General features: G+C 51.4%; 11 protein-coding genes and 1 long non-coding RNA gene across 12 annotated transcripts in view; 6 read left to right on the top strand and 6 right to left on the bottom strand.

The window, feature by feature from the left end:
- Window positions 1-18,418: 18,418 nt before the first annotated feature.
- Window positions 18,419-24,180, bottom strand: LOC100900287 (serine/threonine-protein phosphatase alpha-3 isoform-like). The gene is made up of 2 exons (XM_018639247.2): window positions 24,165-24,180; window positions 18,419-19,356 (listed from the first exon to the last, which is right to left on the bottom strand). The coding sequence occupies exons 1-2, from the start codon at window positions 24,178-24,180 to the stop codon at window positions 18,419-18,421; spliced, it is 954 nt and encodes a 317-aa protein (XP_018494763.2).
- A 1,797-nt stretch (window positions 24,181-25,977) lies between these two features.
- LOC100906285 (multiple coagulation factor deficiency protein 2) lies at window positions 25,978-33,565 on the top strand. Its single transcript, XM_003736978.2, has 2 exons — window positions 25,978-25,989; window positions 32,722-33,565. The coding sequence occupies exon 2, from the start codon at window positions 32,742-32,744 to the stop codon at window positions 33,195-33,197; it is 456 nt and encodes a 151-aa protein (XP_003737026.1). The 5' UTR covers window positions 25,978-25,989; window positions 32,722-32,741; the 3' UTR covers window positions 33,198-33,565.
- Window positions 29,906-31,229, top strand: LOC100906140 (NPC intracellular cholesterol transporter 1). The gene is made up of 3 exons (XM_003736976.3): window positions 29,906-30,154; window positions 30,302-30,511; window positions 30,704-31,229. The coding sequence occupies exons 1-3, from the start codon at window positions 29,966-29,968 to the stop codon at window positions 31,034-31,036; spliced, it is 732 nt and encodes a 243-aa protein (XP_003737024.1). The 5' UTR covers window positions 29,906-29,965; the 3' UTR covers window positions 31,037-31,229.
- Window positions 33,566-33,810: 245 nt separating the features above from the next.
- On the bottom strand, window positions 33,811-40,768 carry LOC100905844 (caspase-3). The gene is made up of 6 exons (XM_003736974.2): window positions 40,497-40,768; window positions 36,748-36,823; window positions 36,207-36,269; window positions 35,635-35,815; window positions 35,110-35,509; window positions 33,811-34,997 (listed from the first exon to the last, which is right to left on the bottom strand). The coding sequence occupies exons 1-6, from the start codon at window positions 40,519-40,521 to the stop codon at window positions 34,768-34,770; spliced, it is 975 nt and encodes a 324-aa protein (XP_003737022.1). The 5' UTR covers window positions 40,522-40,768; the 3' UTR covers window positions 33,811-34,767.
- Window positions 37,385-38,294, top strand: LOC100905993 (multiple coagulation factor deficiency protein 2-like). Its single transcript, XM_003736975.2, has one exon. The coding sequence runs from the start codon at window positions 37,520-37,522 to the stop codon at window positions 37,994-37,996; it is 477 nt and encodes a 158-aa protein (XP_003737023.2). The 5' UTR covers window positions 37,385-37,519; the 3' UTR covers window positions 37,997-38,294.
- Window positions 40,769-54,482: 13,714 nt separating the features above from the next.
- Window positions 54,483-55,169, top strand: LOC108864156 (uncharacterized). The gene has a single exon (XM_018639210.1). It carries the CDS (start codon window positions 54,483-54,485, stop codon window positions 55,167-55,169), a length of 687 nt encoding a protein of 228 aa, XP_018494726.1.
- Window positions 55,170-70,454: 15,285 nt separating this feature from the next.
- Window positions 70,455-71,830, top strand: LOC100905554 (uncharacterized). Its single transcript, XM_003736972.2, has 3 exons — window positions 70,455-70,697; window positions 70,855-71,046; window positions 71,161-71,830. The coding sequence occupies exons 1-3, from the start codon at window positions 70,486-70,488 to the stop codon at window positions 71,348-71,350; spliced, it is 594 nt and encodes a 197-aa protein (XP_003737020.1). The 5' UTR covers window positions 70,455-70,485; the 3' UTR covers window positions 71,351-71,830.
- A 5,683-nt stretch (window positions 71,831-77,513) lies between these two features.
- Window positions 77,514-86,183, top strand: LOC100899865 (Cyclic-AMP response element binding protein B). Its single transcript, XM_003737017.2, has 5 exons — window positions 77,514-77,572; window positions 81,394-81,580; window positions 83,611-83,766; window positions 84,494-84,736; window positions 85,155-86,183. Exons 2-5 carry the CDS (start codon window positions 81,446-81,448, stop codon window positions 85,629-85,631), a joined length of 1,011 nt encoding a protein of 336 aa, XP_003737065.2. The 5' UTR covers window positions 77,514-77,572; window positions 81,394-81,445; the 3' UTR covers window positions 85,632-86,183.
- Window positions 86,184-87,336: 1,153 nt separating this feature from the next.
- On the bottom strand, window positions 87,337-89,027 carry LOC100905408 (cytosolic prostaglandin E synthase). Its single transcript, XM_003736971.1, has 2 exons — window positions 88,862-89,027; window positions 87,337-88,014 (listed from the first exon to the last, which is right to left on the bottom strand). The coding sequence occupies exons 1-2, from the start codon at window positions 88,876-88,878 to the stop codon at window positions 87,501-87,503; spliced, it is 531 nt and encodes a 176-aa protein (XP_003737019.1). The 5' UTR covers window positions 88,879-89,027; the 3' UTR covers window positions 87,337-87,500.
- Window positions 89,028-91,517: 2,490 nt separating this feature from the next.
- On the bottom strand, window positions 91,518-109,931 carry LOC100899728 (nose resistant to fluoxetine protein 6). The gene is made up of 11 exons (XM_029113260.1): window positions 109,479-109,931; window positions 101,644-101,766; window positions 97,593-97,796; window positions 97,276-97,369; window positions 94,891-94,982; window positions 94,546-94,760; window positions 93,389-93,775; window positions 93,014-93,239; window positions 92,633-92,752; window positions 92,121-92,371; window positions 91,518-92,009 (listed from the first exon to the last, which is right to left on the bottom strand). The coding sequence occupies exons 1-11, from the start codon at window positions 109,831-109,833 to the stop codon at window positions 91,770-91,772; spliced, it is 2,307 nt and encodes a 768-aa protein (XP_028969093.1). The 5' UTR covers window positions 109,834-109,931; the 3' UTR covers window positions 91,518-91,769.
- Window positions 109,932-133,641: 23,710 nt separating this feature from the next.
- Window positions 133,642-133,986, bottom strand: LOC100899584 (neurogenin-1-like). Its single transcript, XM_003737015.1, has one exon. The coding sequence runs from the start codon at window positions 133,984-133,986 to the stop codon at window positions 133,642-133,644; it is 345 nt and encodes a 114-aa protein (XP_003737063.1).
- A 5,627-nt stretch (window positions 133,987-139,613) lies between these two features.
- The window catches only part of LOC100899300 (thiosulfate sulfurtransferase RDL2, mitochondrial), a 1,552-nt gene continuing 576 nt past the window's right edge, over window positions 139,614-140,589 (bottom strand). The window contains exons 3-6 of the long non-coding RNA XR_001951169.2: window positions 140,459-140,503; window positions 140,222-140,323; window positions 139,930-140,113; window positions 139,614-139,788 (exon numbers count right to left, since the gene is read on the bottom strand). This is a non-coding gene — a long non-coding RNA (thiosulfate sulfurtransferase RDL2, mitochondrial). The remainder of the gene's footprint in view (window positions 139,789-139,929; window positions 140,114-140,221; window positions 140,324-140,458; window positions 140,504-140,589) is intronic.

The following is a 140,589-nucleotide window of genomic DNA, read 5'->3' as shown; positions in this document are numbered from 1 at the left end:
TAGAGACGGAGGATTCGCAGAACAAAATATAACAGAAGAAGGTGCTGTAAATAGTCCCGGGCCGTTGTTCGAGAGGCCCGTTGTAAAAAATCCTCATCCGACTCCGATACCTCACTCACACCTGATTGAGCTCGAAAACAACTGTTCATCGGTTTATAAATATGAACATACTACATTCATGAATATATATAAGCATTTATACATTGATGATGATGATCAAACAACCACTTATACTACGAGGAGGATCCTGCTCGAGCGTACAAGAGTCACCATCAAGACGCGAGGAAAATTATAAGGTTCATCGAAACGATTTATTTCTCATCAACTTCACCCTGACAAAACGACTCCCGTAATTGACCCCTACGGGTGATTCTCTTCAGCGATTCATCGAGCCGTCAAAGGAGGCCGGTAGACCTCTCTGATGACAAATGTGTGCTTTTGGCATCTGCTCGACTGTCCAATTGAGTGAACGACTGCTCACGTCTCTGACGATCCTTGACCAGGGTCTTCTGAGGTTCCCCTCCGAATTTCCGAACACACTCACACACACTCCAGACGAGCTCCAAATGATAATTCGAATCCGACGACTCCCTGTAGAGAACCGTGGTCTTATTGCTTGCCGGCTTGAAGCGCTCTTTTTTGGAGTTCGTTCGGACTGCCAGATGTAGGTAGCCCGTTTCGCGACGCCGACGGATGTCCCAGCGACGCATCACTTCTGCTCACGGGGAGGGGTTGAACTCACTTCAAAAAGAAAATAATAGGCTCAAGTGCATCATGGACCCGGCATCAGTTTCATCGATGAAGGCAGAAATATCTGTATCCCCCGATTCACAAGAGAAACTCACAATATGATGAGAAGATCGATACTAGGTTTTGCGAATGAGCATAAGCTGGACTCGCCTCCCCGTAAATTGGGATAGATGATCGAATATCTGCTATGACGGAGATTCGATGCCGTAGAAACATTGTTCGAGCTTCGAAAGTTTACGAGAGTTGCTGTTGAGTCCCGCCGAGTGCTAGCCTCGAAAAGCGCATGCATTCTGTTATACGGATTGAGCCTCAAAACATCACAGCATTATACAGCAGAAGAACGAATGAAAGAATGTAGGCAAACCACTACAGAATAAATCTCACATTTTTTATGCGTGTACCAGCCGATAAACTCGTTTTCATTATTCTCCCAGAGCGACTGCCCCGGATCAATGGAGACTCGACAATCGAGGCCTGGAGCTGAGGCTCCACGCTATTATACGCATCCCTTGACGCAGTCGAGGATGACAGAGACTCGCGGCTAGCTGCGATGAGCCTCCCTCCCGCACTCAGCTTGTGCGACTAGGTCGTCATTACGTGGGTGCGCGACCTGGCAGCGAAGCAACCACGTCACCTGGCAGGGATCGCCGTCATGAGTTCTGCAAGTGTTCCCCAGCACTCAGGGACTGTAGCTTATTGTTCGACTTTGGTGACTTACCTCGCTCACGGATGTTCCACAGAAGCTCAAAAAACTCGTACAACTTCGTCGTGCCATAGCTATTTTTGCGCTAAGTCTTCAAGAAACAATCGTGGACGCAGCTGAGGAGTTTCATTCGGGTCCCGATTGGAGCTTGAAATTGAAGTCTGCCTGTGCTCTGCATTTCCTGATGGAAACAAACAGCTTTGAATCGGTATACGCGCGATACGGGTACAAAGTCTAGTTGCGGCATCGGGGAAGGTTTCAGTAGGTGGACTCCTCAGCTCTCACACCCTCGGTGGACTCCTCAGCTCTCACATCAAAGATGCTCATAATCGCAAGACTACAACTCTGATGCTAACTCCTAAAGGGACTCTCCACTGAGGGGTCGGGAAACGCTCATATTCTGTACGAGAGCGCGGATACTAGTGCCTGAATTACAACGCCGCACCGCCCGCACTGGATATAGGTCTCATCAGAGCCACGGCTGGGGCGCTTGCGCTCGCTCGCAAACTTGCACGTTCTATGAGATGTCCCTTTATGAGAAGTTCTCGAACTCCCGTTCCGGATTCATTTGGGAGGCGACTCGATTCCAGCAGCTGGGAGAGCTCGGGAACGCCTGATGCGATCCTCGCCTCGTGAAGGTGTATAGAGCTCGAACGTCTCGCCAGGATTATACGTAGATATCGTACGATCCTGGCGGCTTTTCGGAAACGTTTGTGAATTCGGGCTCTCCCATGAGGAACTCAACATGCCAGGCGCTCCTTGGCTCCCATGGATCTAGGTGAGAGCATCCGTCATGCCGCATCCGAATACACTCGAGATAAGCGTATCTGTCATAATGGAGCACTGAAGACGTCGGAATAGCCGCTATGCGACGCAAAAGTGCTGTGTCGTGGATGAGCATTCTGAGTCGGCTCGTGCAGGGCGGCAGTGCTCCGGCGGATCTGCTCGCCTTATGCGAGTGAATAATTTCTACTCGTTGACAATTATTCACGGCAAGAGAAACGCTGAAAGAAGAGCATCTCTTTCCCTCTGACTCCCGGCTCTCGGATCCTCGCTCTGAAGATGGCTTACCACCTTGGGGCTTCCAGCGATCATGTCTGAATGTCCCGTGAGATTTCCCGAGGCCTCGACTTCTCCACAGAGAGCCAGTTGTCTAAAACAAGGCTCGTTCTCCAGGCTGGAGAGGCTCACAGGAGAAACGTCAGTCCGAATTCATTCTCCTGCGTCACTCGAGCACACATCTCTAATGATGCGTTGCTAGAGACGTTGGGGTTGCGATGCCGAGTCGAATTCCCAAACACCTCATCAACATGTTCTCAGTAGTCCCTGACATGTGTCGTTTCTCTTTGCCGTCTTTTTTCATACGTGAGCTGAGTGGGACCTGAATCTCGACTTGCCGGATTCTCCCTGGCTTTCGATGGCACTGCTCGAGAACGGAATTCCCAGGCATCCCTACCCGAGTCTGCGGGGAGGGTTCAGCCATTTCAGATTTGACCGGCACGAATCTCGCTCACTCATTCAGTGCTGTCTCTGATGATTCCGAACGCCCACGCGAAGAGCGGGTTCCGTTTGGAGCTCGATCAGACTCGCCGGGGCTAGGGCAGGAGAAGAAAGAAATCAAGAGCGGAAACATCAAGGAAGGGATTCCCTCACGGGAAGTATCTCCCCAAGCGTCAAGGGAGAGCAAACCTCGAACGCTGTGAGTGCACAGTTGCAGACGCCGGTCCTGGACGGATGTCTCCTTAGGGGAGCACTGAGCAGCAGCAGCAGCAAGAAGCCTCGAATGGCCCTGGGCGTCGCCCCGTTTTTTCTGAATTTGCTCAACTTGATGCTCGCCCTATTTTCCAGTGAGTTTTGGAGTTTGTCTCGCCCTTTCCCTCTCTATGAGCCAAGGCACAAAGGGAACTTCCCAGGATGCTCTTTCGGAGCTCGAGTCACCGCTGATGAGCCTTTCGATGGAACTCAATAAACAATCACGTCCCTTCATCGAGCCCCGTCTCCGAATATGAAAATCCGAAGCCATCCCCACGTCAGTGGTAGAATGGAGTCCTTCAAACCGATATCGTCGACAAGTTCCGAGGATGACGCGTGTCTCATTACTCCGATAAACGGGTTCTGGCTCGTACTCTTCCCTCTACCCGGATCCTCCGTCCGACGACCTGGACGGTCCCCGGGAATCTTGACTGCCGGATATTCCTTTCCACGAAGCAGATAACCGGCCAAGGATTCTTACCTGTCCGAGAGAAGCATTCTCGGAGAAACATTACGTGCCGCGCCGTGCTTGCGCGTACCAGGCATACTCATGCAATGTTTCGCAGTGGGAAATACTCCGAAGAACTCCATACCTTTACCGTGTGAGGTGACGGGGAGGACCGAAAGACATAAATTCACTCCTCCGCCTCGAAAAGACCGCGTGAGCAACACGTAGGCTGGAAAAATGATTTCCGATCTTTTTTCGAATAAAGACGGACACATCCGCGAACGCATCGGACGCACAGGAAACGAGAATCAACGAACGCAGGCCTTGGGAAATATGACAAATATCTATCACAACGGCTAGCCCTCGGCCAGTGACCGGCTTGCGAGCGTAAGCATTACCGGAAAAAGGAGAGAAGCATCGGAGGAAAAGGAACGGTCCGCAGAAAAAAGAACACACACCGCGGAGGCCTCCCGCCTAGCTGGACTGAATCTATCGCGACCGAATCCGTACCTGGCCCCCTGCTCGGCTCGAGCGGAGAAATGCATCCCGGACGGTCAGGGAGCACTCTGATCGAAAAACGGCCCTTTGATCGGAGGCAGAGTCGAGCAACGAGGAAATATGCTGTTGCGATCGCCGGAGTAAGCGTCCGAAACGCAAACATTCGGAGGTCCGTTGCTCAAATCTTCGATTCCTTTGACCGCCACAGAAGCGCCGCGTGGTCGTGCTGTTCGAGGGCCGCGGGTTGCACATGGCGGACGATTAGCGAATAGCGAAGCATGACCTCGTGCGGCTCTTGGTCGGCGCTGATTAATGGAGCCGCTCCTGACGTTACTGCTTCATGTCAGAAGCAATGAGCAACGCAAAAACAGCAGCGCAACGTGCACAATGGAAATTATTCTGCGGTTATGAGCGACGATCCTTCCACAAAGGAAGAACTTCTGCGAGTATTCAGAGTGATCGCATCGCTTCCTGGCGCTGTCGGAAAGAACCGAGTCGGATTTATTAGGCCATTCCGGTCGGTGTCGATGATCAGAGCGTGAAAGAGAATCTGTGTGGCCTGCAAATGATAGAGTGAGCTTCGGACTTTCGGCGAGAAAGTTCTTGCCGAACCTACACTTTCTCCCTGGCATTTGTCGGCGTCTTCCTGGGATACGTAGCGGTACTCTGAGCAAGGCAGGATCCTATTCCCTCATCCTATCCACTGTCTGACCAGATCGGAGGGCGGCAGAAGCTTGCAATCGAAATCTCTTACCTTGATACGTACAGACTGGAAACTCGGTGAGATCGATCGCAGCAGTGGTGTACGAGGAGGAAAGATCAAGAGGAAAGAGATGAATGATGCCATGATGTGTTTTGTTTCTCGACCTCCGTGGTCATCGATTCTTCTCGCTTCAATCACTCACGCGGATTCCGAGAGTCCTACCGAGCTACGTGAACACGTGAAGACGATGGGGACGGAGGGGACTCGGAGGATGACTGATCGATGGGAATGAGTGTCTCTCTCCCTGGCTCGGGGTTGCCGTGGCTTTCCCGCCTGCTGACTAGGGTCTGTTAGAGAGGCCTAGGTCTGTGTTAATTATGCATCAGCAGCGGCGAAACAACACACCACCAGCTCCTGACTCCGTGGGCGAAGAGCAACACGATACAAACAGAGCTCACAAACAAGATCAACGCTTCGCACTGTGTCTCTCTAGTCCAGATGATGCAAGCTCATCGTGCCCTGGAGGTATCGTACGGAGTGATTGGAGCGGCGCGGTGGCCCGGATGTCCTATTCCCGAGACTCGGGTCTGCAGGTCTATTTCCCAGGACCCAAAGGTCGAAATCCTAAGTCATCAAAATTATTAGAATCGAAATAGGTAAATTATAATGATGGAAAAGAATCAGCCCCCGAGCCCGAGTTATTGCATCCTCATTCCATATCCAGTGTAAATAATCATCCAGCGACTCGGAGTAATCGCTAATCGCGCGCATTTTTTTCCGGCGAGACTAGTTTTCGGTGGCTTCCTCTCATGGTGCGGTCGACACCGCCTATGTACTCGGTAAGCCTACCGATGCCGAAAATTCGACGAACCACCGGGAAACATTCAAGGTTTGAGAAAGTACGCCTCGGTGGGCCGGTCGGAAGGAGAATTCAGAGTCGATTCGAGCTTGCATCACGAAACATGGCCCGAAGAAACTGTGTGACGGGAGTTCCCCGCGGGAAACTCCAACGTGCTCGAGGCAGGATATTTTATACGAATTTCTCTCGGAGCTCCCGCCAACTTTTCAGCTTTCTCGGAGCAGTTTCCAGCTTCCAGTACGCCGAACGTCTCGGGGACAGCAGCTCCCCTCCTCGTCCAGCACTGGGAATGAGGGTAGGGGACTGCGAAGCAGATGAAATTCTCGGACGAAATTCTCAACGAGATCCTGCTCGATTCATCTGCTCCCCGGCTCGTTGGATCGTTCGTAATGAATCGAACGGCGCCGTTATCACGGAACGGGGGAATCATGGGCCAGATAAATCGTTGTCCAGAAAATGTTGCGGGCGTCTCGTCACGCAAATGATTTGCTAGAATTCTCGCGACAGCGTGTCTAATGAAAATTCCCATTGCGCTCCTCATCGAAGCGTGCTGTTTCGAAAGAGAGCCGCTGCGTGCTCGTGGAGGGATTGAGTCCACGAACGATTGCGTGATGTCGTTCGTAGCCTATTGCCAGACAGCGTCTTCACTCCCGCGAGACTGGGCATCGAGCGTCGAACGGTTCTATTCGTTATGGGAGAAGCGTACGAACAAATGAATGCTCGCGGAAATTGAATTGAGAGGTAGCACGTGCGCACGTCCGATTCCTCTGCGGCCGGATTCCAACCTCATAATTCCGCCCAATTTCGTGTCCTTCGGTTCCAGACATAAACTCCTTGCCCCTTAAGGCTCGTGGGAGAATTATATGATTCTCCTCAAAGGTGATCAATGGCCTATGAGGCTTGGCACTTTCATGAGTTTTATATTGAGCTTATCTTCGCAGCTGCCGACCATCTGTTGGCTGTCACCGGCATCATGGGGTATGGGCGACTCAAGAAAGTTCTCAAAGCATCCCCATACGAGTTCGCTGACGACTGGAGATGGTTCCGCTTTGATCCGGTCGGAGGAGAAGACTTGGCTTGACTCGATGAGACTCGAGTTCCGGACCTACTTCCGTCCGAACGACTATTTTATGAAGGAACCTCGCCATGCTTACTGTCTTTGTCCGCCTCTCTTTGATGGAAGCTTCCCGAGAGTGCGCTTGGCTGTCTCTACGGAACGATTCAAATGTTTTAATTTGGGTCTTTTTCGTTCTCCTATTCCGACTTTCGCCGAGCCCGTCGTGTGTCTTGAGCACCTTTCGGAAACTGTCGTAAGCTCGGTGACGCTACTGAGAGCCGGAACAGATCCGACACAGGGTTTTTAATAGAAGCTGGCAGTCGCAGCGGTTCGCCATCGCGCACGATGTGAGTGGGACTCTCGCGAGCAAGTTTTAAGGAGCAGCTGCTAAGACGGAACGTAACACGACGCGAAGGTTACGATCGCAGCTTCTCTTTAGACTCGACATCTTCTGACGATCGCGTTCCGACCAAGTCCATGAAGGGGTGTCCAGCTCGCTCCGAGGATCTATTCTCGGCTCCGCCGACGGTCTAGATCTCCCTTTGGACTGGGGAATTGCTTTCAATACGCAGAGTACACAGATCAGCGACAGATTCCGTAAATTGTTGTTGTCTCCCGCGAGATCCTTCTAGTCCTTGCTCTGTGGATCGGAAATCGACACCACCCGCTTAGACTTGAGGCGCACTCAATTCCTGAAGCTGCCGGTCCGCACTCCGCAGATATGTATATCTGGCCTCTCAATAATCACAAAGGCCCGACCTGGAGAGGAGAAACGAAGAAGTCGTAGAGACATTAAATTAGCGTCGTTCATGAGCAGACCGTGTGTTTTTATAGCACGCGCGGCTCATGGCGATGCAACTTCATCCGCGGGAAGCCCTGCAGTTCTCGCTTTGCAGCGCAGCCAGGCTTCACTCGGACCACATTTCGGATGCTTTGTTTTGAGAAACTTAGGCCCTTACGCCGCGCTGCGGTCAAAAGTCGTGCTCGACGCAAGCCTTGTGTCATTGTCCCTCGAGCCCACTTGTCTTCATCAGGGAGGAGCGCGATGCTGGTTGAAAATTAAATCGGGCCTAAGAATGTTGCCCGCTCTGCATAGGCCTCAGATCCGCGAGAGACATGAGGAGCTCCTTGTGTCGATTTGTCCTGAGCTCCGAGCTGATTGGAATATTAACTCTGTATCTCGCAAACGAAGTCTCGCCGAGAATTGAATATCGGAGCATCTACATATGTAGGATAAATTCACCTTATACCCTCGCTTTTTATTCCTGCCCCCTAGGACGTCCGCTCCGTGTCTTCGTTCGTAGGTGCGTAGAGGGCGATCGTCCATCAGCTGCGCTCGTCAAGGAGAGGTCGACGGAGGGGTACCGGCCGGGTAGAGAGAAAAGCTGAAGTGGGCAGGAGATATCGCAATTTTCTGCCTCAACTCCACGGCAGAAGAAGCTCGCGTACACGATAGGGAGGGAATACTGTCACTGTCCAGGAGAGACCGCGGTTTTCAGCTCATCTGGGACACCGTCGTGCAGCTCTCCGGCGAAATGTTGAGCATCGTCTTCCCTTGTGGATTCACTCGTCGATGCCGAGTCGTTCTCCGTCCCTTTCTGCAGGAGGAATAAACTCGGAGTGTGTGACATTCTCGCAGAATGCCGGAAGACATGCGACAAAGTGCTAGAGAGCGCGTTGAACGCTCTCGAGAGCCATTCCTACCGTTTTCGTAATCGATTTCGACACCGACTGGGATTTAAATCTTCCCCTCAACCGGTTGTTTCACTTTTGGGAACCTCGATTCCGCGGTGCCGCCGGAACCACGCTTACCATTCCGACGACTCCTGCAGAGTTTCGCTGGCACCACTCCGGAGGAGAATTACTCCGAGTGTCGAGTGTCTGGCTTGCCGTGAACGGCGGGAACAAAGCGAAGATGGAAGAAAACGAAAGATAAAAAAGGAACACGAGGAACGAGACCTGAGAGGATACCAAAGTGAAAGGGAAAATACGGAGTAAAAGCCAGCGAAACTCACTCGGTCGAGAGCACGAGAAGACTCCCGTAGTAAATTTATTATCCTCTTCGAGCTCCGAAGTCCTCCGTATCCCTTTCTCGAGCTGGCTCCTTGACAGTTTTCTGTTGCTTCCCGTGAGTTTCACGCCGCTTTGCCGCTCCTTCACCGGCCCTCGACGAGCGGAGCGATAGCGAATTTATTCTCGATGATCGCACCGATTGGGGCGGCGAACAAACAATTCCCCGAAGCGCCGGGGAAGCGCTCATTCGGGAGTCCAGTGAAAATTTACCGCCATGCAATCGGACTTCTGGAAGGATCGCCGACAATACTCTTGCCATTGAGCACCGATACAAGACCCCGATAGCCCTCATATCCGATGCCTGTATTGATGTACAGCGGAACGACAAAAACGTCGTGCCGATAACGAGCATGGGCTTTCTTTCAATCAATCGTCTGCTCTACCGATCGGTCAACTGGAGCAAGAAACTTGGCCGAGTCGCGCAGATCTCAAGCTGCACTGGACTTTTCCATTCACGAAGGGAATTTGTGGAACTGCTGACGAGCTTCTTCTCGTGGGCTGAGCTCTCGAGAAGATCATCGCTGAGCCACGAATACACCACGTGGCTCAGCTTTTAAAAGGGAACACAAGCACAAGACGTCTCTCGTCTTGCGGTAGAAGTTGAGCAGAAGCGACTTCATGCTTCGGATGTGTAGACATCGCAGAGCGCGGAGATGTCGAAGAGGTCAGAGCAGTGAGAACAATTCAGGCTGACTCTACTTGATCTTAGAGCCATTCTCTCCATTTTGTGCGGAGGTTCGCCGGTCTACACGACACTCTACATGAAGCCCGATGGGAATCAATGCAGCTTCCCTCCTCCCCAGCGGAATCCTGCCGAATGAAGGGTTCTTAAATAACGGCCGATCGAGCGAGGCACCCAAGGGCCGTGCCCACCGCTTGGGGAATTCTCTCACGAAACTTGACCATGATGCTCGAGGACGCTAGGGCTAGATCTCGATTCGCCTACCGGATTCGCTCAATTTGCTTTTGAGACTTGGAGTCCTTCATTCTTATAATTTGTCCATGGCTCATACTTAAGATACCAGGGACCACTCGGTCATTGTCAGCGAAGCTTGCCAGGTATGAACGAGTTCCGGGTAGCAAAGCGGTTTGTAAGCATGATGAGTCCGGATTTTTTCCAGGTTTTTGAGGGAGTTCCGGACCAGCACGGCTAGGAGAAAGCATTTCGGCAGCGCTCCAACTCGAAGAAAGATTGACATCAGCTGCCCTGATTGCGGAGGAATAGAGCGACGTCGAAGGTTTTCTCCCAGCAGCGTATCATATCCAATGTCTTCGCGCGGACCGAGTTACGAAAAAGGCTCTTCCTCAGGGAATAAACTTTGAGACTGCCTTCGCCGAGAACACGAGCTCTTTCGCCGATCTATGCAGGTACAACATGCTTCAGGGTCGGAATGCTTCAAAATGTCCCATCTGTATCGTCCGATATCTACATATCTAGTCTATCGAGACTTGGATCTCTATAGAATCTGCCCCGGCCAACGATTTCGAAGCATCGACTCAACCGTAGGAAATCGCGACCGCTCGGTTTCGCATCAAGGCACCATAATTCTATGTAAGTAAGAGGTAAGAATTCGACAAGAGAGTTCTTCATCATGGCAAAAAGGGGGAGGAGAAGGACTTGACCTTGCCTCGTGATCCGCCTAGCTTACGCCCTACTATTCAATTCGCCTTCGTCCGCCTTTCCGGATCTCCGAATCAGTCTAATACCGAAACTCGAATTCTCCGCTTCATATCTCATTCTGTTCGATGGAATCCATGAGAAAATGAATCATCGCTCGAGCCCTATCACTGGGCTCCCTGTCCTCGCTGGAAAGTCACTCCTCTATGGAAATCGCCAACTCTTCTCTTCGACAGCAATGAAGTGGTTCCGCCTCGAATGATCGATTACTCACTCATCGACAGGCGTGACCTGTCAGAATTAATCGATTCGGTCGAGGGTGTGCTGATGATTCCTAGCTGTTTAAGTCGACACATGTCCGGACTTCCGCAGCTACGCCGGTTTTAGCCACCGATGATGATGATGAGGATATCCGCTACAAGGCTTCCCATGAGGCCACTCGTGCTCGTAAGCCTAATGCCCTCTCATTGAGGTGCTATTAGATTAGCCCTGACAGCTCGGGACCACCGCACGGGCTTCCTCAGGATGAAGCTCCTCGACGTCCTTATCCACCTAGCTCCAGCTATGTCTCGCTGTCCACTATCGTAGACGTTTCCGCTTACTCGTGTTCCGGGGCTGACGAGGCTCAGCTGAGCAGGACAATTTGCCTCCTGTCCTTGAGCAAGGGAGGACGCACGACCTACAGATTCCCGCAAGTACACTCGCTGACGGTTCCCGCAATAATCACCCCAACATCCGAAAGGAAAGAAATCGGAGAACGATGTCGAATCTTCCCGACGGAGATGCCGCCTCTGGGACAACGCCCGGCAAAGTCCTCGGTTATTCAGACCATCCGTTTCCCGGCGATAGCATCACAAGCGCTACGCTTTGAAATATCACTGTAGCCAGTGCGGAAACCCGGCCCCCCTGTCTACGGCGAATGTCCCGGTCGTTTAGAGTTTTGTAGGTGCTCGCAGCTCTTTACATGTCGTCGCACAGCTCCGATTTCTGTTCCTCTTCGGTCCGTGCTCCAAACTACCGTGATGGATGACGCAGTGCTGAATAGGGAAGCGGCCCCTCATGCCGGAGCGGCTTATATGGCTCTAAAGTGACGATATCATACAGTGCGAGTAGCGAACTCTGATATAGCACACTCACGGAGCCGTGAGCGCTGAGAGGCGGCGGAGCGTCTTTCCTCCCATCGCTCCTGGCAGCCACGCCACAAACCCAGACCACATGTTCCCTCGTTCAGCTAGAAACCAGACAGTTTGAGCACGCCAGTTCCTGCTGCCTAAACCTCTACTTCGAACCCGTGCATGATGCTCGCACTCCGACTGAGGCGCTCGAGCCTCTCATACAGCTCGCGTGGGTGAGAGGACGAAATTCTGCCAGAGCAGGATATGTACGTTCCTGATGCGGGAAGGGAGGAGTTCCCTTGCCACCTCATCAAGAAGAGTTCATTTTCGGAAGACGCGGCGAGCTGTCGTCGCGCCGAACACAACCAGACCACCTGGTCGCGGCTTCTCGGTGACGAATCATTCCGTTCCGTCGAGTCAGCGTCTCCAAACCGCGGCGGTCGTGGCAAACCTCTCGAATATTCGAACCGGTTGTCTCCGGAACAAGCCTCGAGTAGACACAATGCGATGCCGGTCGATATCGAGAGAGACCCTCGATACCGAGAGATGCATTCCAATAATCACAGAATGGACAGGGGTCGTCAAGTGATGGAGGAGGGGGCAAACAAGCGCGGCGGATGCGACGTGCGCAGAGAGAGAGGAATAAGCGGTTTCGGCCTCTGCGGCGTCCAAGAGAAGTGGTTGAGGTAGTACCGCGGCGATGTTGTAGGTTGACACGTCACTTGAATGACGCGGCACGTGGAAGCGCTCGCTTTGTCCGTAATCGAGGGCGTGACTATTACGACACTGTGCTTGTGAAGGTCATCACCTCATATGACCATGGACACGGCGCGGACTGGAGAAACCTCGCGGGATTTTGCTCGCCTGCTCACTGTGTCTCCTTGTTCATCGTTTGCTTCGACCGCTCGGATCCGCGCTCCTGCTGACACCTCGCTCGAGCGATAGACAAAGGAGTGAGATGTCCCGCGGGGAACACCCACAGAATGGAGCGCGAAGAGCACTTCTGTCCCAAATCGCGCCGATCTGCATCTGACACTTTGCCTCCGCTGTTGAATTTCAATCGCAGTGGAGATTGAGAAAACGGGCTTGCCGTCTCCCGGGTCGATATCGCGTAATTCTGAGCAAACAACGACCGTCGCGCGGGCTCCGTAATCAGAAATTCCCCCCGGAGTCGCGAGTCCGATCCGAGGAGCGCTCACTCTGATCCTTGATGGAGGAACATTCTGTCGATATTGCCCGTGATTCAACTGAGCGCTTTCTGTGGAACTGGAGGAGAATGTCGTTCCGATATCGATTCCTGATCGAGTCAATGTCTTGCTCCATACACACCCGATGATTATGGGCGCAAGATGCAACAATACGTAATCGTCTCGATATTTCTCCTCGAGAATCTTCCGTCGGCCGTCCCCAACCAGTTCTCAATTGGTATGGATCTCTACGGCAAGGAGCGTCGCGATAGACATGGGTCCATACATTTCAAGCGAAAAAATCGTCGGATCCAAGCTACGGCTCCTCAAGACGTCGCGGAGACCCGTACGTCGCATTCGGATTCCACGCAAGGAGCAATGTTGGCTGCCCTCTGCGGGGACATGGGTTACCCAGTACGGACAGAAAACAGCTCAGTTTGGGAACGATCGAATCATTCCTCGCCACGAACGAGCTCCCCGCGTTAAGGGACGAGCCCCCATCTTGTTCATCACTGAACATAGTGTCTGTGAGCAGTCTCATGAATACTATATCCTATAAGCCACCGTGGCGGACGTGTAGTGCAATATGAGAAAATGACAACTGGAGACGGAGCGCACTGGCGCAACATGCCGCCAACATACGCGTGTTGATGTGATGCTGCGATAGAAGCGGAGGTAGGTATGCAGAGGATTCTCTCTTCGAATCGGGTGCCGAAGGCTCACCAGAAATCTCTCCAATTCCAATCATTAGCTCGGGTGGAGCTTTTTTGACGCTGGTACGTCCAGTCGAAACAAGGATCGCGTCGAAAATTAATTTTTCGAATGCGAGAGGCATTGCCTGTTGAACAGCAGGCTAACTACTCTGTTCTAACTCGCTCTAATCGACCTCGAGGAACCCTGTTCAGTCACCTTCAGTTCCGCCATGATGAAATGTTCTGACAGACGTCACGTGAAAATCTGCTCCGGGGATCCGTCGAGGGGATCATTCCGTCACATGTCTGAGAGATCTCCTTCTTGAATTAGCGAACGTCAACTCCCGAAGACACGTATTTCTATGACCCAGTTCGTTCCGTACCGGAAGAGCGCGAGACTTCCTCCGCGAGGAATTCTTATCGAGGACCCTAATAATTCAAGGGATTTTCCAAGATCGAGGATATCCTCTTTCCGAGACTCTGATTCGAAACCTTCATTGTTCCAAGCTGAACCAGCCGGCGCGCGACCGGGCGGACCCTTCGCGAACCGCTACCGGCGCCGTAGACGCTCGTTACACGGGTTCTCCAAGACCTGTACCGACGACCGGGAACGCAGTAGCAACTCTCTGCAAATCCGAAAATATCTCTTGCTTCCTTTCAGCGACCGACGAAATGCACGACCTGGGACACCGAGGCGGGCTTCTAGAAGGAGGAAAAATGTCAACGCGCGGGAACCCGCTGCGGTTTCAGTAAAGCAGAACAGGTGTTCTCATGGACGAACGCGGCTATGTTCGCGAAACCGGATATAATCAGACTCCGCAGAAAACATATGGCGATATTACGGAGCCGGGGCTGAATGAGTTAATGATTCCAGTTTTCGAATGATACCATTTGATTCTCCCGTTCAAATCTCTCAGAAACAAGTCCGACGACCAGCCTCAATGCGGGTGACTCAGAGGGTACCGCCACGGTGAAGAAGCTTCGCCGAAGTTGGTTCTAGCGGACGTCATCGAAGTAGGCTCGAGCTGGAAAGCCCACAATGTGAAGGGTGAAGGCCTAATTCCACCTGAGATGCAAAGAAGGTACGTACCGACTGAAACTCAGTCAGTCGGATCGATGGACAGACCGACAGACGGAGAGAGAGCCGGCACATGAAGGGGTCGACCGACTGGCTGGATGACCGCCCGTCATTACTCGCCAGCCAGTCCGCCGGCCGCTGCGTGACACCGATAGTTTTAATATCGTTGTAAATTAGTTCCTCCAAGTCTTCGATACAAATCGGGAATCGATCGGACCGTCCAATTGCTTTCCTCACTCTCTGTACAGCAAATGTTCTTCTACGCTCCTGGACCGAATCGCTTGTGTGGAATGACCTTCCTGTACTCTCCGTCCGCGACCTAAAAGATGATTATTCAGTCCAACAGACATCGACTCGGTCTTGGATGTCATTTGTAGGTCATTTGTAAGCCCGAGCTGAATTTCGCTCGCTACTCTTCGTTTGACCCGGAGTTCAAACCTCGAAAAGAAACCTGGATACGGTATCCGATTTCGACTGCGTTTTTTTCGCGTAAAGACTACGCTATCACGGCACGGGCCGAACATTCGCTCAAAAAACAGCAATCAATGTCCCACTCTCATTCCCTCCATGTGGGCGCGATCAATCAGAATTTACTATGCTCCGCGTGCTGCACCTGAATCTCGCACCAAGGAAGCTATTGACACTCGACGCCTGATACCTGGCCGCCGTTCGCCAGTCAGCGGGGCGCCGCTGACGGATGAAGGAAATCCTTCCCGCCGACAAAGGGGCGAAGAGGAGGATGCGACTCAGTTTGAGTGCTTGCTAAACTTCGATCGAGCTCGTATGAAGAAATTGATGGGCGAGTCGAAAGCTCCGGTTTCAAATTCAACAGACGACGACCTCGGCATCACAAAAAATCCAATATGGCAACAAAGAAGAGGCAAGGCTTTTTTTCCATCGTGTCTACTTTTTGCTCTTAGCCTCAAGGCATATTGACAACATCAAAGGCCTGCGTGGCATATCCGGGGCTGTAACAGAACAAAAGTATTCGGTATCGACCCATCCCGGAGCTTTTTCTACCCCCGTGCTAGCCTCAGATTACACTACCTTTCGACCAGCGGAATACTTGTCAGCCACCCTCGTGAGCCACCGCGACAAGACTTCGATTGGACTCGGCTTTATCCGCTTTCTGGGAAATCGCGTTCAGCCTTGCAAAATTGGATGGGTGAAAATCGAGTATTTTTATTGATTTACATCGCTCCGCCATGAATTTCCAACAATGCTCGTCAAGATACGACTGACGAGAATCCCGGATGCGTCCGCGCATGTCGTCTAGCAAGCCGCATTGTTACGAAGCTGTCGGTCTGATGAACTTGCGGTTCCGAGTTACACTGCCCCGATACGACGAGGAAACTTCGTTGTGGCTTTTGGGACTTGGCGTGCGTTATGAAACTCAAAGAAACCCGAAACCATCGCTAATTGGAAAGCTGTGCCAGCAAAACGCTGCTGCGTTCTTCCGACTCGTCGAGGTATGTTCCGCGGCATTCCATCGGTGGCGGAGTTCCCGTCAGGATATCGGCTCAACGCAATCCGGCGATGCTGTCCAATTGTTCCACGGCTCGATCGAGCATTTGATTATCCTATTTATTGCTATCAATGATGCCCCCAGCAGGAGCGAAAATCGTCCTTATCGTGTAGCTTGTTTGCGAGCAGCAAACAGCTTCAGCGGACTGACACGTATATTTGCTCGCTCGGTGATGTGTTCATTCGTCGTGTAAACATAGACTTATTAGACTGCGTAGGAGCTCTCGGAGACGTTTAGGCGGAAACTCCACACGCTCAGCGAGCGAGCTCCCGTTCGCATCCGGAATGGAGTCCGAGCCCCCCAACGTATTTATGAGGTGAGAACCCTTCAGACAAACTTCAGCCAGGACCCGACGTGAATTTCTTCGTTCGCGGGTGTCCCTGGTGGTGTGGTAGAATTCTATACGACAGGAACATCAGGCATCTACAGGAGGAATACGTCGGACTATCAACTCGAGGGGAGCGGAACGATTGTGAACACGACAATTAAAACGCTTCGGTGGCGGAGGCTGTGAAACTCCCCTGATACCAATGAGTCTTCCCGCTCGCCTGCTCTCGTACGTTCGACGACGTCCGCTGTCCGGCGCAATGGTGGAGTCCGAATTCGAGGGAATTACTCCTGTCTCATTAGCAACGGTGGCGGCGTGTCGACGGCAACAGTAGCCCCTGTGGAGTCCGAAATTTCCACTATTAGTCGGGAGCGATCACTCTTCCGGAGTTTGTAGGGAATTCCTCTGTCGGCCGGCTCTCCGGAGAAAACGCATGGAGTTCTTTCGGTGCTGAATCGGTGAGAGTGCGTCCGAGGAAAATGCTTGTTCAAGCGAGTCGCTCCGGAATTCAGCTGATCCTGATCGAGTTTTGCGATAATTTTAGTCGCACGAGGTGAATGGAGCCGGAGAGCTATCGTTCCGCTAAGGTACCGATTGATTCGAAAGAAAAAAGTTTGGACTTCATTAGGAGGTGAAAACATCTGCGTCGGCCGGGAATCGAACAGCTCACCACTATACCACCGACGCAACACACCTTCCGTATAGTCTTGGACGACGGAGTCCCTTTTGGAACAATTTTTTCACCGCATGTTATTCTGAGTGCAGAATGCCGGCAGATCTCACGAGCCTCGATGTCCGTGTCCGCTCTCTCGATCGACGCGTCGTTCTATCAGAAATGTATAACATCGATCCTCGGATCCTCAACGCCAGCGGGAAATCCTCACCCCCGTTTAGAGTAATACGTGAATTCTGAACATGCGACATCATCTCCCACGAAAAATTTCATGAGCCGACATCTCGTCTGACTGTTGGGAGACCGGAAAGCTCGATATCAGCTCGAATGGTCTGGTTGCCTCCTCGAATCTACCCCGATCGTTCCTAGCGTTGCCTGGAGAGCTCTCCTCTGCTGACTGGATCGCTCATCCGTCACCGGGCGGACAGGCAGTCAGCGGGAGACACCTGCCCGACTGGAAAGCTCCCCGGCCGGATCGACAAAGAGCGGAATGTCAATCTGTTCTATCTGTACTCGATCGGACACAATGGCGGCGAAAGTTCACGAAAGGAAAGCTTCGAAGCTGTGCCTCGTTTGAATTTCAAACGTGTTCTACATTCAACATCCTCCTCGTTCAATCCAATAACCGGGATCGCTACCGCGAATCACCCGAAATTAGGAACGACGCTCTCTAAGCGAATCATCGTGAGGAAAAAAGTGCAGTCGGACGGGGTTATTCCAGTTTCACCAGCGGGGACTTGCTCGGATCGTTTGCGACGGAACGGATAGCATGCGAAACTTCTTGATGTTCACATCGAGTCTCCCAGAGTGATTCGTAATTCCCATCGGCAGAACGTTCAAATCTTGGCAGAAGCAGGACGTTCGATTCTCGTCTCGATGCGAATTCCGCCCCAGACGAGGGGAACGCAGGAGAGTGAATCGTCATGAATGGTGGGACGGGTATTCCGGTGTATGCTCTGTTTTCCAATCCATGTGAGGGCGATTCATGTTAGATCGAAATAATGACAGAGAAAGAGCTCCGAGCCGGGGAAAGGGGAATCCATCGGCCAGCAAGGCTGGAGGAATCGTTTCCCACAGGAATTGCGTTTTCCAGAGAAACGCATGCTGCTGAGAATCCAGTCCGATGACGTTCAATTTCAATCGAGTTAAAACAGAAAGACGAACCCGAAGATTCAGATGCCGTCCCGGAGGAGCTATCCCACGGATATATTGGATGTAATAGGTCGCGAGCTCCACCGCGGGACACACGGAACGCTGGGTCGGCCCACCCGGGTCCTCCATCAACGCTCATCGGAGTGAGAAAGAAATCAATCGCAGATAGAACAACAATTCTTTCCCTGATTGGTCCGAGGCCTAAATTCACAGGTTTTTCTTGCTCCGTGGTTTCCTAAAAGGATCCGGTCCCGGAGGTACTCTATGAGGCTTGAGAACCGAGAATGAGCACAAGAGATCTTTTCCGACGTGCATGATTCCTATTGAATTAGGAAACTCGTTACAGTAATTGGCGGCTGAAAACAAGGTCACGCAGCGACGATTTCCGAAAAACTCGTAGCCGTTGCGAACGACCTCGTGCCCACGTACAAGAACGTCGAAACCGAATTTGTCCAGAAAATCATTCAGCTGTTTTTCCCCAAAACACCAAGACACCCCCCGTTCGTTCTCTGTCCAGCCATCTGTTTTACCAGGATCGGCCCAGAGGAGATCGCATTCGATGCTATCGTCCGCTATTTCCGTGAGCGGTCTCTTGATTTTTCGGATCTGGCTGAGGTTTAAAAGGCCTTTTGGGATTCCTCCGTGACAGCAGAACATTTTCCGTCCGACGATCGCGACCAGGGGCATGTAAGCGAAAGAGTCGTTGAATTTTCGGAACACTTCGGTTGTTGAACGGGCCTGGCACTCACTTAGGAAACCATAGGCCGAGTTAAGCCTGATCGATTCGTGATTGCCACGCAAGAGGAACATATTAGCTGGGTACTTGATCTTCAAGACGTAAAGGAAGAGTAGAACTTCCAGCGACTGTTGACCTCGGTCCACGTAGTCACCGAGGAACAAATAGTTCCTGTATGGGGGCATTCTGTCCTCGGCGATGATGCGCAGCAAATCGCGAAATTGTCCGTGTATGTCGCCGCAGATGGTCAGCGGGGGCTCGAGATCGGCCATGATAGGCTCGCTCGCGAAAATTGCACGCGCCTTATCGGCGACATAAGTACACTCTTGAGCTGTGAAGCGGAAGTCTTTGAGTTTCCCCTGAGGGGCCCGGAGTTCAAGTAGCCTGCGTAAAATTCCATCGAGATCCACTGCAAGAGCCATTCAACTTCGTTGTGATCCTTCCATCTGCTGAGAAAAATCGGTCATCATGTGACCCAATCTGGATCAGTGTGTCTCCCCGTGGGAGAATGTGAGGACACAGACGACTCCGATGATTTCAATCAACGCGAGGAATCGTCGTTCCTCGTTTTCCAAATCCCGCTATTCCCTGTACTTACCGTTTTCCCGCTCCTAAGTTCCCTGATCTAAAATTCCCATATCCCTCATTCTCTCTCCCTCGCTATCCCTCCCCGCTCTTTCGAGTTCTCCAACCTCTCTCTCCTATTCGATACCATGCATCCTGGCGATAAAGTGGGCTGTAGTGAATAGTATTGCTGACATCCCACGAGGGGGGAGATAGGGTGGAAAGGTACACGATTGCTGATGGATACCGATTACTAGAGTAACACACGGAGAACATACTCGTCAACACCGCGAAAACTATATTTCCACCTCAGCTGAGTGACACCGCATCGATTGAGAATGGTTTGACGTCTCAGCAACGGAGGAGAATTTCGGTTCAGTGACAGACCGCCTCTCTGATCTTTCTGTTAGGGGGGATTCCACACCGGAGACGCAAGATTATGCGTGTTCTTTCTATGGGTTCATCCGTGTGAGGTGCGCGTATGATTTTTCGACTGTGTGTACCCACCATTCGAGGGATTCAATTCCCAATGCAGAAATTCCGCGGAGTGAAATACATAGCTAGATCTGTGCGGCATGAGTGCGTCGAGAGTCATGAATCGAACACCGCCGCCCTCGCTCGCGTATCTACCGCGTTCGAAAATATAGGACGACGTCGGCCGCAAAACCTCCGCGTGGGAGAGCTACTCCCACCAGAAATTCAATACCTTCCTCGTTTGCATTCCACATCACGCGGTGTGCGATTTCTCGGTCTCGATCGAGCGCAGCGGAGCCCCTGGAAGATGATTGATGAAGACGCTCCCTATGCAAGTCTCGATACAATGCTATGCGATGTACACGCACACGCATATTCTCTCTTTCCGAACGGAGCTCGGCAGGAAGCTCTTGGGTGAACCTCTTGAAGCTCAGAGGGAACGAAGAAAATCCGGGAACAACTACGCGTCTGAAATCGTATGTCGTAGAACTTGGGCTGGAGCGGCGTTCCGGAGGTCTTAGGTCGCCTTTGGAGAGACTTGCTTTCATCACGAGAAAGCCGACGACGAGCGGTCATCAGAATGGAAGTGTACTCTTCTGCTGAGTGAGTGAGCTGGGCTGCAGTCGAAAGGGGAAAATGCTGCCTTCGTTATGCTCGGAACAAAGCTGGCCGTGATGAGGAACTTTCATTAGAGGTGCGAGGCATCTCCTGATGATATGACTGTTGCACCCGAGTGGTCTGCTGAGCGGTACGGCGGCGCGGCGCCGGCATGGGTACAATGCTCGCCCTCTAGTTTCTCGTTTTCCTGTCTCTTTTGTTTGTTAGACCGCTCGCGTGATTGCGCTGTCGCGAAGGTGTCCCGCGGGCGTCTTCAAGTGTGACCGATTCTTGGCAAACGGAGCACGCACTGCTGCATGTGGGCGAACCCATTTATATCGACTCACCCATTCACGGCAGACGAGTTGCTGTGTACCGGCCGCTCCTCCCCCTCTCGCCGGGTCGCACTCCGTGCGAGAATCGGGATTGAACGAGTAAAAGCGCGTGGTTTTCGTGCCCTCCGACGAGTGCTCCCTACCAACCTCGCAGATCCCTCGCTAGCGCTAGCTAATCGAGCCGCACGGGAGCAACTACACCTGCCCTAGAAGAAACAAGACTCGCTCATATAAGTTCCGCTCGCTCTTATTCGTGGCGTCTCCGACTCTCTTTTACATCCCCGGTATATCCACCAGCAGAGATCCTTGTGGGGGGCGTATTTTTTTGTTACACCGAGCACCTACCCCACTCTTCCTGTGAGCGTTCTGGGGGTTTCCCCGTAACGTGGTCTACTCTACTGACTAGATCCGGGACTGCCACCCCGAAACGGTTCACCTAGACAACGGAAACGCCTTAGGGAGGGCTGTGGAGCGTCGTGGCGGAAAGCAGATAGAGTCACTGAAAGGATACGAGACATGGTGAACAATGCTGGAGAAGCCTTCCCCTTGAAGTCTCGACGTCCTGTGAGGAAAAATCGCACCACATGGATTTCCTGTGCATTCTTCGTCTAAAAATTGATCTCCCCACGTTCAAGTTTCTCGCTCACTCCTCGTCGTCGGGTTTATCCTTCGATGTACCTTCGTTCCCCCTTTCCACTCCCGGAGATAAACCCTGACAATTCCTGAGTTTTTTGCTTTGCTTTCAGTGACTCCGAACCTCCCCGACTCGACTCTCTCCGAATCAACAAAGCTCTCAAGAGTAACTTGTCGTCGGGAGAACATCACGAAGCTTTGTGAACCACCTGCCCATGAACGGCGTCGCTCCCGGACTGATCGTGTTGCAAGCTTCCAGATGAAACATCCCAGAAGTCTGGATGAGAAAAACATGTCGATGATGCGTTTATCACCGGATCGGGCAGTTTCGGTGAGTTCGTGACGAATTCCTCCCAAGGTTCGGGAGCTCTGGACCGGACTAAGGATTCGTCAAGTTTTTTTTCGAAGTCGCTCGGTGGTGGGCTCTACCGAGCCAACAAGTTCGTACGTTTTCCTTCTTCATCAGACAGGTCGACTTTGAGTTTTTATCTCGAGATAGCTTTCAGCGAAGCGCTACCCCGTTCCTTGGGAGACCTTGAGCTCAATCTCACGTATCCGCAAACTTCTCTGGGAATCAATGTAAGCGAGCGAGCGACCGAGCGGGCTTCAAGTCTCACACCCAGACGACGAGCTCGCCTCCCGCTGTAACATAAAAACTCCCCATGGTCTTCCAGAGCATATTTATTCTGAGGCCTGCTCCTGCTATTTCCGAGCGCCACGCTGCCGGGTGAATTATTTTATAAGAGCTCGAAGACGCCTCGGGGACAAGAGACGGCCCTTGTGAACCATAGGCCGATCCTACTCCCTGGATACAGACGAATCTCGAGCGGAATGCATCTCAAGTCGGAAGAGCGCTGATATCGAAAGTACGGGTGTTCTCGGTGACGACAGAGCTTCCTCAGTTCGTCGCTCATCGCTCGTCTCGAGTCATCATTATCTCGCGATTTTCTAAAATTGTGGGCGGTATCATCTACGGATCAGATCTTGAGACGTTTCCAGAATCCGGAAATGAAGCGTCTCTCAGCCGCACGGAACCGAGCAAATCTCCGCTGGCGCATCGCAAAGGATTCCGCTGTCGCAACCGCAGGTAACACGACCGGTTATCGTCGAGTCGAGTGGAAGAAGAATCTCAGCATCTCAATCCAATCTCTCTCTCATCCGCTCCCCGCCTGCAGCCTACCGTTCGGTGGTATTGAATGTCCCTAATCTCATTCGGGCGCCACCGCCGACATATGCCGCATCTATTGCATTTAATCCTGTTATTCCGGGTCCTACCGCCGCTCCTAGCGCAGCCGATGTCGCGGCCGCCACACCTACCGCCGTCGCCGCCGCCACACCTACCGCCGTCGCCGCCGAGGTACGGCCCCCAACAGCCGCGGCTCCCCCGCCATGCGCCGCCGAAATCCAAGCGGGCATTGAACAATTTGAGAGAGCCACCGATGAGTATGAGCGCGGGATTCTGATCCGGGGTCTAAAGCAATGCGGCAATGCAACCGAGTTCCTTAAATACTCGGAGACCACCGATGTGCCGCTGGCAGCCAAAATGTTCAGAACCTGGATGCCATACGTGAACAATCTCTACCAGAGGGGGAAACATGCTGTGAGGAGGGTGATCGAGAGCAAGAGTCTGCCAGATGAGGGAATGCCACTAAGTCCATCTGGCGATCTCCCTGAGGGCTTTTTCTATTGTCCGAGGCATTGGTCATGGCTTAATCACTTAATTACTCGATACATTGTCTGTATCGGAAAATTTCCACAGTGGTATGTTATATTGTTCGCATCGTATAATGTTGGAAGCTCAAGTCACACAATGTTGGAAGCTCAAACTTTATAATGTCAAAGGATGAAATCGTATGCTAGTAAATTTTGGAATCGTATTATAGTAGTTGTTGTAAAATAAAATAAAGTCCCTCTATAGGCTCGAGCGTCCACGTCGCGAGGATCGGGGTTGAAGGGAACTCTCGCTTCTCTCACTCATTTAGGCACCTCGTCCACGCAGATTCCGCTTCTGACGTGACGACGTCTTTAATTTCATCAACCGTACAGATCGAGGGTACTTCGTCCTTTGCGTCACAAATATTGTAACTTTCATCTGCCTTAGATCTCGAAAACCTGGGATGTGAAACTTTGTAGCTGGTTTCCTGTGAAGGCGAATATACGGCATAAACTACCATTCTATTTTGGTATCGAATCGCGACTTCTGAGACACTTTCCGAAGGCGTCTCATGCACCCCTCTGGGAGGCGAAACATAAGACATTTCGCAATGGGGGCCGACTTGTTCCCCTCTCTCCTTTAGTCAGCGTTACTATCGTTTTCCCTTCAGGCTGTGGGCCATGCCACGAGAATCGGTGGTCCATGGGAGTACACCTGTCTGTAGCGGAGGAGTGCGAGGTGGTGAAATTCGTAAAGATGGCGCGAATCATCTTGAAATTCGTGAGAAGAGTTGAGCTCGAGATGACTGGGAATAATAGGGGTGTCAACTGAACGCTCAATTCCGAACGTCTAGATTCTGAATCATAATTCCAAAATTGAGTGTTTGGTCGGGATATATGTAAACCTAGTGCTACTCAAGGGTTCTTCGTTAATATGGGAGGAATCCGTCGAGTTCATTACGTTCTTCATTGGTCATCGGCATTGATCATTTGAGATTGTGAATCTCCCATGATGCGGCCAAAAACCACCAGTATGATGCAGAACATACGGCGAGTGGAAGCTCCAGCGGGCAGGGCAGTGAAAAGAAAGAAAACTTCTGCTGAGAGATCAGCTGAATATCGGAAGCGTCGCCGAGAGACTTCATCGGTCGTGTCTTGTGTCACTGGAGCTGACGATGCCCGCAGGGAGGTCAAGGAATCAAATGACATTTCAGCATCGATTGACGAGCCAAGTCGAGACGATTCTCATGACGGTGAAGTTGAGCTGACACGATGTTTCACATAAACTCAATTATGGGAACGTGTCACTGTTCAGTTCCGTCGCATGTTTTCCGATAATGAATTTGGATACAAGTGCGATGTTTGCGATCGCATCTGGTTTGTACGGGACTTGAAGCCGATCACCTCTCAGATGGCACATGATTTGGCACCATATTTCCCGGACGAAGATGCCGTCAGTTTCAGACTCTGCCACAATTGCTACAAAATTTGTAGGAATAAGAAAACACCCAATCTCAGTAGAATCAATGGATATACATACCCACCGGAGCCCACGGAGTTGCCCGATTCGGATCCTGTGTGCGAGAGAAAAATTTCACCGCGACTACCATATATCATATGAAGTATTGAACCCGTCTAGTTGAGTCAAGACGGACCCCGAAGCCAGAATGGAATCTCAATCCACCCTTCACTCATTTTTATCGTGATTAGGAATGAATCATTTCAAGCTCAAAACATTATTCAGTGGTTATAAGCCGAACAACACCGAATGAATCTGACGTTTCCACCCCGAACGGTAGTGTCGAAGATACTACCTGCCACTGTTTTTTTCAATCCGCCGGAAGGCTGTGCGACACGGAAGCACGATCACAGTCGGCGATTACCTTGAGTTGACGACCCCATTTTTCTCGCTAGTTACAGCTCAATCGGCGTCTCTGATCTTCCCGTGATACTACCACGATACACATTGTATTCATACCGTGAGGTCGTTCACCCATGAGTCTCCCCGGATGAGGAAGGCATTCCGATCACAATTGGTAGAGAGTGAATAATTTCCGAGAAGAGAGTGATTATTCTCTCGAATCAAGGGAATACAGATATCGATGATCTCACTAATAATCAAGTCATCGGTTAGAAAAGTAGCTCGACTTTGTGTTCATCTCGGTCGTGAGATGAATACGCGTCGGGCGAACGTCACGTGCACGACCGAATAATCGGAGATAGCTCTTCGAGGCAGTAGTCTCTACTCTTGTGCTTGATGGCGTTGGCAGCGGTCGGTGATATCGGCGGCAGCCGTGTCGGCGGTGGTCGAGGGAGAGGAAAGCTACGGTGGTATTGGAAGTTCCTGCGGTTATTCAATGTTAATTTCCCCGAACGCTCTGTAGCAGCAGGAGAACACATCGGCCGCCCGACTGTGCAAACATCGTGAGGGAAAAAGCGCGATCGTGTCGACGCTTTTGAGTTAGAATCAGCCTTTGGTGTCCTGGGGATACTCCTCCAACGCAAGCTTCGCTCCCGTGATTCCTTATCCTTTAGGAACCCCATTGGGCGGTGTAGAGTTATAACGACGATCACAGGCGTCGGTCGTCGTTTTCACGAGACTGACTCGGGAATCGAGGGCGAACTCCATCTGCCCCTACAAGCTAATCTCGGCTCGCTTGCTTTGATTCGAGACTTGATTATCTGTGCTGTTCATGGACGAAGCGGCATACGATCCCAAGTCCCGATTTCTGGTGAGACTTGGATGTACGGGAGCGTCGATCGGCACTACGGAGAACAGTAGGCGGGTAATGCAGCGTGAGTACTGACAAGGTTCCCTCGGTGTCCTCGTCCCACGGCCGAGAATAGACACACTGTCTTCTCGATACGTTCATTCCGTCAAGGAAGAGCCCGCGAGTTCCTAAATGTTCGGGATATTCGTTCCGTGCGCATCGTTGACCCTGAAGAGATCAATGGAGATCCGTGTTCGTCAAAGAAGAATAGTTCGTCAAAGACCTCCGATAACGGGATTTGAATTCGACCTAATTATGCCGCTCCGAAGGGTCAACCGAACCTCTGATCTGGGACGAGATGGGAACCATTAGATTGGATGCTTAGGATTAAAGATCCGTTTAGAATACTGGAGATTTCGAGGAACATCCTCTCGACCTCTGCTCGGCGGAAATTCGACCCTTCTACTGTCTCTCGAAGAACGTTCGTTGTCCGGGCACATTGTCGTCCGTCATTCGCAGAAACCTCAGAAGTTCTTTTGAATTCCCTGCTTCACCATCTCCCCCGCTCCTCCCACATCAGCGCAAACACAAGTTCGAATGGAAAGAAAGATGAAAAATCCGCTACCTTGTCTTCGAGGACGGTCGATCCCAGACCGCTCGGCGGCTCAGCAAAGCATTCTCACAAGAGCTTTGATCTCCGTCTGCAGTCCGCGTGAGGAAATCTCGAGAACTCTGAGCGCTACTGCCGCCCCTGCGGACAGCCAACGACATGGGTGGAGGTAGAAGGGAGAGTTTACTCTGTTCAACAATCTCTCGAGCGGTGGGAATCGCTCACAAATAGTTGCTTGGTTCGATCAGCGAAGAGCTGAGATTCTGATAGCGCGGGAGACTCGTTCGGTAATTCCGGTTCCTTGGGATCGGGACCGGCGCCCGAGTTCGGAGGAGCGTTGGGATGTAATCGGCTGCTGAAAGTCTTCGAACGTCGAAGGAACTGAGTCACGCAGCAGGGTCGATGGAAAGAAGATCAGGAAGCGTCGGCGTGAGCCTGTTCGGCTCAATGAGTACGTCGAAAACAACACCTCTATTCGAATCGAATCGTGGTCGTTATTCAGATAATGTTGTTGTCCAATGAGCCGCAATCGGAGAGTAATCAGGATGAGCATAGATCCTGACTACAAGGGTAAACATCCCCGATCACAATCCCGTTCCCATATCTGAGTGGATGCCGTCGCTCGCTCCCCGATCATAGAAGCGGAGCGGCATCCGAAAACGTAGCCATTACCTTCCAACGCCACTCGGACGTCCCTGAAGGCTCGATCGGATCAGTGGAATTTTCGATCTGCAGGATAATTAGACGAGCTTGTTGGGTTTGCGCACGTACCGGGCCTTCCACATCCATGCAGTCCCCCAACAGGACACCCGCGTTGGGCACGCCGGGCGCGCGTCCTCCGGGTGGGTAGATTCGGCACTTCCTGATAGCCGATTGATCCGGATATTGGAGTGGAAAAATCTGGATGAAGTGAAATAGAGGCTCGAAGTTGTGAATCCCCATCGAATTCTGGAAAAATCTGAAGCCAATTTTCTGATACTGAATTTTCTGTACCGAGTTTTCGCTGTAACGAATGCCGCTCAACACTATCACTATGGCGAGCTGGCCAAAGGGGGAGAAACTCTTCGAGAAAAACCTTCGTTGTACCGAGGAATTCGTTGTAATGGGGGTCCTTATAACGAGCTTTTACTGTATATTCTACGGATATGCAGATAATTGTTTCGACCGACGTGACGGTCACCTCGCGCACCGATTTCACAGCCGTCACGTACACACCTAGCCTTGCCGCTTCCTAGGAAAAATGACGTCATGCCATTGGTTCTGAAAAAAAATCAGGGAGCGCCATAGAATAGCCCGGCTACAGCCCAATGTTCCACGGACCACCTACCCCAATCCGAGTGCTACTTCCGGCGTTAGACATACCGAGTCGATGTATGAAGCTGCGATTTAAGATCAAGATCCTGTGGAGGATCTTGTGCTGATTCCGGCATATTCGTTCTGTTTCGGATCGATTCCTCCGCCGCCTGGCTTGCGCCTCCGGGGGCGGTGCGCGTTCCGGAAAGCCCTAGATCACCATTCCCCTCTAGCATGTACCTACCAGGGCTACCCGGGGCCAGCCGAGCTCCGGTACCGACTCTCGACGTTGCAGAAGAGCCTGGCTCTCTTCGCAGAACCGCAACGTTGAGGGAATAGGGAGATGTACGGAGAGAAAGTTTGAGACGACCCCCGAGGCAACCAGAGAGGAGTCGCTCCTGCGGCTCGACTCGGAACCGCTGTCGTAGTCGTCAAAGTCTCGATTGCTTATATGCGGGATCCCCCTCTAGACGACAACCAATATGTATCATATAAAGTAGGCGGTAAATCAATCGTTCGGAGCCGCTTCCTTCTCGTTTTCCTCGAGCATGCGGAATGTGAGACCCGTTAGGCCTCTTCTGAATCGTCGGTATACTCAATCTCTTGATATTCGTGTCCTGGTATCACATCACTATCCTCCGCTTGATTCTCCGCAGAGCTTTGTCTCTAAGCTCTCTGCAGCAGAGCTTCCTTGCTCTTGACATTTTCCGTGGGAATTCGACGTCTGCGTTTTCTGTGATCTACGCTCCTGCGACGCCCTTCAAATTCTGAAATTGGAAAGAATGGGAGACAAGGGTTCTGCGAGCTCTGCTGCTCACGGATTCGCCCGCAGAAGGCGAAGTAACCGATATCGGCTGTCCCGGGTCCGCAAATGAGACGTGCTCTGTTCAGAGGCATGACGCGTCAAATCCTCCGGAAATAAACGGCGAGCGTAACCGCCCCAATATTCGAAACGGAAAGAGACGTTTCTGATGTCCCAAAATTGTTTCCGACTGCGCTCGCCGTTCGGGTGTTTCTCCGCCGCGGATTCTCTCACTATCGGTGTTAGCGCTCAATGATCCGACGGCCAACAGTGGTCCGCCAGGATTTAGAAACGAGGCGGAGATTTCCTGGAACTCGGAATCTCGGTCCCGGTGTGCGAGCTCGACGGGGATCTGCGCCTCCGCTCCTGCATGGGGATGCAAGACCGACGTAATTCCCATCCAATCATTCGTTCACTTCCAAGCGAGGCATCCCGACCGGCTGAGCAACTCGATGCCCAGCCTGCTGCTAGATTCGCGACCTGAAAAACGTATGCTCACACATGCAGTATGAACAAGGCTCTTCATGCTGTGTATCTTATACACTCTGACGCGGCCACATTCCCAGAGTATCCATACGCGAGCGCGAGTCTCATAGACGGCGAATACAAGATCATGAAGAGGAAAACACGGCGATCAGCATACGTAAGACTCAGAGATCAGAATTGGAGCCCGAATCCAAGTTATGCTACCGCGGTGAAACGAGAAGCGCGGAGCTCCACGGCGCGGCGTCTTTGGGGCCCCCGATGATGGTTATCGACGCGTCGTCGGGACTAAGAACCGAGTTCCGGGGGAGGAAACAAGGTTCCGAGACGAATAAAGGCAGCCGACCTCCCGGCTGGCCCCGGAATAAAGTGCACTGCTTCTCCCGAGTCCGTCGACCCTCGAGCAATCTTCGATCGTCGGAGCTTATTGCGACATACCGGATGAGCTCGAGAACCACTTGACACTAAAAGGATTCATTATGTCGAGATTAGCCGAGATATCACGTCCAGCACTCGATAGGGCCCAGCCGTTGGACCAGAAGCACTTTTTCAAGCGTTTGTCAGGAACCGGCCAGGACGCAAGCGACGGAGAGCTCATGGTTATCCGGTAACTGGAGACAGCGACGACGACGACGCGACTCGCTAATGCGTGATTCATAGTCGGGCTTGGGATCGTTTTGTTACTCACGGCGTCGCGACGGCTCTAACGGGCGACGGTGAAGCGCACGTTACGGGAGCTCTTTCCCTGTCCCTCTCCCGACTGGCCACTTAGGAACAAGGAGCAACCGAAATTCCGTAGCCTCGCGAGCACTGTAAACCAAGAGAAGTCTGTGATAATCTTCCGATCAGACGATCTTTCAGTCATGTCGAGAGGAGTGCTCGCCTGTGAAGTTTTGTTGGTTTTAGCCGCCGTTGCCAGTGTTGGGCGGGCGCAGAGTTGTGCCTTCCGTGGAAGTTGCCACTTCAACAGAGACATCAGAAAATCCGTGCCTTGCGCGGTTGATGAAGCTCCTTCCGAGACCTTGTCCGATAGTTTGTGGAAAGAATTCACTGTGAGTCTGCGCCTGGAGACGGGCGAGATGACTTCGAGATGATTTTGAAATCTACCGTCCTATGCTCGGCGGAACTTCCGCGTCATCCGGGGAACACGCACTCCCAGAAGCGACGATCAATCTAACGTATTCGTTCCTCCGGACCAGGATTTTTGTGAGGATTTGGCGGCTTCCCTTCAAGATCGCCGACTATGCTGCGAGGCCAGTCAGTTCGAAACGTTGAAGAAAGAAATGAAAGCCGCTGAAGCGATAGGCATGAAACGGTGTCCGGGCTGCTACCGAGCTTTCAAAAACCTCATGTGTCAAATGACGTGTTCACCAACTCAAGGCCAATTCATCGTTGTCAACGCCACCACGGTAGAGCATATTTTCCGCGAAGCGGTCCGGCGCCAACCCGCTGATGGAAACAAGCGCTTCATGAGATAGAATGTTTTTTTAGCGAGTCATGAATATGCACGGAATCTCGCGGTTCCGGAACAGCAAACAATTTCCACTATTCTTCTTGCCCGGCCTGCTGCCTAATAATAAACTCCCGGTTTCCCCCGACAGGACAAACCCGGATCCCCGGGACCCATCGTTCAGGAAATCGTCTATGGATTGGACAAGAATTTCGCAAACACCCTGTATTCAACTTGTAATAGTGCGCGATCAAACGTGGTGGTCAAACTCACCACCCTTATGTGTGGGGCTTACGGCAATCGCTGTAATACTCTGCGGTTCTTGAACTTTTTGGGAGCTCCCGATGAGGAGGGAGGCTACAGTCCGTTCAAAATCCGCCACATCCTTCATGACGAGGACATCCAGGTCACTGACTACAGAGGAAAGCCACGCGTTATTCGCAAGCAAGCCTGGCTAGCGGCTGACAAATGTAAAATTCAGTAGGCACGTCCACCTATGTACTCAGCCCAGCACTTCCCAAACTTTCTTTTTCTTACGCACTCAGCCCGAGACCGTGTACGGTTTGCTCTGTCCCGGAATGGCGGAGCCCCCTACTCGAGAGGCCTCAGCTCTAGCGAGAAGAGATAAGAGGAGGATGCAAGAAAGATAAATTTTCGAGGAATCGTTATGCCCGGAGCAACGAAAGAATAGTCGTCATTGCCCAATGAAGGTTCCAGCGAGCATTAATCGCGAGCTATCGTGTAACATCGGTATGATCCCTGCTCTGCCTCGTGCTGTAACTCAGTTCGCATGCAGCCCCGACTCCCGAAATTAAGTTTCTTTCTCGCTGCACTCTCGTCCCCCACGCAGTCTCGACTCAGATGGTCATGACAGCGCAGTGTGTTTTCAGTGTTCAGGATCATGATTGAAATTGTGACGTTTTTCCCTCCTGACTCGAATACCACCGCATATCGGCTGCATCATTGTTGTCTGCTTGCGAACAGAAACAGGGTCCTGACAAAGTGCCATTGCGATGTTCGTCACTGCCACTCGGTTCTGGCGTCCGAAGCGTAATTTCATGGAGACCAATCGGGCCGAGAGTGGCACAGCCACTGAGACTGCTGTCATTGTTGCACGGCGTTGGAGTGGCTCGAGCTGTCAACGGCACCTAGCGGACTTTCTGTCAAATCTTTTCCAGAAGCGTCTGGTCCTGCTACCCTGACGTACGGCTTCATCCATTCGAGAACGCATGTCACAGTCGGGGTATATCATTGGAGGAGCAGCACGACTGGAATCCTGGGGATTCACAATCTAAAACAAATCCGCTCTTTGGTCTGGCGTTCGATCCCGACGGGAAATAGCCTGCAGGTTACATTGCGACTTGTCACGAACAGCAGCTCATGAGCCGCAGATTTCCCGGAACTCCTCCTTGTGCTGACATAGACTGCGCGTGAATGCCATTTTCGAGACGGTTCTTCTCTCCAGACCGTGAAAGCGTTCAATTTCAAAGTCCAAAGCTCCTCAAGCCACGGAAAAGCGTCAATATCATCCAATGAAGAGAAAATCGCCCGCGGAATCGATGGCAATCCAGTCTGTCCGAGTCAATGCTGGACGAACGGTCCCGCATGAGGTTCGAATTGAGTCTACGTCGTTTGGGTGCCTTCCAGTAGTTTGGCGGGATTCGTCGGGGCAATGAGTAGATCGGGGCATGTTCTTTCTTGCGGTCACTACGTACTCGTTCTCCAACTCCGAGGTTTCCCGTCATCGCAACCGCGACAACAACGTCAACATAAAGGACAACGACACTCGTTGTTGAACGTTCCGCTTGTCTCCGACTCACTATGGCTCGACGGAGCAGGCCAATAAAGATACGATTACCTATATCTCGATGATTGGGGTCTTAGTGAATCTCTCGGACGAGCTGATCCGCAAGCATTTCGAGAGGAACAATTATTCAAGTCCTGGCGGAGGTCCCGGCGGATTAGGTCGCTCGGTTCGACGCTTTTTTGATGGCGCGCTCCTCCACCCGCATGAGCCTTTATCGACCTGTAGAGAGGCAGCCTCTCGTCGCTCCGAGCGAAAATCGGCCAAATGGCAGCTGCAGCAAATGTCCGTCTGCTCCCGTCGTCGGTCTGCTTCCCTTTCCGCACACATGAAATTCCACGCAAACAGATTCAGTTCTCCCTGAGTCGGCGAGTACTAGTTGGATATGTTCGCGCTGATTCGGTTTTTTCTGTGTTGGACTGTCGTGAGCCAATTGACGTCGGCTGATAACAATGCAACGGGAGCGCCGACGACCATGTCCCCGGAGCAGATTGAAGAATTCAAGCGCAAGTATTCGGCGGAGAAGCTGATTCTCGATGAGCACATCAAAGAAGATCTCAAGAACCTGATAAGTCTCGAAGGTGCCGGCGCTTTGACGGAGCAGGAAGCCATATTCTACGCTCTCAGGATGCATGATTTCGATCAGAACAATCAATTAGACGGACTCGAAATTCTCACGTTGATCAGCCACGCAGGTCATGTCAGCGGAGAGAAGGTCGCGGTCGCTGTCGACGAGTTCCTTAAGTTCGACAACAACGCCGATGGCTACGTGAATTACGGGGAATGGATACAGGGGAGCAAAGCGAGAAGAGAAAGAACAACACAGGGTGGTAGTCGATAGACTTGTTTTGAGCCAATTGAGAATAATGCTGCGCGTGTCGTTTCCGGTCGACGAGTGTTGATTGTTCATTCACGTCATTCCTCCCGAATATGTGGCCATCGATTCGCTCACTGCTCGTCATCTGTGGTCTGATCAGGATTCCGCGCATCTCATACAGTCTCCTGTGCCGCGTACAACTGCTTCTAGTCTTCTCCGGGTGCTTACTACCGAGTAGCGCGAGATGACGGACGTCCGACGGAGTAACGCTCATCCCGATTGATCAGAATCATCATGCAGAGACCGAGAGCTCTCAGCAAAATCACATCATCCGTCTATCTGGAATCTGGAGTTCGATTGAGCAACCTTTGAGACTGAATAAAGATCTCGTAAGAGCTGTTTTGGATGTGATTCTTCATCGTCGCATGGGATCCGCCATTCCCAGACGCTATCTGTTGTTCGGACAGGATACCTAGGGCATCAGATCCTATGTCCCCTGTCACGTGTCGCGATTCGTCATCGGTCCCTGTACGGCGGCTATGGTGGAGGAGGAAGTGCTTATCGCGGACTTTGCGTGGAAATCCGAATAGGAGAGAACAGGCAGCGAGCAGACACCATGTGGCTGAGTTTCACGATACTTTTATTCAGTACGATATGATAATTCGTCGATATTTTTGGAGAGAGGTCAACTTTAAAGAAACTATATACCTAAGTCGACAGAACTCATTCGCTGTGACATGATGAAGAATGCTCTGACTCAACTCAATCGATGCATCGACGGATGTTGCGTCCGAACGTTCAGGCGAGAAACAGAACAATGAGCAAATAACGCTCTCTCGATGAATGCTTCGCATGGAAAAGCAGCGTTCCATGTGCCGAGCTGATGCTCCGAGAAAAATGGCAAGGTACAATCGCTCACAGGAATAAGTAAGTAACTTGATGCCTGAGCTTGGGCGACACTCGGTCCTAAGTTTATGGCTGAGTGTTGAAGGAACGCCACTGTCTTCGGGTGAGCCCCTCGCGGTCACAACCTTCGGCAGAACACACTGCTCCTATCCTCGGCACAATATAAGGATTGAGAGGCCTCGGCGCCCCATGAATCATCCGTTCAGTTCAGTACCGAACCTATCTATTCAGAGCAGCATTCACGGAAATGTTTCGAAAGTTTTTTCGGCTTCGCCAGTCAACTGTGGTGACTCTTCTTCGGAATCCCTAATCGTAAGAATGCCCGCCTTGTGTGGCATGCCCTCTTTTAGAATCGACACGGGTAGTCCATTCCTCTTCGGTGAGCTTGTATGTCAAGTATGTGCTTCACTCTAGTCATATGGTGGATCGTAGCCTCACATCCAACAATCATTCCCTTGAATTCTCTGCTATCGATGCGAACAATGATTGTAGCTCATGTTTTCCTTTGTAAACTTGGGAAAACCATAGGATACAACTCAAACACAGTCTCCCGAAAACCTGTTGACCACACACAATCTATTGAGAATGGATCAGGCGCACGGAATTTTCGCGCGAGACCATCTGCAATGGTTCCGGTGCTGCCGACAGAGTCCAAGAGTGCCCTGGGTTAACCTACACTGCACCGTCCCTACACAAGGCTTCCGGTGATTTTCGGCGCCAGAAAGAGCTTCCTAGTGAGAGTGTAAGTCACACAGGGAATTTGTTTGCGTTTGTCCATCTCGGAATTGCCGGGAACGCTTGACTCGAATTTGAAAGCGACGTGCTTGTTGACGAGTGTCATAAGCGACAGGATGTCATTCCTCCGCACGAGGTCAGGATCCTGGAGAACCGCACACAGAGATTGGATGAACCAGGAGCCTGTAGGAGAGATTTGACCATTTTAGTGAAGTCGCGGATGCTCTGGGAGCCTCAGGGAGCATTCGATGAAGCATCTGCCGGAAATCGAGACCATCGGGGAGCGCAATCTCACCATTGATAGTGTTCCTCCACGAATAGAAGCCCGCCACGGTCGAGTAGGCGATCAGGAAATCAGCGTGTGACGGTAGTCGATAAACGTCTCCGTTGACAGAATCCGGCTGATCTCTGGCTAGAGCCCCTTTGTCCAAATTATCGCCCCGGCAAGCTTGGATGAAGAAAAGTTTCGGTTTTCCCAGGAGAGAACGGCAGTTTTCACCGGTGAAGGGTTCGAAGATTTGATCGGTGCTTATTTTTCCGCTCGTGTGGTATATGAGATCACGCTCGCCATGAGACAGAAGACAGAAAACAAACGCATCGCAATCCGCGTGATCGTACTGCGACCAATGCTTCAGCTCACGACTGAGTTGCTTTTCGGTGAGATTTTTCTGCATGTGAACTTCGAAAGAGAGTGCCTGCAAAATTCGTTCGGGTCGTTTGATCGAGATTTCCGCTTGAGCTGTTCGAGGCTTCATAGAGATGGGAAAACCAAGGACACAAGCATTCACGAAAGGGGAACCGGGGTGATAATTCCACTCACCTGGAAAGTCTTCTTGAGATTTTCGGCGTCTACGTCAGTCCCGCGTCTTTCGTTCAATTGCGTGTGCGGTTCGAATTCCTTCTGGTTAACAATTACACAGATTCCTCGACGTTGTCGTCTCATATGATAGCAATCATCATCTGCTTTGGTGAGGAGACTGGTGATTTTCTCGCCGTGCCTCCTGCAAGCAAAAAGTTCCTGAATCGATGAGACGGTGTCCACATGACAAACTCCCCCACCGAGATAATTCCTCGTCACAGACGGCAAAGCAAGCATAGTCTCCGGAAGATCCATACAGCCCTTGTTCTCCATATCATTCCGATCTCTCGGGCCTCGGGCACCCTGTGCGAATTCTTTGCGAACAAGATGTTATTAATCTAAGGATCAAATCGCCGAGCCTATGATGCGATCACAGCGCTGATCCGAATGGAAAGGAAACTGTTTTATTTTGTGCAGATGCGGAGTCGACCCGCTCATGAGCCGGGGAAGAGATGCGAGAAATCCGTGGCCATAGCAGCAAGCAGAGCATGCAATTTCTAGTAGCTAGAACGGTCTCGTATTCGATGACGTACGTGGCGGCTGCGAATATATTGTTGACATCTTCACGAACCTTCGATAAGGTGCTATATGAGGAACTGTAAACACAAAATTAGAGACCTAGTTGAATTTCTCGTTTTCCCCCGCTACTGATCAACCATCCCAGCCAAGGAGCGCGCTTCGTTTTGCAGATCAGGAGGCTCGATTCTCGATCCGCGCTGTTCCCGGCATTGTCTCTACGGGGACATGACAAGACAAACCGCCAAAACCTCCCGTGGATTACAAACATCCTCAGAGCAATCACCAGTGCGGAGAGGGCCTGTCGAGACCCTCGTGGTTGTCTCTAGTCAGAATCTTAAGCGAGACTCTCAGAGGAGGTTGATTTCATCAGGTTCGGTCGCGAGAGCGTGAGAGGAGTCGCGAAACACCCAGAGGACCGAAAGCGTGAGGCGAGGACTGGAGACGATCGGGAGCGCTCCCGAGGAAATTGTCTCATTGACATGTCGTGTCCGCATTCGGTCATCGGGTATTAATCAAGTCACTGAGGAATCTCCCGGGACACTAAAGAGTACTCACCCCAAACCTAAGGCTGAAAATCCTCTCGCATCGCTCGAGTCATCCCCATTCTTGTCATTTGAATGTACTAACTCTTCTGGAAGAGAATCGGGAGAATTATCAATTTGAGAAAACTGGTTGAAATCATCCGCATCCGTACGAGAGAAAGTAGGCTGGACTCAGGATCGAGGGCATCGACTCAGACAATTTTCTCATTTGCCCTTCCTGAGATCCCTGAGAGATGTTTCTCCACGAGCGGATACACAAGTAACTCCGGCAAAGAGCTCAATGCATCACCAGCAGGGCTTACTGATAGCGATCGGAACGACATCTGACAATCGTGGAGCTCTCAACAGTGATTGTTACGCCCCCCCCCCCCCCCCGCCTCGAGAACCATTTCCTCCCAACCCCTTTTCCTCTTGAGAGATCTCGAGAGATATTCAATTGACAGGAGTGAACCGAGAGAATGAGCTACGAGTTTTTTTAAATCAACTGCTGGGAACAACCACAATGATGCCTGATGACCGAACTTGTCATCGAAGAGAGTGCACTCAGCCACGCGTGTGTGGATAAGTCCCTAACAACGCATGCGCGTTCTAAGATTGTTTTTGTCGTCATATTCCTACGTTGTGTCGCCTGCTCCTTCGACAATAGTAGAGGTCTGCTGACCGGCTTTTCGACAGGTGAAGACAGATTCCCGACGCCAAAATTTTGTTTCGAAGACGCCGTCGGCCTGTCGCTTGCACCCATTGACCTTTTCATCATCAGCCGCCAGCTCGGAAGCCTTACAACCATGACGTGCTTTATGTCGTTCACAGTGTATTTGACTGTCTTGCTCAGTTTGACAGCGCAACCGAGCTCATCGCAGCAACCACCAACACAGAACTCAGCGTCTCAGAGAGCGAATCCTGAAGTTGCGAACGAGATACGCAAGAAATATGCGGGCGGTGGTTTCGTCCGAGACATGGACCATATCAAGGAGGATCTGAGGCACTTGATCCAATTCGCAGACGACGGCGTTTTCACACCGCAAGAATCGATTTTCTACTTATTGAGAATGCACGATTTTGACGACAACAATCATCTGGACGGATTGGAACTTATGCGAGCATTCGGCCACGCTCACGGACAAGACGGAGCTCACGAGGCGGCGGGAGAAGTTCCTGTGGAGACTCTCGAGGAGCTCGTTGACACCACAATGAAGTATGACAGCAATGGAGACGGATTGTTGAGTTATGCCGAGTGGGTGAAAGGTCACGCCTCTCAATGAGCATACCGAGTTTCCGATTCGAATCCGTCAAGCCATCGCGACCGTGACTTTTGCTTGATCGCGACGCTCAAGTAAGCCGCCGACACAATCAGGAACCGAGCGCAGAGATGCGATGATTCCTCTTTGGTGTAGGCTCGTGTATCATCGATTGGGATCGAAAGTGTATATTCCGTTCGAAGTTCCGAGGAGGGGTATCCGATCGTAGTCTTCTGACCATTCCCGTATTGTAAGTTCCTCCCCGACCCTAATGTCATTCATGATCACGAAAGACGGCGAGAAATAAAGAAGAGTTTCTTTCTCTGAACATGAGCATTCAATTCGAATCGACTCGACCGCGGGCATCCAGAACTCATCAACGCTGAAAGTCGAATCTGACCGGTTTGCGATGTGCGCCCGCTCAATGCGGGGACACCAATGGTCCGGACCGCGATTCGAGACCGCTGTCCCGGTTTGAGTCTCTCAGTCCGAGGCTTTCTCTGCCGCCTCCGAACGCTTGAACATGGACTGCATGGACGCTCGCATGAACGACGGATACGGGACCATCTGAACGCGATCGCAATTATGCTATTCGCAGTAGTCTTCCGTCGGGGAAAAATTCCGACAACCAGCTTTCACACTGCTAATAAATGCTCTAGGAAGTTCACTCGGAACATTCGGTTCCGCCAACCGCCATTGTTTCGAAGGTCAGTCGTAACTACGCTGTGGGGGAGTTTCGCAGTTACGTGAACAGCTTTCACCGCTCACAGCTGACTCCTGCGTCACAGAAAAGCCTTTAAGTGGGAGTTATTCCAGCTGATTTATCCGATCCGGGCTCAGCTTCTATATCGAGGCCCTGGAGTAGAACTTCCTTAAGCCTCTCGCAGCCTAGACAATGCATTCTATCGTTCACGGCTGTGGCTCTTTCTTCGGAACCGTTTCGACGCAGGCCCTCTCGAACTGTTCCAAGTAACAGCGAAAGTGCTCCCGGTTTCGCTCTTGATGCGCACATAGCACCGGCTGACTCAACGCCAAGAACATCTGGCGAGTCAAGAGAAGAAGCTTCAGAGTCGAAGTTCGGTTTTCTCTCTGGTAGAAGATTTTTTCCGCTCGCTGAAATCGGTTCCGTCAAATCCCCCGATTACTTTCGAGCATTGACTTGCATAGTGAGGAAAGTAATCTCCCTAATCGCTCATTAACAGTCAAAGGATTTCATTGTCGTTGTTGTTGTTGATATTGGATGACCATCATCGCGGATTGTGCCGCATGAAGACATGGAGTTTGCATTCAGTGATCGGAGATCTCATGGTCCTCCTAAATATCCAGCGAAGTTCTCGAAGATTCCAGGACCAGTACGAAGAATAAGAATTCGCAGCGGAGATCAGGACTGTCGCGCGACGGGTAGCAGGCTGGTGGCTGAGCCTAAGTAAGTCGACTCTCACCGAAAATATTGCTCGAAAGCGTTCGTTGACTCCGCTCCAGAAGAAGAGCCTCTTTTGCCCCAGCGCGATGCGACAAAACTCGACGTGTTTCCTGATGGGATTTATTTTCGCATTCGAAGAGTCATTGACCGCGGCAAAGACATAAACCAGAGCGAGACAGCGGGATTCGCAACACACGGCTGGACGGATCCCACGCCGCCGGTCATGTCAGAATTCACGATATGACGGAATCATATCACGTCATCGGAACGAAAGGATCACAGCGAGACCTCTTGAATGAGGCTGCTCATCATAGCTCCATGGGACGACGACATGTCTCGAAATTGGCGCGATGATTACTTCAGGGATGCCTCTCGAGGTACCTCGTGAATTCGGTTTATTGCAGTCTCGGAGAGTGCGTAGACGTTCTGAACGAAACGCTGCAGAGCATCCCAAGCTCTTCCGTCAACTACAAGTACGTCGCTGAGCGCATCTGCAGGCTATCGAAAGAAGGTCCGAACTCGATCCGCTCGCAGATAATTCGCGAAACGGATCGAGGGATGCAGAAAGCTGTTAATCCGATGATGGGCCCACGATGAAAGCGGACGTCGACTATGCTATGGGTGCCTGATAACCTTCACTCAAATGGGTCCGATGCTCCTCGACGAATTCATCGAAGCTATTCAAACCTTTCGACGCATCCGACTCATTCAAACCGAAATATTCTTCACTTCACCACGAGTATCCGCCGATGGCAATTCACGTCGAAGTTCACACCGGCCACTGATTAGTCCGGAACTAATCCATTTCGAATGTGAACATGAGCCCCATCTCGATATCGAAAACGCTGGAGTTAGACTCCACAGACATTTTTCAGACTCTCGATCATTGGCCCACCTTTACGTTTTCTGCTAAACGGCCAACAGCGGTTTCTGCGTGACATCTCTCCGGGAGTCACGAACACAATGATCAGGGCCCTGCGATGAGCATCGGAGGATTCCCCTCCCCGCCTAGTGAATTTCGGCGAGTGAAAGACGCAGTGGTCCCTGCACCACTGAACCGCTATTCGAATTAATGGGGAGTGTCGTCGGATGTCAACTTACCGCTCACGTCCGTCAGGGTCTCCATTCTGCACTTGGTAGATAATCGACCGCCCGAGGGAATCTAGCTGTTCGATAGGGAGATGATTCGATCGGGTACAAAAGCAAATTCAACGAACCGGGCAACTTTCTTCGTTTGCGACTCGCCAGTACTCATGGCCAGAGGGCGCTGCGCTCGCTGTCCGACGCTTTGGAGCGCTCGGAAAGTTCGTAAATAAGGAAATTTCTTTTTGAGAGGAGTTTTCCGTCACAATCGATTCAGTTTAGAAATTTAGAGCAGCGATACCCATCGATCCTCGATCCCGATGCCTTGGCGGTGTGGAAAAAGTCTCGTCAATGATGGATCGCTGCCAATCACCCACGAATATTTCTCCGGGTAAATGGCGGAAAGCTCCGACTCGATTCATTTCTCTTGAGTTCTGATGCTCGGATCGCTGGGATCTGCAATCGATTTCGCCTCCGTATCGGAGGTTTCTCGTGAGGGAGGAATCAACCCCATATATCTTCTACGATGCGTGAGATCAGAGATTCTATCCGTGGGCTCAGTAAGTCGACGTCGTGTATCCCCGGAGAACAATCGATCCTTCAAATGCACCACACCTTTCCGTAGGTGAGGAATTCCCTCTCCAAGTGGTATATTCCTCGTATGTGCTCGACTAGCATCATGAGCTAAAGCCATTCCAAGGATTCTGCTGAGGCGGGAGTGGATCTGGGGGAAATCTATTCGGGATCTTGAGCATCGTCACGGTGATAAGGGGGTAGAATGGCGATGTTCGTCCCACGCTCGGCTTCACTCGAGCATCGTAGATTGGACTCGCCCCATAATCCCGTTATTCCTGGGCTAAGGCACTGTATGAGCGGGGGCACTTGCTGGACCCTCGCTCGGCTCGTTTGCCCCGAAGTCGATAAGAGCGCGTCATTGGAAACACGATGATAACCGGATGCACAAACCTGATTTCACGAGTCGCCTCCACCATGCCCTGATCCGTTGCATTTCGTCACGAAAATTGAGGATGTTCGAGAGACATAGATCACAGACACCGTCGAAGGAAAGACCTCTCTGCGCTTGAAGGCGTCAGAGGAGCGGGATCTCCCGACCTTATGCTCCGTGAGACTGACGATGGGTCATCTCACGAACTCCACGAATGCGTAATGTTCTTGAGGTCAGAGTGCGGCGGACACTGAGCGAAACGATCTTGCCCCACTCGGTCGTGGACGGATGACGTGAATCGCGGAATCATACTGACCGCGGAATGGACCTAAGCATCCGTAGGCGAGAACCTGAGCTGCAGATATGATCGATTAATCCATTTTCATATGGCCCGCATCGAATTAGGGAGCTTTTGGTTGAGCAATCCATACTTCCGCCAATCTCATAGAATCATCGTTCTCAATCACAATTCTCACCGTTCAAGGCAGAGATATTTTTCATCTCTGCAAAATCTTTGCGGCAGCACGATCCAGTGTCTCTCAGGCTCTTATCTGCGTCACGACTCTGACCTCCAGAGACGCAGCCAGCCGTCTTATTCAATGCCACTGATTCACTCCCCAGTAATCTACTAGTCGAGAAATCAGTGGACCAGTGCTGACGATTCAGATGCATAGCTCTTGCCTCTCGCGGGCCCCATCGTAAGAGCCCAGTGGCGCAGGGGTCACTCAAGATTGGGCGGCCGACGCCGAAGGAATTTCCTTCGACAATCTTCACCCTCGCGGACGACGGGAGCCACTGTTGGTGAAGGTCGCCACTGGAATGACATGAACCCATACTCGCATATGGACGTCAATGCGAAGCTTGTCGTGAACCCCGCAAACTTAATCCGCAGCATCTCGCTCCAAATACGAGGCTACCTGGCTCCTGGATTGGGATCGGGGATGACGGTAGCTCTTGGAGCTGGCTTCGGAGTTGCAAGGATCCATAGGGCTCGGATTGAGTCATGCGTACACCGATATCAAGCCCGATCGCTTCCGCCTCATTTAATCGTTCTGATATAGTGATTGATACATAAATGACTCGAGCGCTGTCTCGAGAAGGAACGTAGAACCTAGGGCGCCTGAGGTCATAACATCGAGGTTCATGACTGGTCATAGGGGGTGGCTCCGCAGACTTCTATGGGCTGGCCCTTTCGAAATCAGGTCCCCCCCCCTTAGGTGGTATAAAAACCGGTTCACTCCCCATACGTGAGCTGCTTCGGGGCTCGTCGCAACACTGGTCCATGTTCCGAGAATGGAAAAACTATTGGAGAAATCCATCGAAAGACGAGTTACACGAAGAGATTCGAGTCCGCGGAAAAGATTCGCTCGCCTCCCCGTGAGCACCTTGATTCCAGGAGAGGTCTGGCCCCGGTTACAAGGACCGGCTGAGAAATGCGAACATGCGACAGAAAACCTAATGGGAACTCTGGCGTGAGCTCCGACGTAGAGCCTATCTTGAACATCAAGCATGGTCTTTAGCAAAAGCGAGGTAATTCGACGATTGAAAGACACAAAGCTTCATGCGCTCGAGTTTTTCAAACTCTTCATGTAAGTCAGATAGGCCTCTGCAGGATCGGACAGATCCTTCAAGATGACGTCTTTTTGAAGTGCGAGTCTCCAACTGCCGATTGGACCCGCGCGATCAACAGATCTCATCGTAAACCCTTTCGAAATCGAATCATTTTTCTTTCTCGGAGAAGTGCCTGGCGATGAATCTCCTGGTTCGCTCCGTCTGAGGACTTATTCCTGACCGAAAAATGCATCGATACGGTCCGAGTATACACTCGGTATCCGAGAGAGAGCCTTGCATGCGTCAATCTCCAGACATGATTTGTCGTGCTGATTGTCGAGGCGCTTTCGTTTTCCCACGAACCTTGTCCCACCATCCAAAGTCCATCGTGCTACATTCTCTGACGTCAGTCGGGTCCTTCAAACCGTTCAGGCATACATTCTCAGGCGCCGCCTAAAATGAATCTCTCCTTTGTGGAGAGAAGTAGGCTCTCGACACTGTCGCGTGCTCCCATCTCCTTGTTGGAAAATGCCGGGTATAAAGGGGGATGGACTCGTTGGTCGAGACAGCTCCAAGCTGCGCGATTCTCAACTAACGGAAGAAGAAGAAGTACTCAATCGACGCCATGAGTAGTCTCACCTGTTCTGTTACTTGCTTGGCTCTTACCTGCATATTCCTCGCTTCCTTCAAGGATTCGGAGGCGGTACCAGTGATGGGCGAGTGTTTGCCCGGTGGTGAAGTTACGGAGCTCTGCCAGAGATGCGCCAAGTTCACCAAAGCCGTGAATGTATTTGGTCTCTGCTGCAACAAGGAGTCTGAAGCCACCGCAAACGGCAGCAACAACAAGAAGAAGAGCGTCAGGAATTGGTGCCAGAAATTCCTCAGAATGGACGTGCCGTACTACAACATCGCAGACGGACAGAAGAGGGAGGACAAGAGCCCGATTGGATGAGGAAAATGCTGTACCTCACTCTCTGCGAGTCGTCATCGCTCCAGGAGCACCCTCCCTAAGGAGGAGAGAAAGTCTGTGATCACGCCCGACCGGTTGTTCCCACTGTGTTCGCTCTCAACGATGGAGTTGCGGTTTCCGCCTTCATTCCTGAAGAGCCCGAGACTTATTTATTGGTTCATCTAGTTCGAATTCCCTATTTAAATCACAATAAATTGCATGTACATATGCTTACGCGAAAATGGTCTCTGATCTCGATTTCCCCCCTCTTAAGAGGAAAATACCCCCGAAATTCATAGGTGGATTTTCTCGATCATAGGTTCAATGTCTGGGCATAGTGCCCCGAGAACCTCACATCACCGATGATATTGTCGACTTGAAATTCGATGGGAAGTGGGGTGCCTTGTGGACTCGACCGGGGGGGGAAGCTTCTTGGAGCACTCCGAGTTACGATCGGTCACTCGCACTTTCCTTATGCGTCGATTCGGACCTGCGAACCCAGAACGGCATTTTTTCTCTGAGTCGGATAGCCTACACTGAGTCACGGTAACGTTCTCACTGACGAGAGTCGACTTCTACCGACTCAATCCGACGATTCGTTCCAAACATTACATCCGAAGATGGTGATTCCTTCTCTTCTGGACGCTCAGAAGTCTCGAGAGACCTGGGCGCGATCATCGGATGCCGCATTAGGACGGTCATGGCCTGCCTAAGGAATTCATCCCGGCGCCGAAAGAGCGACCAGGAATTGATCCGTGTAATGCAGATATCAGGTTCACTAGGTATGCACCGTATTATCAGGAGGATGTGCATTCCCTCGAATCGCTGGAGAAGAGACATCCGGTGCAAATGATTAGAGTATGTACTAGAAGTCGAGACGCGGAGAGGGCCGGCGTCAGCCACAGGGTTCGTTCGGAGTTCCCTAGACTCCCACGGACGCTACAAGGGGGCACTTCATCGAGCCGAAGGTGTTTGTTGAATCAAGAGTTCATCGTCCATGCCCCAGGTCCCCCGATCTTCCAATCCGACCCATGAGCGAAGGGTCGACGAGCTTCCGCGAAATTTTATCTCGCAGATTGTGCTGTCCGTCCCGATGGCTCATAATTAGACTTTGGACTGAGAATTCGATGATAACAAGAAGTTCCGCGTATAACGCACCTCCGGGGATTGCAACGTTTCGCATGGGAGTCTTTGAGAAAGAAAACGTTCGGTTTCCAAGTCCGAGTCTAATCTAGATTTTCCGCGAATCCGCGCAAGGCTCAGCTCCCCGTGATCACAAGATAGATCGGAACTTGTAGAAACCTCGACGAAGGTAAACTCCGTTCATTTCGCGATCAAACAATCGTTCGTCCCTTCATCCCCACGCAATAAGCCTCTCAGCGAGAGATGGACCCTCTTCCGAGGACTAGCTCCTACACGGCACCCGGGCAGCTCTTTTCGCTGACGAGTCTTCGAGTTGATTCTCCAGTGTCGGTAATCTCTGAAGGTGCAACAAGGAGACACGACCCTCGACATTCGAGATCAATGTCATTACATCGACAGGCAGCAAACAAAGCCGGCTACATAGAGTTCCGGAGCGATTTCTCCGCCAATCGCGCAACGATCCACGAAGTAGGATGATTGTAAAATTATCGTTCCGGGAGGAAAGCAATGAACCCTCTGATTGCTCATTTTCATCCTTCGAATTATGATTATTCATCGAACCCGATCCGCGGACTTCACTCGCGAAGCCCAACTGTGATCGATAAATGAGTATCCGGAGTTCAGAGTAAGAATATTGAGATTGAAGAAATATATATAGTCCACGTCTATAAGCCTATCTATCTACATGGTCTATACATTTATACGTCTCAAAGATAGACTGAGCGAGGGCACAAAAAACTAAGGAAACAACGGCGTCGGTGAACTGTGCGTAGCGACACCAATCGAGCGAGCGAAGGTATCGCTAGACGTGTTATAGGACCGACGCGACGGCGACAGCACCAACATGAATCGAGTGCGTCCCGAACCGGCTACCCCTTCGAACTTCAATCAACTGCTCCATTCCGCCAGCCCTACAGAGCTTCCGATCCGTGCCCAGCTCGTAATCTATTGGGCCACCGTACTGTCTTCCTTCGGAGCTCGGCTCCGAGCGATTACCGGGACGACCCGAGGTGTAGATATGCCCGGTGATGTTTCTGCCTGGGCGCTCCAGCATATGCCCCGATCTGAGGCTTGCGGGTTCTGTACACAGCCAACATTGGAAGCCAATTAGCGCGCAGAGGGTTATCAGTTATCAGAAGGCGGTCCACGCGATTGAAGCTCTCCCGAGCCTTGTCGGTTAGCGAGGGCACAATGAACGCGTCAGGATCGATTTCCGCAGCTTTCCGATCGATCGCCCCCATTTTCAGATTTTCCCGGGTATGCGTCGGTAGGTCAGGGCTCGAACCGCACCCTGTGCTGCCGGTCGGGCGTCTACAGCATTCCAACTTTTCAATAATGGAAGAAGTGACGGCGGGCTGTGTCGGCCTTGGAGGCAGACGCAACATGCACCTAATCTATTCTAGGCAGTCGACAATCGTACGTTGCTTCCGGTTCCAAAAATAAACGCTCAGATCTGTCAGGATGGAGTAACCTCTTCCGACCGAGGCCTCTCCCATCTCCTGCTCGTGATCAACAGCGTACGCGGTGGGGACAAGATCGTGTATCTGGAAAGATTTGGTTCCCTATCCGCTCTTGAAAATAACCGAAGGAGAATCACGAGATCATTAAAAATATGTTCATCAAAACGATCTCGAGAGTCTGCAGGTCGAATCATCAAAGGTCTTTCTCTACTTGACAAGGATAACGCTGCAAGTGCGTTCAAGTCACCGTTCACAGTTTGGGCTTCTCTCGAGATAAACTGCTTGCTCACGAATGAAAGGAAAAACAGACTCAACACGAGGAGGTCGAGACTTTTCGTCGACGATGACTGGACACGAGGCTGATAGAGATAATATAGCTACCAAAAATAGCCACCTAACAGGGTAGTTCACGCGCAGTATGGCGATGGCCGATGGCAGAGTCTAAGAGGAGGTGAGTCGGTGCCTGGGGAATCGCCAGGGATCCACAGGCGAACCGGTGCCTTCTGTTCATCGGCTAGTGCGACCAAGAAGCCGAGCACTCACCAACATTCCAAAGGGCGCGAATACCCATTGGATGAACTTTGCGGAATTGAGGAGGAGTGACCGTCTAGCGGAGACGGCGACGGCAGGAGGAAGATACGCCAGGATCCAGAATCCAGTGGACTGCGTACGACGTCGACGTCCCGTTGATAAGTCTGGACAGTAATGGTATTAATAATCGCCGATAATCCGAGTCGTCGGTTCACGACAGACTTGGTGCCCAGGGCATTCCCGTCACTCAAGGCGATAGGACGTGAAGAAAAAGTTGAAAGAACTTCAGCATCCAATAATGATGTGAAATGTGAGATCAGCCGATGAAGCGACCCGGATTTACACCGATTCAAGGCGAATGTCGCGCTCGGACAAATGTCAGAGGACCATCCCTGGAATCCCCGGATCCAGAGCATCAAGCGATATTCAGTGGAATCGAGACTTCTTCGAATCTATCAATTTGAATAAGATAAAGGAGAAGAAAATGGAATTCTCATTCTTCAAGATGCCAATTTTCGTGAAATGGCGCTCCGCCCGATTAAAACGCGAGGAGTCCATACGGACGCGTGCAATGCCTCTCTGATGTCGAAGGCGGACGTCCTCGATTCCCAGGCCTGAAGCTCAATTCGATGTCCCTCCCGGACTTTTGATAGACTTTCTTCAAACCGTTTCGGATGGCCATCTCGATAAATTTCCCCGCGCAACTCGACTAGATATCTCCCGTGTCTATATGTCAATACCGAGTTTGATAGGTTGCCGAGGAACTTGCCCTGGCTCGCAGCGAAAATAAATCGCCATCATGCATTCATCTCTTGCCGTAAATAGAGGAGGACGCGATCCTCCGTCATGACTTCTGCCTCTTTGGGAGCTTCTCTAATCCTCCATCCACAGGATGAGCATCCTACATGCACCGATCGTTCGATGGGTGAAAGAAGTCCTTCGCGTGATTTAAGAGAGTAGCGAGGAACCAGGACCTCCGATAAAGGACCTGTCATCAGCCTTATCTGCACACCGGTAACAATGCACATTCTCCATGAGTTGCAACCGTAGCATGAGGAATTCGTAGCAGCACGGCAGCGCATTCCTGTAGGAGACCACTCGACAGGTGTAGAATCGGCAGCGTTCAGGAAGTGTCTGATTACAGCGACACTCGACTCGTACTCGAGGCATCTCTTGCCTGAAAGACCTTTGAACTGGCGAGCTTTCGACCTCTGACTGGCTATTTCTACTTTGACCCTTCTTGAGTAACATGTCGTGGCTAGGCCTTGATTATCTGCAGTCGAGATCAAGATAGAAGCATTTCTCTCTTTTGATCGCTCACGATATCGAAAATAGTTTGCACCTGGTTCGCAAAGGGCTCGATCTGATAGGAATGAAGTCTGGTGGAATCGTTCCATCAACCAGCCTCGAGACAGAGACACGATCGCGCGACTTACATGCACCTGATCTGATGCTCAGAGATCCTTTACTGGTCAAGTTCTTTCCAGCTACGGCTCCGTGGCTTCACGTGGGGTCGACGAGCCTCGTCGAGGCGTTTCAATGCTATACAAGTGGGGTGTACCGACGTGATAAGAAGCCAGCTTTCAAGCTTGGGGAGGATCGGAAATTCAGACAATAATATCAGAGGAGCAATTTCGAGCTGTTGAAACACTTATTACTCATTATATACCTCATGACTGACACGTTGTCCGTTCAAGGATGTAGGTACATAGGATGTTCATTTCTGTAGTATCTATGATATACCCCTGGAAGACTGATGAACGGAATTGGAATGAAGAGTATGAGAGTTTTTGAGGATGGCAGTTGGGGGCAGTATTCTTTAACATATTGACGCTGCGCTCATGGCTCGCCCTCGGATCTTATAGGAGCGAAAGCCGTCTGAATAGCGCTTCCGACGGGGGAGCCTGGCCTGATTCCGAAATGTCACAGCGCTGAACCAGAATACGAAAAATGAGAGGGACCCTCTTCGCCCCGGCTGTCTAGCTTCGAAGAGGATCTCGACAGTCGATGGACACCTAGACTATGCACCTTCAAGCCGAGGAGGATCATTGGCTGATTAAGAGCAGACAGTGCCTGAGGAATTCGGATGTCCAGTTCTACAGCTGTCGGACTTGGAACTCAAAGGATTTTTGTATATTTCAGCAGCGCCAGGATTGACGGGGCTCCGTATACAGAGCAAGGCAGCTCGTGCTCGAAATTCTCTCGATGTGGGGGTCAGATTTCGAGGAAATCTCCCCTGGCTAAGTTCATAGGTGGGAATCGCTTGGTTGTCTGACGGGCCTGAGCTGTTTGTTTTGCTCTAGTCGATTTGATTCCAGTTCCGCGCCCTACTTCGTATTAAATTTTTCCCTCGTCCGACAGTCCCTTTCGTTGAGTCTCAGGATCGAGACCCGTGCTCATCTGCGATCTTTCCGGCGCTGCAGTCTGTTTTCTAGATCTTTTGCCACATATTCAAAGAGGTTCTGGCCTTCCAGCAGTGGAAACGGGTCGGGTTCGGACTCGAGTTCTTGACGCCGACGGCGTTCAGGGTCGCTCGACGGCTCCTGTCCGGGTTCTCTCCTTGAATCACTCCGCCGAACATTCAAACGTTGTCTCCAACGTTGTTCGACTCGGATGGATTCTTCGTCTCTTGTCTCGCTTGTCGATTTTCGTAAACTCGTCTCTGCTGTGGCCCAGCTCTCGTTTGTTGCGCTCCGTCCATCACGTTGAGCTACTTGCCTCCGGTCGCTCTTCGCGCTTTGCCTCGCCTCACTTATAGCCATCTCCTCAGCGTTCCGTCTTCCATCCGATTCAGCTTCTCCGTCTTGCCCATGCAACGCAGCTCTCTCAGACTTGAGGCGCCTTTTGTTTCTCAGCTTCTCTTTTCTCTTCCGCCACCATTTGACAGGACTGCTCAATCTGTTCCCCATCGTTATCGTCCGGAGTTTTGAGGTCTGTAACAGAAGTCCACGACTGCGACCCATTAATAGGGCTGTGAACTCGCTGTGGTTCTGACGTAATTCAGCCGCAGACATCGCGACTCTTCGCGGTCCCAGTCGCAGAGAGGATCGGTTTCAAACTCAGCGAGAAATCGCAGTCGCACTCATCAGTGGTCGATGGGCAGCTTCAGCTGATACGTTGCCGAGCTCGCCGTAAAACCTCGCCATACTAGTGATGGGGAGCGCGCGACTCGCCAGGACCGGGCTTACTGTTCTAGCTGTTCGTATGGGAGCTATGAAACTTTCGAAGTCTCGGAAGTTTCCGAATCAGATGTCGAAGCGGAGACGATCACTGTCCGGAGCGCAGAATGGCTCACAACAACATAGGACCTCTAGAAAAGCGGTTCTCGATTTCTTTCCAGCGCGGGACCAGGTCCGAAGTCTTCGACTCTGCTCGGGACCCCTTGTGATGTCATTCCAGGAGTACAGGCCGGTGTCTTCGTCAGGCAAAGGATGTTTTCGACTCATTGTTGAACAGGATCGCTTAATCAGTATAGCAAGAGATTCTGATGCGTAATAGCTGGTCGATATTGCTGCAAGGTATGACCGATTTACATCGTATTTTCAGAGGATCATGACATGAATTATTTTCACCGACCTTCGGGACCCCCGAGAACGGCAGCCGGGACCCCCGAGGTCTCTATGGATTCTAGGACCCCTCCTTGCGAACCCCTGCTCCGGAAGCTCATTGCACCGCAAGGAAAGACCGCAGGACCCACCGTCTCTTTCCGGTATGAAAATCGATGCCCCTTGTGGAGTGACTCTTCCATGCGGATTCCAGCGCTTCCCGTTCGATGATGACTTCGATGTGTAGGACTTGAGTCCGTCTTGGCTCGAGCAAGTGAGAAGATTCTGAAGTAGGACCGTCTATGTGTCCGGACGACGCGGGTCTTTCTTGAGACAGAAGTCACCCGCCAGTCCCGCTCATCGTCATGCATGAGCCGGTCAATCTCGCGGATGCATGAAAGTACCCGAGGAGAATGATCACGATCAGGAACTCTCGACGAACCTCTCCCGACGGCCGAACCGAGAGCGAAGTTCCTCGCCATAATGTAGGTGTTCGCGATTCCTCTGTCCCCCGTGGCTCCGTTTCGCTGGGAACCGGTCAGAGGGAGGATGAGTTATCTCTCAGATGTACATACGTATATCCCAGATCGCAACTGTTCGGTTCACCGAAGGGAATTCCTTCGGGTTTCTCGTGACATAAATGAGGCTCTTTGAGATACAACATTGATTGCGCTCATCGAACGCCATTGGTTTCTGACCAAGAGAGAACGCGGTTGAAGGCAGAGAACCCCCTCGTCAAGTCCGGCCGAGGGAGTCCCATTGGATTGATTCGCGACAAACAGATTGTGAGCTCACAATGATTCCTGATACGGTCGGCAAGTATACGTTCCAAGATATTGCTGGCCATCCCTGTGATTCCTACGGGTCGATAGCTCCTGACATCCGTACGAGAGCGACGGGCGTGTAACAGGCACGCTTCTATAGGAATGGAGCAAGCCTCATCAGCGTTGGCCGCAGAGGTGAAGCGTCGGGTAAGTAGTTTGGCATCAATTGAGGCGAATGTGAGCGTTTAGCCATCCGCGTTTTCCAGCCGAGGAACACCAGAGGTCCCCCAACGCGACTTTCAGCAAAGCCACTGAAGTTTGGTGATTCACCCGACGCTGCCACGCGGGTCTCTTCGAGAGTTCCCAACACGCTCGGGGAAGTGGTTTTCGAACAGCATCCTGGAGAGCTTGTGAACACTAATGAGTAGGGCTGTGCATCACGCATAAAGCATATTTTTATGCATACTGCATATTTCGCCGATTTCTGAATTTTCGTGATTTTTTATATAATTCCGTCTTATGAGCTCCCATATATGAGTTTTCAATCTCAAGTCGAGAGCATGTCGACTTCTCCTCACGAGCCAGGAAAACTTTTTCGGGCTGGACCACACAGCCGAGATTTAACGTCCCGGGTACTGTTGTTCACATTGCTTCCGAGGACGGATCCGTAGAGCAAATGTACCCAGGAGGATCAAGGCCGAGTACCTGCCTTTCCGTAAGGAATATTTTGTCGGCAACAGGGATCGAGCCCACGCCACCTCCCGATCGAGCGGCGACGTTGCGGCATTTCACGAAGTGGAACGCACGTTTGCACGAGAAGTGACAAACGCGCTAACCACTAGAGCACCCGTCGGTTCTCACGAGCCAGAGCAAAATCTGTCGAAAAGCCTCCTAATGAAGTACCTTCAGATGATTCCAGGGAGCCTCAGCTCTGACTGCCGAAGTTGGTAGGCGGCGTGCAACCGTCAACGCCGTGCAACCTCTGACTTGAGATGTAGACTGCCGCCAAACATTCGAGAGAGCTCAGTTGGCTCTGGTACCATGCGAAGAGGAGCTTTCTTTCCCGCAGTATAGGGCGATAGTGCCAGACAACGGGAACTCATTCCTCTTTGAAAAACTAAAGAAATCGGTTATGGTTGCTTGTAACAAGGATCTCTGATAAAAAAATCCGTGCATATTTTCATGCATATTTGGCCGTATTTTTCGTGCATACTGCATGCATATTTTCGAGTTTTTGGTGCATATTTTGCACAGCCCTAGTAATGACTAATGACCGATATGGGGAAGAGGAGACGACTGTAGGTACAAGTCCACGAAAAACCGCTGATCCTATCCGGAAATTTTCGCGGAAACCTCGATCGACCGGGACGGGTACTCTGAAACGACTACAGTGCGCTCTGTTGGAGTCTTGGAGCCGATCATGGAAAATGAAGCGAAATCGACCTCAGCTTGGTTGGACCGCGTGACCAATAGTCGTATCCCCTAGATTCGTCAAGTCACCCCAGACCCATTGTTTAGGGCAGGGAGATCAAAGTCAAATCTTCGGTGGGCCACGAAGGAGCACTGGGAGAAGCCGGCGGGCCACATCCAAAGATTTTTTCGACATTATTCTTAATTCACGTTGTTTGAGCGGAGGGCGGGAAGCTGTAGGGAAACACATGTGTTTATGCATGATGGGACACAATCGATTCTAGATTTTTCAGGGTCGACTCGTGTTATTCGCGATTCGAAAATTACAAGGATATTTTCCTATGGAATTCGGGAGGATCGGCCGCGGGCCACGAAAAAACTCTTCTAGGGCCACTAGTGGCCCGCAGGCCACCTCTTTGACACCCCTGGTTTAGGGTCTAGGATCTAGATAGTGACAAGATAATGGAGCTCATTCTGTCGTAATTTGCTCACTCCCAGTGAGTTTCGGTACCCAGGACTCTCCTGGACGAGTGCCGGTCGAATGACGATGATGGATAACATGAGATGAGAAAGTCGACAAGCGTGACGGTGACAGACAATGCGAGAGCAGTCGTATAGATTCTGCTGCGTTTAGAGACATCGCCACGTAGTGATCCATCTAGAGAGTCGTAGAGACCAGCAGACCTTTTGAGGAAAGCGTAGAATGAGAGTCTGACAAGGAATGCCTCCGTCTTACGGCAGAAAATGAGGCTACCCGGACATTTGGCAGTCGCCAGAGCTCACGTTGAGCCCGTGCACTCAGCGTTCGCAAGATCGGAATCCGAGTTTCTCATTCAGATTCCAGGTCAACTCGAGAGAATCCGCCGAATCCACCTGCAGATATTCGAGAAGTTATGCGGAAAAAAATAACTCGTAAAGCTTCGTGAGACCCGTCGCATCCCAACCTCCCTCATTCGGCTCGGTGAGGATCTACGGCTATGCAGACTCCGTGCGGTGTCAACCATTCGAGTAAAGAGGTGAACCCTTTGCGAATTTTTCCTGAGCGAGCGTCTACACACTCCCCCATACATTCCTCCGTGCCACCGTCCGGAATTTTCCGGTCTTCTGGGAGGACTGGGGGACGCCGACGTCCCTCAGTGGCACCCAAACGGTTGATAGTTGTAGATACTTCTCTCTCGAGGTCTCGCCGTGGCGAAGGATGAGGAGTCATGTCGAATATGTTGCGAATTGCGGAGCATGAAAGCGCGGTGCATTAATCTGACAAGGGCGAATCCGTCGGCTAGCCAGGACCTGAGAGACCTACATATGCTGAAGAAAGCCTACAGGAGCCTGAGAGCCCGGAAGGAAGATGAATACGAAACGAATCTGAGAATGCCACTAATCCGCGAAAGCGTACGGAAGCCGTGGATACTGCTACCAAGGCGAAAGACTCTAATGAACCCCTCGATCAACGACAGCACCTGGATCAGCCACTTCTCCAAGCTCCTTCATAGAGATCTGGAGACGGAGAGGAATGGTGGCGTGCTGAAGGGCGACGACGACGAAGAATGGCCCTTCACAGACGGAGAAGTTCACGCAGTACTCCAAGGTAAGAAGCAGCGTAAACCAACCGGCCCCGACGGAATCTGCTATGAGCCCCTCAAAGCCCATTCCTTCACCACAATCCCGATACTCACGCACCTATTCAACCATTGCCTCGATGATCATGCCGCTCTTCAAGGGGAAGGGCTCCGCCGAGAACCCGGACAATTACAGGGGCATCGCGCTAACCAGTTGCGCCTACAAAGTCCTCACCTCGCTCTCGACAAAGAGACCTGCAGACCGAATGGAGGAAGAACTGCCTCCGGAACAATACGGCTTGCTACGGCACGGAAGCGCGACCGACGCCCTGAACAGCGTGATCGAGTACATCAAAGAGAAGCGACCCGAAATGACGTATGCGGTTTCCATAGACTACAAGAAGTGCTTCGATCCAGTCCCGAGAAATCTGCTTCTTAGAACACTCGGGGAGTTCAGAATACACTCCAACTTGAGAAGGCTCCTGGCAAATATTTCACAACCGAATTACATCAAAGTCAGGGAGGGAGACCACGTCGTAGACCGGGAAATACGACAAAACCACGGACTCACACGAGGAGACCTCGCTAGGCCATTCCTTTTCGTACTATACGCGTCGAAGTCAGCAGATATTCCGGGGAGAACGGGGGCCAAGCTCGCTCTCTTTGCCGACGACCTGGTCATCCCGGCGAAGGACAGACAGCGCCTACAATCGTACATAAGAAGGGCGATAGAATGGAGCGACGAATATGGAGTCGACATTAACACGGAGAAAGCGAAAGTGATTAGATTCAGCAACGGCGGATCTTACGCCACGGACGACCGGAGAATATAATTGATCGAGTCGAAAATACAACTAGTAAGCAGCTTTTGCTACCTTGGAAAACTCTCACACCGAAGTTGAGTTCGACTCAGCACTTGGAGATCAAAGCGGGCAGGTGTGCAGCAGCCCCGGCTCTGTGGGGAAAAATGACCGACGTTGATATCGAGCAGGCGGTGAATATCTTCAGGATCAAGATCGCGCCTCTGGTAATTTACGGCTTGGAATCGATAGCGGCAGACCTTACGCTAGAGAACCTGAACCAGTTAGATAGAGTCAAGAGCAGATTTGTGAAATCGGTCATCGGACTGCCGAGGAACGCGCCGCCGCCCACGCTCGCTCAGAAGATGATTGGAGAACGCCGTTTCACGGAGGACTTGATTCTCAATCGCACAGGGTTCGTCGAACCAGTGATGAGAACCTACACGGAGACTTGTAACGAAAAGGACCGAAAGTTCGAGGAAGCGAACTTCTCGAAGGGTCTGGCGAGAGGTGGCCACCAGCCGAACAGGAGACTCATATGAATCTTGACGTGGCATGGTTACCATTACTTGATATGTATGAAAAAGGAATAATACAACCGGGACGGTTGTGTATGTGAATTTTGTGGAGAAATGATCATAACTCGACACCATGTAGAAGAATGTACATGCATAGGGCACGAAATGCTAGAAGAAACGGTCCGAGAACTTCAGGACCATAAGGACGATATGTAGAAAATTCTCAGAAACCCACTGTTCTCTTCTGAACGAATAAAACGCCATATAATGGCGAAGCACCCCCTCAATCACAAGGATTATTTCCGTGTGTAGCCGCTTGACAGTTCTCAAGGAGCCCGCACGCCTGCTCCTCGGAGTAGAATCCTACTTTGGCAGATCTGATGCCTGAGTACAGTGTCTTGGGAGTTGCCTGATTCCATGTCCTGTGCCTGTTCCTCGCAGTCAAATTGAGATCGGCGCACTCTCGGAGAGTGATCGGAGACATGCGGCATGATCGATCTCCTTCAAATTCCTGCCGGGTTCGTTCGTGGCATGCCAATTTATTTATTCATTCCTCGGGGGAATCCTTCTCAAACTCCCACAATTGTTGGTCCCTTAGATCACTTTTCGGCAGGTAGAGACGAAAACATCCAGAAGAGAGGACTGAGGTAAGCTACCAGAGACTGGTGAGATGTTTCTTCGAAAGAACGAACTCCAATCTCCAGCTTGACGGCGACTCTTCCTTGTATGCGAAGATGCTCCATGCCTATAATGCAACAAGCTGAACATTGGGCAGCGTGCTGTGCTTCCGGGTGGCACAGAGGGCTTTCGTGTTGAGAGCGAATATGATCGGCGTTGCAGAATGATTTCTACAGAGCAGCTTTTGGATATCTTCAGAAGACTTCGAGTCTATGTTCCGATAGAGAATCCTCAACCTACCACGAGAACTTCTTTTCAAACAGATGCGTCGAAGAACTTGGACTGGTGGAGGAGTTTCCCAGAAAAAATAGCGGGGGACTTCAGTTGAAAGGGGAACTACCCTGTCGACTAGCAGATCGCGAGATTCGGAGAATCAATTGATTCTGCGAAGTCGATGAGGATTTCTCGGAATTCTATAACCCCTGCTGCAGAGTGGAACATTTTCGGATACCGTTCCCGACTGCCGCACTTCTCCGCTCAGGACCCAGAGCTCTGTCCCTCATAGCTCATCCCCGTCTCCCTCCGACACTAATTATTGAACTGACACGCGACGATGATATAGGTCGTAGTCAAGTTGAGCACCTAAGCGAATTTCATTGTTTTAGTGTCCTGATTACTCCGATAGAGGCTTTCGTGCTCCCTCGATATCCTGATGATTAGGGAAGATTTCTGCGGAAGGAAACCTACCGAGAGGACGGCTCCGTCCTTTATCGTGACAAGACCGAAGAAGGAATAGCCGAAGCATCGATCATGGAACTTCGCGTTGAACTGTGATGCAAGCTGAAGGAATGCTCCTTCGTCGATGACATTCTCGGTCAAAACCTCGCGCGGCTTATAAACCTTGAACACAGAGGAGCAAGACTAAGAATCGTTGACACAGAATCCCTGCCGATCAGCATTCAGCGACATGGATAGAATCCATCCGCCTGCAGTCAAAATGATGGAGAATACACGGGAGACTTTTCCAGCCACGTCCGGTAGACGAGTCCGCGAAGATGATTTCCCGGCACACCTCATGATATTTCCGGGTGATACTCAATTATTCACCTTGAGATGTACGCGTGAAGCTACCGAAATCACGAACAGCACGAACAGTAGCTGGAGGACAGCGAAGATCAATGTTGTGCTGAGAATATTATTCAATTCTTCGGTCCCTTCGGTGTTCAAGCTACTAATCGCGTAGGCAGCTTGCAGTATCCCGTTGGAGACGATGATTCCGAAAAAATACCTCCCGACCTCGTCGACGCATTCGATCATGCGAATGCATATCCCATGACAAGCGATGGCAGACTGAAGAGAAGGGTGAATGTTAACAGTGAGGATCGCTGCGAATCGGGAACTATTCTCACTTGTGAAGGGGACAGAGTATCGCATGGATCAGATCTTGCACAGTACGCCCTGGCGCGATGTGCCGTTTGATGAGCCTGCTGTTTTGGGTTTGAGTCAAAATTGCTACATCGGCATTGCACCCGCGGCAGTGCACACGATGGAGCGGGACCTTCGCAGAGGCTGGGAGCTGTGTCTGCGGTTACACCGTCGGCGTCGTGAGCGATTCAAATGAATCGTCCTAAAGACATTTTCAGAGGAACTCCCTCCATCCGAAACAAATTGATAACAATCCTGTATCGACGATAGCTCGGCGACACACGAATAGTTTAGCGATAATTCGCCTTGAGCGATCGATTCAGCCTCGGAAATGTGATATCCTTGCTTTCCCAACAGGGCGTGACCGCGTACTCCGGTGACTGAACATGCAGTTCCGCAGCGAACACGTCTTTCGGCGAGCGAGTTTCTGGCCCCAGATTGATGAACTCACACGTAGCTTCTGGTAATCTGTCGATCGCGCCGCGAGTTCGAAAGCCTCCAACATCCTATCCAACGATGGGAGCACGATACAGAAGCTCACGATCGACATGTAACAAATGGCTGAACTCAATGCGGAAAGGTAGAGGAAAGAGTGCGCCATTCTGATCCAGAAGTACACTTCCGACAGGCTGGAGGGCGAGGAGTTACAGGCTGCGCTCGCACATAGCATCAGACAATTCATCATGAAGAGGGCCACGAGGTGAACTTTCACCGCTTTCATGTTGACGCTTATATCTCTCAAATGCGGATCATCTGGAATGGAGCATTCGCGCTCGCTGAATACCCAATGGAACCTATGACGTCCGCTTCGTTGTATTAATTCGGAGTTGTCGAGAAAGGGATCTGAGCAAGCGGTGCGGCGGGGCAATTTTTTTCGCAAACGACTTACTTGATAGTTCAAGGGCGATCCTTCGAATGCTTCCCAAGTAACTTTTGCTGTGTAATTTGCTCGCCAAAGTCAACCTGAGCCCAGCCATCGTAGCCATGAGGAAGGGAACGAGGAACCTGCGATGTGTGTCGACGAGTGTCCAATCATCGAATTCTACTCTGAGCCCTCATAAATTCGCTCATTGAATGCCCCGGTTATTTGATGCTGTCAAGAGGATCGGCTCATGGATCCTCGCTACCCTTCCCTTGTAGAGGAATCGATGCTCCTCGGTGTTCACTCACCTCGGGAGCAGCCTGTGATTGAGCCTCTCGGCGGCAGACTTCCCAGAAGCTCCGGAGGAGAAGCATTCTTCGAAGACTACCAGAATCGATAGAAATGTCGACACCAGGCAAAGAATAGCCGCGTAGACTCGGCTCAGGGTTGGAACATCACCACTGATCGAGCGGCTAGGGTAGTCGTTCAGCCCGGCGAGCTTAGCGAAGAAGCTGTACGGGGTGAGCCTGCAATGTATTTCGGTCACCGGATGGCAGATGATAGTCGGATGCCCTCCCGCTCGTACTGAGTGAGCACTAGACAATCGCGTGGATCGATGGAAAGCGGGATTCCTTGTCGGTAATGGATTTCCAGGATAGGTCGAAATCCGAGAGGGCTACGATGTTCTGCGAGCTCTCCGTGACGCGAATCGGGCTTGCAATGACGAGGAATGGGTCATTCATATGATATGAGAGGTGACCTGGGCTCCCAAGCGTGTGGAAAACTCACTCGTCAAGCTTCTTGGTGATCGAAGTGTCCCAATCAGCAAGCTCCGCTTTCCAGGGATAGCGTTTTATGCTCGTTGAGTTCATGCCTGCTAGCGGAGCCGTTTCTGAGTGAGTAACGAAGGGCACCGCATTCGCATCTCTATCTGAACAGTCCTACAGGTCGATTGAGGAATTCGGGATCGATAACCTTTGCACTTGCTTTCAATGTGAAGACTTCTCCACATAGATTGCACCGCTTCACTGGTCAAACACTTCGATCGTGCGCAGTCAGCTTCTATTATATCACGACTGATCGATGGCTCTAAGTCTCTGAGCTATCCTGGAAAAAGTCGCTCAGAGAACAATCATCCTAGTCGAGAAATCATCCCAGGATAAGCATTAGCTCAAAAGGAAGTGAACAAAGTGAGCGGGTCTCCGGCCAGGGTGGATCCCATGGGGAAACCGGCGGGGGTGAGAGAAGCGTTCGACGTGAAAACGTCTTCACCCAGGCTTCGCCGACCTGTATTCAAGTATACAAGTCATTCAAGTATCGTAGTGTCTTATTTTTCTAGGGCCTCATATCTCGAAGGATACGGCGCTTCGTGATTCGCGGTAGCGGTAACCTCGAAATAGGGCAGAGTCTTCGCATAGAAACCATATGCATCCATATCCTTGTTTCCCGAAGGATTCCCTTCAGACCCCCGAGTTCGGCATGAACATCGTAGAACTAAGCGTGGAAGTTGAGGTCGCGCCGTTCGTCAACCCCATGGAGGGAATTCCACGTACCAACGTCACTATTGAGAGACCGTCAGAAAGGGATTCCAGACCAGGGAAAGACCGCCGTTGAGTCTCCTCCCTGCCCGTTCCAACCAGGGAAGCACTCGGAACTCGGAGGTTGGACACAAGTAGAATGTCCAAGCCCGCGTCGATACGCAGAGTGATGCGAACCGGGAGAAAGTGATTGAATTAATTCTGCGAAACAGAATACGGAGGGATCGCGAATCGGGCAACGTAGGCGTGAGGAGATGCTGAAGGTTTTGAGTTATAACGATGGCGCGATTATGATCACGAGGAATCATAAATGCGAGACGATAAGACCACATTAAGCGAGGAAGTCCAGATTCTCCGATTTGATTCGTAAGGCGGGAAATGTAACCACCGCGCTTGATTCGGAACGACAGATATTTTCGATTCGGGGCAACCCCATGCTTCTGGGGGCTAGGTGATCAGTTCGTCTTTACGTTGAGCTAAGCTGATGTCTCCAGTATAGCTTATTGCATCTTTTTTCGAGACGATTCGCTGGAGGCGGTTTGAAATGAATTCCTGCCAGTGAGACCGCTGGCGCAGCGGGGCGGTGGAATCTCGTTCGGCCGTGCTCCTTGCTCTCGAGAGACCTCTTGCTCGCCAAACAGGACAGGCTTGGCAAATACTGTGAGCTCCGCCTCGGCGTTCATGCGGGCTTCGACAAGCCGCCGATTCCGAGAGCCCAGCCACGGATACAATCCGGTTCCCAAGATGGATCGGAACCGAAGCGATCAACGAGGTCTTTGAGCGAGCACGGGTGACCACCAGCAATTCAGGCTCTCGAATTCGGCGAACCTCATCGGGGTCTGACGGCGCTCTCATATCAACCCAACAAAAGCTGATACGGAGAGATAAAGGTGAGCTGTGAGCCAGAGAAGGAGAATGCGCCGACTCATTGCTCGGAGTTCGAACCGGGAGCTGACCAGGAGCGCTGTTCCGGGCTGCGAAACAAAATCGTGCCGATTGGGGCGCAGACTGAACCACGCATGGCTTGCGATTCCGCGAATCAGCTCCCGGATCAGCGGCTTCTGGCTGGAATACCGTGCACCTAATGCGGCGCGAAGCTTCCTCAGGGGTGCCTCGGTGGTTCCGTCATCGTCTTCTCATCCGTCGGCTCCGGACGATAAATCATGCTGCCCCACGGTTCCGAGCCCAATGATTCGACTCCGGCCGGCCGGGGATCCCTGATCCGAGCGAGCTACTCCGTGCGCACAGCTAGGCGTCAATGGGGCGAAACAATTATCCGCACATCGCTCCGCTTATCCGCCAGCCGCTTCTGAGGAGCTTTCAGTACCATAATCGCGTTGGAGGAGCAGGCTCGGAGGATTCAGCCTTACTGAAAACCGAAGGGACATGCCTCTTTGAGGGCAACGCACACGCATCGAAATCATGAGTAGCTATGAAAGATGAGTTGATGATGCGCGTGCTTAATCTCCCACGAAGTAGAATATCTCGAGGAAGTGGGCAGATCGACGATCTGAGAGCCTGAATAAATTCAACCCCTGAATGAAAGAGATCGTCGAGATGGAATCAATCAATATGTTCGTGTATGATGACTCGCACCCCCCGTCGGGTGGATTCCTCGTCGCCTCGAATTTCGTTTCCAGAGCGACCTTCAGCGGCTCGTTGAAATTCTTCCGAAGAAGTCCTCAGGACGATGACTCTCGTCCCGGCCGTGCCGCCTGCGGACACTCAGCTTAAGATCTGGAGACAAGAGTCGCGAGGGGCATACGTCTTAGAGCGAGCTTCAAATCGAATCGAACGAGCTTCTCTGAGCACGGGCTCTCGTGTGGTGACGAGGTCTATCGAATAAATAATTCTCTCCGTGCTCGGTTCCACGAGATCCAAAATGCTTCGCGACCCCTCACAGGGGGTCGCGACCCTTTTTCGGGACGTGAGGCTCATCTGGCTTAGATCATGCACAAGAACTTCCGCACGCACGGGTTTCCGACGGAAGACAGACGGAGTTGGCGTTAGGAGTCATTCACGTGATTCGAAGCCACGTGACGATGTGGATTGAAAATCGAGAGAATCAGGCGGAGGGCTTTCAACGGGAAGGCATGACTCGTGGAATACTCACGCCTGGCCAAACTGCAGAATAGAAGCAGGCTTATGACATGACTGTATATTGACGATATGACTATCGAGCATTCCAGCGAGCCTCCTGCTCTCGACACGAATGAGAGAATGTGTCAGCTCGGTTGATGAGCACCTTCCTACATTCATTCATCAGAGGTGCTCCAGAGACGCCGAGACTCCAGAATACAGGGAGGGTAAGGTGGCGGTGCGGCGCTCTCGAGCGGAAATCAGGTCCCCGTGGAAGCTCCTCGGATTTCCTTTCTCATATCGTCGAATCTCTGAGGATGGGTCACGATACCTTGGGAGGCATAGAGGTTCCCATTCGAAGCAGAGCCGCCGAGAGACGATAAGATACTATGTAGTGACATGCAAGATTTGGAAGCGAATGATTGCTACACATGGTGGCATGGAATCTTGCATCTCAGATTACTAATGCCTCGGACAGCTGGCAGGAACGGATTAGATTCTCTTCAGAAGCAGGTTGGGTCAGACTCAACGTGGCCGCAATGTCTTCCCGGGAAGTAATGGGAGAGTGGCCTATCGGATCGATTTTCTCGGAATCGCGCCCAGTTGACTTTCTCTCCAAGTTTTGAGCAGCGGGTGATTTCTCCCGACCGGATACATATCGGTGAGAGCGCCTGAGCTAGCTGAAGCAGGTAGTATGAAGTTTGGCACCACTTTCATCGAACTCTCATCAGAATAATCGTCTGGGATTCCGGATCCTTCTCCCTTATAATTCACTGAAGTCACGGCATGCGATCCTCGATGCAATGAATACGTTCAGACGGCGAAACAGAGCCGTTTGAGCAGACGTTTCCTCATTTTAGAGGCGAGAAGAATGACTCCGATTTCTCCGCTCACTTGTAGAGCCTGATGTTCTGAACTCTGACCATATTTTTACAACAAAGCATCAACCAAACGCCAAAGCCTATCGGCTGATTCGAGGATCCCGATTTTCAGCGTGGAGCTCCCGTGCGGGAAAACTTATCCTCGGAATCCGGTACTTCCTCGGACTGGGCTTCGGAACTCTCAGGATCTCGAGGGTCGGCACCGAGCGCCTCGAGGGCTGGTATCCGAGACTGATATCCGCAAATATATGCATCCATCGCTGACGAAAGCTTATCAACAGGGTCTGCCCCCGCGAGCTCATCATGGCCATCGTAGATAATGAAGTTGATAGGTGGTGGAGAGCCGTGAATGGATGAGATGCTTATCGATTTCGGTTGGTCCGTCCAGATTTCGAAGGCCGGGATATACATATGTTCAATATATGACGGGCTCGCTGAAGAGTCGCTACTCTCAATGACTATATCGGTGCTGCGGCCGGCAAACACCTACAATCGATCACTGTGCGTGTGAGCTAGACAAGTCGTGTGATCCCATTCAGCATTGGTGCATGTCGCATATTGGAAGGTCGGTTAACGTAAAGTGGCGCTGGCGATCCATATGGCCGTGGGGATTCCGAGACTCCGGGGCTGTCCGAGGGATTGGTACCCGCGGAATACGCACAAAATCGAGCGGAGCATGATCATGAGCGAGGAGATCGTCGGTTCGTGGACGCTTAAAGAAACAAGTATGCGCTCTCGAAAACTTCCATGAAATACGCACGATATGGGTGTTATTGAGAGACACATATCTCTGATGATTCTCCTGCACGATACGCGTTTGTCATCCATGCGAGTTTGAGGCAACGATTCTTGCGCTCGAACTCTCTGCTTGGACATATTTTTCGGAGGGAGTCCGAGGCGGATCTCGAAGATTGCACCCCTTCCTTCGAGTTCCGTTCCCGAACTTTATTTCGTATGCGAATTTCTTCTGGAGAGTCGCATGTGGTTGCTTGGCCCGCCGGAAACGGCTCCCCGACCCAGGGGTTTCATACTCGTTTCCCTTTCAACATGCGAGAATTCCATGGAATCTCCTGTCTCATTCGATTGCCACCATCAAAAATTACGTCCTTGAAAGTGGTCGAAGGAGTAGCGCCCGGGGCGGTGCACCCCGTCCCCCCCTGAACACCCTTGATTACGTCACTGTCAAACGTGGACGCTGCTCGAAGTCCAGAAACTGCCCGAAGGCCGACTGCGCATGTCGTCCGGGATATTGTTCAGCGCCACGGCTCCTGATATCATGGGTCATCGCTTTGTGTCTCCATTCGGGTTTTCACTCGGTGCCAGCTCTTGCACATAGTGACCGGCAATCAGATGAGATACCTTCCCTGGACGCAGCGCAGGCTAGATCCGGAAGCAGAACCGCGACTCCTCCTCGAGGACTAGCGCGCAGAGCGCTCGCAATACGTCTCTCGGCTAAGTTCCTCGGCCTGCGGGAACGACGATTTCAGAAGAAAGGACCTGTCGACGATTTCAGGAGTGTCGATATATTCATACGAGCGTGATATCTCAGGGGTACCCCTGCCATACGATACACTTGTCCAAGTCTAGAGTTTGGAGTCAATGCTAATCTTGGTTGTCTGAAGTTGGTGGGCATACGATAGCGAACCTCACTTCGTGACAATCGATAGCATCCTGCACAACGGGACAACGGTCTCGTAACTGTGTATTCCAAACACATCGAATTTTATAGTATTCAAGATAGAGTGTCCAGGACCAAGTATCGGGGTCAAACAGCTGCTCGAAGGGCTTCAGCATGGAGCATCTCCTACCTCGGGGACACCAACGACTCATATCTCAAGGGTCGCTTCCGACACCGGCGCGGCGCCGTACTACTGAGTCACTGAAGCACCGGACAGCGGATCTTAATCTCGACGGCTACCCGAGGGGATGTTATGCATAGGAAATTAATGACAACTCCGAAGGTCCAAATGTCCGGGGTCGTACGGCGATGCGATGGTCCCAGGTACGGAGCTCCTCGGACAACGAACGATTTCGCTCCTTTCGTCAATACCGGAATTGAGGGTTCCCGGGGGAAAATAATTTTTCTGGGTTGCCGAGCTGCAGTATCTGGCTACGGGATGACACACGTGAAAAAAATATTCCGATGGGGAAGTCTGCGTCTATAATCAGGTGGCTGTTGCGGTCCACTGTGCGTTCTAGTATTGAGGCGGACGTTAGAATCCCGGAACAACTCTCCTCTTAGCGTAAGAGACTCGGATTTCACCGTTCAAAACCTAAGATGGGGCTGAGGCAGTCAGCAGCGAAGAATGAGTAATTAGACTCTAGTGCGATTGACGGAGGGAGTTCCTGATCGCGACCGAGGAGCCCACAGCCGAGATACTACCAAGATTGAAGCGACCCCGGTTTCTCGATGTTGGAAGCAGGGTGCAGATTCGGGGGCATTGAACTTCTCATGGACTTGTTAGTCGAATCAGGATTCTTCGTCTCCCCAGCCATTCGGAGCTAAGACATCTACGACTGATGGACGATGGGCTCAATCTTCGACTCGAGATATGAAAAATTGACCAATCGAGAGGGGTCGAGCTGCGAACGAATTCAGCGATCGCATCGATTCGCACCGACATCCCGCTCAATCAATGGTCTCCAAATTGAGATTCCTCCCCGCACAAGCCTGTTGAGCCCCGAATCAAATCTAACAGGCTCGGAGGTATGCAAGGCGCGATCTAGAGGCTTCTTGGAGTATAATGGGTCCCCATTACAGTGGACTCGTCTATAGTTTGGTTTCAGCTCACTGTGGACTGGCCCTATAATCAGCGGTATAGAGTAACCGGCATGATGAACCCTCTTTATTCCATCTTCGGATGTGGATTCCTCTTGTGGATCTTCGGATGTGGATGTGAATTGCCACGCAGCTCAAGGAGGTATAACGATGCGCTGCTCATAACGCTAAGATGCGGTTCTTGATCGCCCCGATCTCGGCTCACGATGGTGAACCCCATCGGTATGCTCAAGGAATATGGTTCACTTCGAAGTTCTCGACACAGGGATTTAGGGGTTCGTTAATGAATTCTTCTGATCATTAGATGAGCTAAGGTCACCTTGGTGGCTGAGTCGCTCATTCAAACTGCAATTTGATAGCCGTCCTCGTCGCCCTGCTGAAGGGGGGGGGGGGCTAAATGACCTTCGTACTCAAGCAGGAATTCCATGCCATCGGGCGCTGCGCCGGTCGCACCCTCCGTACCAGACTCGATGAGCAGAGGATGCTTGGAGGAGGATTTTCTTCCACCCGCTCCGTCTTTTCCATAGGTCGTCCATCAGAAGCCCGAACCGATCACATGATATTTTGTGAATTTTCCGTGCATGATGAAAGATTGATATGGCCATCGTATCGGAGATTGGAGGATACGACCGCCCGGCGATTCGAATTTGGCGGGCTCTCGCCCACTGAAATGTCTCCATTCCCCCGAGCGTGGAGGCGGCTTCAGGCAAATCTGGATAGTTTCTAGCCGCGAAAGGGTACGACAAACCGTGCCGCGAGGCATTGTCTACCTATCCAGGATCCCCGCTTTCGATCGTTGAGAGAGAGGTACTCGAACGAGGATTAGCAGACGCCCTTTCCCACATCCATTCGACGCCGATTAAGGCTGCGCCCGAACTTCGAACACTCGCGTGAGAGAGTACGAAGTTTCACAGACTATAAGACAAGTGTTTCTAGAGACTCAGACACAGTTCATCTTACCCCCTGGGGATCCGTGAACCCGAGAGAGTCTGAGTTTCTGAAACACTTGTCTTCGTTTGTGCGAAATCTTCGTTCTACCATTCCTCGACCGTGAGCCGACAGTTTCTCTGCACCTCAAGAGTCGCTCGCTGTCAGTAGCTTGCGACCAAGGAAGCGCCCTGAGCTTTCCGTGCAATAGTTGTGTGAAAATCTTCGTTCGACGCCGAACAGTAAGTATTATACGGGCCGCATCGAAAGATCCATTCTCTTTCGACTCTGGCGCATGGACATTCTCGCTTTGATTGTGACATGTCTGCTCGGAGGCCAGCGAGGAGGTAAATCATTGTGTATCGGTCGAGACAGCTGGCAACGCACCAGGCTTTGTTGTAGCTCAGAGTTTGCTCGCAAAAGCTCACTTCTTCCCAGCTCAGAGGGCGAGTTTGACTTTTGCAAATGCATAATTTGAGCCATGGAAATCGGCGGAGTTCATCCCCACCTCGCTCTCGGGTCCAACCCTCCCATCCTTCGCCCGGTTACTTTATCAGGCTGGAAATCTGAGGACGAATTTCTGATCGAGTTCTCCGCGATCAGAAAATTCAGATCGGGCTATCTCCACGATGGAATCCTGGCTCCGACGGGAGCGATTTCGTATTCCGGAGAATAGCCACTAAAGGGGCGCGCAGTATTATGAACGCGGGCAACCAACCGGGTGGTTCCATTCGCGAGGCGAGTGGATTCCTCTCATCTCGAACATTTCTCTCTCGGATAGAACGGGTTGGCGAATGTGGTCACATATCGAGCGACATGATCGACGGAAGTTGCCGGACTTTTCATGTGAGGACTCGTCACGGAGCGGCTCCGCGAGTCCTCGAGTCGCTATCGGAGGATCCCGTATCTAATCAAACGAATCAATTACCATCTCTGCAAGCGCTGGAGAGCGCAAGGCGGTTCGGGACTGACCAGCAAATCTTCTTCTGAGTTCTTTGGTCTGTGCGAACTCCGTGACTCCATGTGCACGACAAGACAGAGTCGCCCTCATTTCATGGCGGACAACGGGCTAGCTCATTCTGGACAGTGTTATAGATCGTAGCTTTCCCTTATGGTCTGGCTCTCTTTTTCGCTGTGAGCAATACTTTGTCATCTCGGTCTTGAGATCAGAACGATTCTGGAGCGGGACGCCTCGTGGTTCCAAACCTTGCCCATTCGTGCCACCGGATTTCTCTTTCTTCTCGTTGTCTCTCTCGTCGTCGGGATTCGCCGAAGTCCCTAGGACGGTCATTCTGGCGAGCCCAGAGTGGTGTATGGAGCGACGTATTACCATCCCGGAGCCGGCTGCATTTCATCTCGACTTCTCTTCTCGAAGTTTCCGGATCGATTTCATTCCGCTCCACCTACAAGATTCGCAAGCCGTTTCCGAGCTTCATCCACGCATTGGAAGTGCGCGCATGTGCCTAATTTTCAGTTTCTTTCTGGCATTTTCTCCCCAACTGAGACCCCGCACTAGGATTAGACAGCTGGCGACCAGGCGGAACAGTCACTCATTTCTCTGCCCCTTCCAGAGTTCCGGGCTCGAAATGCCTCGTGCGCAGAGATACGCGGGACGACGATCCATGCGCGTCAGCGTGAACAAATACATCAATGGAGCAGCTGCACAAGGAGGACAGAACCAGGTCGAAGAGGAGATTATCGACCACTCATGTCAGCCACTGCCGAAGCAGATGGACTACGCCTTGAAGTTTGTTAACCACATGCCGACGACTTGCACACTACCTCGAGCACACATCCGCGATTCATCGAAAGTATTCAAGCACGAGAAGAAGTTGGCTGATCGTGTCTGTGCGGACAAGTCCAAGGATGTGGAAGGCGTCCAGCGATTGCTTGAGTCGGAGCTCCGCGATGATTTCACCCTGATCACTGGGGATGATGTCGAAATCAAAGGCTGCAGAGAGTTCCTCAGCTGCATATGCACTTACTTCTCCAGTGAGTATACGCTCTCCCTTTAACTTGAGTTTGGAGTGAGAATTCGGGTCTTCAAGGAGCCGTTCGCAGACTTTTAATTCCATACGTCCCTTCCCGCAGTTCAAGAAGAGTGGAATCAAAAAGAAGTGCGAGTACACACTGAGAAAGAAATCACCCAGAAATTCATGGAGTTCGTTTACTCCGGGACCATCTCTTTCACCAACGACGACGTTTTCGATTTGATGTTCTTGTCGGATTTCTTCGGTTGTGATTGTCTCATCACGATCTTGGTCGAACACATGAAGCGCAGTTGGTTCCCTCTGCACTTGTCCCTCCCTATCTGTGATACCTTCATCCAAACCAAGGGTGTGAGGGCCGTTCTCAAGAAGAAGCTGAATCTGCTGCCCCTTTGTGTCTTCAATTCGGAGGACGAGAGCGTCGGAGAAAGAGAGCTCGGCCTCTTGGAATTGCATCACATGAAGATGATGCTGGCCTCCGATGACCTCATGGTAAGTGTTCCCTTCAACAAGGAGAGCTGTCGTCCGCATGTGCCGACGCTGACATGCTCAGATGTTCCCACATGGAACGAGCTCAGCTGGGAATGGCATCTGTATCCTTTTCGAGAGTCCTGGGGCTCATCCTTGGATCATTGCAGGTTGGGAGTGAAGACGACGCACTGAAGTTGATCCTCAAGTGGGCCGAAGTCACCGAGGCATCTGAGGCCGACAAACTGGAACTGATCAAGCTGATCCGGCTTCCGCTGATCAGTCGTGCTATGCAGAAAACACTCGCGGCAGCGGAATTCGACCTGGTAGGTCCCGAGAATTTCTGTTCGCGGATTGTGCCCCGCTCATTTTTTCCGCGACGTCTTTTGGACTGCTTCCTCCAGCTCCGGCTCCGTAAGGAATATGCCGGCTGAGCGCACCGAGATATCTGAATCAGATTTTTTTCCTCCACAGCCTGCGATCGACCCCAAGTGCTTCGCCTACTCCGAGGGATGCAAGGAGCGCAGATTCTCAGACCGTCACGTCCACGTGTTCTGGAAAGAGCACCGCCGCAACTTCAGAGGGCCCGTGAGCTATGCTATCACTTGCCTTAGGTGGAACAAGCACACCGGCACCGTCAAGTCGGAAAATCTGATCAGTTTCGGCAGTGATGATCCGGCCTATATTAGCAATTATTACAGGTAGGTTTGCATGTTCGAGTCGTGCAGAAGACCTCGAATCCATCGTCGCCGTCCGAGACACATCAAAAATCGTGGCAATCCGGAAGTTCCATCAGTTGCATTGAGTTGGTCTCCTTCCCAAATCCTGGTATTTGAAATGAGTTCTTGTTTTCAGCGATGAATACGCGGTCTGTGGGAAGGCTATCGTTAGAGCAGAAGAAAACAGGTCCCGGGACAGGATCCATATCACTGAGTTTGACCTGAAGACGATGAGTGCGAGGACCAGGCCCGTCATTAAGTTGCTGCCCGAGGGCATAATGGTCCGTGATCATTTCCTTCTTGTGAATAAGGGCGAAGAGTGCGCGATCTTCTTCAGCGACGATCGGAAGGAGATGAAAACTTACAATACGATAACCTGGGAGGTAAGCAGCGGCCACGGCGGTTCGACTTCGGAGTACCCGGTATCGGCTTCGGTTACCATGATGTGAATCTCTGGAGTTCTCTTGAACATTTCCCCCGTTTCCAGGAGACAACCCCTGAGGACACCCTAGCCAAGCTCAGGAAGTTACCGCGCTATCCTTTCGAAATGAAAATCTATGAGGATTGTGTGGTATTTGTCAGCCAAAAATATTTGACCATCTCCAACCCTGAGATGACAGAATTCACCGACATTGATCTTCCGGGAATGGACTATCGCAACGGCGCAACCCTCATGGCCTTGGAGCGCATCGGTGACAAAGTTTTCATTTTGGAGTCTCTCCGAGAGGGTCGGATTGTCGACAAAACACGAGTTGATAGGTGAGTTTTCTGGGCTGCTTTCTTCGAGGCTCGTTGAGCCCGATCGTTGATCGTGCCTTCCTAAACGACCACCATGCTGCCGTTTCATCACGTTCCCACACCTGGTAAGATGAGCTCTGGAGTAATCTTGTCTAAATCATATATCCTTGTTCCCCAGGATCCACGCCATCAGCTTGAAAGCAAAGAAGAGCGTCCGGTGCGCCTCAGTTCCGCTTTACCAGGGAGAAGGAAGCTCTTACTGTAACCGCTACGATGTGCACCCGGAGGCTACGAGCAGCTTCGTGAAAGCTGGATCGGAACTCTTCCTGGCGATCCAGACTGATAGTCACGAGCCCTTCCTACTCTATTCGTAAGTGTTGATTACCCGGAGCAGTTTCTCAACGGCTTTTGAATGCTCTGCAGTGTGGCTTCGCTCGTCTATGAGCAACCAGCAAGTAACTCACTTGGTGATTCTCTTCCGCAGTGTGGGCCTCGAATCTCTGAAATGCACCCTTTTGTTCGAGGTCGCCCCTCCTGGAGCAAAGTGGGCCAATCCGGACGTACTCTTCAGTCGAGCTTTTTCGTGCCTTGTGCCTCACGCTGTCGTGTCTTGCGACTGTACAAACTCGATGGAGATGGGGAAACCTGAAGACGACGAGGAAGCCGACAAGTAATTTATCTTGTGATCTCTGTACATACTTTTCGAAGAAAGCCTACCTCACATCTCGGTCTCGGAGGGAAGTTTCTCTTTGAGGCCAAACTGATTGCGATAAACAAGTGGCTGACCAGAGTGTTCTCTGGTCACTGGAACCCCGGAACCGGCCGAAAGCTCCCCATCCCCGCTCGAAATTTTGCCCGACATTTCAACAGCTAGAATCATCGAGACCAGTGAATGTTTCATATGTGTGTATATGTAATGCCGTTTCTTTGAAGTCGGAAGAGTGTAAAGCGCCGTGAATGGCCGGAAGCGGGATCGAGTTGGGTGGAAAAGTCCGAAGAAGTCGGCTCGAGCTGACAGTGACAAGACAGAGGATCTCCTCCTAACCTGAACTCACCTGCCTCGATGTCTGAGGCTCTAGTCAGTGTTTCAATCCGACTTCAAAGAATCGCGACCTCATACTTCATCAGCCTCGGTGGTCAGAGCTGCTGGAGCGACGGGCAAAATCGAAAATTGCTCATGGGAGGCTTTGTTACAGCCTGCCCGATGAACACAATTGGCTCTTAAATAAACTAAATTATGGTGTAAGTTTCGAATCTTCTTCATTCATCCGTGAAAGCTCACTGGTTGGAGCAGAGCTCAGACCTCCGTGCGGGACACAGAATTTTCTCCGACGGCTCTCTACAGCTGCCTTTCGCATGGCAGCAGCAAAATGACAGGAGCTTTTCCAAGGAGAGCATCGATGGGTCGAATTCCAAAAAGATCGAATCTCCAATACACCAGGGGAAGTCCGCCCAGACCAGCGGATCGGAGGAACCTGGCTATGGGATGCAGGGGAACCTTGAAGTCAAAGGATACTGGTACGTGAAACTCTATAGCAGCGGTTCCCAACCTTTTTGGCTCCGCGGCTCCCTAGCGAGCCCAGAATTCCCCCGCGGCTCCCAGGATCCCAGTGCCCACGCGGCTCCCGCGGCTCCCTGGATACCCAGTGCCCACGCGGCTCCCGCGGCTCCTTCCTGCTCTCCCATTTTTTTCCCCAAGAGGACCATTCGCAGCTCAATTCCGGCACTCATAACTAGCATGTACATATATTGTTCACAAATATTCCGCCTCCCTCCCGTCAATTCCCCGTTAACGGAGACTGAATGGGAATCTCCGGAGACAAGCAGCTCCTGGCTGGAGAAGGTAGCCTCGCGGGCATACCAGAGCTCTCTAACAAATGAGTCCAATCTCTCTCGACGGAAGAGAAGAGTTGAGCTTCTCGAAGCTCACGGGAAAAAGCTTAGTGGTGGATGAAGTGTTCTCTGCGGGGAAGACACAAGGGAACAAAAGGTGCTCCGTGCGGTGGTGTGAAAGCGAGTGAGATTTTATTTTAGCTTCGTTAACTCCTCGATAGAGTTGGGCGGAATGGCGGGAACACAACCGTGGCAGACGAAGTCGATTCGTTTCGGAACCTTCCCTTGGAATTGACAAACCCTGACGGCCCGGACCTACACCAGAAATTCGTCCGCGGCTCCTAGGGGAGCCGCGGCTACCAGGTTCGGCGGCTCCCCCAGAAAAGTCCCGCGGCTCCCCTAGGAGCCGCGGCTCCCAGGTTGGGAACCGCTGCTCTATAGCAACGTCGAGATATCACGAAGCCGGATAAAGAACGCTCAAACGGGAAAACTCCTACTGGCTTTTCTATCGCTCAAGCTCTGAGAGGCAGCGAGGGGCGCGCACTCAGGAGAGCAAGATTTTTTGGTTCTGATGCTTAAGTATAGAGCCCGAGGAGGCGCGTCATCATTCCGGTCGCCTATCCCCCCTCACAAACCCCGATCCTCCCTCCCTCCCTCGTCCAGAAGAAGCCCTGTGCACGCGTCTGACCGCAAAGGAATCGGAGGTCCGGCAGGCGAATGCTCGATAGGAAGTTAAGACAAAGGGCGCATCTGTGCCTGTAGGTTGAGCAGAATCGGGCGAACGCTTGCCTCTTGGCGCTCGTACATCGATGCTCTCGATCCCGGAAATCGTGACTCATGGCTGGAGGTGGATTTTTTCGCGGCAAGATATCGCCGAAGTCGCCGCGTTTCGCGGAAAGAACAGGGAACTGACATATTTCCTCGAAATCGCGGAAAATAGCAATTGCATTCGCTATTGATTCGTGGAAGGAATGGCCCCCCAGGACGAACGTTCATGGATCGGAGCAAATCTTGATCCCTGGGAATCTGGAATTTCCAACTCGTGGCCAAAGACAAGCGAAACCAAAGTCTTGCCGGACCCTATTGAGTATCAGAGCTCATTCCCTTGCGACGGCTCTCCCACATTCCAAGTCCATGAACGGCAGTCCTTTTCACTACATTCCCCTTGGATTATGAGTTGAGCGTATAATGAACCGTGGAAGCGACGAAAATCGGCTTCCGCGGATTCCGCGATGCCCAAAGAGAACTCGGTCAAACCGGCGATGAACTGCTTCCATGAGGCTGAAATGAAGCTGTGCAACCCCCCGAGCGCAATCTCTTGCGCGAACGTGCTTCGAACTCTGCCAGCGAATCACTTCAGCCCTGTACAGGTTTTCTGAGAGCTATCCTCGATCCGAAGAGATTTTCTTCTGGTTCACCTATAGATTCGAATCATCGCCTAGTGACTTCATCGAAAGTGGGGTCACAAGGCTTCCTCTCTGGATGCACTTCGTCGTACAGTCTTGCGTGAGCCGCGCTTCCGATGTATGCGACGATAGCGCATCCTTCCTCCGTATCATCTTGTCATTTTCTAAGGATCCAGGATCTAGCGACCTTGATAGGGACCGTGATGTCCTGGATTTCCACGATTCAGTTTCAGGAGCGAGAGCGGGGATATTCTGAAATTCCTCTCGGTTCACCATGCCACCTGGTGTGGGTTAACAATTTTTGGATGCGCGAGGAACTCGGAAAGCGGAAGTTCGAGTTCCAGAAGGTAGGAACAAACTTAAAGGGGTTTCTTCTTCACCTCCTTGTCGCCAGTCAATAAACCCCTTAAAGGATCATTGAACTCAGAAAAATCGTATCTACGTCTGCAGGCCTGAGTTAGCACCGAGTGCGCCGACGTTCCGTGCTGGTCGATGTTATAACTTGGCGAAACCCTCATAAAAAATATCCCCCCACCTCCCCATGGAGAATTCTCGCATGATGATCATCGGCGAAGCTAGTCGTCGCCCAGGTTCAACAGCGGCTCGGAACACCGCTTAAGTATCGACAGAAATTGATATCCATCCGTCTTGGTCGAACCTATTTCAGGGGTATGCAAGAACACCATCAAAGGAAGGACTCAACCGATATCACGGAATCACTTCCAGCTGTCTGGGTGTCCTTTGCGGACTCGACTGAGTGGAATACCACCGGTTCTCTTGCCCGGCCAGAGAAGACTCCGACTGGTCCAGATTTTGGGGGAATTCGACCGTTAGGTACTTGCTCATAGACATACATCTTAAGACGATGCTAAAACACCGGTACTGGTAGTGAATGCTTATCAACATATCTCGTGAGAAGCGCCCCACCAGAGTCAACGCGTGTCAATCAAGGATTTGATCTTGATCGGTAGCACTCAATCTCTTTCTCTCCGTGCGCCCCTTGGAGCCGACGGAGAAACTCCCGTGCTCTACCAGACCCGATAGCCGGCCGAACGGAATCGCACGTGCAATCAGAACTGATGAACACCGGACGGTTGCGATTCATAACTAGAAACTCCAGAAGGAATATGCGACTTTGCATGCACTTCTCCGATGCGCGGCGTCGCCGACGTTGTTTTTGATTTCAAGCATTCTCTCAGTTCTCTACCGTTGCTGTCATCGACTTCGCGAGTTCGTATAGCTAAGTGACCAAGGATTCGTAACTTCCCTCGCAGCCCCTAAAATTCCTCATGCATTCCTGGGAGCACTCGCTGCCCGCTAGAGAACCTCCGATGTAGATTCCGAACGGGCACCTCCGTCCGTGACACCGGATCTAGAATTCTGCGTACGGGACGACCAGAGTGCGCACTCGAGTAGGGTATTTCCAAGGTCTGTAAAGGAAATATCAGGTCCCAGCACGGGGCGTCAGTTCCGCTGGCGATCGCGGTTCTCTTGATCGAATGACTCATCTCGATTAATCCTCAGCTGCCTAATGCGCTCTTCAGACTGAGCCCACGTTGTTACGCGCGAATCCATGCCTCTGTTGTGCGGGGTTAGACCAAGATATCAGAAGCTTTCCTCATGCATTTAATAAAGACGTCTGATTCTTGGCGTCTACCCGGATCCTCACCATATGCCCTATTAGGCCTCTACGGCCTCCGTTTTCGTCTTTGTGGTTGAAACATCGGAATCATTCGGAATAATTGCGTCCAGTCAGGAGATTACCTTCAGCTCCCAAGATCGGCTGCGATCAAACATGTCGAGGTCGACATGACACAGAAACAGTATGGAGCGAGATCTCGATCAAGCTATGCGGACTGAGCACGGCTTCCAGAAGAAGCTCTGACGAAGCCAAGAAAGGCAAAGGGCTCAGCGAGTCGCCCTAAGTTAGACCGGTCATCAGATTGAACGACTCCCGTCCTGCCATCTCGCTCTCCGGGGCGATATCGCGGTCTCGAAGGGGAGAAGGAGAACTCGCCTCTCTGCGCCGCTGCCCCCACAGCTGGAGTCATCTATCCGGTTCCGAAGAATATTCTTTCCAGCAGGGTGCGGGGATGGGGAACTTTTGTGTTCGTCCGTTAGAAGATAAGAAGGAGTACACATCCGGTGTCATATGACGCCTTGGTATCGACTTTCTGACATATCGTGATCTCAGCAGGGCACACAGATCTCTCTCCGAGATCAGAGCGAAGACAGTCCAACCAAAAAAGGGGCCTGTCGAAGTTGAGAGGAGGTGCTACCCATGTAAACATCGTGGTTCGCTCCGTCGAGTGCCGCTGCCGCTCGGAAGCAGCGATCCAATGTCAAGCCCAACGCGGATGCAACGTCGACCGTGGCCCATCTTCGGAAGACTATTCATAGAAGGATGTGTTTACTCTGTGCGGATGTGTTTTCCCGGGCTTCATTTATTACCATTGATATCGGTAGTGGGTCGCACTGTAGGTTTTTCAACCCGTTTACGGGATTTCGTGATGAGATCCGAGCAGGCATCGAGCTTCCTGCAGCAGATCTGACGAAGACAGAAGAAGACATGGCCGATGGGATGCCGTCGGATCTCGCTCCTCGCTGCAGGAAACTTCCCAATATACGGCCTCGGATCGCGGACGTTCGTCCGTCGCAGTGAGTCTCCGTCCGGTTCCTTCCGAGGAAGATGCAAGTATCGCGCTGCTGTGTATTGCGGAGCCATACGGCCTGGCCTCTCGGAAGAGATGAGGTCTCTGGAGAACTGCGATGGCTGAGGAAGTTCGACCGCGATGTTCCAAGTTCCAACTAACATTCCCCGCCGCCCGCAGGATTGCAGCGCCTCAGCACCGGAGCGCTCAAGGCGAGTTCGCGGGGAGGAATATTCTCTCTGGTAAAACATGGCGGCGCGCAAGACTCCTCGAGGGAAGGAGGGGGGCGGGGGCGAATCTCTGGATGAGTCGGTAACGGAGTCGAGTTCTTGCACCGAGACCTCTAACATAAGAGACTCCGGAGAATAAAGCGATGGATCTTCCGCAGGGAGGGAGCTCCCCGTGGCTCCGTTCGCTGGATATGATTTGTATTTCCTCACTCGGCGCTGCCTGGATTTCCTTCCTCCAGTCTCGCTTTCCCGCGCGCCTCCACGACCCGTCGATGCAACGGCCCGAGAGGCTCCTGTTGGTCATCGGTGAGAAGGACAAGGCTTGCGGTGCAGAGTTCCAGCCGCGCAGATCTTCGGACAGATTCATTCTTTCCTGGTACGCGCAGGCAGGAAATCCTAGAGGAAGCGTCGCGCGAGCGGACGCGATCCTGGGTAGGTAGAGACTATAGTGGCGATACTATTGTTGAGGTTGTTTCCGTGGATCTACTCGCGGTGGCAACCATAGTAAAGAACCAGCAAGAAGGCTTTCGGGAATGGCCTATCGCTCTCGCGCGAGCGCTGGTACAGCACCCACTGCTGCAGAACCTTCTGGATGACGTCATGGTGACGTCACGTGATCTGCAGCAGCCAATGAGCGCGCTGTGTGGATCGGGCAGCCAATGGGAAGCGAGAAGATGGCGTCGTCGTTGACTCAGTGACTCTACGTAGCGGCTCATCACAACAGCGGACGGCCAGTCAGTGGTGGTTGGTGACGACGATCCCCCTACTACGTAAGTGTAAGTACAGCAACAACAGCAGCCATCCAGCCAGCCAGCCAACCGAGCAACAGCAGTAGTAGCAGCAGCAAGCAAGCAAGCACCAAAGACTGACTGACCGACCGACCCACCGCCCGACTGGTTGTTTGCCTGGTGCTAGTATGCTAGCTATGGTCTCTACTCAGACTGTTTGTCTATCGGTACTTATGTCCATCCAGGGGTTCGTCGGTCCGTCTGCTTGACGCTGGGGCTGTTCCCGTGTCTGCTGGTCCGATCGGTCGTAGTCGGCCCATCGGTGTAGGGTGGGTGCCGCTCGATCTGGTGCATTGCGCTCAGGTGTTCCCCCACCTTGTGAGGAAAGGTCCCGACTCGCTCGGTCCATTGGTCAGATGATAGGTCTGTTGGACTGTGTCGTGGACGGTTCATTCATGTAGTGGGAGTTGCTGCGAGACCTCGCAGCTGTGGTAGTGCTCGATAGCAATCTTATTGTTGACAGCACTGGAAGTGGCAATCGCTCGAGGCTGTGAGGATTCCCGAGTCACCTGATCCGCCACAACTGTCTCCATCGGCGGGAACGGATGTTTTCCTCAACTCGGAACGAGGGTGATCGCGTGGAAGATTAACACGTCAAGAGGCAGACGCAGTATTTGGGCCTGAAAACAATATTATCCCGCTGATGGCCTGGATGATTCGTTCTCGGTAATTCCTCCCATATATCGAAGAGCAGAGAACCATCTCTGTTGTATCGATGATCTTGGCCGATGATCAGCCTTGCAGCCATCGCCGCGCTGCCGATATCGCCGTGAAGTTATAGCGCTGCTGACAAGTTGCAGATCCACGGCTCTGTCGGATGAGAGCCACGGTGTGTCCGCGCGCGCGTTTCTCTTTTTCTTGGCCCTATCGGCTGGTGCGGCTCCGATTGGAATTTCCGAAGGTGATCGGTCGACGCTCAGGTTTGGAGTTATTTTCGATGACGCTCAGCTTCGGAATATTCAGATAGAATAATTGTGAGCGGATCACGGTTTTCGATCCAAAATCGAGAGAGACTGGAGATCTTTTTTTTCTGCCTCAGAATCTTCCGCGATTCATGAGCGTTTGTGGATTCCTCTGCGATGACGGTATGCGGAGTCGTCGAACATTTATGTTGTGCGGATCTGCCCCTAGGCTGCGGATCATTCCTTCAGGGAACCGGAGTCCGTCAGTCTGAGACCGCGCGCGGTTCAGTTGAGAGATTGTTCGACTGACTGAGAGCCTTGGTGTTTGCTTGCGAGTGAGCGATCCATTCGTTCGTTTGTTCGTCGAATATTTGACCTTGAGATAGGAGCCTACTGTTAGCTCGCTAGCCAGCCAGTTGGCCACACCGCAACAGCGGCAGCCGACTTACCGACCGACCGATCGAGGAGACGATCCGATATCAAGCTCGATATGATTCAGCTATTCCCGAAGTCAGAGAAAGCTCGATTTCCGCCTGGTTTCTTCATCGAGCGCCTCAGTTCCTCAGATCGATTCATCAATCGAATAAGCTGTCGGTCTGGTCAATCTTTTCGTCGATTACCGTATCGCTACCCGACGTGGCGAGAAGCGGCCGGCTGAATTCGGAACTCAGCCGCGTCATCCCCGCGGGCATTTCAGGCATTTGATACAAGCTCCCACAGCAAGGGAATATATCATGAAAATCAGTGAATCCGTTGCCATCACTGAACTACTTCAGGCTGCGCGAACGCTGGAATGACTATCATTGTTCGGTGAATATCGCTCGATACAGGGGCTCCTGCTCGCTCTGCGATTCCTCATGAGCCTGCGAACGTTTGCGGGCATTCAGATGGGATATGGTGGGATCGCTCGACTTAAGAGCCACCTGTGATAAGAGCTGGTCGCGTTGCTTTCTCGGTGTGTGAGCGCTGCGGTCTGCTAATCATGAGTCGGAAGGAACACATGTCCGAGTTCTGTCGCTCGGAGAGTGGGTGAAGATAACTGCTCCATTCTTATTCTATTCCGACCTTCCACTCGCGTCCATTGTCTTTTCCCCCTCGCCGAACAGAACGCCAAGCTGGAGCTCTATTTGCGAATTCATTTCTGACCAGACATATCACCTCCCGGACTCCCCGTGGGAAGTGGAGTTCCGCCCGCGGGACAGCCCGTGTCTTCAGAGCCATGACCGGGTTGAAGTCTTCTATCGCGAGTAGGAGCTCCCTCTCATTAAGTCGTGCGCGGTTCCATTTCTCCCGCATTCGCCAGCCGGTAGCCAGGAAGTTCGGACGAGCGCTATTGTACATACTCACCTCGCTATATTATGTTCGTTAGTACCTCCAAACAGTCGTACATCCGCCCGATTCTTTGGTTGCCGTCACTCGTGTACTATCCATCATCGACCGTCGTCTAGTTCTGACCACCTCGGTCTCCATCCACCTCGTTTTCGGAGGTTCTATCGGATACGGGGTCCGCCGTACTCGATGAGCGTATGTGCGCCGGTTGCTCGATTCTCTCGGAGGGGGACGGCGCGGAAAACCCATGGGATGAAGAATTCATTCGAGGTTTCTGCTGGAATAGTCCGAATGATTTCGCTGATACGTTGAGCTCCGTGACATGAGGGTTCATCTATCCTGGTCCATGGAATACGCCGAAGGCTCCGAAATGTAGTCAGCGGCTACGCCGCGGATATCCTTCATCCGGCAAAGCGGGAATTAGAATTGATCATTTCGTGAGATCTGTGATCTCTGTCCTGAGACTGCAGCGCGTGGGAGCGGATTCGGCTTTCCGATAGGGATGAATTGGAGTGCAACATCGCCGAAAGGTCCTTGGCACCCTCCCGCATCTGGGTACGCGCGCATTCGTCTAGCTTGGAATCATATCTCAGAATCTTATGACGATTCCCGCGCTGTCATTCTCTGTTGCCTTTAGCGCACGATACCAGAAAACAAACACTGCCGATAGTGGTGGCATGAGTGAACATCGGCGATGCGATTTCCGTGCCACGCTCGGTTCGAGCCCACAACGCATCCCACAACGTCATCATGACGACGTCATTTGACTCGAATCGGAACTTGCTCCGCTGGGACTGCTCAACAGCCCGCTTTCTCGTGGCTGCATCACACAGCGACGAATTTTACGCGCTGCGACCGCTGTTGGCTCGGAGGCTCTGAAAGCGCTTCGGATAGAGCCAGAAAATTTCACATCGGCTCAGCGCGCGATTCCTCACCGACTCAGATTGGCGAAGCGGAAAATCTTCTCCGATGCTGGTCGGAAGCAGCTTCTGGTTTCTTAGGCATCTGAAGGATTCTGAGTTTTTTTTCCTCGTCGGAATGAGTTTTGAAAAGATCAAGGAGAACGGATCTGGTGACGGAACTCGTGGCTTGATCCCTGGCGTCGAGAAAATCTTCCGATTTCCGATCAACGAGGAGGTAAACCGTTTCAAGCGGAAGTTGCCGTAGAAGAGAATCGTCCAAGAAGGCCACCGAAACCCCGGAGCGTTTCGGTCAGCCTGCGTATTATACATGCGAAAACTGTCGTCCGAAAACGAGAACCTCTGCCTTCCGTGAAGTACTCGAGAGACGTTCGATGATTTTTTGTGCACTTCTGCGGAGGAATCGATGCCCGTAAACCCTAAACACGGTCAATCGAGAGATCGCGCTTATCGTCTGCGAAATCGGGAAACAGGATGGATCCGCGATGGGTACCCCTGGTGCCCACCGTACCCGGCACTGCTCTGGAAAGCCCTTTGATGGGGAGGGGGGGAATAAGGCTGGGCACTGAGAGCCAACGGTCTCCAGAATGTTAAATCCGAACCGCATCCCTCTATTGTACAATGTTCAGATGCTCACTAGAGTACACTCGTTTTTCAGGTTCGCAACTCAAAAGTTGCTGAATGTTTCGCGACTCGACCGTAGTTAGCAGATGAAGATGGAGGTCCTCTCCGAAAACTCTGATCCTTCGACCCGGGGAACGAACGCCGGGCAGGCGGGAGTCCGCATCAGTCAGCAGGCTGCCACGCCACAGCAGTCCACAGTTTTGTTTACCACACCTCAGCAGGTAAGGAATGACGAGTATGTCGGACTTGGGCTCCGCTACTTGATCTGGCTCGCTGGCACATCCTCGTGGCATCCCCTTTGCTTTGAACAAATCCTTACTCCTCGCTTGAGCTCTCTGTACCTCTCTCGCCGCTAACTTCCTCAATGGTGGGCTGATCCACACAGTTTTCGATGGGGATCGACTCTCAGTTCCCCTTGTGAGCGCTGACCAAAGGTCTCGGAAGTTCGGGGAATCAAACGGCGTGTTTGTGTCATGGTCGTTCAGCAATCGCACGACTTCCGCTCGTTTTGTGTGATGTCTTTGATTTGTGACCCCTCTGGAGCAATACACCCGAGCTTATGTTGGGGACCGAGAAGGGGTAGAGGACGAGGTTACGAGGCGACCTCGATCCATCGAGCACCGTACTTTCGAGCCTCTCGAGGTTTCGTTCCTTGGGAAATCAGTAAGAACACTCTCGAGGACCTACTCGCGCACGCCCACCCGAAGTCGAGCATCATTCGTAACCTTGTGTTACACTATCGCTTTGTTGGGAGAAGTGATTCGTCAAGTCCGGGAAAGCTTGTTACGGAACTACAGATAGCCTCGCCGATTACGAAATCCAATGAGTGCACTCCTTCTCAACTGGCTTATGACGACTATGGCGCGTACAGATCGGCGTGTTCGGAATTCTCATCCATGAGACTCTCAGGGCAAGCGGGAAGTAAGCCGAGAAAATCGAAAGTTCCTGCCGCTACACTCGCATCCTACTGCCATTGGATCGCTCGCCCAAGAAATATCTCGGAATTTTCCAGAGACTCGGAGGCTCGGCCATTGTCTTTGTTCAGCATATTCGAGAAGCGACGCGGATTGAAATTTCGGAGAGATTCTCGAACTTGGAGGTCAATCGACGACGATTCCCCCGCTTCTTCGGGCCGGCATTGCGTTTCGAGTCCACAGATTTCGGGCGCCGATCTTAGCTCGGAGTGAGCCCACCTGTCGAGCGGCACTCGCTTCAGTGTCTCAGACCGATTGTTTGTTTGATTCATCACGACCAAATGTCCGACCGCAAAATCGTTCTGGGTTAGAAGGAATCCTTGTTCGAATCGCGATCTACTCCATCCAACCGACGCACGTCCCCTCCGTCGCTCCATATGGCATGATCGATCGATTGAATGAGTCGACTCGAGATTTCCCGATCCTCCCAAGTTCCGCGAGATACTCTCGATGGACCCTCGCTCCCCCGGCAGCGCCAATACTGGAGTTGTGTTCGCTTGCGGAGTCAGCTTAGCGACACGTCTCAAGCCTCCTGCCCCGCGTCGATGCTTACGGAAAAGTACCGAAGTGATAGAACCGTTCCTGGCGATGTTGTGCTTTTGGTTTCGAACTGACTAAAAGACGATAGCTCAGTTAGATGAAAAGCGTTCTGATGAACTCCGGTGTTCGCAGATCCAACCCCGTTCCCCACCGGGCGAGCAGATTGTGTCGCAAGGGGGAGCTACAACCCTTGCTTCGGCAAATCCCGCAGCCGCGAATCGCGTCCGAAAGAACGGTTTGGTCATTCAGGTAATCCTCTAAGTGCACTGTCTCCCACTTCCTCTTCATTTCGCCTTCACCGCTGGTTTTGACTTCCTTGTGTTCTCTCGCGTGTTCCTTATATCGATAGATGTGGGCGTGGATGTTCCCCGCTTTTTTCCTCATGGAGCTTCGTGACTCGAAACCGCGTGAACAAGGTCGATTTCCCTGTTTTCCGAGATCGGGTCAACTGGGTGGAAATGATGGACTCGATGAGCCGATTTCTATTCGAATTCCCCCTCCATGCGCGAGCGATTCCCTTCGCGACTTCCTTTGAACCGAAATCCGTATTCGATCCAGTTGACTGATCCATACCGTATGCTGCTTGCCAATATTGTTGTTGCTCGTTGTTCGTTTTTCTCCTATCGCGAAATCTAGTACGGTCCCTTGTCGACGTGTTTGTTTGTTCGCTATTTATTTGACTAAGCTCTCGTTGGCTGACCAACTGACCGTACTAACTTCCCCATGTGTGGCTTCAGGGCACTCAGATCACGCTTCAGCAGCCAATCAGTAATCTATCAATTGTACACGTCCAGCCACTGGCTCAGAGTGTGATTCAACCCGCGTCGCACACACAAGGCTCCCAGGCGACAACTTCTGTGATTCAGGCTACTTCGGCGGGCGCCATCCAAAACGTGAGTAGCTCAAAGTTAATATAGACGATATTACCATATACTCGATAGAAGAATACGCTCTCGAGAAAACTCCCGTTGGAAATCCGCGCGGTGGTCGTCTAGTGCAGACAGCAGAGGCGCAAAGATTTTTATAATCCCGAGCATATTCCGGAGAGGATGCCGTGCTCAAATATATTCGTCTTAATCCTGAAAAAACACATCCGCTGAGGAAAAGTCGGATGTCCTCCCCCTTCGGCCGCCGACGCCGCCGCCGCCGCTGACCGACCCGTCGACGAAGTGATGGCTCTGTTGTCGTCATCGTTGACGTCAAAGCTCACGTGTGATATCAGACCTCGATCAGATGTGAGCTCGCCTCGCTCTGACTGAGTGACGGTCCGTCCTTCCTTCCGCTTCTTCTTCGTCGGTGGGAAGCTCGGTAGACTAGCGGTGGTGGCGCCGAACGGAGGCATGGGGTTTGACGTCAGAGCGAGCAGACGATGCGCTCTCGCTGAAATGATCACCATCAGCGCGGCTGCTCGCTTTGCCGTGTGTAGCTGCTGCTGAGCTCCCTCTCCCGTTCCTCTATACGAAGCAGCAGCAGCTCGCGGGCTGATTACTGTTGAGAACAATCATGATCCGTCGACGTTCGAGGAAAGCCTCGTCGCATCCGACGAGCGTCCACTCACACTGATCGGCGTGAGCACGACGGGGAGTTCTCGATTGAATTTTCCATTTCGTGCGATTCCAGCTGAAGAACCCAGTCATTCTGACGGTCAATAAGGGATCGGTGATACAGTCGGCGGCGGGTCAACAGGTTGCCGAGGAAGTACCGGTCCAATTGGTGCACGGCGGCGTGATCGGGGGGACCCTCGCCGAGGACGAAGGTACTCGGAAACGACGAGAGGTTCTCGCGAGGAGACCGTCATACCGAAAAATCCTCAACGATTTGTCTATGCCCCAACACGACGGTCAGACCATGGGAACTCTTCAAGTGAGTACTCGAGCGATTGGTTTCCTCTTCCCCATATCTCCCAGCCCGGCCCGGCTCAGTCAATGAGCAGTGTGGACCGGATATCTCGCGCTCGTTTCTCGCTTCGCTTCGAAGAAAACTCTGAGATCTCTAATATCTCTCTCGCTTGCCTCCCCCCTCCCCGTCTCATCCCTTTCGAATTATTATCGTGTTCCTAGAGCTTTGTGTGCTGTTTGTTTCATGACAGATCGTGACGAAAGATCCGGGCACTTTTAACGAGACGAGGATCGGGTTTTCTGATTTGAACCATCGATTTCGTGCTCCTCGATCCCCCCCCCTTACCCACTCTACCCCCCTACTCGGTTGTTGTGGTTCTTGTGAATGGTGTCAGACTTCGCGCGCTAACGTCCCCAGTCCTAATCTTGACATCGTACCTCAGCAGGTTGTAGCGGGGTCGTCTTCGTCCGACAAAGACGATACTGCTTCTGATAGCGACTTTCAGCTAAAACCGTCAACGATCCAACTTCAGACTGACGTCAATACCCCACAGTACGTGCAGTACTCCAACGATGGCCAGCTGTTCGTACCCGTTACTGTCTCTGGAGTCGGCGACCTGCAGACTTATCAATTGCGACCGGCGCAGGTCACGGGGGCCGGAACCCCAGTGGTGGTAACGACCGGCGGGGTGAGCCAAACGAGTCAATCGATGACGATCGCTGAAGAAGCTGCCAGAAAACGTGAGCTACGCCTTCTGAAGAATCGCGAAGCAGCCAAAGAGTGCAGACGGAAAAAGAAAGATTACATTAAATGCCTCGAGAATCGAGTTGCGGTCTTAGAGAATCAGAACTCTGTGCTCATAGAAGAACTCAAAACACTCAAAGACATCTGTAGCAAAAAGAACGTTAACGATATGTAGCGAACTTCATCCGATCCCAAGTCTGTCCAGCAATTAGTCGATCCCAAACGCTTCTTCGCCGAGCGATCGCTCGCTCGCTCGTTCGTTCGCGAGTTTGCTGTCGCCGCTGCACGACCTGCGTGGTTCTCCCGCGCGGTTCGGCTGCCGAAGTTCTGGAGCATGGATTGTCATTGACGCCGTTTGGTGGGGTTTAGCAATCCGAGGAGAGAAGTGAAATCATCGCATTTCGAGTCGGCCCCCCTCAGTCAGTCAGCTCCAGGAGTAGTGGTGACAGCAAGCGCTTCCGATGGGAAGGAGGGCATTATAGTCAAGTGGAAGGGAGAGAGGGAAGAGAAAATATAGATACGACGAAACTGGCATCCGTGCCGCTATCCAAACATTGCAGTGTTTCCCCTGCCTTGTACAGAAATCTTACATTATCGAGAATTGACAAGTTATTTTTGCTGAATCACGCCTTGAAACGCGTGACCGTTTTCCGTGTTGACCTCTGGTAATAATTGTATATATCACGCTGAATAAAGAATCATTGACCAATAGTGTACTGTTGATCTTCAAGAGATCATGTTTTCCTTAACTAGACGCTCTTTTAGGCGCTCGATCGTCACCATGTGAGCTCACCAGGGGGAATTAAAATTAATAAAATGAACTCTAACGGATGAATTGGTCGTGGCTACCTACTCGAGTGGAGGACAACTTCTTCTTGCTCACGGATTCTTGGAATTCCGAGAGGACGAGTGACCACCTGAACGTTCAACAGTACCGGAGAACGCTCACTATCGCAGGTAGCGCTACATGAGAACTATTTTCCGGATCCCTCCACTGCTGAAAGTCAGATTTCGATATCGTTCGGAGTCCAGTCCCCGTTCCCTGATATTCGCGAGATCAGGAACCCCCTCATCGGAGTCTCCCACCCGAAGCGCGACGCGACAGCTTGGTCGAGGATTCCGAATACTGTTCGATCGTCCGAAGCGTCGCCTTCCAGTCGTACGACTCGCTATCCGGGATAGAACCCAAGTGTTCTCGTCAAGCCGGAGATGTCAGAGCTCTACTCGCTCCTCGGAACGAGCCTGATGTTTTCCGAGTTCGTTGCACCACACCGCTCCTCTGCAAGTGTTTCGCGGACGTCGAACGACACAGTCGAATATCGCGGTCGGGACCTTAAGCTGTGGTGAATGATTCTCCCCCCATGTACAGGGAACCGACGCTCCCCGCCGAAACATTTCCGTGGAAGAGCGGGGCAATGACTCGGAGTTGAAGACTATGAGAATATCTGAGCCTCAACCACATACAGGTTTTCATCATCCGATATCGAACTTATTCAGCGGCGCGGCGGAAAATGTGTCCTTCCTCGTCTGGACAGGTGCGGTCGGTGTCACAGACCTGTCTCCCTTTTTTTAAAATCCTTTCTATGAATTTGTGGGAAATATCTTAAGAAACACCTCAAGAAATAAGCCCAGTGCCTACTCCTGACCGAGAACCATGCTGGTCGAAAACGGACCGAACTCTTCTTCCGGACCACGGATTGTCAAGTGCGTACGGACTTTTGCCGGAGAGTTGCTGACGAAAAAATACCGAGGAACTCAGTTTCTCGCGTTCTGCTGCGGATGCGACTCGAGATCCCGCAGTGTTTTTGTTCTGAAATTCTACACCGTCATCCGGAGTTTTTCTACGGCGATCTTGGAGGGGATGAAAACTCTGGAGGTCGAAGGAAAGTCTTTCCGCTGGGTAGTTTATTACAGTGAAGGAAACTATTAGGGCGAAACTGCGGTGAGAGTGTATTTACAACATGTTCATGACCAGGCCTCCCTGGTGAAGCATACCGACTGACTCTCCTGCGACGATGTATTTAGAGTAGCATGAACTGCGTGACTATTCTTTCCTCTCCTCCTCCTTGTTATCCTTAGCTGATTCTAGATCAGGCAGTTCATCGTCGTCGGAATCTTCTTCTTCGGCTCCATCGAAACCTCCCATACCGGCACCGCCACCGAGACCGCCCATCTGGCGCATCATGTCCTCGAAGTTTCCTCCGCCACCACCACCGAGCTCATCATCGGACTCGTCTTCATCCCTCCATTTGTTGAAATCGACTCGGAGCCAATGCATTTTGGTGGACTCCTTAAGGAGTCGCGGCCAATATTGTTCCTCTTCTTTCTTCAGGAGTACTTCGATGTTTCTGTCGCGCACGACGAACTTGCTTTCGTCGTTCTTGACTTTGTTGTTCAAGTTCAGAGCACACGCGTAGTGTAGTTTGTCGCCTCCGTCCCCCTTGAAAAGGACCTTGTCAGCCTCGATCTTCAGATCAGCGTTCTTACAATCCTCGACCGCGATCGTGATGTAGACACAGTCCCTGCGTTGGGCCCAGAGGACCACCGGGTTGCGCACGCTGAAAGAGGATATCGAGTTTATGGCGTGATTCATAGACGTCTTCTCTTCGGTATGAATCCAAGGGGATCGGATCGACGTTCTGCGTGTCGCGGGCCTCGTGTCGCCTATTCGAGTACAACGAACAATGAGAATCATTATCATTCCGTCGAGAGCCCATGTTTCCACACCGGTCGACTTTTGTGGGAGCGCTTCGAAAATGAGAATTCTCTCTACTGCTCCGAAAGCTAGATCAGCTTTTTTCCTCGGGGATCCTGACGAAAATCTGCCCGAGAGGAGTGTTTTCGACGTCCTCGCGACCGTGTATACTAAGCAACCCGCGCCTCCTGAATCGTCAGTTCGTCAGCTACCCGCCGGCGCGAACGAGAAAGTTCCGTCAGATCGGCAGCACTCAGTCAGGACTCGGGCAGCATAAACGCCTACCCACCACAATTCGGAAATGTCCTCGATCAGCAAAAAACGCTGCAAAACTCTTATCCGGACACAGTATTTTTAATCCGGGTCCCGAAATCGATGATACGGGAATGATAGGCAACGCCATGCCCAATGGACATCTAAGACTAGCAGGCGCGTGGTAGCGGCGTCGGACAGTTTTTCCGACTTGCAATCGAATTTCTCGAGCTCTTTCTAACAGCTTCAGTGAAATCGGCTCGGGAAGTGAGATTCGACCATTGGGCTTCCCGACAAGCTCGCTTTTGGCGGCTGATTCCGAATGAATTTGAAACGCCGGCGGCATCCAGAAGCTTCCAGACAGCGGCAGCCTCGAGCGCGTTTTTGAAATCAGTCTCGAGAATTGTCGCCGAAAGATCGCGTATGAGCGTGGCTTTGTGTGAAACTTGTCAACTTACTCTGTAGATCCCGTCATATTCGAATACGTAGGGAAGATAATTGCCGCTTGGAGAGACCGTGCTCCTGTTGCTTTGGTCTACGGAAGAAACGGCGGTGTCGCGCACTCTTCAACAATGTGGTGACTGCTTCAGGACGCCCTGTGTTTTGCGCTACTGCTAGGCAGGCAAGACGACGACGACGGCTAGCGATGATATGGTGGCGGCGGCGGTGGCCGATGATCCTGCTGGAATGGATGCATTATTCTTGGACTCGAGGCGGGTGCGAATATTCGGATCAATTTTGAAACTTCGACCGCTCGGAAGCGGCGATGTGTAAGATGACATCCTCATTCTGTGGCTGAAGTTCTCCATCATTGAATTCCACCCCTGTCTGTCGGATGTGTCGCCACGTTCGAGTGCTGACATTAAGACCTCCGAACTAGCTCGAATTACTTGGCAGCGAACCGTAGATCGTAAGATCACGACGACCGATCTGCGGATGAAATTAAGCACGGAGAATAAAATCAATATTTGATCATCATCCCCCGATGATGATGCCTTGACCTCCACCGAGATGGTCTCTAGTCGGAATGCTTGCACTCCCAATCGCATCCCGGAAGGGGCTCCTCCTCTAAGTGAGAGATGAGCTTCTCGTTTTCATGCTCCCCGACTCAGGGAAGGGTTCGGGAGCCGAATCCTAGCGGTACATGACAACTCATCGCCGACCAACTCATCGCCGAAATCTCAACGCCGAATTCTCAACGCCGGATACCTCAACGCCGAGACAACTCGACGCCGAGACAACTCATCGCCGGACAATCGATCGCCGGTCAACTCAACGCCGAAACTTAGCCTGCTCCGGATGTTCTTTGCGCGAATATGATGCGTTCACCTCAAATCAGATGATGCGTTCCTGCTTCGTCATATTTGCGTCATTTTATTCTCACATAACCTTATGACAAGTCTTAAGTATAGAATCTGCTAGGACGGCCAGGACCTCGGCAGTGTTCATCGACCTCGTCCGTTAAGGTACTTCTTTTCGAGCTTTTTCCGATATGCACGCAATCATCCAGGGTTTCACAAGGAAGTCTTCGCGCACCCGCGCAAGTATTCGACTACCGTAAACGGGTGGAAGTCGTTGACTCGTCTGGAAGTACATATTGTCAAGCTGTGTACTTGGGATAGCAAATCATCTGGACGCATCATTTTCAAGCAGTGTGCCTCCTGAGCTAAAATCGAGTTAGCAACAGGTTCTCGGCGCTAAGTTGACCGGACCCGACAGGTCCTCGGCGTTGAGTTGACCGGCGATCAATTGTCCGGCGTTAGGTTGTCCGGCGATGAGTTTTCTCGGCGTTGAGTTGTCTCGGCGCTGAGCTATCCGGCGCTGAGCTATCCGGCGTTGAGAAGTCGGCGTTTAGATTTCGGCGATGAGTTGGTCGGCGATGAGTTGTCTGTGTCCGGAATCCTAGTTCCAATCATGAACCGATTTTGCCACCCTGAGTGCGCTCAAATTGAGAATTTATCCTTCGTCACTGGGAGGTTCTGAGCTCGAACCGTGGGAAATTCCATTTATTAATCAGATCAGATACAAATTGACAATCGATAAATCTCCGAGCCTGCGAACGGTCAAGGGCTAATTCCGCTTTCTCTGAACCGGATCCTTCTCTCTCTAAATAGATTGAATGGGGAGGCTGCTGGCTCTCGCCATTAGAACTTCTCAATCATCTCCGGAGGGTTCTCTCTTCTTTAATCTTTTCCCGGCCCTATGGCGAGGGGCTCGAGAGCCTGTGACGCACTGAGGCTCGGTAGGCTGACGCGTAAGAAACCTGCGCCAAAAGTCGCCCGGAGAGCATGGGGCCCCCGTAGAGACCTCCCCGGAGCCCAAAAGGAGCGCAACCCTTACTCAGAGAGGGCGGTCGCTGGGTGTGAGCTGGTCAGTTCCTGCGCAATGCGATATCGTTCCACGAAGTGGAGGGGCTTTGCGCTGACTTGCGTGCGACATGGGGATCGCTCTAGCCATAGCCACACTAGTCATCCGTCAGTCGAAGTTCCCTGCCTCGATTGCCGTCTCAGCCTGAATCCCCAGCAGGACATGATTCATCACAATGTCTCCGCCGATGGAATCTGCGAGCCCAGGAGCCAAAGCGGACGGGGCTCTCGCCCCAATCCACTGCTGGGCTAGTTTCTCATAGTCTCGTCCAGTGAATGATTGAGTGAAATCTTCTAGCGGGAAGAAAATACGATATTTCTTAGACTCACAACACAACATTTATTTGGTGTAATTTGGAGTGCAAGAATCCGGCGGATTCTTGCGGTGACCAATCAGGTTCCTCTCCGAATCGTAGGGTGACAGGTCTTCGGAGAAAGTGATTTTCTTTTGCTTGTGATATGAGTTTTTTTGGGATGCGAACGTCCCTGGAATTCAAGCATCCCGCTTGAACACCGGCCCTCTCTACACTAACGATCTACCTAACAGAAGCATGAAGTTTACGCCGATCGAATGGTGGAAATTTACATCCCGGGTCTGGGCAATACGGCCACGACCCGGGGCTCTTCGGAGCGGGCCAACCATTCTCACGGCGAAACACTACAAAGAGTACGCGTCAGCGTCACACTCACGGTGCGCAGGCAACTCCTCACACCGGTTCACGAGTGGATCCGCTGACCTTTTCCGTACACTGTCCCTCTCTTGCTTTTGGATCAGAGGGACCATTTGAGATTTTTGCGGATTCTCAAATGATGCTGATGCTTCCGGTTGCACTTATTGAAGCTGCGAGGTCGACACACGAGGATTGACATTTGACTAGGCATCACAGAACAGACACCTCAGTGGTCTGCTAACGCGTCGCAGTGAGTAAGGTACATTGACATTCACGCACAAGTGCTTCACATGAAGCTAAACACATACACACATAGGCTTAACTCGTCATCAGAGGCGTACAGTCCTCAGTTCTCCGTTCGACTGGGACTGTTTCTTCTGAATCGATTCCATTGTGACGACGTGTTCCACTTGACCGTTTGTCTGTATCGGTGGCGGATCGAGGGGCTTTTTGGGCGTTGCTCTCATGAAAATCATTTTCTCCAAGTTTCCGATTGGTGCCTCAATTAGAAGGTACATCACAAATGAGGCTAGGTAGGTCACCATGTACGTCGCGAAGAAGTCTCTTAACTGGAACAGATCGAGTGATCGTTTTAGAAGAGGTCGAAATCGATCATCAGCCCTTGATAAGCTCATTATTATCCAAAGCACCAGCGCTTCTGTGCTGCATGATCCGCTTACCAAATAATCGTGGCTGAATATGAGTCTATCTCGCGCTGTCATCGTTCTGGTCAGAAGCACGACGGTCTGGAGCATGAATGCCGAGAACGACAGTCTGCTCATCGGGATGAGGGCTTTCCAAGCCAACAGTCCATTGATGAGACCTCCACGACCCGTGGCGCAGGCGAAAGAAAGCCAACCAAGACCGATGGACCACGCGGTTCTGTGGGTCGCTGCGTAGATGACGGCGTCCCATCCTTCATGAGGGGCTCCTGCGGAATTACTTGACTTAACAACGATCAATCTCATATTCGGGATAGACGCTTGGAATTGCAAGTGTTCGCGCTTCGAGTCCTAACTCATGAAATACGACGGAGTTACGCAAGCGTAACCTCACAGTTCGAGACGGAACGGGACACATATCATGAGGTTCACGCTTCGTTCTTGAGGGCTTCAACAAACGAGCCGAAAGGAGCATCTTTCGGGGTTAGAATTGCGACAGATGCTGCCGCTACACTTCCGATCAGACTTACCGGCGAACCATTTGTAGGGTCCGAAAACGACTAACAAGCCTATGGTTCCCGAGAGGATCCACAGCAATCCTTGAGTACACACGGCCAGCTTGTAAGTGCCGTAGGCGAGCACCATGTAACCTAGGAGAGAAATATTTCCGTAAAGCTCTGTCGATTATTATATGCTGCCACAGTTGATACCGATAGTGATGAACGTAGCCCCGTCATCCTCGGTTCCTCCTCCTCTGAATATTCATTTTCAGCTCCATAGGTCTGAACTGATGACTCGATCGAATGAGAGCGACGATTGGACGTGAGCCGACGTTTGCGACGACGCTCCTGCGGAGCAGAGCCACGCAGCTCAGACCGAGACACCAACGTAAAGACTGTTGTGAGTCTTACCCGTGATGATTCCTATACAGAACGATCCTGCATGCGCGAACGGTTTGAAATACACCTCGTTGCTGGCGTCGAATGTGCGATTAACGTTGGGGTCCGAGTAGATTGGCGTCGGCTGGTAACTGTTGACCTTGGTTTGAATGCCCACCATTACGGCTGTACCGAAAATGACCAGGGCACACAGTCCAAGACCTAAGCGTTTCCGCCTGAGCATGATTATTGGTATCACCTGGAATCGTCGCCCGGTTCTATTAGAGGAAGCCGCGAAAGTATGGCGATCCGCTCCGTCGAATTCCGTGAGGCAGCGTGCAGATTCTAGAACGTGGACGGCTCAGAAGCTGTTATGATGGGATCCGAGGCTTGAGAGGTTGAGCTTACCCAAAGAGTCGAGTAGATCTGCCAATCGACACTGACGTACCACAGATGAGCGAGGCACATGTCGAAGAAGGGGATCCAATTGTTTACATGCAGTAGGACTCTCCACCAGTTGATCTCACACGTTCCGAAAACTATATCCTTGTACTCTGAGTAGACGGGCCCCGAGATAAAGCGGGGCAAAACCAGAAAGAGACCCACAAGGAACATGATCGGAGTGGTCAGACGAATGTAGCGTCTTGCCAGCAAGAGGAATATGGGCATTGCAAGAGATTTCTTGTAAGAGCTCAGGTACTTCAACACGTTAAACGAAAGCAGGAATCCGGACATGAACAAGAAAGTCTGGATGCACGGGAAGGCGTTGCCGATCAGACAGAACCATATGTCTTCCTGGAATTATCGAAATAGATCCTCACAGATGTTGGAATAAATGTTAGCCTCCGCGACCCTTTACTTCGTCCGGCACTTCTTCCGATTCCAAGTTCTCAAGTTCCTCGCATTGAGGTGCTCGAATGTTTCGCCATTTCTACAGTGCCAATGCAGCACAATAATCCTCTGAAAGTCGTATATTTTAAATTCGTGTCTGATAAGATCGGCTATAATCGGTAATTTCACGCTGCTCCGCAAAGGTCGCGTCGCTGACCCGGATCATTCGATGCGAAATCAAAGCGCGGCTGACTGATGACAACATACGCGCGCTCGCCGGGAGTGACAGCTCTTTGACTTGAAGACAACTATTACGCTGTAGCGTTCGAATCCGAGCTGGGCTTTCAATTACAGTCCCGACGGCCTCCCAGCACTGAGTGAGGGAAGTTTTGGGCTAGCTTAGATTTCCGAAGCTTTGCCGGAATTCAAGAAAGGTTTTGTTACATGTCGCAACCCTGTAGCTCTTGGGAGACTCGCATCTGAGGTTTTCACAAGCGAAAAACTTTTCACTGCATCTCCTTTTTTTGTTTACGTTGAAGCACCCATAAGCGATCTTTCTGTGGGATGGACCTACTGAAAGCGATGGGGAAGATTTCGAAAGTACTCAGGCAGTCGAATTTTTGTAAATTCTGAAGAACAACACTGGCCGTCATTCGCTATGAGATTCCAGCTGAAACGATTATTATCAGAGACTCTGTCCAGTTACTCATTGGGGGCAGGGACAGATTGCGTACTTGCAGCTTGATGATATTCAGCGAATTCGCGAGTGCGGTGGGGATAATCAGGAAGTAGGTATGCCCCAAGATGACCCACGATGCGCTGAAGAAACGCATTCCATGAATGAATCTGAGACGGTAGGCATCTGAATCTAGCGCAACTTTCGTGGATAAGAGTTTCCTGGTGTTTTCCACGGCGGAGAAACAGTGCACCACGGTGTACAGCGGTTTGACTGAAAGCCGAGAGGGGGGGGGTAATAATGAGATCATCGATCAGGCAGGCGGTTGGCGGGAAACGTCCATAAGCGTTTTTTTCAGCGGAGCGCCGAATGGCGAACCCCGCGCCCTGGATGCGATACTCACGTGAGCGACTCGGTTGTTTCTTGTAGTAAATGTAGTAGTATTCCCACAAAGATGCGATGGTTATTATCGTCGTAAAGCTTGAAATAAGTCCGCTGGAATCGTAGAGCTTGTCAGATACAATTCGAATCATGACGGGCCTCGTCCACAGTATTCATTGCTACCTATTACGTGAATGTCCGGAAGGTTTCCGTGCTCCCCAAGCGATAAACCCAAACGCAAGAGTATCGAAGAGCGGGCGAATTTTCACGGCTCGAAGTTGTCAGCGCTTTCCGTGCGGGCTCTTCATCCATTCGCTAAGTGCACAGTCGATTTCCATATTTTCCCGCGTTGATCCTCTTATCTTCCAATAGATATGAATAACCCCGGAGACGCAAGCGGGGCGTCAGTTCCGGACATTCCTGAGACTGACACCACCGGGAGCGGTGTGACCGACGATCAAGTATTTCCGTTACGAATTCGTACAGACGGATTTGTCAAGGAGATGGATTGCGTGTCTCAATCTTTCTGTCCCCGGCTACTGCCGATTTATCAAGACGCTCTGGAAGACTCCGTCTTCGGAGGCGTCGCGCATATGTTTGAATTCTCCTCGATATTCTACCGTGCGGAAAAAAACGTATCGGGGAGCCGCGACTCTAAGGCCGTCAATTCGCATTAGTCTCGCTTTTCCAGTACGGAATCGATCCATCGATCGGTATCTGTTCGGGGTGGCGATCCGCGCGTTCCAATAGTTACGAAGACAGGCGGTAATTTTCTTCTAGAAAGGAGCGGGCTCCGGGAGGTCCCGGTCCGTTATTCTTGACGTTTAACGAGGTCACGCCTCCACGCTGACGGTGAACGTACGTCAAGATCGGCGATCCACATGCTGACAGTCTGAGGATTGCTCATCAAATTACGAAATTGCGATCAAAGTCTAACTCCACGAATGTGCGACCTGTGGACCGACGATCTTGCAATGAGAGAAGTGCACTTCAAACACCGCAATCGCGGTGATCGTTGAAGCCGAGCGTTCCAGCTGGGGGCTCTCGCGTTCCGGTGGTCATCGTACGTTTGGGCATAACTTTATTCTGGAGGGCATTCCGACCGCGGACAAGGTTCACCGTCGATGCCGCAGGAAAAGTTTTTTCTGTTGTTATGCAAGGGTTACGCTACGTGAACCCTCAACCTGAAGCGATCCCGAACACCGACGCTCATACAGACGGGAGCTGTTGAGTCACGAGCTGCATGAGCGTAACAGCGATCGTTCATAAATGCTCCGTATATGTACCCATGAAGTCAGCCTCCGAAATGAAGCGCGTCGTTTTGGCCAAAGAAATCTGTTCGACAAACGCATGTTGAATAAGTTTCCACCACAATTCACACCGAACCTTGGGAAGGACTCTGGGCTTCCAAGGCTCCAGCAGTATTCCCAAGGATCCAGGCGATCACGAGTCATTTCTCTTACAGTGAATTGAAGATAGCTTCGATGTTTGACATATTGTTGGAAAAAACTCGCTCGCCTTCGTCGATGAAGCCCCGATCCTGGGAGGAACGACATCGTAAGAGGCCACCATGAAACATGAGTCCCCGAGCCATAAGTCCGGGGAACTCGGAGCATGGGGAAGCCCGAGTCTCGACAGAGACAGAAAATCCAGATTTTCCGAAATTACCGAATTTAAGCTCGTAGTTCCCGACTTGAATGCGAGATTCGCGTGTTCGTGTCGTTATTTGGGAAAGAAATAGTTTGAGCCGATTTTCTTGAGATTTCGCAATATGTTGACCACCGGCTGAAGTCTGACGTTGAATCAATCCGCGCAGTTTGTCGAACGAATGAGGGAGCCGCCTTGCGTCATCCACAGAGCTACAGAAAAAGGTAGCAACGCGTGTTCTGTCTAGGGTGGACGCTTCACGGAAACAAACGAATTCTCGACACCAGAAGGCTTCCGCTGGTCTGAATCGCTTCTGGAATAGTTCTAAGAGAGCAATGAAACGAACAATTTAATTTTCGGAGGTGTTGAAGCCCCCCTCGGCGACTATAATCTAATTAACAGGCGCTCGCTGGAACTCCATCCAACTTTTTCCTTCCCGCGGGATAATCATAAGTCGTCTCAGACATCGTCTGATGCTTCCCGATGAGATTCCAATTCTTGGATATCGCGACGCTGGGTGAGCAATCGCCTGTTTAGTGTTTTCTTTATGTTCTTGAGAAGTAATTTTCCTTCTGCTGATTCGACCTTCTTAATACAATGTGCGCTGTCGAGGCTTTCGACTGGGTTTTGTTGATATGCGATTTCAAGTGAAGCGCAAAGCCGGGTAGAACAGATTCCCATTCACGAGTTTCACTATGTATTTCACCAGACCACTGGAACCATTCGGACGGAGAATCATCTTTTGAGAAAAACAACTTACAACATGAACTTTTGTGTTCTCGTAAGCGGTTCCTTGCCGGTCCTCGGGAGTTCGCAGCCGGCCACCGTGGGAATGACTCCGTACTTTTCGAGAACTGTAAAGGCGACAGCTTTTCATTAAACTGGAACTGCTGGGGAATAACTCGAAGGGAGCCTGCTGCTCCCGATTCTATGGGGAGTGGGTCATTCCGCATGATCGCCGGGAAGGCCATAACGGACCAGCGAGCCGCCAGGGACCTCCGGACTTGAACACACCATCGGATTTGAAGTGGAGCCGGGCAATCAACTTATCTGAATCTACAAAGTTGAAATACTCACGTGCTTTTGCCATGTACTGAATCTCTCCGCCAGAACATGTCGACGGGATACATATGCCCATCCGAACTCCGAGGAATAGATCTTGGTTTAGCCATTGGAGAGGATCGGCTCTGTTGATGTATTCCCCGTTCTCTTGGAATCGATCGATGACTTTCTTCAGGAACTTGACTTTCTTTGGATTCATATAGAATGTACAGTATTGACCTGCGAATATGATTGCTCGGTTAAGATCTACTAGCTGAGTTTGGGCTCGCATCCCTCTGACGTGCTAGACTGACGCCTCCCTTTATCACGAAGGGTAGAGTGCTCCTCGATCAGCCCGATCGCTGCGAAATCGGCGATCAGTACCCGCCGGTCTCCGGAAGGGAGGAAAATTTTCTTGGTAAGTGAGACGCCCATCTGCGGAAATCTGCTTGATATTTTTCGTAGATTATTTTTCGGCAAGGTGAAAACTCATAATTGACCGTGGAGCTTCCAAGCTCGTCGGGCTCAGAGATTTTCCCCGGAAAACCGTGTTTTGGCAAGGAACACGAAGAAGGAGTTTCCGAGAAGTAGCCAATTGCATCGAGCCTCGTTTGCGAGTCTCCCGAATGGGGAGCAGGAGTTAGATAATTCCGAAGCCCTGATGGTTCCTGCATGGAATCCCGAAGGAGCCTAGGACACAGTGAAGACTTCCCGGTACACAGACGCGATATTCGCTCTCACGAGGGTCATCCATGGAGGATATACTCTGCGGCTCGGAAGCCAGAGATCAGGTGATGGTTCTTGGCTCTACCGATACAATCACGCGTACGTTTTCCTTCACGGCATTCGTCTGTCTCATGAAGACGAGCTCGATCCCAGCACCTGAGGAGCTCCGCGGTACCGAATGAATCATCTTCTCAGTACACGGCACTGATCATCTCCTCTGTGCAGAGATACGAGCTGAGGTTAAGTTATAGTTGCTGATGACGAACAGGACGATCGATGTCGCGTCGGGCATCATCTCGGAAGCCGCACCAAAGTCATTGGAGAGATCGACATTCGATCAATGACTCGATTGATTATACATTGCTGAATCTATCCGAAATCATCAAGGGTGAAAAGCTCTTGGCTGGCCATGTCGAGCGGTGCGTGTTTCTTTTTATCGCATCTTCCCGAATTCGTTACAGTTACAACATTGAATTTGGAAAACTACAATGAGCACCGTCAGCAAATCGTGGAACAATCGGAAATGGGAAATGCTGATATTGGGCGGGATTAGACCTCGAGCCGAAAACGGCAGTTCGCATGCCATTTTCATAGAATTCTGGTCTCTCTCCATAAGTTTCCACTGCTTTAACTCCTTCTTGTCGAACAGCAAAAAATCGCTCTGCGGATATATGTCCCATACGGACGTCACGCACTGAGGAGGAATTTTCTCTGTTTCAACATTGAGGAGTTGCGACAGGCGCCTCCTTTTCGAATCTTGACATTCAATATCAAAGGGAAGTCATCAAGCGAAGCTAATTATTTCCTGATTGGAAGGCAGCTTGCCGAAATTGCGAACTACCTTCAGACAAGAGGAATGAAATGAACAAAATAAGAGGTAGCTATCAGAATATAAAGAAAAGGGCGAAACTACCAGCAAAGCGCACGTCGACACGTTACATAATAACAAGGACGCGCCGCTCGAGGAGCGAAGGGCTCTTTAGCTGTTTTTCTGCATTCGTGAACATTGAAACTTTAGTGATTCTGGTCGTCCGATACAGACGCTATAAATACAGACAGAAGTGGGCGCCGACCGTACGGGCTGCGTCGGGTGCAGAAACGGACATTAATCAAAGCAGCTCAGAATTAAGTAACGGAAAACTGGCAGGCTGAAGGTAGTCCGGACTCCTTGGCCGAGCTGATGTGAGTCGAGGACAATTGTTCAGACCACTCCAATCACATCTGGCTCGGAAGGGATACAAACCAAACATAACAATCAAACAGTAGATTTAGGGTAGTTGCCTCCATAGAGAATACGATGGGAAAGCTGAGCGCTATTCGGAGTTTGATCGTTTCTTTGCAAAAGCGCCGCTGCGCTCAGATGTGTTTACCACTGAGAGCTGTTCGTTGAGCGACACGAAGTTCATAGACTGCGAAAGTGCGATAGCCTAGGAAGTTGTTAGAATCACCGAGCACCACCACGAGAAGCCAGAACTTTCTACTCTCCGGAAGGGGCGGATTTTTGCGTTTTTCTCGAAAATTGTCGCCACTGTGGCTCCTCTCTGTGAGCACCACGTTGGTATCATTTATAACAGAGGAGCAAACCAAGAGAGAAAAAACGGGTGCATTAGCCGAGACGTTCTCGATGAAACGAATCACATCGCTCGAATGTAGTCTGTTCACCTTGATTCGGAGCTCCTCGAGGTGCTGAGACTCGATTCATCCCGTAGGGCCAGTTCCCCAATCTGTCATAATTCGTTTCGGAAATCAAATCGTTCCTCGAGAGAGATGTTTTCCCTCGCGATGTGGGAGCTCATCAGTTCCGATGTCCGAGATCGCTCTCGAAGTTTTTTAGACTTTTCGTCTTTTTTTTGAGACAGCGACCAGAGTTCGGGAGGACGAATAAAACATGGTGCGCTCGATTACCCTGTCTAGCGGGGAAAGCATATTTCCAATGCTCTCCGCGGTATTGCCGCCCACTGCCGCCTCGAAGCCGTGTCCGTCATCAGGGGAGCGCTGCACCCCAACCGCAGTTCGGCTGTTTTCGGATACAGCGGAATGATCGAAGGTCGATGGTAATGCGAAAGCAACAATCAAATTAAGTCCCGGCTTCTATGCGCGGACACCTACAGTGTTCCACCAGGGACCTCTTCCAGAGAATCTGTCAAGACGAAGCACTGCGCGATCACTCCAAGCAGGCTCATTTATCTTCTGCGCTGCGATCTTTCCAACTTTTCCAGGATTTTGGATTGGGTATACGAATCCATTTTTGTCATGTACGAAATTGAATCGGATCACCGTACTGAGAGATTCTTGTGCGAACAGGGCGGCAACGCGAGCGTGGGCTCGGGATCGGTATCTTTCGCCGTAATACGGAAATATCCGTAATTTCGACTTTGTTCGAGGACGTGCGGATCTAGACCATGGTTGCAGGCCATCGTACGAGAACAACCAGAATAGCATGCCCAGAAACGCTTGTTCCACGAATGCAGTACTTCGAACGATAGCGAAAGCTTTATAAATAGTCGTTTGATTACGTGGACAGGGACAGAAATGGTAATAACATGAAGAACGACAGCGCGGCAGCGGTGGTGTCGAGAGCAGGTCTCGGGAGGAATGTTGATGATAACAACCCGGATCGGGTCGAGCGACTCCGGAGCCGAGTCTCAGAGGGGAATGTCGCTTCGATTAACTCATGAAATTTCTTTGTCGATTGCAGACTAGCAAAGCAGTAGGACTTTGGGAGGAATTGAATTAGAAAAGGAAAGGTATCCGACAACAAGGTTCCTTTGAGAAGTGCTGAGAAAGTTACACGTAACTGAACGTCGTCGTTGCGTACAGGAGCAACTAATGTTGAAAGTCATCTTTTCATTCCCTCTGTTTTCCTTCGTGTTTGCTTTGCGTTGTTGGTGCCGTCGTTGTAGAGCGTGTCGGACTCGTGCGACACTTTGATATTCTGGTTCTCTCAACCTTCACCCCAGTGGCGGCTTATTACACTGATCATTTGAGGAAAAAACCAATCGTTTTGGCGTTACGCGAGAGTCGTTGAAAGAAAAAGTTGCGAAAAATCATCATCTCGCGGGAAAATCAGCATTCACCGACCAGCCTTCGCCTCGAGACTTCTGTTTTCGGTCACCGATCATTCGATGTTCAGACTCGCAGTATTCGATTGCCAATGGTTCCCTTGCAGCAAAACACCGTGTTGTATTTTTCAATTGCTTTGACAGATGACTTTCTGATCTTCCCACTGAATTTCCGACCATTTTTCTGAATGGTAAAGAGTAATTTTCTCGCTGGCGTCGTTCCCCATGGCTATATCTATCTAATCACTGTCGTCGGAACGTCACCAAATTCATCGTCGGTAGAGGCGCTTCGAACTCACCTGTGAAGTCAACCTCATCGTCTCCGTTGGGTGCGACGACTTCGAGGCATTGGTCGTAATTACCCAAGTCTGCAACTGTGCCCGACGCGAGACCCGAGGGTGGTTTGCCCATTGAGTCCACCACTGGAAAACAGATAAACGTTAGTCCTATTTCATTCGGCCCTTGAGCGATCTGGATTTGAGCTCCGTGACCCAAGTGGAGGAAGCTGAGCCGACTCGAGCAGATGATATCGTCTATCTCATGAGCTCGGACTTACGACACATACATATATCACATATATCTGCTGGTCCGCTGGGTAGTTGCGGCATCGGACGCCGCCGAATGCGGTACCTATCGGGTTCATCCGTAAACAAGGCTCGTATGGACTTATGGTTTGTATGGTATGTCATATATCTCGGATGCCTTCGGTATCCTCGCACAAGAATCCGCTTAACTCTCATGGAATGTCAATGATTCGTGTCCCAAATTCTATGATGAGGAAATCGGGGGACTTAGAGATCACGACGAGTCATTAGACGCTTGGCGATTGATTCTTCCGGACGAATTACGCGGACGTATCAGTTCCTCGGAGTAATCTGGATCACGAGAATTCATTTCAAAATTGAAGGCGTCGGTATCGTAGCGGGAGTCGTGGAAGATCACGAAAGGTGTCGCGAGCATTACGCATCACGTTCAGGGTTCTTCGGGAATCGTCGATTCCTTGCTGAGCACGATGAGTAGGGCTGGGAAGTTGGCGCGATCGCGCCAAAAGCCGTGAATTTTCACGGTTTCCATAGGAAGTCAATGGGGGTGAAAATTGCCGTGAATTTTCGGGAAAAATGCCGTGAATTATTCCCAGCCTTAACGATGAGTCACCCATCACTTTCCAAACGCTGGAGCCTGCCCAACGCGTAGACAGCCGTGATGATGAGCTCCGGACCGCTTTCTACTGTGAGGACCATTCGGAGGCTTTTATCGATCGAGATCATTCCAGGGCGCTAAAACGCCCGTCCTCGGCGAATGATATCTCCTGAAATAGTGCACTCGGAGACTGAGGAGCGCCAATTTCGGATATTTCACCGCAGGCCCGGCGGCAAGCTCGGTCCATATTTTCAGATAATTCAAGCTGTTATCGAGCTGTTCGCTCATTGATGCATATAATAATTCAGGGCGGCGAAAATTGTACCGCATACGATCGCGAAGGAGTAATCGAGGAGCGAGGATGATGTAAGCCACCGCAATCATGCGCTCTTAAGCGGTTCGATTGTTGTCAGCCACCTTGTCATATGGTTCGCTTTGTTCGTTATTCATAACCGAGAAGCATGAGATTGAGCTGCCATTGGCGCCGCTCCCGGGAACTTATTGACGCTTTCAAGAAACTGAAGCGCCATTTACCGTGGGCGCGTCGCTCGGACACACATGTAGCTCTTGGCCATGCCGCTCGTCAAGCCGGTGGTGTAGCCTTTCTGTACCGAAACTGTCCATCTGACGTCAACTGCCGAAATCGCGGAGGCCATGATCATGACGCCATCGGATCACAACAGATCACTGATCTGAGCGACAGCTCGAAAATTCGATTCCGCGCTCAGCATCAAGCGGATATTTAAGGGCAACGTGTGCCCTTCGAACCGATAAAAAGGCTGCAATCGCTGTCGGCGTGAAAGTATAAGCGAAACGATTGAGGGCAATGCTCGGGCTCCATCCCCAGCCGCATCCCCGCTCCAGTGTCCAGCAGGACGAGTGGCGGCCTCTATCCCACGGTATCCCACGTTAGCGGAGGTGTCTGAGTCCGAGGACCCAGGACTCAGTCTCTCGGAGATTCTGAGGCTCGGCATCAGCGTATTCGGTCTGCTGAACCGCGAAGGTACCGCTGCTCCCGGAACGGAGAGAGAGAGAGGTCGACAGCAACATTCCGATGTTACTTCTCAATAATCGAATCGCATCCGCGACGACTGCGTAGATCTTAGATCAGCCCTCGGGTCAGAGGTGAAACGTTTTTCAACTAAGGCTCCAACGGCTCCGAAACTGCGCAAGGTCACCCTTCCAGCGTCTTCACATGTCTCGATATGCTTTGTGTTCTCGTCGATTCATTTGCTTCGTCGAACTTGTTTAGTTAGAACGCTCAGCTAGATAAGCGGTAATATTTTCTGCGGGTAGGTGCACAAAAATTCAATGCATTCGCTTGAAAAATCCGTGAAAAATATCCGCGGCACTTTTCTTCTTGGTGAGCTTTCTCTCGCTGACTGCTTGGTTGACCTTGCTGATCCGATGCCCGATTCTGGGACTCCGACTCCGGCTTTGTTCTTTTGGGACTTGTCTAGTCAGTCGAACAACTCGTAGATCGGGAACTTCCAGTCTATTTTCGCCCCAAGCCCCTGGGTGGATTCGATAGACTGCTCCGACAGAAGTAGTTTCGGGAGACGGAAGGTTCACCTCTGATCAGCTTGCCAGTGAACTCTAATCGCTGATCACTGATCGCCGTCGACATCCCTGCTACAGAATTCCCGTTAGCAGAATGCAGTGGTTATGTTTTGACTGGGATCCTCCTCTCCTCTCTCAAAAATCGGGAGCTCTCCTGTTCTGGGACCGAATGTCGTTCCTGGTCAAAGCATCCGCCTGCCCTTGAATCTGAGTTGTCCCATGAGCGATCGTCGGTTTAAGTCAGGGGACAAAAACGAGATGAATGGCTCCGGCCGGAGAGTTTTTCTACAGCGAGAAAAGTGTCAAGTTCCCCAGGGAAGGTCGTTCTCCGCTTAATTCGCTTTGAGGCGTAGAATCAGCTATCACGCACATCGTAACAATGTGAGGCAGCGACCCAAAGTGATTGAAAATCATATCGGGCAATAGTTGCCTTCGGTGGACGGATTTCTCTACGCTATTCAATTCAATCCGGTTTCGGGGAGGTGCTGAGTCCGCAATGTTCGAGAATCGAATTCCAATCTATGTTCCGAATGTCTGAGGAGGGATTCTTCGCAATGCGCGGAGTTCGGATCTAGAACATTGCGCTCTTCGTCTGGAGAGAAGCTGAAGTCTACAGCCGTCTAAATGATCCGGGATCCCAGCGACAGGTTCGGACAAGAGACTCAATCATATGAGCGGCATGTCGGGGGAAACGAAATGCTGCTATGATTCCGCATTCATGTTATTGCGAAAGCATGTATTCCTCGGAATCTGACACGGGCAAATATTGTACTCAATCTCGATCGTCTATTGTAATTTCACCGAGCAGGAAGAGTTTGCATGAACGCTCCGAGTTCGATCTCATTACTGGAATCGGGGGATTTCCGATCGGCTGGGGGCATATCGACTGCGACGTAGAGCGGAATCCTCATCCGCTTGGTTCGGACAGACGCTCCCGAGAACTCTGGTCGGCGAAGGTCCGATCTGGGCCAGTCCAGCGATACGCAATCATGGGATTCGAAAGTCTCTCATGGAAAGTATATGGTAAACTCGATTTTCGAACCCTTCTGACTTCCTCCGTTGACTTGCAGACGAGGATGAAGAAAAGATCGGCAGCGAATCGATCGCGTGGATCGACCCGAAACTTCTCGCAGATGTCATGCATCGAAAATTATTTTGGTGGGACAAAAGCGATGCGGATCCGGAATCTGCCGAACGTAATATAATTCACAGCCGAAGAAGAGACTATCCGGGTGGAATAAGTCCCCTGCCGTCCGTATTATACCTGATCCGGGAGACACGCGCCGCTGACAGCTTGGATCACTGCTCACTAATTATAGGTTCCTCATGTCTTTGTTTGATTGATTGCGTAAGCGGGAGAAACAGTAGATAACCGATGTCGACCGGAGTAAGATCCTCCTAGAGCCGTTCCCATTGAGTCGGTGGATCTGGGCCAACACTCGAAGATCAGCGGGAAATCGCGCTCAATTTCCTCATCTTGAAGTCGGAGGAGGGTTAGCGATTCGTTCAGAGATGGACGCTCAGACTTCAAACGAGTCGGGACGGAGCCGGAACTCGAACGGTCAGCGCGAAGCAAGAAGCTGACCGGGGCATAGTTGGTGGCCCTTTCGTTTGTTTCTCCTGAGAGCTGTCGCGGACCCAATCGATATCTCGGGTTTCCTATCCGATCAATCTCTGTCTCAGGCCAGCGGTATCTATCAAATTCTCCTTATGAGGTCTCTGGAGTCTAGACGCTCGGCTGTCGGCGAGAGTCTGAATCAGTGTTGGGATCCTTGCCGCCCGCGCCGCGAAGATCCTTCCGGGGAGTGCTGGAGTTACATGGAAGGGTGAGGTTCTTCGAGTTGCGGAAATCCGCCAAGAAATTCCGGAAAATCTACTTGCGGCCGAGAAGCAAATATCGAGGTTCGATAGCGAGGGTCAGTGACTGAGTCACTGACGCTGAATCACTGAATCACTGACGCTGAATCACTGAATCACTGACGCATCGCCAGAAGCCCCCAAGGAGGTTCTTTACCTATTTCCATCGAGTGACTTCACGCCCGATAGTTCACGATTATCTCTTATCCTCCGGCGGAAAGCCTCAAATCTCTCACGAGGTCGTGAGCATTACGGACCCCGCTGGACTCAACGCGTAAGCTTTTCTGGGCGACGATCGATATCAAGATGAAGGAGGGTTCCGTGAACAGGCGCTCCGACCGAAACGGCTCCTGGACCGACAACCCGCTTGGATTCGCCAGAACACAAACAAGACGACGCCGATCAAAGACCAAGTCGGCGTAATTCATCGAATCTATGGGACCGTGTCCAAGACAGAGTTTCGGTCCTTCAAGTTCGTTCGGGGGATCGACCGATAACCTCTGATGGTTCCCGGACATAAGACTGCTACCGAGAGCCTAAGTCGCACCTCGCCAGCGACTCGCAATCGATCGTTTCCGACCATAATGTGGTCAGTTCGTCGTACCGACCGACAAACACTGCCAAGCTCGAGGGACGAGTATTCTTGAATTTGTATCCCTCGCATTACAGACCAGATATTTGTCGGTACGTGTAGCCGTATTTTTTCGGCGTCCCCCCTCAGCAGAGGAATGAAGGTGGAGCGGATCAAAAAGTCGCTTCATTATCTACAGAGAAACAATTCTTCGCGAGTATAAGTGGTGTGTTTTTATGGCCAGCAAGGAACCCAAGCTTTTCTGAAGCGAATGCCGCCAGGTCCGCCACAGCTCGGAGGAGCTCACAGAAGCGTGTCAATTGAAGCGAGTGGCTCATATTTTTCTGGAAATGACCGAATATGTGGTCCACAGTGATAAAGACAATTTGAAACATCTTGCAATGTGCCACAACTCTTGAAGGTCTCTTGGAAAGCTTGGACAGAGAGTGGCAGCGTCTCAGACGCGAGCAGTCGGTCAGAAATATTTTGCCCAGACGATCTAAACGAGAAAATGTTCGGAGACTTTATTCGTTTCAGAGTCCGCGCGACGCGGATATCCCGGGGGTTCCGAATCGATCCAGAAGGAGGGAAGACCCTCCGCTAAGCCGCGACAGACCCATGCGGAGCAGCTTGATCGGATGATTAAATGAATTGGAGATCATTTGGGGATGTCCGAAGATCTTCTGATGGCTGGCTATCATCACTCCTGCATCTGTCGAATCATAGCGGGGCTCTATAGCGTCAGATAGGCTCTACATGAACACCCGCGAAGACAAAGAGCGTGAAGGGGAATAAAAATCCCGCACGGAAAGACGCTATTGCCGAAGGTGGACTGGAAAAAGCATCGACCGGTCTGAACAAGCGCAATGCTCGATACGTCACCGTTGGCGAAGGATAGACAAAAAGTTTCCCCCTTTTAAAGCGCTCATGATGAGAAGAGATGTTGGAAGACCATAAGGAACTGTCGTTTTTTCCGCTCCTTGCTTAGCTTAATTCGACATCTGTGCACTCCCCGTGGGTACGCAAGAGGCCCTGCGTGTTTTTCGGGAAACCGGCAAGGCTTCGACTCCGACATTCGTGTCCCCAATGCTTTGTGCTTATCTTTTTGGTCGAACTGCGTCCTCGGACTGGTCATAAGTAGGTCCGATCGAATGTATGTACAACGCCGCAAATGGCTCGCGCCGCAGACGCACGCGAATCTACATGCGCGTGCTCGAGACCAGCGCAAGCCCGAGCCATCGGAGCGATTCGGGTTCTTTGTCAAACCGGAGAAGCGCCACCGAGAAGAAATGCCGCTGTGCTTCTTGAGAAATCAGATGTTCCCCGTCACCGACTTCTTCTCTTATCTCTACCTACTTCTCATATCTCAGCAGCCATGAATGACATGGAGCCAGGTTATAAACGGCTAGCTCTCGTTCACGCGCCGTTATCTTCCTTGAAATTTTCTTTTTTCGTCATCGTTGAACGAGAAAAGCATGTTAATGAAGATGGCGTACGGGATCCATTCCGAATCGCATTCAGCATCGATTTCTAAAAGTTTCCAATGATGAACGTTCTTCTGTTAAGTAGCCAGAGGCGAGAAAAGAAACTTCTGGTTGTAATACATTGCATTTTCCTTACACTGATCAGTGACTTCGGATCGCATATCATCAAGCTTTTGTTCGGGAACTCGCCGTTCTGCCGAAGGCCCCATTGAGTTGGAAGAATGGAAACAGACTCTCTTATTCGATTCGAGATGGAAAACTTTGAGTAAGTTCCCTCCGTCATGAATGGAGGGATTAATGGAGGGCTCCGATGATTCAAGGAGGATCTCCACTGATGTCAAGTCGGAACTGGCATCATTTTGAAACATTCGCGGTGAAAGAAGAAGACACCGGAAAGCTAACGCTTTCCAAAGGTTGAAACACAGTTCAATCAAAACTCAGGTGCTCAAGTCTTGTCCGGAGATTTCATTAATTTTCGGAATGGGAAGCGCGAAGAAGCACAACCGTTTCGTGAGCCTGGTCCACGGGGGTCATCGGATTAGATGCTTCAAAAGTTTTGGCGGTTTGTAACGTCAATGCTTATCTCATTCTGAAGTCCGACTGAGATTTCGGCTAAAAAGTAATCTGATCGTGGAGGTGATGCAATACTCTCATGGGTGAAGCTCAACATAGGATACACTTGCTGTCGGGAGCGCCCAAGGGAAGTATCTTCCAAGCTCGGGGCCGCTGATCCGCTATCCCGTTTCTTCATGCTCCTTCAGCTCACTCGATAGAGTTCTCTCGAGGGGTGTCGCTCGCACGCGGTACAGGCGAGGCAGAGCCTGATGCAGGATTCGGAGTTTGAGAACCATGTCCGTATTTTCAGCGATTTCTCCAGCATAGGGAACTTGAAATTGAGACACAGCTCGGATATCGGATATCTCCCTCCAAGAGTTCCTGATCCAATGGTCGCCTATGAACTCTGACAGTGAGCATGAGGGTCAGCTCGCGCACTTGAGCCTCCGCTGAACAAGGTACCTCTGATCCCGAGTTGGGATTTGGGATCATATGATACGGATCCCGTAATCCGACAGGGTCAGGTCGCCTCTCGACAAGCCCCCATGGGCAAATTCAAGAAGCACGTTCAGACGGTCGCCCGAGTCTCGATCTGACTTCGCTCGACAACTCTGGAGTCTCGTGACCGGAATGAGCTCGCCAAAGAAACGTCATCCGATCATTCATTTCTGTCTCTTTCATCGTGAGACATCCTCTGGAGAAAAACCCAACCGCCATGATTCGCTTCACTATCCGCCTGTTCACGAGATTCCAAGTTCTATTTCCGATGCTCATCGAGCTCGTGAATGAGAATCGTTTCGTCACGCTCATACTCCATACAAAGAGCAGAAACCGTGCTTCCGAACCGGTGAACGTATCGAGTTTCGCTTGCGTAGAGAGAACTCGATCAAACACTAACTCGAATGATAACTCTGAGAATCGGGATTAGTGGCATCGGATACCTGGTTCATTGAGACCCCGAACTTACTCCTTAAGGCCCACGGTGTGAGCTTTCTCATGGCGAACATGAACTTGATGAGGGCGGCACTGCAATCCACGGTGACGTTGTCGTCCCCATTGAACCTCGAAAATATCGGCAAACCCCGCCGAAAACCATCTTCGGCCAGCTGTTCGATGAAAGGTTCGATATCAATTATTCCATCCGGGGGCATGGTTGTGGTCTCTTCCCGCCATTCCTCTTCGGCTTCCTCGGTCGTCGTGCTTGGTGATCCACTGTCCTCGAGTGCGTGATCGTGTAATCGTTGCGTATGTTCATCCTCACCGCTGTGCGCGGTTCCGGAAAGTAACAGAACACACAGTAGTACAAGCACGGGTCGCGGCATCGCGCACTTCACAAAAAGACGCTACGTACACAATGAACAGACAACACTTAGTTCAGGAACCGTTCAGCTAGACACGGCATTGGTGACGACGCATCGTCACGATCAGTGTCTGATGAACGCTCGAACACGCGACTTCGACTTCGGGGGAAGTTGTGGAAAGGAGGCTGTTTTTGCCATGTGGTGAAGGGCCATGCTGAATAGAAGTATCGACCGGGCTCGTGGTGAGGGCAGTGGTAGGCTACTTCACGAGGAAGGGAGAGGAGGACGAGAAGCACGTTAAGACTCCGCGGGAATATGAGCCGAAGGTCGATCGAAAGCGAATCTTATTCGGTGGGAGGCCCCCGGGAATTCTTCCACCTGATATACTGAGAACGAGATCGGAAACGATCAACTTGAGATTTTTTGTCACCTTAATCCGCCGCGCTAAGACCATCCCCCGTCTAATCGGCACATCAACGTCTGCAGCGCAAGGTCGCAGACGATCGGATTTTGTTCTTGGGGTCCACCAGATCTCCGCCGGCCGTTCCCGGTCACGTCAAGTTTTCCATCGGCATTCTTCAGATAGATTTTCGACGCGGGTCATGGTGAAGCGTCAATCGCTCCTGCGATACGGCCCCTGCGTTCTGCGATCGAAACCGCACTCGAGCAACTCTTAGCTCGGGACAGACACCAGTGCTCTGCTCCGTACCCAGAACCTCTCCCATCAGCTGGGGCTTCGCGTTCGTAACCTAAAATCCTGTCGGATCCATGAAGACATCGGAGAAATCGGCTTTATGTCGAAATCCATCGCTCATCGAGTGCATCATGACGCTGAGCACCTGGCGCCCCACGTCCGCCTCGTCCGGAGCACGCGGTTCAGATTAGAATCGGTGCGGTCGGTAACCCACTGATCGTGGAGCCGATCTCCGAGGGCCGCCGACGCGGCTGCACTCGACGATGGTGCCGTGGTGATATCTCCTTCTCCGCTTCCGAAGGCTACGAGCTTCTCGCGAAAACTCTTTCCTGGAATCTCGAAGAGGTGAAGCGATCGTAAACATGAAATGGATACGTATCAGAAAATTTGACTATTCTTGCCGATGCAGAGCGTTCCAGCAAATCTCCGATCTATTTGCACGGGAGCAGAGCTTCAGTCCGCTTTGCGCGAAAATCGGTATATTATGGGTGCTTCCGCGCACCATCGGTGAACCGAACCCTGTTCCTTACGGAACCGTTGGCTGAGCGGTCGATCGAGGATCCTTCGTATCGAAGAGAGTTCACTTTCAGATCTGTCGTAATCGGGTTCCCTATCCTCGCTTGATTGATCCAATTTGAGACGCTTTCGTGCCTATCGGCTTGTTTTCAAAGCGGGGCATTTCACCGCGGCATCGGAGCGAATTCTGGTTATGGTGGTCAAGAAGTTTGACGGTAGCCTTCTTACGCACCATCGAGCACTGCTCTCGGCGAGCTTCCCGAAATCTGGCTCGGTCGGAGACAAACGGAGCTCTTTCCTGTATAATTCACGGGTGAAGTCATCAGAGTCAAAGTCATGGCTCGCTTACTTCTCCCTCCCGACTGATCAACGCCACCCACCGGCAGGGGGAGCCCGATTTCAAATTGGAGGCTCGACGCTCTTCTCCCTCCGCTTCTCGTATCCCTCAGGAACTTCGAAGTCGTTGATCAATTTGCGCGTGGATTTCTCCGAGATGCCTCTGAGTGAGTCAAAACTTGCAGGCTGTCACGGCATTCAAAACTCATGATTTATGATGTAACATTTTCGGAGCCGCATTTGAAGCATTGCATCGAGCCCATAGACTTCGGTAATCGTTTCCTTCGAACCTAGATAAGAGTCACACATACCACTGTTCCCCGGGGGAAGTAAAGAAATCCGTCAGTCTCGCTCCTCCCCAGCCTCCCGCGCGTTGCCGCGCCGTCGGAAGCAAAGAATGACCCCAGAGTGAGAGAAGTTGAGGTTTGCCACATCGGTCGGCTAGATTCGGGCTGTTTTATTATCGGGCTACCAAAGGTCACTTTTAAGTACCGTTCACGGCGTTTTCACCCAAAACTTCGGGGCTCACAGACTTTTGCTTGCGGGATGTGGGTAAGTGGTTAACAGTGTTGTCCGCCCCCTCACCGCGTCGATCCGTAGAATTCGGTGTGATTGTCAGATGCCTCCCATTATTGCATCAATAATAATCTTCGACGGCTAGTCTTCGCGCCAGTCGTTCGAGTTTGTATGCCTTGAGCAAATGAATTGCAGACATCGAACTCCAGAAGCATTGTAGCCCGATCCTTCTTTTGGGAATGCCGAGCAATCGATGGCCACCGGAATCGGGAGCTGGGGAATGTTTCGAACCCGGTCAATCATAGGACGTCGGATCTTGGAGAGCACCCGAGGACCCACGCGATGTTGAACAGCTAAACTTCTGGATATCTTGTGGTTCTGTGAGTCGATCGGCTCCGGGGAAGGATGGGCTGATTCCGTACTTTTTCCTCGATTGTCTGAGCTCCGGTAACCCGGGGATTCACAGTGATCGTGCTGTGTTTTCTGCGAAACATTGGCAGAAGCTCACAATCCTGGATTGGATGGATCGCAAGGCTTACTGATGCTCGTGAATCACGTTTTCTATATTTCAGGAATCTATCCTTGATAGCGAATATATCTCTGCATCGGCGCCTGGGCCTGCATCGATTCTGAAAAAGCGAAATTGTACCAGTTGTTTGATAACACAGAAGACAGCCAGCCCAGTATTCAAGCAAGACACACGCAGTGACGCGTAGCAATTCGCGCGCACTGCCTGAAGTTATCCAAACGAATTCGGCTGTGTGCTTTCCCACAAACTTCTGACTGTTTTCCCAGCTATTCATAACGGCGGTCCCTCAAGGGGAAGATCCGATACATGAATAACGTTTTATATATGCATGACGTGTAATGAAACACTATCCGACGACTCGATCGACAAGTGTGCGAGGGATGAAGGGTCGACGAAAGGGAGGCTCTTCTTTTCCCAGGTATCTAATTGCGACTCCAACACCCAGGACCCTCAGGGAGGAATTCCAAAATTCAAGCTGCGGTGCCGGGCATGCGGCTCCCACGATGAGCAAGAGGAGAACCTACAGAAGAGATCGACAGCTCAGGAAATCATAGAAGTGCCGCCACCAATCGGATCGGTTTGCTTGGATCGAATCGCTAGAATGATGGGGTTTCGCACAACTAGCGCCTGTGGAGGAACTTCTGCTTGTTCGAGCCTCTCTGATGCTTCTCTAACCGCTTTGAGCACGGATTCGCCCAGGGTCCCGATAACGTGAACCTTCTTCGAGTTTGTCAATTTTCGCGAAGCTTCAGCAAGCGGACTCCTCGTGTTTGGGACGGTGATGTGATCAAACAACTCACCCTATCGAAGGATATCGGGAAAGTATCCGCTCGTTCGCCCGAGAAACCGTTCTGGATGAGCGTCGGACCTATTCATTGGAGCGTTCGTTTTAGTTTCGGTTCGATGTCTCATGGGTACCGAGGCTGGATTGAAATGCTTCAAGCCTACTATAGGTAATTATCCGAAACTTAATTTATGAATTCCCATAGCATCGATCGAGTTTCCGGAAGTAATCTAGGTCACGTGAACGCTTCGAATTCCGCCCTCTCTGCAGGCCTGGACATAGAGCGACGTGCAAGTGTATCGCTCTCTTTCTTATGCCAGCTCGTGACCGAAATTACTCGCGTCGCGCAAAATGTCAAACCTTCAAGGTCACATTTTGATCGCAAAGAGTTTGCATTGCATAACCAGTCTGGCTGTATCCACGGCAGTGTCGAGCGTCCGATGCGTGACTTCCGAATATCGAGCGTTTCAGGCTCCGATTTTCTGCTATTCTCTTGTTTTTCTTCTGCCATCGACGGGAATCGATGAGGATCGAAAATGGATTGCTCGAGCGCTTGCTCAATATTCCAAGATCACTGTAATGACAAAGCGAAGAGCACCCAATCCGAAACAGATCAGAGTTACGTCTCCTGTGTAAAGGTTCACAGAAGTTCTCTTCTAAATTTGTTGCATCCCGTGCGTATTACCTCATACGATCTGCGATCGACCAGAATTTTTTCCCATCAAATAGAAACCGTGGTATAATATCAAGGTATCCGATACGGTACCCACAGTGAATACAGATGGATAGACGAGAAACGCATAGAGAAGCTTCGTTTGCTGCGAACGGGTATACCATATCGGTACATATGGGATAAGTGTATTGATTCAGGTCCGTCGTGTATGCATGGCAAGCAAATTGTATGCTGATTCCGGCCGAGAAGTTTGGGCGAGGGTCTCCTTTCATTCAGGAGCGATTGTCCTCGTGTCCCGCTTTTTCGTGAAGCGATGTCTCTGCAGTGGAACAATAGATTTTCGGTCGAACCACAAAGATCTCCAGATTGGAAACAAGCGGCAAAGCACGCTACAGCGAAGCCACAATAATTTCGAAACGATGGAGATTTTCGTAGGATCCCAGGAAGCGAGCTTCGTGAGCTATTCATCGAAGACCGAACTAACTGATGCGAGCAAGCATCGGACTCACCGACGTCGATGTGCCTCTGATTCAATGCTTGTTTGAGAATGCTTTTTTTCTGTACACATGCGAGCCAGGCCAGCAGAATCTAAAGGTGTGTGAGCAAGAAACCGCGCTTTCCTTCTGTCAAGCAAGAGTGAATTCTCCGTTCCGAGGAGTTCGTTCGTTCTAACGACACGAAACGTGAGTGATTTCTCAACACAAACGAAAAAAATACGAGACGGATGAAGGTTACAACGCGACCACTTCCGACTCAGCGACGCGACGGATACAGGCCATATCGCTCTGCTGTGTTCAAGCCCCATTTTTCTCACGTACGACCCGATGTGCGGCGGTCAACTAGAATTTATTGGATCAAGTATCGATGTTTGCGATTCTTTACAGCTCTCTTTATCGCGCCTCTGTTCAGTGCTTGCTCTGAAAATTTCATTTTCGTGGCTTTCGCGCAGGGATACCAAAATGGTGAAACGCGAAAGTCAACGGCATTGTGCGATCCGTCAGCTCCGGGGTCCTTGCTCGAGGCATGCGCGGCAGCGAAATTAATTTATTTTCTGCTGTTTATTTCAAACAGGAATAATGTTCGGAATCCGATCGCTGGGAACAAGTCCCAGCTGCGTACGGATCTCGGGTCTCGGGAGATGGTCGGACGCTAGTGCGTTGGGTTCTCCTTTCGATAGCTGATTACATGACTGATGAGCGAGAGCGCGTTCCAACATTCTACCCATCGAGGTGACGAAAGTGACGGGGCGGAACGATGGGGATTTCGAAATCTCACTTCGCTCCATAAACTCCGGAGAAAGCGCGGCCTGATGCCAATTTGAACGGTGAGCGAAGTACCTGTTCCGCCCCGTAACGGCCCTCATCGGAAGATCGCGCCGAGGTGTTTCTGGAGTCCAAGTCGGTGGCGGAAGGTTAGATATGCATCGGATACTGGAAATCAAGCTCAATGCCTGATTCGTTTATTTTCGTTTCTCTTGCATCGCTCGATCAGTGATTCTGGCAGGCCAAGTCCGAAGGTTTTCTGGAAATCGAAGTATTGGGAATATAAGTATGTTGCAGGCCGTGCGAAGCGCTAAGACCCGGCGCCTTTCGCTCTCCCCCGATACGATCGCCTGTGACGTTTTATCGCTTGTTCTTACGACAATCATTTTTGAAATATGTACAGTGTGCTTCGAAGTTTCTTCTTGGCTTCAATGACTCGACAACCCGAATCATACCGGGAGCTCTATGGTGACCGCGGCCCGGAATAGCCTACACGAATGTCCGAAGTATCGATTTTCTGCTCATTAGCCTTGACGACTACAACAACACAACTAATTCTGAGACCTTCCGGCTGCTGAAAGAGTGAATTGATCTGAACTTGCTGGGCGATGTTCCACTGGGCGACCATGCAGCTCTTTCGCTGGAGTCCCTTTGACGCGAGACTTCACTTGGAGCACCTTGAGATAATAAATCGGATACTGCCGAAGTCGACAAGTAGGGGAATAATTCTAATGATCACACATTCAGACAGATGAGAGTGATTTTGATCAAGTATACAAGAGAGGATCAATTCCGAAGCGCTCCGAGCTGTCTTGGCTGAGAGCTCATGAGCTGATCACGAGCAAATCAAGGGCGCTTCGACCGAGCATTCTCCATGTCTTTTGACTCTACTGATTTTGGGTCCAACCCTGAGGAGAGTCGCACTTGGACCCGAGGGTGAGGCCGAGCTCCTTCTGGAAGCGCGATTGGAGACTCTTCTAGGAGCGGTCAAAGGCTGACCGCCGTAGATGGAATCGGTGCCTCGATTTAGTAATAAATTTAAAATAATATAATGATGAAACTCCCATGAAGTTCCGGAAGTCAACCGAAGACGGATTCGATAAGGCGAAGCGAGGGAACGTGAAACATCAGGAATCAGCGAAGTAGGTCACAAAGGGTCGAGGAGTTTACGGGGCATCGGATCAAGATTCCACTGTCCGGCGTTCGGAACGCTGGATGAGCTTCATGGGAAGGACATCGAAAGTGCCGCAACCAAGCCCTGAACGACAAAATTCTTCTATTCCCTGAAATCGGAGATGTAAAAGTGGTATTCCGGCTTTCCCCGCTAAGGGTAGGATTTGTCTCTCTTCGAGGCTGTGTCTTCCCTTGGAGGATTTTCATAATCGCGGGCTCACGTCGGGGGACGAGATTCAATCGGGTGGGATCGACGGAAGCAATACCCGGAGTCGAGGACCGCGGTCACTGTCGAGTCCGTTTCTCCCAAAGCGTTGACGTATATAATTTCCTGCTCCGATCATCACTACTCCTGTCGAATGCCTTCCGGTATCAGCGTACCGTCTCAAGCCAAGGCCGGTAACCGTCGTCATATCAGGTCGGGCGTTGTCCTCTCGAACTGTTCCTCGCCTCCCGAAGAGACAATGGCGCCCCGTTTCTTATATAGTCTGTGCTTCATCTCGTTCTACAACCCTCAAGTTCTCCGCGGGTCAAGGATCCTCATGTTCTCTTGAAGTTAGCCCCTAGCAGCGTTCTCAATCACGGACAACTTGTCATCGTTTTGTGGGAGCATGTCATTGCGCGAAGGTCGAGGCATGCATCCTTGCAGGAATCCTCCGGGTTCCGACCTGGCGGACTGGGGGGTCATTCACCCAGAAAGTCTCGAAAGTCTTTTCGAGACGTCAACCGATCCCTCGTTGAATCGGAAGACTATTTTGAACCCCGGTTGTCGAAATCCTCGGCTCCAACACGGATGTCCGATATTTCTCGAAGTGCTCATCTTGCACGCAGTAGGTGTAAACCATCTGACTGAGAAACTGAATCTGACGCCGGAAAAGAGGACTGTAACTCGGTCTCGCTCTCCTCTTTTTAGTCGTCATGTCACACAGCCGCCTCGCGCCTGGACCGGAAAACCCTCCCTCTGGTGCATTGATGTGACCATCAAAAGCATCAACATCTTGATCAATCGCCCCGGCAGAACATGGAACGTTTCCTCAGTGCTTCCCATGGGAAAAAAATTGAACTTTCTTCATGGCAAGGCGGCGCGGCGTCTGCCGATACCGAGGTTGCTGATGTCATTGTTATCGGTAGTCACGGCGGTTCGATTTCGCCGTTGTTATCGTCGGCCCTTTCCAGGAGGAGGCAGATCGCCTTCAGCGTTTAGTGAATGACTTTGGAGTCCATCTAGCGCAAGGCTGCCGTAGCAAATGTCAAACGACACCCTTGCGATGTTGACGGATTGGCCACGATTTTCTACAGTAGTGCGTGTTTTTTGCCAATTCGGAAGATTTTGAATCCTTTCTCTGGAACCGTTGACCTTTTTGCCCTGTTTCACAGACTAGAATGCGCTTTCTAGTCGCGAATGACCACGGAGGAATTTTATTTGCAGTCATTGCGGCCCATCAATCAGATATTGCACGGGGAATTGTCTTCCTCTCGACTCTCATTTCACCTCGGATCACTGCTGACCCTCGATCCCCCGCTATCGCCGCGGAGTGTGTCCTCTCGCCATACGGAAAATACAGACTGCCTCCGTTCGAGGAGCTAAAGCGACTTGAGCGGTCGAGGCCGAGGATCTTCGGGTGGAATTGAAAGCTCCCAGCACTGTTTCTGGTTGTTGCGATAGTCACAATCGAGCGTACTCTTCGCTCCGAGCTGCTTCGTCTGTCAGACTCTTGCGGAAGTGATTCGGAAGATATGCACCATTTGGGAAACTGTCGAGTAAATCCCGCTCGGTGCGGACCGTTCTTCATGTCGACCATCAGTTAGGATATTGCTGTGTCATGCGTTCCATGCAGTCCATCGCATTGCTGGACCGAAGAGCAGGGGTTCTCAAACTTTCGGTCCCCGCGCCCCACCTATCCGTGGCACCGGGTAGTCGCGCCCCACCGATATTCTAACGAGAAGAAAATATTCGTTAGTAAAAAGTGTGACTCGAGATACTGAGTTTCTGAGATGGTGGGGAGATCCTGCGTCAACGCAGAAAAATCGAGCCACGTAATTTCGAGGAATTGAGCACGGGGTGAGTTGTATCACAATTTTATTACGCATGGAGAAGGCGTTTATTCTCCATCTTCGGAACACAGCCCGTCGTAGACGTAGACTTGTCGTCGACCGTGACGAAGAGTCTAAACCACTTTCAGTGAGTTCGAAATGTGAGAAGGGTGGTGCTGCTTCCTCGATCATATTCAAGGAGCGTGTCCGAAAAGGACTGGATGAGATCTTTTCCCTCAAAGTATAACAAGTCGCTCAGAAACACGATATTTCAGCGCTCCGCGCCCCACCCAAGATCGTCCCGCGCCCCACTGGTGGGGCGTAAAACCGACTTTGAGAACCCCGGCCGTAGAGGATCTAGAGGCTCTGGAATCTCAGTGCACATATCTTTCAATGATTATCTTTTATCACGGTATCACCTATTCAACAGCGTTGTCTGATGAAGCGAGTAATTAATTCTTCACCTACTGTATGTTTCTGTTCGATATTACGTTCAGATCTAATGCCTTACGCGGCCACAAATCATTCCAATGATCGCACGATTTCCAAGGCCGACGCTAAATTTGACTAATACAGCTGCGATACATAGTGCAGTGAACGACCTACCGCGTTAAGGTCATCATTCTGAGTTTCTGTGGAGCTGCTTATTCGGAGCGCTGGACACAAATAAATCTGTGCACAGCCTCGCTCCGAATAGGAATTCGCTGCAACAGAAACGTGTACGTAATTTGCACCCCTTGCCCCTATTTTCACCGTATACGTAATCCAGACGGGCGTTCAGAAGACGAAGGGCTTATCGAGCAGAAGATATCGCAAGCCTGCTTTTCGTGACTGCGTTTAACTTTTCAATGGACGTCCTCAGCCTACTTTCGGCGAACTAGCCTCGATCCACGAGAGTCGTAAACAATCAAGCGAAAAATTGGAACGAGGTCCTGATTGGCAGAGCTTCGTCGCCTCCTCCTGAAGGAAACGCAAGGATCAAGAAATTTATGGATGGATACGGAGCCGAGCGACCAACCATTACATCGGCGAGATCGTGAGAGTAACTTCGGAAGCGGTGGGAGTTTCAATGAGCGTAAACTGGGTTTTAAATCATAAAATCTCGATTGATCTCCGCCAATCGATGAGCGACGATGATTTAGAAGCGTCTGACCCCGAAGCCGAGAGTCATGATAGGAGTGCGACATTTAGTGTCGCCCATGAGCAATGTCGACGGTAGTCATTCGACTGCGAATGATATCCTGGAGGGGTATCCGAATGTTTCACCACCTCGCGGACTCGCTTCTCTGAGCCGTTTCCGAGTCGCTTATCTCATCGGAGAACGAGAAGAGACCACTCATTCTCATCAAATGCCGAATGGTCCAATTATCCTCTCCACAGATCGGGCTGGGAGAGCAAGGCAGAGACATAATGTTGACGATCCACAATTCCGCGAGACTCTGTCCCTTTCCTCATCTCTGAAACTCCAAGACAAGGCAAGTCCGACTCTCGCGGGAATTCGGTAGGATACTTGGGGGAATATCTGCTGTTCCTCCGTCAGAACACACTCCCTCATCCTCAAAAATTAAATACTCGCTGGCGAGGAAGAGGGATGCCCTTGACATTGCATATCCCAGGAGCGTGAACCCGCGACTCAAAGTAAGCTGACATCCGAGGGAGATCTTCTGCACCTCCTCCCTTGGGCCCGGCCCTGATTTTTGCAGATGTGGTCTCCGACGTGAATTCCCAGCCATTGGGGACTTAGGAGTCCAGGGAGAACGATCGCAGGAGCGTTGTGCGGATGGCCTCTCTCAAACAAGAACATGGCTATCAGATTGTACACGAAAAAATCTTTCGCTAGGCATATAGGTATCATGCTGGTAGGATCAGGTACCAAAAAAGAATTCCCATTCGAGTTTCCGAGCTCCGGGCTCCGGCCAATGCGTTTGATCACGCTTCCATCAACCCATCTCTTCCTTGAACAAACATGTATCTCTTACGCTCCTCACGTCCAAGGCGCGTCTCCGCGGCGCATCATCACGACTTGCTTTCTCATCGCAGACGAACTTCGTCTGACCTTTGTACGTATATTGTATCGGCTCTAGGGTATATGAAGTGCTCGGAACCCCGATTTCGGCTCTCAATTGCCCGGCCTCGCTCGTCTAGTAGGAGCAGAGAAGGGAGAGAAGGAATTTTGACCATAGGCGGAAAAATCGGCGATTCGGTGGAGGAATCGGAAGGCCTCGAAAGTTTTTCCGGTTTTTCCCGATGTGATTATCACGGGCTCGAATATTCCAGGTCATTTCGTTGGCTCTGAAGAATTTTTGAGCCTCTTTCTTAGACGGGAGATTCGGAGAAGCTGGGAATCCGGAGACGAGTATGCTCCGGTGGTTGGGTGAGTCGGAATGAGTTTCTCGCCGGCTGGGACTAGAATCTGACGACGTCCGGCTTGCGAGCCGCATAGTCGTCACCGAGGTAGTGTCGATGAGAACGAGCGATACTTCTTTTGGGGTCATCAGGGCCAGTGTCGGTGCCTCCACGCGGCAACCCCCAGGCAATGGTATGATGGGACCTAGTCACATCATCCCAGCTAAATCCGACAGCCTTCGGGCGAGGAGTGGTAGACATCCTCGGTCGCCCGGTGAAATACCACCACCCTATGCTATTGTTGACCCAAAGTGGCATTGCCATGCTCGGTCACCAGGCTGGGGTCTCCGGTTATCTTATCTGTCGTTTCTTTCCCGCTCAACCTTGACTTTCCCTACTACATTCTACTTCTTCGACTACGCTCAACCTCTCATTCTCTGCTCATCGCGACCGCGGGGGAGGTCGGCCGGCCGGCCCAGCCCATGGGCCCTCTATGACCATTGCAGTGGAAAGGATACAGCAGTGTAACAGTTTCCGCGGACTGGCCGCTATAAAGTTCAGTGGCTCGAACCGGATAGTGACGCATTCGGAGGCTGCCACACCTAGGGTGTATAATCTCGATGGTCTTGTTCTGCCAGCTCGTGACCAGAGGGGAACCGAGCAGAATCATTCGGGAGGTACTGCTGAAAGGGGACGCGGAAAGGGGACGCTTTCGGAACGTGAATTGAGGATCCTCAATACTCCAGATCTTCTCTTGAGCTCCAGATCTACCCTACCCGCGTGGGGGCCGAAAAGTTGGCGCGTAAGTCGCAAGGAGCCGTGCGCTATGTTGACGCCACCATCGTCGGGGAGGGGAGGTGCCGGAGTGCCGCGTTCAGTCCCCGGGGCCAGCCGATATTTCTTGCTGAGGAATAGGGGAATCGAGGTCGGGATTAGTGATTGCACTATGAGGAAGCAATAGCGGCATCGCTGGTACCATCCCCCGCCGTCACTGCGGTAGTGACGAGGGAAAATTAATTATTAGAGCTCCAGATCCAGTTTCCAGATCTCATGCCGCGTTTTGAATTCCGTGGCACCGTGGTTGCCGAGATTCGTAATCAGGTGAGCTCCTCGGAGCGGAGCCTCTTGCTCTTTGTTTGTCAGTAATTGTCGACAGATGCTCTCGGAACCTCCGATTCCAACCTTTTTCAGTTCTTTTGCATGCAAACTTACGTCAGAAGATATACGAAACACAAAGTGTCGGTATCTTGTGTCTGGTCTGGTGTCTGTGCGATGCACGGCAACGGGTCGAACTTTCTTGCGGCTAGGCAAGATCCGTCGGTATTAGCCCCCCGCTACGCACACTATTCAGAAGAGAGACACCGTTTACGGAAGCTCCAAATGGTGCTTCAACACCTTTGCATCCGGTCACTGTGCCGTCGCCTACGGGAGAAGGAGATCCAAGCCGCTCCAATGAACACTCGCTGCAGGTCACCGGAACCTCGAGCGAGGACGGAGGTGCGAACGTTCTCTATATTCCGCTCGGGTACTTTCTGATTTTCTTTTATGTTACGATTCACAACCCCGTGAAGTTCTACACTAATACTCATGAATCATGGAATCTCTTGCAATTGGCGATCAATTTGTACTGACAAGATCGGGACCGCACCCGAATAGCCCAATCAAGTCTGGTAAATGCAAAATTCGCGGGGAGGTCATAGGGGTCTCAAAACACAGTCTTACTGGTATAAGAAACCATGCCCGGAGGCATAGCACTGATCGCAATGGACGAGAGCCAAAGCTTCGAACCCTCTTCGCGCGCTCAGGATTTGGCGAAGTCTCAAGGTCTTCAGCAACGAGGTCTTTCGAGAAAAGCGCCAAAGAGCTGAGGATGCTCCTTCTCCGAGACCTCGGGAACTTGAGAGTAGCCAATGGGAATAAAGTGAGATTTTCCCTGACGTGCGACGAAGCCACTTTTCAAAGAAGACAATACCCTCCACTGTTCAGAATCGATTCCCTGTAAACAATCGAAGAGTGTGGACCTCCTTTTGTTGAGTCTCCGGGATGTATGCTCTTCTGAACATTTGATGGCCGCTCTATCGGCCGAACTCTTGCGGCAGTTCGAGCTGAATTTGAGTGACCTCACAGGGATAAATACAGATGCCGCCTGTACAATGGTCAAGCTTGGCAGACTTCTGCGAGACGCGGTCTCGCCGCAGCCCTTCTATGCACAGACCTGCTTCTCTCACGCAATACACCTCGCCGTCCTCGACTCCTAGAGCACCGATCCGTTTGACGATGACCTCTGTCGAGTAGACGAAGCTGTCTGCCGAAAGGGAGAGGCATCGGAATTACGTCATAAGACGATGGAAGTTTCGGAACACCAGAGGAGGATCAGCCCACACTAGAAGCCAGCGGCACTGGACCCTGTGGCTCGCTGATTAACCGAGTGAGAACCGCTTGTCTCTATTTTGCGAAAAGCTGTACAAGCACGAATCAATGCCGGGAACGCGTTGCCTGTATGGGGAGGAGAAGCTAGAAGTGCTTCTGAGTTGTCGTACGCGATGGAATAGCATACTGAAGATGCTGCAAGGATTCTTGGAACTCAAACCACAAACGCAAATGGTGTATCTCCATCGGGAAGACCGTTTTCTCCTCGAAAGCGCGGATGACGAGAAGATCGAAGATTTGATCAAGTCACTAGCCCTGATCGAAAGGTCTATCGAAATGATCTCTGCCGACGGAGCTACCTTTCTCGACGCAGAGCATGTTCTCCAGGTATGCATCCTCATTCCTTGCCGGATTCACCTTTTTTTCTAGCGTGAGTTGCACGGAATAGGCTCTATTCCATTCATTGACTGAAGCCGTCGAATATACCAATCCTTTGTATCCTTCCAGAGCCTAGTAGAGACTCTGAGTGAGCTCTCCGTGCTCTTTGTGGAAGGATAATTCAAAGACGAAACGAAGTTTCAAAATTCCGCAGATATCTCGAAGATTTCCGCCTTCTTTCCGAGTTCGACGTCACTCTCGCTCGTTTTTCTCAAGCTCCTGTGATTTTGCTGGAAAGACCCGCTGTGATAGCCGAGCTCGCTGAGTACCTGAAGGACGGTCCGATACCCCCAGTCCGGTACCATGAATCTCTCCCCCTGCAAATCGATCGCTTGAAATACAGCTTCGAACTCTTGGTCAATGCGAGACGGGGTAGGATTGAACCGAATCCGTATGGAGGTGTGCAGGAAGCAAGTTCCGCTTCGACGGAAGAGTCAGCCGAACGGATCCTAGATGACTTCCAACGAGAAAGAATCATGGGGGCAAGTCCTGCGAGTTCCCCAGTAGCGCTCATGATTCCGGGTCTCGACATCATTCTCCCAACAAGCGTACCCTGCGAGAGGGCGTTAAGCAGTGCTAGGAGAGCGAGGCATTAATATCGGGAGCGGCTGAGCGACGAAAGGTTCCAGCAACTGATCCTCGTGAAAAGCATGCTGGGTAAACAAGCGCTAGTGAGAACCGCTGATTTGAAAGCTGGAGAGGGGCACTTGAACAGAACGGAGGAAGCCCAAGAAGAGCTCCGAGATGCATTATGGCTGATGGGTTATGAAGTCAAGTTAATCAGCATATGTTAGTGAATAAGCATTCAACGAGAGCCCTCGTCCCGAATACAGAAATTCCTTCTGAAAATGTGCTCTGATCTTTTGCCGTATGAATTTCCTGATTGGGTAAACGTATTGAGACAGAGCTGCTTCCCGGTACCGATGAATGAGCTCGCAGACTCCCTCCATGCCCCCAATATCGTTCCACCACCCCTCGATCCGTAAAATCCTCGGCTCCCTTGATGTTTCCAAGGCCCCAGGCCCTGATGGTATCCCAGCAATAGTTCTCAAAAAATGCGCCCCGAAACTCACTCCTGTACTCTGTAGACTTTTCTTTCTCTCCTTCGATTCAGGCGTAGTCCCCGTTTGCTGGAAGCTTGCCCTCGTTCAACCTATCCCCAAAAAAGGCGACAAATCTTCGCCCTCTAATTGTCGTTCCATTTCACTCGTCCCCATCCTATCCAAGGTTCGGGAAAAAGCCGTAAACTCCCAGCTCCTCTCCCATCTCGAACAGTCCTCCCTCATAAGTGATCGGCGGTATGGCTTTCGAAGGGGTCGCTTCACTGGCGATCTTCTTCTCTACACCACCCATCTTAGGAAGATATTGAGAAAAACATGAAACTGCCTACTACTATTGAAAGGAGATGCCGGCTCATCGGAAACTCGACTTATCTAGGATACATAACTGCTACCGGAGAACAACGGAGTTACCTTATGCCTTCCCGGATTTCGAACGCCTCTTCTCGAGCTACGGCATATGATTCAGTTCCCTGAGTCTCGATGTGTTGCTGTATATTCGAATCGATTTGTCATTTCATAGGCGCCGTATTCTGGTTTGTAGCGCTCTTCTTGGTGGGCTATCCTATCGCTTTTCTCACGGCCCTTGTCTATGTTCTCCTGCAGCCTCTATCGGTAAGTTCGGAATTCATGGGGTACAGAAGGTCCTGACGCTTTCTCTGATTGTCGGCCCAACTTGCTAACATCGTGAGAATCTGTCTCCGCTACTCGATTCATCGCCATGATCGTATTGCTCTTGCTAGGAGATTTGCCCTTTATGCTGTGCGCAGCCCGTGGCCTGCCTCCGGTCAGCTGTTCATCTCCCGATCACGATGACGAGAAAGATGAAATACCATCTTCCTTTCGCGGACCGCGCCCAACCTGCCGTGCCTCTAAGATAGAGGAAGCTCGGAATTTCCCGCCGCGGCTTCTCACGGGGGGAATGCCGCGAAGAATCTGAAAATAAACTTCGCGACCTTGACTGGGAATCGGAACGCAATCCCACGGAGCTGCTCACAATTTGAAACATTGGAAAATCATGGTCACTGTCTCATTCATCCGATCGAGTTAATGACAGCGATTCAACGTCCCTTAATACCGTTTCACGCGGGAGACCAGCGAGAAAAAAGACTCTCAAGCGACCGCTCCGGGCGTAATTTGCGTCTGCCCATCTCTGATGCCGCACCTCTGCTTTAGAAAGGTCTCGGCTTAATTGAAGCCTCCGCCTGGGCTGCACTCAATCGTGAAGAGTGGCCATCTCTTGGAAAAAAAATCATGAGGCGAGAAAAGGATAGTAAGCTATTCGCGCATCCCCACCGAGCCCGTTTCCATGGGAATGTGCTCGCCCATTCATGCTTACAGAGTCTCAGACAGAGATTGAGGAGGAATAATTTCATGATGGTTTACCGGCGTAATCATTATTGGCTTGGACTTTCTCGAACCGGAGGATTGAGAAAGTCAGCTTGATTCTTCAGGGTCCGTACCGATCAAGTGGCTGAGGCCGAGGCTCTGCTCCGATTCTCGAAGAATATATTCGGCTTTCGGCGGCGCTTTGATGCGGTTTTGTGCTCACAATGCCACTGCCGCCGCTGCGGCGGGCGATCGAGCTCAGGTGCTTGTCACTGGTGATGATCAAGCTCGAAATTCGGACGCCGAGCGAGATCTATGACAAACCACACAACACAAAGTCTTCGATTATTTATTGAGAATAGAAGCATCATCTAGAATCGCTGTGTAGGGCTGAGTACGACTGAACATGACTCTGGGCTAATCTCCCTCGCGTGAATGTTCGCCTCATCCGTCTATAATGGAGGCATTGTAAGCTGGAACTGCTGCATTTATCCCTGCTTGCGAGCCAGATTCTACCGTTTGCGAATCCGAAACGGATTCTCGCTCGTTTCTCGCTTTTTCTTCCACAGCTGATTCGGTGCGAATCAGGAGGTCGAATTTCTTCCGCTCCGAATACGAGCCCTGCGGCCGGTCGTCTACCCGGGATGGGTTCCCCAGCATCGTCCGGGACGCTCCGAGATGCTGTAAATCACCGCTCTCACGTCGGTCATAGCCGAAGGCAAATCTCCGGTCGATTGCTTCTGTTGTCGTCGAGTTGTACATCTTTAGAGGTGTAAAGCTTGCGGTAGGCTCTAAACGACGTTTATGCTCCCCGGCAAAGTGTCCGTGTATTCATGATGATAATAGAGCGCTCGTCGGTGGTCTCGGAGCTGGAGCGGCTCGTGGTCGAGTCGGAAACCCGATCTCCATCACCTTAATCGATTCGAGAGACCACACATGCCGTATCTTCCCGAGGAGCTTCCGACGGAAATCCGAAACACGGCGAGTTTTCCGTACAAAATGTGAGCTTGTTAGCGACTGATCGTCGGGGAAGCTCGGGATGAAGACGGAGGAAACCCTGTTTTTCGAATTGAGTTCACGCGAGCGTTTCTCGGGAAATTCCGTACAGTCGCATGTTATGAGCTCCGGGCCATTCCGGAAGAAGTTTCTTAAGTTTTTCGGGAAGGCCTTATCTGTAGAATATACCGCTAAGGATAATCGGCGCGAATGGCATTTATGAAGCCCCTGGCGCGAATTCCCTTTCATGATCCTGTGACGAATCCTCGAGGACAGACAGGCACGTCTAGACCAAGACCACCGAGATTGCACTGTACTGTAAATGCGATTCGACGCGGCGTGTTCTGCTGTTGGAGCTTCAACAACCCCGGCAGAGTAGTGTGCGACTTTTTCAAAGCATCCGCTCGAGCGCCACTTGTACTTGCCTGCGTTGAGAATGAGATGAAAGACCCTGACGCGGTGCTCAGAGTTTCGTAGGAAACTTTCCCCGTTATTTCCTCATAGCTACCGCGAATTCGCAGGAGCGAGAATTCGAATTCTTGATTGTAATTGAAATCCACTCAAGGAGCACTCGGCATGCGCGACCCGCAGATAGAACAGATCGTATGGAAGCGAGAGCTGGAAACGTGCCAGATCTAGCGGCTCGAAAAATGAGCGGGACTCGGCCATTTTCTCTGAAGCAAAAAAGTCTTGAAGTGCCATCCTGTAAATGACGGCTAAGTAGTCAATCAACAATTCAATGACCTTGAGTCAACTCTACCATCAGGCAGGGGCGACGATTCGGGGTGAGATCCGCATTGTGTCGAGGAATTCGGCACCAGAACAGCACGGGCTCTACTTCCCTACAAAAAAAATGAAGTAACCCTTTATTTGACGGATCTAGACTTGAATCGGTCTACCGAAATCTCAGCCTGATGGATAGACGAGCGGCCTCCGGTCCTTCCGTTAATTCGAGACCATGCAGAGAGTCTCGGGATTTTAACATGCTCGAGGTCTTACATAGATGTTCGTCTCGATTCGACAAACCTCCACGACACTCTCGACTTTCTAGAAAATCCGGGATTTCCAGTCCTCGTTCTGCTTTCGGGCCTTGATCGAATCGAAAGTTTGAATTTGAAAATTTGAAGTTCGCTCTCGGCCAATTTTTCTCCCAAACCAACATACGACGCGCTCTGGACTGCGAACACCAATTGGATCGATCTACCGACGATCTCCGAAGAGAACAGTTCTCGCGGTGCTGGACCCTCCGATCCGAGGACCAAGGAAGCGCTCGAGAGGAAGTCAACGCCAGCGTCAAGGTCGATTCGATGACGGACGCAGTGGTCTCGACGATTAGCTAATTCGGGGGGTCGAAGTCGCTCGGGCCTCGTCTACCGCTAGTGCGGATCGTGATGACCGGATGTCATTGAAGAACAAACCGGAGCGATGTCGCCACTTTGAATTGTGTTCGGCCGATTTGACCACAAAGTACTTCCGATCTGAAAACTCCCTGAAAATTAGCTGAGCACCGGACGCAACCAAGGCCGTTAGAAATCCACTTCGAACTCGCTTCACAGTGGGCTCTCTCACTCACTCGCTCGCTGAGTCAAGATTCTCTGCAAACATTGTAGCTCCGTTCCTCGAGACTGTGTCGCAACCGCTGCTTGGCCATGAGAACAGGCAACAATGAGGGCCCGGCTCGAAATTGACCTCATGTTCTGGAGTTTGACGCATCGCAAAAGCTCACAAGGGAGAGCTATTCGATGCCGATGGGCCATGAGAGCCCTAGGGTACCCTGACGCGGACGTCTTCTGCATTTGCTCCATCGGCTCATCACATATCTGGAGCATCGCTGAACGAATAGAGCCGTAGCCTGACCGATCTGAATGGGAACCGGGGGTTGCCACTCGACAGCATTTCTCAGTTCGCGCTACGAACCAAAGGAAGCCTCAATTGATTGGAACCCACTACATAGCTGTAGTCGAAAGCGTTCTCGGATTCATGCCGGCATTGAGTGAGTGAGTGAGTCAGTTGGTCACCTGAATTTTTTTGGGGCTCTGCTTTCGGAGCCCGCCTGCTCTGCTCAGCAGTTCTCATATCTGGGTATTTTTTTCTTTCACGAAGCCTCAACTGAAATCGAGGCGATCGTCGATCCCGAGGCATCAAGGATCGAGCCCGGGCTTTTATCGGGGCTCTCAGTCGATCGATTAATTCACCCCTCGTACGTCAATCCATCGAATGTCTCAGTCGTACATTGTATCAATCCGTGGGAATCCGGAGATTCTCGAATGGAGTGCTCCCTGTTTATCTTTTCCGCTTCCCTGCGCGAGCTTCCGTCATTCTGCCTTTTGTTCCCTGAGAGAAAATAATTATGTTCCCTCGCGGCAGCGGTCAAACGACTCGGTGAAGATCCTGAGATCCCCATTCTTCAGCGCTGCGGCTCTATCCTAGATGTGGTTACGGAGCTGTCTGGCGCCAGTGTTGTTAGATGTGAAAATTGGCGTGAAATTGTCATTGAGAGATCGGCACGCGGTTCTTTCACTATGAAGGAGCTGGAGGCGAGAACGAAGTGACCGAGCACCGTCCGTAGCGGCGGCCTTCCGCACCAAAAACGTTTCTGAGAGATCGTCGAGGGCATTCTTCTCGACTCTATGAGGTGTTAGCGAGTTGAGCAGCGCACCGGATGGCTCATGAATAGGTACACTGTTCGCTCATGCACCGCATATGCGGTTTGTAGTCGACGCCAAATGAGTCGCAGGCTGGCCGGCCTGCCGCCGCCGCTCCATCGCCGGGTCGTTGACGACAATGCCGAGAGAGACTTCTTCGGACGGTTCATTGAAGCGCAGTGATGCTTGCAAATCTTGCTCCCAGACTCGATTGCGAGATTGTTGATTTGACACGAGGTGTCAACACACGGTGTAGCGATACATCTTCGCCATTTCGAGAGGCGCCGCGCCTCTGAAAGCGCCAATCGAGCGCGTAATTTGAAATTATGGCCGCTTCGGCTCTCAGTCAGGGGCAGTCGGGCCGTGATTTGCGATGCCGAGTTTTTGTTCGAGGCTTTCGAGAAATCACTCGACGACCAGCCTCCGTCTCTCTCGCTGCTCATTCCGATGGCATTCTCAGATTCCGCATGCTCCCAATGGCGTCAAAATTTTCCGAAACTCCCGCTAATTTTTATTTTCGAATTTATTCACATAGGAACCGATCTTCTTCCGAGCCGACCTCCTCCTGAAGAAGAATGAGGTGGCAGCAACTCGTCTCGTAAAGGCGATAGAATGATGGACAAATTGATTGGGGCGAGCGATCGCGTCGACCGGGCTCAATTATGTGGCAGATTGTTGGTCGACGGACGCTTCTTGGACGACTCGCCAAATACTACGATAGGTAGTTGTCGTAGCTTCTCGGCGGTTAACGACTAGAAGAAGACGAGCAGACGGTTGGTTGCTCGTTCGCTCGCTCGCTAGTCGAACTACTGACTGAATCAACTGACTGAAAGAGTAGGCGCGAGTTCTCGGAAGTTCCACCTCCTGTTTGGGATGGGTGGTCCGAAAGTAAACATTGATCAAACTCACAGCCGAAAGGCTTGATCTGTCTCTCGCTGAGCACGGGAGACATAGACACCACACTTCAGTCAAGTTCAGCCGTTTTCCGAGAAGAGTTCTGTAGTTCCCTGTCGCGGGACTTCAGAGAACAATGTCAACTCGAAGTTGACATACGAAGCTCTCTGGCTATACGTTATGCCGCTGGATTCGGATTTTTTGCATTTATCCCGAGCCGATATCAGCTCTCGGATCCGTAGGAGTTTTTTCCCCCCAGAAGAAAAACATTGCGGAGATACCGAGTTTTTAATCAACACTGACGCCCGAGGCTACGAATCCCCTCGGAGATGTCTCGAACGACAAGGTCAAAACCTGAGCCTGGTTAGCCGCCCAAAGCGCTGGTTCCTCTTCATCTCAGCGGTAACCGGTAGGAAACCAGTTCATCATTCAACGTCAATGATTGACATTCACGCAGCGAGTAGATAATTGTCTCATCAGCGTCGTGGGGGACCCCATCGATCGGATTGACGTCGAGGTTCCGTGAGAATCGGCCTGCTCGGCCTCGACGCAGATCCTCTCGGACTTAATCGCGGAGCTTAGACGGTCGCAGTGAAGCCGCTTGTATGCACACCCATCGAACGGAAGGCCATCCAGGAAGGGCGTAGAGCATCTTTGGCTTCAATTTGACAGCTACAACTCGATGCCGGCGGCGGCAGCATCTGCCCTCATTCATTCGTGCATCTTCAAATACCTACTACCAGCTATCCGGCGAATGAGTGAGCGAGCGAGCTAGCGACTGTCCGTTCATTCATCTAGCCAGTCACTGAAGTCTCGTCTATAAGTTGATGAGTGTGCGCTTGAACTTTCGACGACGATGCTGCTCCGGGCTTCGCCTCTACGATCGGGCCAACGGTTGTCGTTGACTTGTAGGTATTGAACGCTCATCCAAGAGCGAACAAACGTCGTCGGATCGACCCTGGGAGACGCTGGACTGTCCCCCGTAGATGTAGGCTGAGGGCGGCGCGATGTGATTCCCAGGTCGGACCTGAACATAAAATTTTCCGTGGCGAGAGCTTCCGGACGGAGACCCCGAAGATGTTGGTGACAACATCGAACGAGGAATACCGGGGAATCTCCCCATAGCCGTTCTCGCCCCGATTCTAACGTTGAATATGATGCGAAGGGGTTCCCTACCAGAGGCTTTTGACTGTCGAAGCTTTTGTTGCGAAGCGGTTCCATTGCCATGAGGATCGGTTGCTAGCTCATGCAATTCCCCTCAAGATCTGTTGATCTGGAGACAAGTTTACAATCGATTCCAGTTGTAAAATTGTGTTCGAATCGTTCGAGACGGTCACGCCCAAAGCTCCCAACGCTGATGAGTTGCTATGTAAACAGAGGAAGGCGTCCAGACAGTCGATATACCGCCCGAGACACCTAACTCGACTCGCAGGTTCAACGATATGCTTTTTCAATTTTTTTTCGATCGTTCTGAAATGAAAACATAGCGAAGGAAGCAGAAAACGAAAAAAACGAGAAGCCGTACGCCATCCGGTTCAGCATATGCCACGAAAGCATCAAAGCATGAAGGTGTGCATCTAACGACCTGGTCAACTAGGGGTCGCGTCAACAAAAGGTCGTCGACTCACGGATTTCGTACTCTGTATGTCCATTCGGCAATTCCAATTGAACCTGCGTTGATATTCGCGGATCGATATCTGTATTAGCTGGCTCCGCGATCTCTCTGAACTCGGAGGAGAGCAGCAACAGGTGGTCCGACTCCGGAAGCAGGGCCTTTCGCAGCCATGTGTCCCTCTAGCCGACCTTACGTTCCTCCAGTCCCTCCTGCAAACAATCAGTGGCTCGAAAATTGCCTTCTGAGCCGTGAGCTCAGCGTGAAATTGCGATCGATACATCTCGCGTAATTTGGGAAGTTCCAATTTGGTGGGGATTCCTCCGAGCGAGAGTCTCTGGTCAATGCCCGATTCGGATCCAGAGTTGAGGCTCACGTGTGCCTGTCAGACCCAGGAGTGACGACCAATTAGAAGGACTCGATGCCTCTTTAACCGAGCGACGATGTCGACGCAAACTGAACCGAGATAATCAACGACCTCAGGGTTTTCTAGGGGATAACCGAGCGCAAATTAGGATCCTCTGCAATTTCGGCGGTATTCAATGCCGAAGAAACCAGGGTAAAGAGGAGAACGGATGCGTTGGAAGGTATGGTGATTCCTCAGGCGATCCTGGCTCGAAACTTCGGCCGCCGCTGCGAGTCTGACCGAGGTTTCGGTTCCTCCACCCGTTCAGCTGGGCGCGGCTGCCGCAGCTGGCAGCAATCGTCACACTCAATTGAACTTGTAGACAACGGGTGAAATATGAGACAGCCGAAGAGACAAATGTGGGGGAGGTGTCGCTGTCTGACAACAACAGTACCGGTACCGAACAACAGTGCAAGCACTACTTCCTGCCAAGTTTGGACGATGCCGCGATCGTCGTCGAGGGATTTCAAATATCGACCAGGCGACTCATCATCGCGGATCTTCCCCGGCAATAATCCGTCGGTGGTTCGCAGACTTGAGCGAGGCGAATTTCACAGGCAGTCCCATAAATTTGACCTTCCTCGACGAATATGGCTCTCACCGGTGGAGTTCAAGAGCCCAGGACCGACATTCGCGACTCCAACTGAAGGCAAAGTCTTCAAATGCGTCTTCTCTATCGCTTCTCCGCGCCTTCTTGGCTGTCTCTCGCAACGCCATTCTATTCCTTAAGAAAATAATCATCATCGATGGAGTGTCGGAGGGTTTCTCTGGGAAATGACTGCGATTCGGGCAAATATATGAAGGATCTCGGAAGGTTTCGTTTGACTGCTGATCTAGTCGCTCCCATCTCGATGTGAAACGACGAGATCAATTATTTATTCGATTTGCACTAATTATCTCTTGCGATATCATTTTTCTGAAGAGTCATTGATAACTACCGCTTTGCCAACCTATATGGAAATACGTCGTGGAACGACACGATAGGAATGATAAAGTTCGCATATATTATTTACATCTGCACTAGATATCATCACTGGGCTCTTTAGCGTTCATCGTGACATTTTCGGCATCTCGGAATGTCTAGCATGGAGAAGGTAAAGGATACACCATTTGATTTCAAAAGCGGCCAACTCCAAAACACACCGCTGGGCTCCGTCATTTGTCGTTGACTGAAACGATGCTACACAGACCGCTAACGGGCTGAGAGCCGACAATTCGTCAACACGAATAGATCTGATCGTACGAGGGCGGACTGGACGTGGTCGAATACTCGGGCGTCGACAGGAGACTCGGCGACAGGGACTTCGAATCCTCGATTTCCTTCCGTATCGTGGCTTTGAGCGTCGCATCGCAGGTCTTCGTCTGGCTTCCTTGTAACGCGACCGCAGCTAGAACCGGATTGAAACGTTCATATTTGCCATCGAGCATCTTCAGCGTTTCGCTGAGCGCATAGATGTAGTTGTGGGCGAAACGTAAAGTTTCAATCTTGGTCAGCTTGCAATCGTCGTTCGACGCGGGCAGAACCGTTCGCAGTCGGTCGAGAGCATCGTTGAGGTTGTGCATTCGGTTGCGCTCTCGATCGTTCGCTCGTAGACGTCGGGTACGTTTTACGCGACAAGGGGCAACGGGTTCCCCCGTCCCCGGCGACAAGACCCGTTTACGGGAGCAGTCGGATGAACTGTCCTCGTCGGAACAAGTATACGGCGCGGAGTCGAACAGCATCTGCAATGGGATCGATCGATGAGCCATCGGATGGGTGTGAGAGTTCCCTGTCAATCGCTTGCCCTTCCTGGGTGTGAGCCCATAACTCTCATTAGGGGATGGTCTCGTCTTTTTCACGCAGGAGGTCTTCGAATCTCGACTTCCACGACCCTCAAGAGATGGAACAAATTCCCAGCGACGAGGGAGGACGAAAACCTGACCGGCTCGAAAGGCTTCAGCGATAAGGCAACGGGATGGTGCTCACCTTGATATGGAGGAGTCCCGCGATGAGAAAAGCTGTTATCCGAGAGAGAGGAACCACTGTCGGCTGTGAACGACCTAGCACCGGTGATCGAAGCTTTTAAGCAGATCGCGAGCTCCTCCCATCGGGAGAGAATCGGGGGTACTCACCGGGGTTCGGATCTGGTTCAGAGCGAATCAATGATCGTGTTTTCGGGCGGAAATTCATTTAAATGTAACACCAGCCAGTCAAGGAAACTTCCCAGGGGGCGGAGGCGAGACGAGCCTCGACTTCTCCTTTGAGTTGTTCCAGGAAGTCTCCATGGAAAAAGTCTCTCTCACCCAAATAATCACGTTCCGATTAGGGATCGCGTGCATGACGCAGGAGCTACCGAGTTCTCCCGCTGCTGATATGGCTTGAGAAATCTGATGACAGCAACCGGATGATATGCTGTGATGGGACAAAAACAACCCGATGCGCCGATCCGGGGCTTCCATGTGGGATTCAAATCCTTGCGTTCCCGGGACGGCCCCCGCACGCTCGTGAAGACTCGGATTGGTGTTTATGTATTGGGTTGCTTCTCTTCTGATCTAGGGAACCTAACGATTGTCGATACCGCGCTCCCGATTGGTAATCGCAATCCACTCACTCTTTCGAGAAGCTGCTCCCAATTCAAAGATTTCTTCCCGTGGAGTGACTTTCTCTCGCGTAACAAGCATTTCCCCGTGACAAGCATTTCGTTCCTCGTTGCCGCAGAGATTTTCTGGTTTTATGTTCCCGACAGGACCCAACCGCGCACCCTCGTCTAGTGGAGCATTCTCTCGTCCAGGATCGGAATCGAAGACATTAGAATGGAAATACGGGGAGATTCTCAACTCCCACCAAAGGGGGCTGAGTGGCCGGACGCGAATCGTTCCTTTTCCATTTTTTACCCGCTTCTCGCGACTCTGAGCAGCCTTAAAAAACGCAGAGCATGGGCGAGCCTCCTGATCTTCCAGACAAACCATCATCCAGTATTCTGCTCTTCTCTCTCCCGAGAGATTTCCCTGAAAGCCTGACTCGTGTGATACTCGTTCGTTGACGTTGGGATCCGGTCATCATCAGTATTTTAACAATACAATTTATCATTGCAGTTGAAACTTCTGGGAGACAAGATCATACGCCTCGAACTGCGGCTGCCCGAGGCTAGCTTCCGCTGTTTCACTGTGGATCCCGGGGTCGAAGAGAGCCGAACGGCCTTGATTCGATCTGGGCAAGTATTTGACCAAGCGTAATCGATAGCGAACTCGTGCTGAGAAAAACACTTATCTCTCTTCGCATTTCTCTCTCTCCCTCCGTTCGCGATCGTACAAATGAAAGCAGAAACTCGTGGTACACGGTGGGAACTAATATGACATTCACGTACAGCTTTTCCGTCTGGACGATCTCATCTAAAAACTGAGAGACAGTGTGGATCTCTGCATTTGTCTCATCCTAGCAAAGCAGGCTATGGTCATTGTACTTAAGGTCACTCCGCGCCATAAATTAGACTTAGGCGACTGTGCGCAAACAAAATCTTCGTCTACGGAGAAGTGAAGCATCTCACCCTATTGCCGGACACTTCTGCACATCTGCCTATTGTCCGATCGAAGATGGAGCGCCACGAGAACAGTGACGCGGACCTCCTAGAATCCAAGCAGTGAGAGGTATATCTTTAGCTCAGCGGAAATACTGGATTGCGCCCGCTAGAGACGTCAAAATACGCGAGGCCAGGGCCTTGATCACCGAACGAAGAAGGGCTCCGAGCTCAGAAAGTCCTCGGGATGCCGAGCGATTAGCTTGTCACAGCCCGACCGATACTACGCAGAACAAAAACTACAACGATCTCGGAGACGTTCGATTCGCCGCATGCCTCCTCGGGATCTCGCGCTGCAAAAATAGAGAATTTATGAGACAGCTATATCCTTCCTGAGAGTCACACCAATGTCAACAGAACGTCGTCAGATATATTCATCGCATATCCCGCTCATTAGGTGACCTGCTTCGGATCCGTGGCCCTATTTCTCGGTTCGAGGTCGCAGGTCGAGTTTTCGATTCGCGAGTATCCCAAATCCAAAATAAGGAATGAAGGATTTATCTAGTATCGAGAGTCACGGGATTGGCCTCGCTAGACTTTCGTTAGTTCCGGTGACTTCCTCTGAGCTCTCGGTTCGTTCCTCCTAGAATCGAGAGAGCTTTTCGCGGCGTCTGTATCGCTGTGACGTCGAGCCACGTCCAGATCGTGATGGCTTCCCCCCTTCGAACTTAACAGTTCATAAAGCTGGAAAGTTTTATGACCGATCGTTAGACTCGCAGCAGGCTCCCCCGAGGTGTCAACTCTTTCGGTGGCAGATTTATGTAGAGTCACTTTCGCGGGTATTACGTAGAATACTGGGTGACATATTCCTCGGTGAATACATCGGATCACCCCCGCGTATCTGGTTACTCTTTCGCGGCGGCCGACGATGACACGGCTAACTCCGGCTTAAAAGCGCAGACACCGCGTCGAGCGCTCTCTCGCACGTCGTACTAAATATAAATGAACAAACAATGAGACTTGAAAGTCGCCTCCGGAGACAGGAAAGTTTTCAAGGGCCGTGGATTCGCGGAACGACGAGGAGTTCTCCCGAATTTCTTCCAGAAAGCCCCCGCTACGGAGGTGCAGATTCGATACCTCGTTCCTCTCCCGAGAGCTCCGTCCGTCGTCCGAGTCCTTCGGAAGCGAGTATTGATGATTGTTTTTTTCTCGAATTACAGTCCAATGGAGTCCCTTGACCCTTGCCTGCCCACCCTCACATTTCCGCCTCGATTGAATCACAATTAGGGAGACAACCAACCGCATTCGATCGCCGATATAACCGATGTATTGAAGAACATATGGTATAACGACGAACTTTATTCCTTGTCTATTGAGCACAGAGAGGCCATACTTGGCTTCTGCTCGCGGCAGATTGGAGCGAGGCGCACGTCTTCAAGTCAGAGGGACTCTTCCGACATGTTCCAGTGTACGGTCGCTTGAGCCGACAAGAAGATCGACGAAGGGAATCCGACCGGTGGTCGGACCTGGCCGGTCAGGAGGCCAAATGTTGTACAGGATTTCCGAGCGTGCCATTCGGACTCGGGACTCTCGCCTCAGGCATTTCCAGTTCGTCAGTGAGCTCGTTGGCCGCTCACCAACGAGCGTCCGATCTCCCTGACAGGATCATGATCTTTCATAGAGTGGCTGCTTATTTATCTAACGGCAGACTTTCCAACAGATCGCGCCACCATACGCGTTTGTACAGAGAGGGTCCATAAGGCTCAACTAGATCTCCATTAGTTTCAGACGCAGCGGTGCTATCGAAATTCTCATACTCGGAATTAGATGTGAATTGGGGCCGACCTCTGCCATGAGCAATCCGTCGAGCGTCGAATGAATTCGGGCTCACTCTCGATCAACGTGTCGGTTCTCGAACGCCGATCTCGCGACTGAGTGAAGATCGGGAGAGCTCTGCATACACCGCTGAAAAAGAATTCGAAATTGGAAAGAAGTGACTCGCATTGATTCTTGATTGTGGCTCCCGCATTCCTTCACATAGCTGTTGTGACATATCACCCCAATTTGTCGGCCGTTTTGGTCTTTGAGCCGACACGAATATTCGCGCTTCAGGTCAAATGTTCTCTCTTCGTCCTCTCCCGACTTCCCCGATACCCCTGCGACCCCCGACCAATGTATTCTGATCGGAACCACTTAACTCGAGAAAGGAAGTCACCCGAGTTCTGCGCGGAGGAATCGAACGATTTTTCGTTCATCTGTTGATTCCTTTCAAAAAGATTCACATTCACCTTATAGATTTTGTTCTGGAATGATTTTCGAAACTCCACCATTCCTCCTGTCGGCTCGCTCAAGCCGCATCGGCGATCCCGTCGGTTTGACTGCAGAAAAAAAAGAGACGCGAGGCATCGCGTCACCGATGAGTCTCGCACAGAGCGGGAGTCCCTCTGAGGGCAGAGAGTTGTGAGTTTGGTTGCTCGGCTCCTATGCACCGAGAGGGATATTGGTTCGACGCAGATTTCATTCGGCCTCTCTCGATCAGCCACGCGGAACATTGGAACGACATTTCGTGTTCATAGAGCCGGACGATGGCGCCGTGCTGATTCACAGTCTCCGACGTTACTTCAAAACTGGTCGAGCATCGGGGAAGCATTCAGGGACAAGGAAGCGGTATCACGAAACTGGAGGTATATTCTGGCTTGAAGAGACACAGCCCCGATGGATGAGGTCCTAGAGCATAGCGATGAAAGGAGAAACCGATTTCTTTCACGGATCTCAATTACGGTCCTCGGCTTTCTGTCTTTCTGTCATTCGCAAGAAGCGGCGCAGCAGCTTCCGAGTTACGGCCGGAGCGACAGCAACACCTCGGACGATGACCACATAGTGACCGTCACACTAATGAGTGGTTCGTCCGCCGATCGCTGACTCGGTAGCTCTCTGATCGTTCAGGTACTTGGTCTGTGCTATTTGTCCGCTCTTGTCGAAAACTTTCGAGAAGTTAAGCATGCTGTCGTCGCTTTCCCACTCGCTCGCACTCTTATTTTCACGGAGTCCAATGAGAGCTGAAACTCAAGGAGTTTTCTGGTACACAGTCGCTGTCAATCATCCTGTCACGCTTTTGAGCCGGTGACATGCAAATTGTTCGCACCTCGACCAAGTAACTGAGTTGGCGAGCAGTCAGTCAGCCAGCCGAGCAAAAGATGAAGGCCATCATGTCGATGAAACTCGATCGACGAAAGGGTGACGGAAATCTCTGATTATCGACTTGTGCATCCGCCACAAAAGCGCGACAGAAGCTGAGCCGTAAGCTACTTGAGAACACCCGCTTCCTACGATCGGAGACCGCTCTCTCCTCTGGTGTTTCCCATTCTGAAGTCGCATCGTTTTTCTCTCGCTTTTTGTAACTAGCCAGGGCTCCTCTGCACTCGCCCATGTTTTTGGGTTCGCAGTGTCCTGTCAGCACCTCTGTCGCTAGATGCGATTGTAATCGCGCTCGATCACCGCATTCGGATCAGCTCTGTAGGAGTGGGACACGAATCGTCACGGCCGTTACCGAATCTCGTCGAGGATAATCTCTGGAATGGATCGATTCCGGACTGATCCGATCATAGCACGGAAGCAAATCGCTGGTAGAGTTTCTTCATTAGATGCAAGTGTCATTATTCCTGGTCTCCGATACGTGAAGGGGCTTTGACGAATATTTATATTCCTCAAATTTTATTGTACAAGTTTTTTCCCTATCGAAAGTGAGAAGTGCGAACACATCCCGGAAGGAGTCGGAGTTCCTATCCGCAAGACGGTCACTTAGTTCTTGATTATTGGCTCCCCTCTCGCCTTCCAGTCGAGGATACTCCCTTTGTAGAATCTAGCTCTGGAAGGAATGACCAATTCAATTTGAGGGGTCGCTTCAATCAATTCCACGTCTTCTTCATATTTAAGCTCCTTCCCCCTTATCGGAGGGATCCAACCTGCTTATGGCATCTGGATACCGCAACATCAGGAGGGAACTCACTTGGGGAAACCGTTCTTCCTTGCAATCTCTACGGCTTTAGCAGCTCGGACGCCAGCCTTGCACAGAAATATGAAGTTGCCTCCCCCCTCCACGAAGTCTATAGCTAAATGGTACTTCCTTGCGAGTAGCTTCGGACCGAGTTTCAAATGATCCTCTAGCTGGCCGAGAGGTATATTGACAGTTCCTGGAAGAGTATGCTTCGTTTCATGACTTGCTCATCGCTCTAGTGCGCAACCCGGTCGCGGGACTTGAGACAGCATAGAAAGTCGGCAGCGAACCCTTCGAACCTCACCGTAAATCCTCCCATCCTCTTTCAACTCGTGAGGTTCTCGTACGTCTACGATGAGCGCGAAGTGGCCCCCGATATATTCTTTGAACTCGGCATGTGACATCTCTGTGAGGGACAAAAAGGCTCCGTGGTTTTCAGCTCATCATGGTTCAAGAGAGTCCCCACTCGCATTGAGGAAGCCCATCGTAAGCTGCGAACAGCGTCTTTCGTATTCTACTCCGTCCGTATGTCAATACTCACCTCCTTCCTCAGGCGGAGTGCTGAAGAGCCGGATGTTCGAAAGCCCTGGAACGCAAGGTAGTTTTCTAGGGATAGATGCGATAATGCGATTCGAGAGAAGCGCAACATTCTTCGTCTTCTCGGTAGGGAAT

The sequence above is a fragment of the Galendromus occidentalis genome, unplaced genomic scaffold (genome assembly GCF_000255335.2).
Source record: "Galendromus occidentalis unplaced genomic scaffold, Mocc_1.1 scf7180000075388, whole genome shotgun sequence".
Taxonomy (NCBI): domain Eukaryota; kingdom Metazoa; phylum Arthropoda; class Arachnida; order Mesostigmata; family Phytoseiidae; genus Galendromus; species Galendromus occidentalis.
The sequence above is the reverse complement of the archived record's forward strand: the minus strand, read 5'-3'. Positions and strand labels throughout refer to the sequence as shown.

Coding starts and splice junctions, on each gene's coding strand:
- LOC100906140 (XM_003736976.3), top strand. CDS start 29,966: ATGTCGAGAGGAGTGCTCGCCTGTGAAGTTTTGTTGGTTTTAGCCGCC. Junction 30,155..30,301: donor GTTTGTGGAAAGAATTCACT/GTGAGTCTGCGC, acceptor CCTCCGGACCAG/GATTTTTGTGAGGATTTGGC. Junction 30,512..30,703: donor TCGTTGTCAACGCCACCACG/GTAGAGCATATT, acceptor TTCCCCCGACAG/GACAAACCCGGATCCCCGGG.
- LOC100906285 (XM_003736978.2), top strand. CDS start 32,742: ATGTTCGCGCTGATTCGGTTTTTTCTGTGTTGGACTGTCGTGAGCCAA.
- LOC100905993 (XM_003736975.2), top strand. CDS start 37,520: ATGACGTGCTTTATGTCGTTCACAGTGTATTTGACTGTCTTGCTCAGT.
- LOC100905844 (XM_003736974.2), bottom strand. CDS start 40,521: ATGGAGACCCTGACGGACGTGAGCG. Junction 35,510..35,634: donor ATCTCAAGAAGACTTTCCAG/GTGAGTGGAATT, acceptor CGAATTTTGCAG/GCACTCTCTTTCGAAGTTCA. Junction 34,998..35,109: donor GTGGAGGAACACTATCAATG/GTGAGATTGCGC, acceptor TCTCTCCTACAG/GCTCCTGGTTCATCCAATCT.
- LOC108864156 (XM_018639210.1), top strand. CDS start 54,483: ATGCCGCTCTTCAAGGGGAAGGGCTCCGCCGAGAACCCGGACAATTAC.
- LOC100905554 (XM_003736972.2), top strand. CDS start 70,486: ATGAAAATCTATGAGGATTGTGTGGTATTTGTCAGCCAAAAATATTTG. Junction 70,698..70,854: donor GACAAAACACGAGTTGATAG/GTGAGTTTTCTG, acceptor CTTGTTCCCCAG/GATCCACGCCATCAGCTTGA. Junction 71,047..71,160: donor GAGCCCTTCCTACTCTATTC/GTAAGTGTTGAT, acceptor TCTCTTCCGCAG/TGTGGGCCTCGAATCTCTGA.
- LOC100899865 (XM_003737017.2), top strand. CDS start 81,446: ATGAAGATGGAGGTCCTCTCCGAAAACTCTGATCCTTCGACCCGGGGA. Junction 83,767..84,493: donor CGGCGGGCGCCATCCAAAAC/GTGAGTAGCTCA, acceptor GTGCGATTCCAG/CTGAAGAACCCAGTCATTCT. Junction 84,737..85,154: donor AGACCATGGGAACTCTTCAA/GTGAGTACTCGA, acceptor ATCGTACCTCAG/CAGGTTGTAGCGGGGTCGTC.
- LOC100899728 (XM_029113260.1), bottom strand. CDS start 109,833: ATGCCGCGACCCGTGCTTGTACTACTGTGTGTTCTGTTACTTTCCGGA. Junction 97,370..97,592: donor TCAGTACATGGCAAAAGCAC/GTGAGTATTTCA, acceptor TCGCCTTTACAG/TTCTCGAAAAGTACGGAGTC. Junction 93,776..94,545: donor TGAATATCATCAAGCTGCAA/GTACGCAATCTG, acceptor CGATAATTCCAG/GAAGACATATGGTTCTGTCT.
- LOC100899584 (XM_003737015.1), bottom strand. CDS start 133,986: ATGCACAACCTCAACGATGCTCTCGACCGACTGCGAACGGTTCTGCCC.